Genomic DNA, 144,179 nt, shown 5'->3' on the forward strand with positions numbered 1-144,179 from the left:
TGAACATTATAGTGTTTATCCTTTGCATTCCAAGGAAGTCATGGGGAATGCTATTGAGTTGTTTCAAATGAAACAAGCCAAAGGGAGTCCCATTAGTGTTTGGGAGGAAAGTTTGGAAGCTCGGTGTTTCCCACAACTATTTCCAACAGGTCAAGGAGGAAGATATGATGAGCGACCTCATCAAATTCCTGCGTCTGAATACCGGACTTTACGATTGTATGCAGAAGATCCTAGGTTTTGTCAATGCATTCCCTATTTGTTTCATCTCTTGTTTGAAAGCGATCTGTCTGGACTGTCATATGCAGTGAACCACATCTTAAAAAGTGGTATACAGATGCGAAACATCTCGGCAAGTGACTTTATGCATAAAGTCAATGTCCAAGACAGTATTTTGGATTCTCACCTAATTAATCTCATGGCGTGTCAGCGTGGTACTAATGAGTACTGGTACCGTCGTCATGGTGATTTAAAATGTATGCTGAGGAACTTAGGAACTCCAACTTGGTTCTTCACTCTGAGCTGTGCCGAGTATGGCTGGGAAGACTTACTTGAATTTCTACGAGAGGCAAATGGAAATATTGAAAACATTGAATTCAAGACAACTGGAGAACTGTGTTCTTTGGATCCAGTGAATGTATGCAGGTACTTCAATCATAGATTTGAAGCTATGATGTCTTTCATCACAAATAAGAAGAATCCACCTCTTGGAGAGGTGTTGGATTTCTTCTGGAGAAAGGAGTACCAAGCAAGAGGTGCTCCTCATAAACATATGTTGCTGTGGATCAAGGATGCACCTACATTTGGAACAGATCCGGATGACTTAGTGATGAATTTCATAGAACAGTATTCTACTTGTGCTGTTCCAAACGCAACGGAGAAGAAAAGCCTAAGAGAACAAGTTCTACGTTTCCAAAGCCATCGTTGTGGAAAGTACTGTCGGCGTAAATTCAGAAACAAGGACAAGTTCTACACCAAATGTCGTTTCAACTTTCCACGACCGGTGATTTCTAAAGGAAGAGTGAACAGTTTGATGTCTTCGCTGCGACATAATGTGACGAGGAAATCACCCAAAAATACATACAATTTGAAAAGGAATGAAGAGTCCAAGTACATCAACGACTACAACCCAGTGATTTTGTCCATGTGGAATGCTAACATGGATATACAGTTTGTGGCTGACAACTGTATGACTGTGGCTCGGTATGTGACATCTTACATCACCAAAAAAGAAAAGGCAGAATTGAAGGATATGTGGGAGGACATTTCCCATGAAAAGAGCCTCAGCAAGAAGTTGTACAGTTTCAGTCTGAAGATGTTGTCGCATCGAGAAATCGGAGCTTACGAATGTTCTGACCGGTTGTCTTCAGCAAGTCTCTATGCCAAATCCAGGAGTATCGTTTGGGCGAGTCTTGGTCTTGCTGCAACGCGAACTCGAGTTCTAAAACCTGTCCGGGAAATTGAGTATTTGGCGGAAAAGGAACCAAACAGTACCGACATTTTGAAGACCAACATGTTGGATACATATTATCCAAATCGAAGCAGTCACCTTGAGAATGTTTGTCTATATGAGGTTCTACAAAATTATATATTCAAGAGGAACATCAAAGAAGATATTGAGAAAGGAGTGTATGCTGTAATTGGAAGTGAGGGATGTCTGGTCAAGCAAAGAAAATGCCAATTAGTAAACCATCGAAAATTGAGTGGCGAATCTCCAGAAAAAAAGGAGTTTTTCTATTTAGCACTTTTGCAACTTTTCAAGCCTTGGCGTGCAGAAGAGGAACTGCTTGGAGATTTCCTCTCTTACGAAGACTCTTTCACTGCTGCTAAGGAGACCATAGAATGTCCTGCTTTTCCCAAATATCAAGAAATGTTGACTTTGGAAATTGAGCAGGAAGCAACGATTGCAGCCGAGATTGCCAGAGACAGTTCTCAGGACAGTCAGAGTTCTGTTTCATTGAGTCAGGATCCACTAGGAGGACCTATTATCAAAAATGAAGCTGCCACTGCTATGAATGAAGTGGAAAGAGCCATGGCACATGCTCAGGAGGATGCGGTTAACTTAGAAGACTTGGAAAAACAACTCAACGTTGAGCAGAGGAAAATATATGACGAAGTTACCAAGCAAATTGATCATGGATTAAGTCATGAGAAGAAAGAGTGCTCATGTACGTCGTTGAAGCCTGTCCGACTGTACGTGAGTGGAGAAGCGGGAACTGGAAAAAGTTTCCTTATTAAAGCAATTTCTTGTTATTTGCAGGAAAGGACTGAGTCATCGCTGTCTTGTGTTGTTACCGCTCCTACTGGACTGGCAGCACATAACATTAAAGGTATTACTTTGCATCGTCTACTGATGCTGCCAGTGGAGCATGACAACAAATTACAATACCACAAGTTATCTGGGGATGCTTGTTGTGAAGTTTCAAGAGTCTTGAGGAAAATGAAACTTCTTATCATTGACGAAGTAAGCATGGTTTCCAATGTCATGCTTGCCTTTGTGCATTTGAGAATGCAAGAAGTTCTTAAAACTGAGTATGATGTGTTATTTGGTGGCAAACACATCATTGTTTTCGGAGATCTTTTGCAGCTGACACCAGTAAAAGGACAACCTGTATTCAAAATACTCATGCATGAAGATACCAGGAAGTGCCTAGGGAGCATTGGCAACGTCAATATATGGTTAAACTTCAATTATGCTGAACTGCATGAAAATATGCGTCAGGCAAAGGATGAAGATTACAAGAATATTCTACAAGATATTAGAATTGGAAAAGTGACCGAGCATGGGAAAGAAGCTTTAAATGCACGATTACTGTCAAATTTATATCCAGAACAAGACGTTGTGCCTGAGAATATTTTTCAGAAAATTACTGAGAAGAAATCCGGAATATGTTTGATGCCAACTCTTGCAGAATGTGCCATCTTCAACAACAAAATGTTGAATTTAGAAAAGCAAGAGATTGTGAAACTTGAAGCTATTGACAGAATAGAGCATATGGGATCCACAATTATTTTGTCAGAGAATTTGAAATCAAAATTGGATTCATTAGAGAAGACTATATCTAAAACAGCGGGTTTTGAAAAGACTTTGAATGTGTGTTTAAATTGCCGAATCATTTTGAGAAGGAATTTACATGTTGATAGAGGTCTGGTAAATGGATCAATGGGTAATGTTGTTGATTTTGAGAAATACAGAAGTAGAGATGGTATTGAATTTTTAAAAATTAAATTTGATGGCATTGAGGAAGTACAGCTAATTGGTCGTTGTTCTGCTAGGTTTTTGCTTGTTAAAGACTTATATGTTCGCCGTAAACAGTTTCCTGTTTGCTTGGCATATGCGGTGACAATCCATAAATCGCAAGGATTAAGTGTAGATAGTGCATTGGTGAATATTGGCAGTTCTGTGTTCAAAGAGGGTATGGCATATGTGGCATTGTCACGAGTTAGAACTTTATCGGGATTGCACTTGATTGATTGTGATGTCACAAACATTTGTGCGGATCTAGATTGTGTTAAGGAATACAATAGGTTAAGAAGAGAGTATGCGCCACATTTGCCTCAATATCCTTTGTTTGAGAAACGTGTGGTAGGCCGTAAACGAAGAAATATCACTAATAGTAGGGAGGTTGTAGCAAAAAGCCAAAAAGTCGATGAACCGAAAATTGTAAGCAGAAAGAAAATGGATTCTGTTGAAGATGTTGTCGGTTTTCAATTTGAAAACAGTTCTGGTGTCAACTGCTATGCTAATGTAGTGGTTAATGTTCTCTTTTCACTAGAGACTTTAAAAGAACAGATTGTGTTCAATTCGGAACAAAGTTTATGCTGTTTGTTGAATTCTGTGTTAGAGAAATGTAGCACTGATCGGACAAAAGTAGAAAGTGTGTCTGAAGTTCGTTATCTGTTAGATGAATGTTCAGGTCAAACAGACTTCTCTGAAAATAATCAGCAGGGTTGTCAGGAGTTTTTAATGTATATGCTTGATGTATTGCAAGATGAGGGTGTAGATGTAGATCACCTGTTTGGGCTTTCTTATCAATGGCAGCATGACTGCGAGAATTGTATGGCATCAAGTACTACTAGTGTAGACTCAGAAAGATTTATATATTTAACTTTGCCACACAGTAAATCAGTCTCCTTTAATAAGCTAGTAAATGCAGCTGATCACAACATGGAGTGTAGCCAATGTAAATATGAAATGATGTCAACATTATTTATACAAAGATATGGCCAGTATGTCATTTTAATGATCCAACGATGTAGGCCTGATGGATCAAAATTGTCAACTTTAATAAAAAATTGTGTTGCTTCTCAGCTGTCAATATCAGGAAGGACTTTTGTAACTGTAGCAATTATCTATCACGATGGTCCTTCCACAACATCAGGACATTACACAGCTTATTTAAAGTCTAGAAACGGCTGGTCATTCTGCAACGATTCTGTTGTAACTTTCAAAAAAAAATTGCCGTTTGACCTTAAAAATTCTTACCTGGTGTTTTTAAAACCAAAATTTTAAGGAAAGAATCTCGGGATTTCCTCTGAGGAATTGCAAAAGGTTCATGAAGTAGAGGGAATGTAAGTCTGCAATGCTGTCTAGATTATTGGTCCAAAACTTTTAATTATAATGTCATTTTAAAAATCCAACTATATAAACCTGATGCAAGTAAGTCTGCTTCATAGTAAGCAGTATCAGTGTCATAGGAAAAGTAGAACATGAGTGAGCAAGAAGGGTAAGATATTAGTAGTCCAGGATTGTGAAAGTAATCTTAAATGTTTTCTTTTTGAAAGTTGCGAAAATAGAAAATGGCGGGATTTGATTAGAAGAATTACAAGAGTTGTGAATCGCTGCAACATGATTTGGCCAAGTGGAAACATGTGGTAGAATGTGAGAAGTCTTTTATTGTATGTAACATATTTTTCAAAACGATGGAGGTTTTCTTTCAGAAAGTGACGGGCAGAAAATATTTATAGCACAACAGAGTGTACGCTGTTCATAGGACATCCTTCGACGTTATGGAAAGTAAGTTAATTTTAAGGAGTTTTGAATTCAGATTTCTTAGGTTGTATGGGTTTTTTAAACACAATCATTTTGATTGTGTTTTTTTTTCCCCTCTGTTACATGATGAATACCTTCAAGTCACTGATTTAAGTGAAATTTGATATATTCTGAGAACAGCAAAAATAAACCATTTAACATGTATAATTAATGTTCTACTTTTTGTACTTATGATATACATTTAGAAATGTGAGGTAGATATGGAGAAACTGAGGCTTTTGTAAGTGTCAAAGTTAATGCTTACAGTGCTGCACTTCTGGGTACTGTTTTTTTTGAAAACTGAATAGGCCTCACCTCAAAGAAACCTCTTGAAAGGACACATCTTATTTGCATCCTGAAACAATCATTTAAAATGTTAGACACAATTTTATGATGGCTTTACATCTCTTTTGCGCTGCTATTGCATCACTATTGTGAGACATCAGCAGTGCAAAAGATGCACCATGTTCCAAAATAGGCCTCAGTTTTTCAGCATCAAGATACTGTTTGTTTAAAATATATATCTTTAGGATTGTGTAGGGGACGTAGAGAAGCAGAGGCATCTGTAAATGTCAAAGTTGTTGAAAAACTGTTTGTTCTTGAACCTTTTCCCTTGTCTTTTCTAATTTTTAAATACATGTTTTAATATTTTTGAAATGTTTGTTCTCTCTTTTACAGATTGAAAGTATGAAAAAAGAATTGAAAAAGTTAACAAGAATTATAAGGTAAATGTTTTCTTCTCTTTCTACCCGCAATTCACTGCTGATGATGTCACTGACCATGTCATGAATGATGTAATAAGTGGACATGACTTACTTCATTGGTAGGCCTTCACATGTATTAATGCATACACTGCTGCACTTCTGCGTTCTGTTTCATATGCTGGACTACATCTGCACTATGAGATACGTAAGCAAAGGCAACACAGGTGATGTGATTGTGAAATGAGCAAAAGAAACTCCACGTTTTTCAATTACATTACTTGTGTTTTCTAAGTTTACGAATGACATTGTGCAGATGAAGTTTAGGTCTGTCTATGGACACAGAAGAGGTCTGGCCGTTGTTCAAGAGTGAAGTGGACATGTTTTACTTCAATGGTAGGCCTTCACATGTATTATCTCCTCTGTATTCTTCAACAAGCATACATTTGATATGCAACCCTGAGTAGGCCTCACCTTAAACAAACTTTTGGAGAGGACACACCTTATCGTCATCCTGAATCAATCATTTAATCTATCACATTTAACATCTATTAGTTCTACTGCTTCATTTCTTTAATCCTTACTTTCCTGTGTTTGCTACTTCCCTCATTCCTTTCTCTATTACTTAATTATTCTACTCCTTCCAGTATTTTTCTCAGTCCCTCTCTTCTCATACTTCTTCATTCTTATTCACTCATTCTGTCTCTATTAATGTTACTGTTTCTGAATGATCTCAAAAAATTTTTTAAAACAAGAACAGTAAGTATAAGGGTAGGAAACAGACAGTTATGTTACAAGAAAGACAGCTATAGGAAGTAAACAAAAGATACTGTTACTCGCAATCCACTGCTGATGATGTCACTGACCATGTCAAGAATGATGTAATATGTGACATGATCAGCAGTGGATTGCGGGTAACAGTATCTTTTGTTTACTTTTTATAGCTGTCTTTCTTTTAACATAACTGTCTGTTTCCTTCCCTTATACTTACTGTTCTTTTTAAAAAAAAAAATTTTTGGTTCGCTCCCGGTTCGCGTACCGGAGTGCGAACTGGGAGCGAACTAAAAGAAATAGAGGTTGGCAGAGTTTCAAAAATTCTACCAATTTTTTTTAATAATGGGGAGGTAGTTCTGAAAAGAACTTTTTTTTGGTTTTTGTTGTTTTAAATTTTTTTTATTATTTTTCTGAACATTTTTTATATTTTTTTGTATTTTCTGAACATTTTGATATTTTTTTGTTTTTTTGGGGGGAGGGGGGAAACAAAAATGATTCATTGAAAAGGGCTCAACAGGAGCAACGAAAAAAAGAAGAATTTATTGTTTGGGGCGTTTCGGGCAAACATGATTAGTAATAGCTTTCACAATTAGAGTAATGCTACTTTCTCTGTAGCAAATTATTTGGTTACAGCGCACGCACACTTGCTTTACTTCCCCAAAGTTCATTTGAATGTTAGGGACCATCTCCCTCGCCTCTGGTCCCGACACTTCTTGAACCACCGATCTTCTTGCCATCACAGGGGGATTTTGTTGCTCATCTTGAAGCTGGGCAGCACTATAATTGTTTGGGTGCCACCTACTCATATGCCTATGCATAGTATAATTTCCGAAGCTGTATTTCTTATCAGTCCCCCTTGACAGTCTTTCTTTGCATATACGGCAAAACACATATCTTGCATTCACTTTTTTTTGCCCCTCTGGAAATTTAAAAAATTGCCAGATGTAGTTTTCTTTTCGATTGTACCTCCTGGGCTCCTCTGGCAAAAACTCTGGCTCATCCTGCTCATCCTCCTGTTCCTGATCTGCCTCTTCTTGTAAGATTACTTTAGCAGGTGGTCCTCTCTTCCCATGAGGAGGTGGAGGTGGTGGTGGGGGTCCAACAGCTGAAGCAACTACTGAAGCCATTGCTCAACTATGAAAAAGGGTCTTTCTCTCACCAAGATGAAAGTCAGAGTGAGGAAAGAAGGAGGAGTTTTCATCATTTGGGAAAAGCAAAAGTTCTAAACCAATGAAAAGTGTTAATTTTAGATCACATGACCTAGTATTACATCATTAGGAAACCAAAAGTGAAATGAACCAATGAAAAGTGTTATTACCGAGTCACATGACCTGCTGTGTTTACGTTTCGCGCTTTGCTCCGCTTTCCAGTCCGCTTCCGGGTCCGCTAACTTGGCGCGTCAAATGACGTATTACGCGACAACGCAAAACGTCATTCTAACGTAACAGTTACGCTAAAGGAACGTTTACCGGTTCGCGGACCGAGCCGCGGCTTTAAATTGAGCTAACGGGAAGCTGACCGGTTCGCGGACTGGGAGCGAAACAAAAATTTTTTTTTAAAAAAAATTGTATCAAAAACATGTAAAATGTATTTGGAGATTTAAAGAAGAATACATTTTACAGCTACAGATATTAGCTTTTAAAAAACCAATGAAATTCAATGAAAAAACCATAGGTTATAGACCATATATAGTTAGGAATTAGCATTTACAAAACCTTGAAAATTCACTGAAAAAACCATAGGTTATAGACCATATATAGTTAGGAATTCGCATTTACAAAACCTTATTTTACTCACACAAAACCATTGAAATTCCATATATAGTTAGTTGCACTAACTATATATCGCGCACCCGCAATCCACTGCTGATGATGTCACATATTACATCATTCATGACATGGTCAGTGACATCACTGATGACATCACTGATGACATCTCAAATGACATCACTGATGACATCTCAAATGACATCACTGATGACATCACTGATGACATCTCATTTGACATTACTGATCACATCACTGATGATATCATTCATGTGATAATACGATGAACCTCTTCAGACTCTAATATAACCTTAGATACAATCAGTGTAAACAGACACTCACAGACTGTCACTCATCCATGGAGTTACTCACACACCTAGTCAGTCATGCAAAGAATCAATCACACCTCCATTTCCTCAACTATACAGTTATACAAACTTTACTTATTCAAACATATACTAACACATATTTACTCTCTTATACAATCCCTGATACAAGTTCACAATGATCCATACAGCCACTCACACATTCACTGGCTCTTATGCACAGTTATTTATATATGTCGACTCTCACATGTACTGTGTTTTACATATGTACTTACTTTGACATGTAGCACTGAGATATCCATTCACTCACCAATACACTCATGCACACAGTCAACCGCCCATACAGCTGTTTCCACATGCACTTTTGAAACCATACATCTAGTGAATCAACTGCTCACACATCTATGCACAGAGTCATACACCTCCCAGCCACCCACAAACACACTCAGTCTCCCATACAAATACTTGGGCAACCAATCAATAACCCATATAGTTACTCATATAGCTACTTATCAACACATGCAGCAGTTTACAGAACAACAGACATAATGATGCACAAATTAAGACAGTTTAGTCACTAACCCATGCACTCAGTGAGACACATTTAATCACTCACTCATACAGTCAGTCATGCACCTACTAAATCCTTCATCCAGACACTTATACATCCACTCATTCTTCAATATGTAAGACATATTTTAACTTTACAGAAACATACATTCACTGGATGTTGTCATCAGTGATGTCATCAGTGATGTCATTTGAGATGTCATCAGTGATGTCATCAGTGATGTCACTGACCATGTCATAAATGATGTAATATGTGACATCATCAGCAGTGGATTGCGGGTGCGCGATATATAGTTAGTGCAACTAACTATATATGGAATTTCAATGGTTTTGTGTGAGTAAAATAAGGTTTTGTAAATGCGAATTCCTAACTATATATGGTCTATAACCTATGGTTTTTTCAGTGAATTTTCAAGGTTTTGTAAATGCTAATTCCTAACTATATATGGTCTATAACCTATGGTTTTTTCATTAAATATATATATAGTTAGGATTTTTTCTCTATGGGACTTTTGAAAATTCTATGTCTAATAACTTTGGCGCTTGTGGATGGAATCGGCTGAAATTTTCAGGAAAATGGCACATTTTGTTTCTGAGCAGCCCCTGAAATTTAGGGGGGTTTCGTCAAGGGGGGGCCGAGAAAAAAGGGGGGTCCCAAAACGCGTTTTTAACATTGAGTTTTCCATAGGGCGTTTGGCCTCACTTTTAGCTCGAACGGCTGAACGGATTTGCACGAAACTTGGCAAAATTGTATGGACTGTTAGCCCGATGTGCCTTTGCTGGGTCTAATATATGTGCTCCAGTGGATTTTGAGAAATTAACGTTTTAAAAAACAGATATTTCTGTGACAGCGTCCCGGGTAGCGCTCCGGTTAGCGAACTTTTTGCGTAACGGAGCTTTGCGAAGCGAAGCTGATTGGCTCTCCGGTGTCTGTCAACATTCTAAACAGTCCAGAGCGGCCGCCATCTTGTCTCTCGGTAGGATCGAGAGACAAGAAGAGGAGAAAAACGAAGGGGGAATTTAATGAAAGGGGGCAAGGTAGACCCTTCTTGACCCCCTAAGAATGATGTTGGGGTTATTAAAGGGTCCCTTGGGGCAAATAAAAAAATTGGATTTTTTTGTGGTAGAAGCGCTTTCCGGTTCGCGAACCGGGTAGCGAATCGGGACGCGAAACGGGAATTCGCCATTTTGTGTTTCGTTTTAATTAAATTACAAGATGGAGGAAAAACAATGTGAGAAATGGGTATAAGGGGGTACGGGAGACGTATCCTGACCCCCTATGTTTTCTGAGGGTGGCTGAGGATGCTCATATATGTTGATACTTGTCTTCCAGCGGCTGCGTGTGAGCGTTTTTTTTTGGTTTTTTTTGCTGCGTGATGTCTGTTAACGTTCGATTTGAAGGAAATCAGGAAGTGTTGACCGCCATTTTGACACTGCGAGTAAATATATTGTTAAAAATAATTGTTATAATTTAATCCGTATTGATAAACATTGTCTGCGCAATCTTGCTTTTTTTCCAATGCCACACTTTTGTCGTGCACGGCAGCCATTTTAGATGCCTTGACCAGACCCACTCTCTGCACGCCGCCGATCGTGACGTCTGTTAACGTTCGATTTGAAGGAAATCAGGAAGTGTTGACCGCCATTTTGACACTGCGAGTAAATATATTGTTAAAAATAATTGTTATAATTTAATCCGTATTGATAAACATTGTCTGCGCAATCTTGCTTTTTTTCCAATGCCACACTTTTGTCGTGCACTGCAGCCTTTTTATATGCCTTGACCAGACCCACTCTGTGCACGCCGCTGATCCTCAGCATGGCTCCCCATCCTCACAAGCATCTCCCCCACGCACTGGTCACCCCCGCTCTCTGTCTTATGCATGGGCCATAAACCTCCCCCCATCTGCGCTGCTCTTCCCTGAGAATCACACCCTGTGCCCGCCCGACACCTCCCTTTCACCCTATTCACTACCGCACCCTCTGACACTCCTCTTCCTCATTGTCCGATTGTCGAGGCCGGTCCCAGGCTATCACCTAGCCCTGCGGATGTAGTTTATGGCCCCAACTGTAAAGAATCACCCCTCTTCAAAGGAGTTACAGTAGATCAAGGCCCCCACCTTATGAGATCCGTCACACCACACGCGTTCCTACTATCTGATAACGATCCTGTATTGTGATTGGGGAGGGGATTCTCACTGTAAGGGTGTATGGGACCGAGCCTGAAGCGGAAGATTCCAGGGATGCCTTTTTGTACATCAAAGTCTTCACAATTATGTGTCACATTAAAAATATATAGCACTTTAATAACTTATAAATATATAAAACGCATCAAAAACAGTAAAGACGTTAAAAAAAATTTTTTTAAACAAAAGCAACAATGGTCAGTAGCGGTCTGTTGTGCGAATAGTCTGAAGGCAGCACAACGCGCCGAGATCTGGACGGCACCCAGGTGATGTCCTTTACTTGCCGCACTAGTCTTGGCATCCTACAATGCTGCACCGAAAAACGGCGTGGGGCGCCCCGGGGGGGGGAGGGGGGCGGCGTGAATGGGCGTCCCCAGGTGGAGGCTCGTCTGCTGTAGTGGGGCGCCCCTTTAGCGTTTCACTTGCCATTCAGCGGTTTTCCGCCCGCTTTTGTCAGGATTCGAGTATTTGCGCCTACAGGACTACAACTCCCATAAGTATGGGTGTGGAACAGAGTCTATATAATTGTAATGACCACTAGATGGCGCTGTAAATGATTACTCCTTGGAATCTGGAAAAAGAGTGTGGTCGCGTTCCCTGTGTTGGGAGCTTTGTTTCCAGGATCAAAGACTAGGATTTGGTACCTTGTGGCAGTTTCTGCATGGCAAGATTCTCACGCGTTGCCAAACGAGAAACGAGGGAAGGCTTTCCCTCATTGTTCTTTCTGTTCGCGAGCGGCTGCCGCGTAGAAAGAAAACACGTGTCAGTTTCAGGAAGACGCCGGGTTGGTGTACAGCGGTGGAGAAAAAGGCTTCCTGAGTGCAAAGAAGAAATTCCCGATCGCGAGCGGCTGCCGCGAGGGAAGATTCCCGGTTTTAAGGTGCTCGTGGCAAAGGGTGCTTTCGCTTGGAACTTGTGATTACTACAGAGCGTGTCAGCTCTGAGAAGTTTTACGGTGCATTGGTCTTTACCGTGAGCGGCTGCCGTGAGGTGAAGGCAGCTGACGTTGTGACTGTTCGGGTTGCTGAGGACGATAATAATCGTGCAACCACATTTCAGAACTATATTGATTAAGGGAAACTGGTAAGCCTCGGATGAGGAAGCATTGTTTTTTGTTCTCTTTTTTGTTAGTGTTCCAAATATAGTTGGGCCCAGCTAGGAACATTAATTTGAACTCTATTTTTGTCCTTGGATGAACTGGAAGTGCGTAATAAGAGAATATCACGAATTACTGTTCTTCATTGTTTTGGAACTGCTGCAGCATCATAAACTAACACAACTGGGTTACTGGAGAAAACTATTCTCTACTCAAGGGAAGCAGTATATGGTATGTGTGGTTAAGGTTTGGCCTTTTGAATGCTTGGCTGAAAGTAGTGGAATACTTAGTAACAAGTGGTTTTCTTGCAGGGAGCCCTCTGGTATAGAGAAGTATCTATGGTTAGAGGAAAGAGGTCCTCCTCCTGATTTAATTGGTATGTATCGTTCCACTAGCGAGACTTGAATGAGAGTAGTCAGAATTGGTGTGATAATCTTCTCTTTCTTGTCGTTTCAGCTATCCCATCCGTTCCAGACCCCTTCCTTACCTTCCCTGATTTATCCCTCGCTTGATTACCTCTACGCTCTGTGTTATTTGTACAGTCAGAGTGTGGGGAAATCAGGAGGTGGACCCCTTTCGGCATCACCCTGATCCTGAGGTTTCCGGAATCGTGACAGAATCATTTACCCAAGAAAATAGTGAACCTCCCGGTCAGGGTGTGCTGAAAGATGACCACACTAGAAGAAGTCATGCAGGCATTAGTTATTGTTCAGCAGGAGTTGGTGAATTCTCGTGCAGAAACTACTGCCCTGAAGGAAAGGCTTGATAGGCAGGCGAGAAACCCTTTTGATGCTTCTGCAGGAGTACCCCAAATACAGGTCACAGTGCCCCCGCCGATACCATTGGCTAGTCCAGAGAGATATGCAGGGGACCCTCTTAAGATTCAGACTTTCCTGACGCAGATTACTTTGCATTTTTCATGTAGGCCGGCTTCCTTCCCTACCAACCATTCCAGGGTGGCTTTCGCGATATCGTATATGACAGGGGAGGCCACAAATTGGGCAGTTCCTTTGGTGCGCAAAGACGATCCTTTGTTGACAGACTGGAATGCATTCCGAAGGGAGTTTGAGAGGGTGTTTGATAGAAGGGCTACCACCCTTAGTGCAGATCGTGATTTGTTGGGGTTACGTCAAGGGAGAAAGGATTTAATAACCTATATGACAACCTTTAATAGATTGGTGGGGGAAACAGCATGGCCCGAAGAGAAAAGAATGGCACTGTACTACCAGGGGTTGAATGAAGATATGAAAGACGTCCTGGCCCAGATCGATCCCCAGCCCACGAGTTGTTTAGCTTTAATCAATCTGACCCTGCGTTTGGATCACCGCCTTTCTGAGAGGGGAGGTGAGCGAAAAAGAGGTGGGCACACATGGAGTGGGTATGAGGTGGAGAGTGCTAACCATAAGAAGGATTCAGGTCCTGAGGCTATGGAAATAGGGGCTGTTCGTCCTCCATTAACCAAGGCAGAAAGAGGTGACTCTGCCAGTAGAATACCATCAGTATCGAGCAGTGTTCAGCGAGGTGGAGGCTGAAAAGCTTCCACCTCATCGCGACTATGATTGTAGAATTGATTTGGTGGAAGGTTCCAAGATTCCTACGTGTAGGGTCTATGCGTTGTCTGATTCTGAGACGAAATATTTGAAAGAGTATTTAGAACATCTGTGTTCGTTGGGGTTCATAAGACCATCACGTTCCCCAGCGGCCTCGCCTCTTTTCTTCATTTCTAAGGCAAACGGTGAGCTGCGCGCTTGCATAGACTTTAGACAGCTGAATAAGATCACGATTAAAAATCGTTACCCTCTTCCGCTCATCCCCGTTCTGTTAGACCAGGTGAAGGAGGCCAACATATACACCCGGTTGGACCTTCGCGGGGCGTATCATCTGGTGCGGATTCAGGCCGGAGATGAGTGGAAGACGGCGTTCAAAACACGCTTTGGTCTATTTGAGTATCTGGTGATGCCGTTCGGGCTCTGCAACGCCCCTGCGGCGTTTCAGTTCTTCCTGAACGACATCATGAAGGAATACATTGACCGTTTTGTGGTCATCTATATCGATGATATCCTGATTTATTCCGATGATCCAGCTCAGCATGTTAGTCAGGTTGTTTTGATCCTCCAGAAGTTACAGGAACACTGCTTATACTGTAAATTAAGTAAGTGTGAGTTTGGAGTGACTGAAGTGGAGTTTTTGGGGGTGATCTTGAATCCTCAGGGGTTTAGGATGGCGGATAGAAAAGTGAAGGCAGTACAAGAATGGCCTGTTCCTAGGAGTGTGAAGGATGTACAGTGCTTCCTAGGTTTCTCCAATTATTATCGGAGATTTATAGCCCATTTTTCACAGCTAGCCTCTCCAGTAACCCGGTTGCTAAGAAAGGGTGTTACCTTCTGCTGGACCTCGGAGGCAGGAGAGGCCTTTGAGCAGATGAAAAAGGCTTTCTGTTCTGCCCCTATCTTGAGACATCCTCAATCTGATGTTCCATTCGTTGTAGAAGCTGATGCCTCGGACATTGCCATTGGAGCGGTCCTTTCACAAAGAGATAAAACCACCGGTCAGCTGCACCCTGTTGCCTTTTTGTCCAGAAAACTGAATCCTGCAGAGGTGAACTACACAGTGGCCGAAAAAGAACTGTTGGCAGTAAAAAGGGCCTTTGAGGAGTGGAGGCCTTATTTGTGGGGGGGTCAACATCCTGTTACTGTGTTCTCTGATCACCGTAATCTGCAATTTATGAAGACGGCTAGGCACCTTTCGCAACGTCAAATGCGGTGGATGTTATTCTTCGCAGAATATGATTTTACTATTACCTTTCGTCCTGGGGCTGACAACCGAAAGGCAGACTCTTTGTCCCGCCAATCGGATCCCGGAGCATCATCAAAGGGAGAACAGTTGTCGATTCTGCCTCCGGAGAGAGTGGTGTGTTCCACTACTGTTGAGATGTTCCTGGAAGCTGTCCGTAAACAACGTCCCGCATCACAATGGTAGAACTGGGCGGGTAAAGAAAAACAACGTACTTTGAAACATGGACTACCAATGAGGAATAATGCTCTGTTTCTTCCCACGCATGAACTACGTCTGATGGCCATCAATTGGTGTCATAACGCTATGGTGGCAGTCATCCGGGACACACAAAAACCCTACAGGCGCTACAAAGACAATTCTGGTGGGAAGGAATGATGACCGATGTAAAGTCTTGGATTGAGCAGTGTGAAATCTGTGCAAGAGCTAAAAGTGAACAAACCAGGAGTAAGGGGTTGTTGATGCCTCTTCCTACCCCCTCTAGACCTTGGCAAGTGATAAGCATGGATTTCGTGCTGGGACTACCGCTGGATAAGGGTTGCGATGCCATTTTGGTAGTGGTGGATAGCCTGACCAAGATGGGACATTTTATTCCCTGTCGCAATCTCCCTACGGCTGCTCAAACCGCGCAGTTGTTGTTGACTGAAGTGGTGCGGTTGCATGGAATACCTAAGGTCATCATTTCGGATCGTGGACTGCAGTTTGTCGCCAGGTTCTGGCATACTTGGTGTAAGGCTCTACAAGTGATGGATGCCTTGTCTACAAGCTTTCATCCCCAGTCGGATGGTCAAACCGAGAGGCTTAACCAAACACTTAAAAAATATCTGAGATGCTACGCCGAAGAGGCTAAGGATTCCTGGGTCTCTTTGTTATGGTTAGCCGAACTGTCCTATAACAACGCATGGCATAGTTCCACGGGAGAATCTCCTTTTCGGGCCAACACGGGTTATCATGCTGACATCTTGCCTGTGACAATCCCTAGCGATGTGCATAACCATCCTACCGTTGCTGCCAGGATGAAGGCTTTGCTGAAGATCCATAAAAGAGTACAACTGCACTTGGAAAGGGCAAAAACTTCATATAAGAAGTGGGAAGATCGTCGTCGTCAGAAAGGTCCAGAATACAAAGTGGGGGATAAGGTGTGGCTGTCGACCAAAAACATTTGTTTCCGCTACCGCAGTATCTTCCATCCTAGGTTCATCGGACCATATGAAGTACTGCGGGTAGTGAATCCTGTGGCCTACAAACTGAAGTTGCCAGCATCCTTACGAATACATCCGGTTTTTCATTGCAGTCTTTTGAAACCCGCCAGGACTGGGAGGCGTCAAGCGGTCCCTCCCGTGCTGAGAGATGGCCAGTTGGAGTATGAGGTGCGTCGTATATTGGACTCTAAATACCAACGAGGGAAGCTGTGGTATTTAATATCATGGAAAGGATACGACTCGGAGGATGACTCCTGGGAACCCTGTACTGAAGTACATGCCCCTCTTGCGGTTCGACGATTTCATGCTCAGAATCCTGGGAAACCTGGTGCTAGAAGGCGCCGTTGAGGAGGGCATACTGTCAGGATTCGAGTATTTGCGCCTACAGGACTACAACTCCCATAAGTATGGGTGTGGAACAGAGTCTATATAATTGTAATGACCACTAGATGGCGCTGTAAATGATTACTCCTTGGAATCTGGAAAAAGAGTGTGGTCGCGTTCCCTGTGTTGGGAGCTTTGTTTCCAGGATCAAAGACTAGGATTTGGTACCTTGTGGCAGTTTCTGCATGGCAAGATTCTCACGCGTTGCCAAAAGAGAAACGAGGGAAGGCTTTCCCTCATTGTTCTTTCTGTTCGCGAGCGGCTGCCGCGTAGAAAGAAAACACGTGTCAGTTTCAGGAAGACGCCGGGTTGGTGTACAGCGGTGGAGAAAAAGGCTTCCTGAGTGCAAAGAAGAAATTCCCGATCGCGAGCGGCTGCCGCGAGGGAAGATTCCCGGTTTTAGGGTGCTCGTGGCAAAGGGTGCTTTCGCTTGGAACTTGTGATTACTACAGAGCGTGTCAGCTCTGAGAAGTTTTACGGTGCATTGGTCTTTACCGTGAGCGGCTGCCGCAAGGTGAAGGCAGCTGACGTTGTGACTGTTCGGGTTGCTGAGGACGATAATAATCGTGCAACCACATTTCAGAACTATATTGATTAAGGGAAACTGGTAAGCCTCGGATGAGGAAGCATTGTTTTTTGTTCTCTTTTTTGTTAGTGTTCCAAATATAGTTGGGCCCAGCTAGGAACATTAATTTTGTCCTTGGATGAACTGGAAGTGCGTAATAAGAGAATATCACGAATTACTGTTCTTCATTGTTTTGGAACTGCTGCAGCATCATAAACTAACACAACTGGGTTACTGGAGAAAACTATTCTCTACTCAAGGGAAGCAGTATATGGTATGTGTGGTTAAGGTTTGGCCTTTTGAATGCTTGGCTGAAAGTAGTGGAATACTTAGTAACAAGTGGTTTTCTTGCAGGGAGCCCTCTGGTATAGAGAAGTATCTATGGTTAGAGGAAAGAGGTCCTCCTCCTGATTTAATTGGTATGTATCGTTCCACTAGCGTGACTTGAATGAGAGTAGTCAGAATTGGTGTGATAATCTTCTCTTTCTTGTCGTTTCAGCTATCACATCCGTTCCAGACCCCTACCTTACCTTCCCTGATTTATCCCTCGCTTGATTACCTCTACGCTCTGTGTTATTTGTACAGTCAGAGTGTGGGGAAATCAGGAGGTGGACCCCTTTCGGCATCACCCTGATCCTGAGCTTTCCGGAATCGTGACAGCTTTTGCTGCACTGTGCCTCGTCAGTAGTGTTCTGTTGTGCGAATAGTCCGAAGGCAGCACAACACGCCGAGATCTGGACGGCACCCAGGTGATGTGCTTTACTTGCCGCACTGGTCTTGGCATCCTACAATGCTGCACCGAAAAACGGCGTGGGGAGCCCCGGGGGGGGGGGGAGGCGGCGTGAACGGGCCTCCCCAGGTGGAGGCTCGTCTGCTGTAGTGGGGCGCCCTTTTACCGTTTCAGTCACCAATCAGCAGTTTTCTGCCCGCTTTTGCTGCACTGTGCCTCATCCGCCATTCAGCTGTTTACCGCCCGCTCTTGCGGCTACAGCGTCTCGTCCACCATCCAGTAGAATTGCACCTACTCTTGCTGGCTGCTACAGGACTCTTAAAATGGCGGCCGGCTCTTCGGATTTGGGCCTGGTCCACTAAAATGGCCGTGGGACACATTTGAACTCGGACATTTGCCTGCTAGGGCTTGGGCCCCATTCTCGAAGGCGTCCCCTCAGCCTTGAAGATTCTACAAAAGTCATCAGGGCCCCTGACTCCCGCAGGCTTCCAGTGGGGAGCGGCTGCCATGATTGCTTGCTGAATGGCCACGACGGAGCTATGAGATGGTGGTGCTCTCATGCTGACGCCAGCTTCAGTCTGAAAACATCCAGAAACAATGTAGACTATCAATTCGATGAGTTCCGGTGGGGCCCCAACGTGACCCGGTAGGGAAGAACTTGCCCTCACCTTTTTTGAGTGATGGTTCTTGTTGCCTGTCCCCTCTGTTTTCATCTAACGGAACCTTTGTGGATTGCCGAGTGAGAAAAAAAAAGGTGGGGCTTTCATCGTTTGGGAAAAAAAAAGGTTTCAATCCAATGAAAAGTGTTATTTTTAGGTCATATGATCAAGCATTTCATCATTAGAAAACCAAAAGTAAAATGAACCAATGAAAAGTTTTATAAACAAGTCACATGATCTGGTATGCGGCTTTGGGCTATAAAAAGCCTACGAAATCCGTTGGCCCGTGAGGCGGCGTCAGTAGCGGACCGATGTGCGAATAGGCCGAAGGCAGCACAACGCGTCGAGATCCGGATGGCACCGAGGTGGTGTCCAGCAAGTTGCCGCACTAGTGTGGCTATCCTACAATGCTGCGCCGAAAGACGGCGTGGGGTGCCCGGGGGGGGGGGAGGCGGCGCAAATGGGCCTCTCCCCCCTCCCTAGGTGGAGGCACCTCATGTGCAGTGCAGCGCCCTTTGCCGTTTCACTCACCGTTCAGCAGAGTTCCTCCCGCTCTTGCGGTACAGCGACTCACCCGCCATCCAGCTGAGTTTCTCCAACTCTTGCGGTACAGCGACTCACCCGCCATCCAGCTGAGTTCCGCCCGCTCTTGCGGTACAGCGACTCACCCGCCATCCAGCTGAGTTTCGGTTACTCTTGCGGTACAGTGACTCGAACGCGCCGAGATCCGGGTGGCACCGAGGTGGTGTCCAGCAAGTTGCCACACTGGTGTGGCTATCCTACAATGCAGCCCCGAAAGACGGCGTGGGGTGCCGGGGGGGGGGGGAGGCGGCGCAAACGGCCCTCTCCCGCCTCCCCAGGTAGAGGCATCTCATGTGCAGTGCGGCGCCCTTTGCCGTTTCACTCGCCGTTCAGCAGAGTTGCGGCCGCACTTGCTGCTACAGTAGGCCGAAGGCAGCACAACTCGTCGAGATCCGGATGGCACCGAGGTGGTGTCCAGCAAGTTTCACTGGTGTGGCCATCCTACAATGCTGCGCCGAAAGACGGCGTGGGGTGCCCGGGGGGATTGCTTAAACGGGCCTCTCCCGCCTCCCCAGGTGGAGGCACCTCATCTGCAGTGTGGCGCCTCTTAGCGTTTCACCCGCCATCCAGCTGAGTTCCGCCCGCTCTTGCGGCACAGTGCCTCACCCCCCATCCAGCTGAGTTCCGCCCGCTCTTGCGGTACAGTGGCTCACCCGCCATCTAGCTGAATTGCGGTTACTCTTGTGGTGCAGCGATAGCCGGCTGCAACAGGACTCTCAAAATGGTGGCCAGCTCTTTGGATTTGGGCCTGGTCCACTAAAATGGCCCTGGGACACCTTGGAACTCGGACGCTTGCCTGCTAGGGCATGGGCCCCATTCACGAAAGCGTCCCCTCTTTTGACTGATTGTTCTTGTTGCCTATTTCTTCTGTTGTCATTTAATGGAACCTTTTTGGACTGCCGAAAGGTATTTGGTCCGACCGCTGGTTGGTGGAGACATTTTGACTATATCCTGGACCTGCCCGGCCTCGCACAAAATGGCGCCGGTATAAATGGGACTCGTAACTCCTTGTTGTGTACTGGTTGCCCAACCTTGATATCACGAGATACGTATGCAGTTTTGAAGCACATGGCATGAGAATTGATTGAACATTTGGACATCCCTATTGATATTAAGTTCTGATGTGTTATTGATTACTGTACTATTGAAAGTTCTAATTAACGTCACCTATGATACTTGCCCGCAAATGTATATCTAGATAATTTTATTGTAACTGACCCTGTCGTATTTTAATTATAAAATGTACGTCCACCGATTCCGCAACTGTTAGACACCTTAGTTCTTGCAACCTAATGGCCCGCTCGTTACGTTCTTCTACAGTGTAAATGTCCCCTCATCATATACGATTCCAGTTTTCTCCGTGGCCGGCCCACGTGGTTATAGGCCCGTATTTGTATACTGACATTTTCACAATAAAGGTTTTTCAAACAAAACATGGTAGTACTACCTTTTTTGGTATCGTTTTGAATAATAGCCACTGTTTTCGAATGAGTAAAAGGCAAGTGAAATAAAGCAGCCCGATTACATGACGATTAAAAGGTATAATACGCAGGAACGCAGTAAAGATAAATGGTCAAGGGCTGTTGTTTTTTCCACTCCTGCAACATAAAGTGATCGATAAGAATCCGATATTCATGCCTATCAGCGACTAAGACAGCAGGCCGAGTCTCTTTTGCTCAACGGCTCCCTCATGGGTCAAAGAAACGCCCTTTTTCTCGAAAAAGGAATATTTTACTTGCAGGACAGTTGTAAATTTCCCGGGAAAATACATTAGCCTGGAACATTGTTAGTGATAAACTGTAAATGCATCTGGGTCCTTTGCTTTATAAGTCAGAGTGAGAAAAAAAAAGGTAGGGCTTTCATCATTTGGGAAAAAATAAATGTTCGAAAGCAATGAAAAGTGTTATTTTTAGGTCATATTACCAAGCTTTTCATCATTAGAATAACAAAAGTAAAATGAACCAATGAAAAGTTTTATTAACAAGTCACATGACCTGTTATGCTTACGTTACGCGCTGCGCGCCGCGCTCTGGAATGTTTCCAGAAAGCTGCGCCTCGCGCACCGGAGCACTTCCGGGTGCACTAACGCGGCGCGTCATATGACGCATTACGTGACAACGCAGGTCCAGAATATAGTCAAAATGTCTCCACCAACCAGAGGTCGGAACACAACCCCTTTCAGCAGACCAAAAAGTTCTGTTAAATGACAAGAGAAGGGACAGGCAACAAGAACTATCAATCAAAGAGGGGAGGGCAAGTTCTTCTCTACCGGGTCACGTTGAGGCTCCACCGCAACTGATCGAATTGGTAGTCTACAGTGTTTCTGGATGTTTCAGATTGAAGCTGGCGTCAGCATGAGAGCACCCCGTGGCTACGTCGTGGCCATTCCGCGAGCAATCATGGCAGTCGCTCGCCACCGGAAGTCTGCGGGAGTCGGGGGCCCCGGTGACTTTTGTAAAATCTTCAAGGCTGAGGGAACGCTTTCGAGAATGGGCCCCAAGCCCTAGCAGACAAGCGTCCGAGTTCCAAGGTGTCCCAGGGCCATTTTAGTGTACCAGGCCCAAATCCGAAGAGCCGGCCGCCATTTTGAGAGTCCTGTGGCAGCCGCCTATCGCTGCACCACAAGAGTGGGCGCAACTCAACTAGATGGTGAGCGAGACGCTGTAGCCGCAAGAGCGGGCGCAACTCAGCTGGTTGCGTGAAGCGCTGGGGTGTACCTGAGAAACCTCCACCTGGGGAGGTGGGGGAGGCTCGTTCGCGCCGCCTCTCCCTTCTAGTGCATCCAACGCCGTCTCCTGGCGCAGGAATATGTGATGGTTGGACTAGGGCACCGCAGGACGTGTCTTCAGGTCAAACGGATTGTGAGACAATGTTCAGAATGGAAGAGTCACCAAAAGGCAAAAAGTTCCGCTTGACCCCGGGAGCCGGCCGCCTATGTCGGGGGCGATCTCAGGCCACACCAGGGCAACAAGACTTGGGGAGGGGGTCGGCGCCATCACACCACCCCTCGGGGGCCTCAATGCAGTCAGGTCATCAAACAGCCCCCACTTACTTTGAGAATAGTGAAGCTGCAGTAGGTGCAAATAAACTTCAGACAGTGTTACAAGCGCTGCTCGGAACACTCAACTATGGCACCCAACATCCAGGACTTATGCCATTTGTGCAAGGCAGTGACATCGAAGTAACTCAGGGACCAAGGAACATACCATATCCAGAGTCCTTCCCACAGCGTCTGCCTTCCTTGTTACCTAGTTATGGTTCTTTCACTCCCACTCCAGGCTTTAGTCTGTGGATGGAAAACAATGAACCTACACTCACGTATGAAAATGTTACTATTGATGCTTGCCTGAGGCCAAGGAGATCAGAGTGCATGAGTCTCATGCTCGATCGATTGAGATAGCCGGATCAGGCAACAAAAAGGTGGTGGTGGGGGTGGCGGCATCAGCAAGGCATCCTCACACACAACTTGTCGGACATCAGCTCTGGATGTACTGGGGACGAGTCTTGGCACATGGTGTCGTCCCCGGGCAATTTGCACAACGGTTCTCCACCCCTAGGCCACCAGCTATGCTACCTCGACAGGAATAGTGATGGATGTTGCAGCAGGCTGCCATGTAAATAGTTATTTAATAAAACGTTTTACCCTGTTACTTTGCCGGTGTGTTGTATATATTTATAATATTTGCATAGGGTTTGTCGTTATTTTGGGCGGGGTGGGTGGCGGAGCCGAGCTGTCTTGCAGCCCTCATGGTGTCGAGCTCAGTTCATGTCACTAGTTTCGTATTTTTCATGAGGGGTTGTTCCTAATGTTTCTATTTTAGCGAGGTCAAAAAGAGATCCCATTAGTGGCCTACTGATTTTGCTTGATTCCTTTTGTTTTTTTTAAACGATTTTTCACTATCTGCAAAGACTAAACAGAGTATTGCAACTCTGTGCTTGTTTGTAAATAGAGAATGAACCAAAGAGAACCAATTCTAAAACAGTAAATGCTTGGATAATAATCAATGAAATGGAGAGAGAAGCAGGCACGACGGATTACAACGGGGGCAAAGGCCTGTGTTACCTACCCTTCACTATCTGCAAAGAGAGAATACTCCTAAAAGAAAAGAGGGGGGGGCGGGCAGCGTTCAAAGCACATCAGCGTGAATAAACACAACAAAAATGTTTTTATCTATCACGTACTTGACATTTTAAAGCTTTTCATATTAGCTATTAAAAAACCATTGAAATTCACTGAAAAAACCATAGGTTATAGACCATATATAGTTAGGAATTAGCATTTACAAAACCTTGATAATTCACTGAAAAAACCATTGGTTATAGACCATATATAGTTAGGGATTAGCATTTATAAAACCTTAATTTACTCGCACAAAACCATTGAAATTTGCATATATAGTTAGTTGCACTAACTATATATCGCGCACCCGCAATCCACTGCTGATGATGTCACATATTACATCATTCATGACATGGTCAGTGACATCACTGATGACATCACTGATGACATCTTAAATGACATCTCAAATGACATCACTGATGACATCACTGATGACATCTCAAATGACATCACTGATGACATCCCTGATGACATCTCATTTGACATTACTGATCACATCACTGATAATATCATTCATGTGATAATACAATGAACCTCTTCAGACTCTAATATAACCTTAGATACAATCAGTGTAAACAGACACTCACAGATTGTCACACATCCATGGATTTACTCATACATCTAGTCAGTCATGAAAAGAATCAATCACTCCTACATTTCCTCAACTATACAGTTATACACACCTTACTAATTCAAACATATTCTAACACATATTTACTCTCTTATACAATCCCTGATACAAGTTCACAATGATCCATACAGCCACTCACATATTCACGGGCTCTTATGCACAGTTATTTATATATTCAACTCTCACATGTACTGTGTTTTACATATGTACTTACTTTGACATGTAGCACTGAGATATCCATTCACTCACAAATACACTCTTGCACACAGTCAACTGCCCATGCAGCTGTTTCCACATGCACTTTTGAACCCATACATATAGTGAATCAACTACTCACACATCTATGCACAGAGTCATACACCTCCCAGCCACCCACACACATACTCATTCTCCCATACAAATACTTGGGCAACCAATCAATAACCCATGTAGTTACTCATATAGCTACTGATTTAAACATGCAGCAGTTTACAGAACAACAGACATAATAATGCACAAATTAAGACAGTTTAGTCACTAACCCATGCACTCAGTGAGACACATTTAATCACTCACTCATACAGTCAATCATGCACCTACTAAATCCTTCATCCAGACACTTACACATCCACTCATTCTTCAATATGTAAGACAAATTTTAACTTTACAGAAACATACAGTCACTGGATGTTGTCATCAGTGATGTCATCAGTGATGTCACTGACCATGTCATGAATGATGTAATATGTGACATCATCAGCAGTGGATTGCGGGTGCGCGATATATAGTTAGTGCAACTAACTATATATGCAAATTTCAATGGTTTTGTGCGAGTAAATTAAGGTTTTGTAAATGCTAATCCCTAACTATATATGGTCTATAACCAATGGTTTTTTCAGTGAATATATATATATATATATATATAATACCTACTGGCGGTCGCCAGTAGGTATATATAGTTAGGATTTTTTTGAATAGGGATTTCTGAAAATTCTATGTTGAATAACTTTGGCGTTGATGGACGGAATTGGCTGAAATTTGCAGGAAAATGGCACATTTTGTTTCTGAGCAGCCCCTGAAATTTAGGGGGGTTTCGTCAAGGGGGGGCCGAGAAAAAAGGGGGGTCCCAAAACGCGTTTTTAACATTGAGTTTTCCATAGGGCGTTTGGCCTCACTTTTAGCTCGAACGGCTGAACGGATTTGCACGAAACTTGGCAAAATTGTAGGGACTGTTAGCCCGATGTGCCTTTGCTGGGTCTAATATATGTGCTCCAGTGGATTTTGAGAAATTAACGTTTTAAAAAACAGATATATCTGTGACAGCGTCCCGGGTAGCGCTCCGGTTAGCGAACTTTTTGCGTAACGGAGCTTTGCGAAGCGAAGCTGATTGGCTCTCCGGTGTCTGTCAACATTCTAAACAGTCCAGAGCAGCCGCCATCTTGTCTCTCGGTAGGATCGAGAGACAAGAAGAGGAGAAAAACGAAGGGGGAATTTAATGAAAGGGGGCAAGGTAGACCCTTCTTGACCCCCTAAGAACGATGTTGGGGTTATTAAAGGGTCCCGTGGGGCAAATAAATAATTTGGATTTTTTTGTGGTAGAAGCGCTTTCCGGTTCGCGAACCGGATAGCGAATCGGGACGCGAAACGGGAATTCGCCATTTTGTGTTTCGTTTTAATTAAATTACAAGATGGAGGAAAAACAATGTGAGAAATGGGTATAAGGGGGTACGGGAGACGTATCCTGACCCCCTATGTTTTCTGAGGGTGGCTGAGGATGCTCATATATGTTGATACTTGTCTTCCAGCGGCTGCGTGTGAGTGGTTTTTTTGGGTTTTTTTTGCTGCGTGATGTCTGTTAACGTTCGATTTGAAGGAAATCAGGAAGTGTTGACCGCCATTTTGACACTGCGAGTAAATATATTGTTAAAAATAATTGTTATAATTTAATCCGTATTGATAAACATTGTCTGCGCAATCTTGCTTTTTTTCCAATGCCACACTTTTGTCGTGCACGGCAGCCATTTTAGATGCCTTGACCAGACCCACTCTCTGCACGCCGCCGATCGTGACGTCTGTTAACGTTCGATTTGAAGGAAATCAGGAAGTGTTGACCGCCATTTTGACACTGCAAGTAAATATATTGTTAAAAATAATTGTTATAATTTAATCCGTATTGATAAACATTGTCTGCGCAATCTTGCTTTTTTTCCAATGCAACACTTTTGTCGTGCACTGCAGCCTTTTTAGATGCCTTGACCAGACCCACTCTCTGCACGCCGCTGATCCTCAGCATGGCTCCCCATCCTCGCAAGCATCTCCCCCAGGCACTGGTCACCCCCGCTCTCTGTCTTATGCATGGGCCATAAACCTCCCCCCATCTGCGCTGCTCTTCCCTGAGAATCACACCCTGTGCCCGCCCGACACCTCCCTTTCACCCTATTCACTACCGCACCCTCTGACACTCCTCTTCCTCATTGTCCGATTGTCGAGGCCGGTCCCAGGCTATCACCTAGCCCTGCGGATGTAGTTTATGGCCCCAACTGTAAAGAATCACCCCTCTTCAAAGGAGCTACAGTAGATCAAGGCCCCCACCTTATGAGATCCGTCACACCACACGCGTTCCTACTATCTGATAACGATCCTGTATTGTGATTGGGGAGGGGATTCTCACTGTAAGGGTGTATGGGACCGAGCCTGAAGCGGAAGATTCCAGGGATGCCTTTTTGTACATCAAAGTCTTCACAATTATGTGTCACATTAAAAATATATAGCACTCCAACAAAGTAGTAGGATTATAACACTTTAATAACTTATAAATATATAAAACGCATCAAAAACAGTAAAGACGTTAAAAAATTTTTTTTTAAACAAAAGCAACAATGGTCAGTAGCGGTCTGTTGTGCGAATAATCCGAAGGCAGCACAACGCGCCGAGATCTGGACGGCACCCAGGTGATGTCCTTTACTTGCCGCACTAGTCTTGGCATCCTACAATGCTGCACCGAAAAACGGCGTGGGGTGCCCCGGGGGGGGAAGGGGGGGCGGCGTGAATGGGCGTCCCCAGGTGGAGGCTCGTCTGCTGTAGTGGGGCGCCCCTTTAGTGTTTCACTTGCCATTCAGCGGTTTTCCGCCCGCTTTTGCTGCACTGTGCCTCGTCAGTAGTGTTCTGTTGTGCGAATAGTCCGAAGGCAGCACAACACGCCGAGATCTGGACGGCACCCAGGTGATGTGCTTTACTTGCCGCACTGGTCTTGGCATCCTACAATGCTGCACCGAAAAACGGCGTGGGGAGCCCCGGGGGGGGGGGGGGGAGGCGGCGTGAATGGGCCTCCCCAGGTGGAGGCTCGTCTGCTGTAGTGGGGCGCCCTTTTACCGTTTCAGTCACCAATCAGCAGTTTTCCGCCCGCTTTTGCTGCACTGTGCCTCATCCGCCATTCAGCTGTTTACCGCCCGCTCTTGCGGCTACAGCGTCTCGTCCACCATCCAGTAGAATTGCACCCACTCTTGCTGGCTGCTACAGGACTCTTAAAATGGCGGCCGGCTCTTCGGATTTGGGCCTGGTCCACTAAAATGGCCGTGGGACACATTTGAACTCGGACATTTGCCTGCTAGGGCTTGGGCCCCATTCTCGAAAGCGTCCCCTCAGCCTTGAAGATTCTACAAAAGTCATCAGGGCCCCTGACTCCCGCAGGCTTCCAGTGGGGAGCGGCTGCCATGATTGCTTGCTGAATGGCCACGACGGAGCTATGAGATGGTGGTGCTCTCATGCTGACGCCAGCTTCAGTCTGAAACATCCAGAAACAATGTAGACTATCAATTCGATGAGTTCCGGTGGAGCCCCAACGTGACCCGGTAGGGAAGAACTTGCCCTCACCTTTTTTGAGTGATGGTTCTTGTTGCCTGTCCCCTCTGTTTTCATCTAACGGAACCTTTTTGGATTGCCGAGTGAGAAAAAAAAAGGTGGGGCTTTCATAGTTTGGGAAAAAAAAGGTTTCAATCCAATGAAAAGTGTTATTTTTAGGTCATATGATCAAGCATTTCATCATTAGAAAACCAAAAGTAAAATGAACCAATGAAAAGTTTTATAAACAAGTCACATGATCTGTTATGCGGCTTTGGGCTATAAAAAGCCTACAAAATCCGTTGGCCCGTGAGGCGGCGTCAGTAGCGGACCGATGTGCGAATAGGCCGAAGGCAGCACAACGCGTCGAGATCCGGATGGCACCGAGGTGGTGTCCAGCAAGTTGCCCACTGGTGTGGCTATCCTACAATGCTGCGCCGAAAGACGGCGTGGGGTGCCCGGGGGGGGGGGGGGGGCGGCGCAAATGGGCCTCTCCCCCCTCCCTAGGTGGAGGCACCTCATGTGCAGTGCGGCGCCCTTTGCCGTTTCACTCACCGTTCAGCAGAGTTCCTCCCGCTCTTGCGGTACAGCGACTCACCCGCCATCCAGCTGAGTTTCTCCAACTCTTGCGGTACAGTGACTCACCCGCCATCCAGCTGAGTTCCGCCCGCTCTTGCGGTACAGCGACTCACCCGCCATCCAGCTGAGTTTCGGTTACTCTTGCGGTACAGTGACCCGAACGCACCGAGATCCGGGTGGCACCGAGGTGGTGTCCAGCAGGTTGCCACACTGGTGTGGCTATCCTACAATGCAGCCCCGAAAGACGGCGTGGGGTTCCGGGGGGGGGTGGAGGCGGCGCAAACGGCCCTCTCCCGCCTCCCCAGGTAGAGGCATCTCATGTGCAGTGCGGCGCCCTTTGCCGTTTCACTCGCCGTTCAGCAGAGTTGCGGCCGCACTTGCTGCTACAGTAGGCCGAAGGCAGCACAACTCGTCGAGATCCGGATGGCACCGAGGTGGTGTCCAGCAAGTTTCACTGGTGTGGCCATCCTACAATGCTACGCCGAAAGACGGCGTGGGGTGCCCGGAGGGGTGGCTTAAACGGGCCTCTCCCGCCTCCCCAGGTGGAGGCACCTCATCTGCAGTGTGGCGCCTCTTAGCGTTTCACCCGCCATCCATCTGAGTTCCGCCCGCTCTTGCGGCACAGTGCCTCACCCCCCATCCAGCTGAGTTCCGCCCGCTCTTGCGGTACAGTGACTCACCCGCCATCTAGCTGAATTGCGGTTACTCTTGTGGTGCAGCGACAGCCGGCTGCAACAGGACTCTCAAAATGGTGGCCAGCTCTTTGGATTTGGGCCTGGTCCACTAAAATGGACCTGCTAGGGCATGGGCCCAATTCACGAAAGCGTCCCCTCTTTTGACTGATTGTTCTTGTTGCCTATTTCTTCTGTTGTCATTTAATGGAACCTTTTTGGACTGCCGAAAGGTGTTTGGTCCGACCGCTGGTTGGTGGAGACATTTTGACTATATCCTGGACCTGCCCGGCCTCGCACAAAATGGCGCCGGTATAAATGGGACTCGTAACTCCTTGTTGTGTACTGGTTGCCCAACCTTGATATCACGAGATACGTATGCAGTTTTGAAGCACATGGCATGAGAATTGATTGAACATTTGGACATCCCTATTGATATTAAGTTCTGATGTGTTATTGATTACTGTACTATTGAAAGTTCTAATTAACGTCACCTATGATACTTGCCCGCAAATGTATATCTAGATAATTTTATTGTAACTGACCCTGTCGTATTTTAATTATAAAATGTACGTCCACCGATTCCGCAACTGTTAGACACCTTAGTTCTTGCAACCTAATGGCCCGCTCGTTACGTTCTTCTACAGTGTAAATGTCCCCTCATCATATACGATTCCAGTTTGCTCCGTGGCCGGCCCACGTGGTTATAGGCCCGTATTTGTATACTGACATTTTCACAATAAAGGTTTTTCAAACAAAACATGGTAGTACTACCTTTTTTGGTATCGTTTTGAATAATAGCCACTGTTTTCGAATGAGTAAAAGGCAAGTGAAATAAAGCAGCCCGATTACATGACGATTAAAAGGTATAATACGCAGGAACGCAGTAAAGATAAATGGTCAAGAGCTGTTGTTTTTTCCACTCCTGCAACATAAAGTGATCGATAAGAATCCGATATTCATGCCTATCAGCGACTAAGACAGCAGGCCGAGTCTCTTTTGCTCAACGGCTCCCTCATGGGACGAAGAAACGCCCTTTTTCTCGAAAAAGGAATATTTTACTTGCAGGACAGTTGTAAATTTCCCGGGAAAATACATTAGCCTGGAACATTGTTAGTGATAAACTGTAAATGCATCTGGGTCCTTTGCTTTACAAGTCAGAGTGAGAAAAAAAAAGGTGGGGCTTTCATCATTTGGGGAAAAAAAATGTTCGAAAGCAATGAAAAGTATTATTTTTAGGTCATATTACCAAGCTTTTCATCATTAGAATAACAAAAGTAAAATGAACCAATGAAAAGTTTTATTAACAAGTCACATGACCTGTTATGCTTACGTTACGCGCTGCGCGCCGCGCTCTGGATTGTTTCCAGGAAGCTGCGCCTCGCGCACCGGAGCACTTCCGGGTGCACTAACGCGGCGCGTCATATGACGCATTACGCGACAACGCAGGTCCAGAATATAGTCAAAATGTCTCCACCAACCAGAGGTCGGAACACAACCCCTTTCAGCAGACCAAAAAGTTCTGTTAAATGACAAGAGAAGGGACAGGCAACAAGAACTATCAATCAAAGAGGGGAGGGCAAGTTCTTCTCTACCGGGTCACGTTGAGGCTCCACCGGAACTGATCGAATTGGTAGTCTACAGTGTTTCTGGATGTTTCAGATTGAAGCTGGCGTCAGCATGAGAGCACCCCGTGGCTACGTCGTGGCCATTCCGCGAGCAATCATGGCAGTCGCTCGCCACCGGAAGTCTGCGGGAGTCGGGGGCCCCGGTGACTTTTGTAAAATCTTCAAGGCTGAGGGAACGCTTTCGAGAATGGGCCCCAAGCCCTAGCAGACAAGTGTCCGAGTTCCAAGGTGTCCCAGGGCCATTTTAGTGTACCAGGCCCAAATCCGAAGAGCCGGCCGCCATTTTGAGAGTCCTGTGGCAGCCGTCTATCGCTGCACCGCAAGAGTGGGCGCAACTCAACTAGATGGTGAGCGAGACGCTGTAGCCGCAAGAGCGGGCGCAACTCAGCTGGTTGCGTGAAGCGCTGGGGTGTACCTGAGAAACCTCCACCTGGGGAGGTGGGGGAGGCTCGTTCGCGCCGCCTCTCCCTTCTAGTGCATCCAACGCCATCTCCTGGCGCAGGAATATGTGATGGTCGGACTAGGGCACCGCAGGACGTGTCTTCAGGTCAAACGGATTGTGAGACAATGTTCAGAATGGAAGAGTCACCAAAAGGCAAAAAGTTCCGCTTGACCCCGGGAGCCGGCCGCCTATGTCGGGGGCGATCTCAGGCCACACCAGGGCAACAAGACTTGGGGAGGGGGTCGGCGCCATCACACCACCCCTCGGGGGCCTCAATGCAGTCAGGTCATCAAACAGCCCCCACTTACTTTGAGAATAGTGAAGCTGCAGTAGGTGCAAATAAACTTCAGACAGTGTTACAAGCGCTGCTCGGAACACTCAACTATGGCACCCAACATCCAGGACTTATGCCATTTGTGCAAGGCAGTGACATCGAAGTAACTCAGGGACCAAGGAACATACCATATGCAGAGTCCTTCCCACAGCGTCTGCCTTCCTTGTTACCTAGTTATGGTTCTTTCACTCCCACTCCAGGCTTTAGTCTGTGGATGGAAAACAATGAACCTACACTCACGTATGAAAATGTTACTATTGATGCTTGCCTGAGGCCAAGGAGATCAGAGTGCATGAGTCTCATGCTCGATCGATTGAGATAGCCGGATCAGGCAACAAAAAGGTGGTGGTGGGGGTGGCGGCATCAGCAAGGCATCCTCACACACAACTTGCCGGACATCAGCTCTGGATGTACTGGGGACGAGTCTTGGCACATGGTGTCGTCCCCGGGCAATTTGCACAACGGTTCTCCACCCCTAGGCCACCAGCTATGCTACCTCGACAGGAATAGTGATGGATGTTGCAGCAGGCTGCCATGTAAATAGTTATTTAATAAAACGTTTTACCCTGTTACTTTGCTGGTGTGTTGTATATATTTATAATATTTGCATAGGGTTTGTCGTTATTTTGGGCGGGGTGGGTGGCGGAGCCGAGCTGTCTTGCAGCCCTCATGGTGTCGAGCTCAGTTCATGTCACTAGTTTCGTATTTTTCATGAGGGGTTGTTCCTAATGTTTCTATTTTAGCGAGGTCAAAAAGAGATCCCATTAGTGGCCTACTGATTTTGCTTGATTCCTTTTGTTTTTTTAAACGATTTTTCACTATCTGCAAAGACTAAACAGAGTATTGCGACTCTGTGCTTGTTTGTAAATAGAGAATGAACCAAAGAGAACCAATTCTAAAACAGTAAATGCTTGGATAATAATCAATGAAATGGAGAGAGAAGCAGGCACGACGGATTACAACGGGGGCAAAGGCCTGTGTTACCTACCCTTCACTATCTGCAAAGAGAGAATACTCCTAAAAGAAAAGAGGTGGGGGCGGGCAGCGTTCAAAGCACATCAGCGTGCATAAACACAACAAAAATGTTTTTATCTATCACGTACTTGACATTTTAAAGCTTTTCATATTAGCTATTAAAAAACCATTGAAATTCACTGAAAAAACCATAAGTTATAGACCATATATAGTTAGGAATTAGCATTTACAAAACCTTGAAAATTCACTGAAAAAACCATTGGTTATAGACCATATATAGTTAGGGATTAGCATTTATAAAACCTTAATTTACTCGCACAAAACCATTGAAATTTGCATATATAGTTAGTTGCACTAACTATATATCGCGCACCCGCAATCCACTGCTGATGATGTCACATATTACATCATTCATGACATGGTCAGTGACATCACTGATGACATCTTAAATGACATCTCAAATGACATCACTGATGACATCACTGATGACATCTCAAATGACATCACTGATGACATCTCATTTGACATTACTGATCACATCACTGATAATATCATTCATGTGATAATACAATGAACCTCTTCAGACTCTAATATAACCTTAGATACAATCAGTGTAAACAGACACTCACAGATTGTCACACATCCATGGATTTACTGATACATCTAGTCAGTCATGAAAAGAATCAATCACTCCTACATTTCCTCAACTATACAGTTATACACACCTTACTAATTCAAACATATTCTAACACATATTTACTCTCTTATACAATCCCTGATACAAGTTCACAATGATCCATACAGCCACTCACATATTCACGGGCTCTTATGCACAGTTATTTATATATTCAACTCTCACATGTACTGTGTTTTACATATGTACTTACTTTGACATGTAGCACTGAGATATCCATTCACTCACCAATGCACTCTTGCACACAGTCAACTGCCCATGCAGCTGTTTCCACATGCACTTTTTAACCCAAACATATAGTGAATCAACTACTCACACATCTATGCACAGAGTCATACACCTCCCAGCCACCCACACACATACTCAGTCTCCCATACAAATACTTGGGCAACCAATCAATAACCCATGTAGTTACTCATATAGCTACTGATTTAAACATGCAGCAGTTTACAGAACAACAGACATAATAATGCACAAATTAAGACAGTTTAGTCACTAACCCATGCACTCAGTGAGACACATTTAATCACTCACTCATACAGTCAATCATGCACCTACTAAATCCTTCATCCAGACACTTATACATCCACTCATTCTTCAATATGTAAGACAAATTTTAACTTTACAGAAACATACAGTCACTGGATGTTGTCATCAGTGATGTCATCAGTGATGTCACTGACCATGTCATGAATGATGTAAAATGTGACATCATCAGCAGTGGATTGCGGGTGCGCGATATATAGTTAGTGCAACTAACTATATATGCAAATTTCAATGGTTTTGTGCGAGTAAATTAAGGTTATGTAAATGCTAATCCCTAACTATATATGGTCTATAACCAATGGTTTTTTCAGTGAATATATATATATATATATATATATTACCTACTGGCGGTCGCCAGTAGGTATATATAGTTAGGATTTTTTTGAATAGGGATTTCTGAAAATTCTATGTTGAATAACTTTGGCGTTGATGGACGGAATTGGCTGAAATTTTCAGGAAAATGGCACATTTTGTTTCTGAGCCTCCCCCAAAAGTTTGGGGCGGTTTCGTCAAGTGGGGGCCGAGAAACAATTGGGGTCCCAAAACGTGTTTTTAACATTGAGTTTTCCATAGGGCGGTTGGACTCACTTTTAGCTCGAACGGCTGAATGGATTTCTATGAAACTTGGCAAAATTGTAGAGACTGTTTGCCCGATTTGCCTTTGCTAGGTCTCAAGATATGTGCTCCAGTGGATTTTGAGAATTTAACTTTCAAAAATATATATATATCTGTGACAGCGTCCCGGTTAGCGCCCCGGTTCATGTACCAGACGCGTAACGGAACTTCGCGAGGAGAAGCGGATTGGCTCTCCGGTGACTCTCAACATTCTAAACAGTCCGGAGTGGCCGCCATCTTGTCTCTCGGTAGGATCGAGAGACAAGAGGTGGAAATAAACGAAGGGGGAAATGAATGAAAGGGACAAGGTAGACCCCTCCTGACCCCCTAGGATTGATGTGGGGGCTATTAAAGGGCCCCGTGGGGCAAAAAAATAAAATACATTTTTTTTCGATTTTTCGCAGTGGAAGCGCTACCCGGTACGCGAACCGGGTAGCTCACCGGTAGCGTAATGGGTGTCCGCCATCTTGTGTTTCGGACGAATTTAGTCACAAGATGGAGGATGAACAATGTTGGGAATGGGTATAAGGGGGCACGGGAGACATATCCTGACCCCCTAGGTTTTCTGAGGGTGGCTGAGGAGGCCCATGTATGTAAAAAAACAAAACCTTTTTTTTTCAAATTTTCGCACGGTTAGCGCCCGGTCCGCGCTTCAGGTAGCGTTCCGGAAAGCATAACAAGGGGAAAACCAAGGGAAATAGTAAAATAATATTTTAGAGTGCTTTGAGGTAGGGTAGCTCTGAATAGAGCTGTTGTGTTGTGTTTGTGATGTAAGTACCGACATGTAGGTAACAATGAAGAGTCTAAAATTCAATGTACACCGTCTCTTCTGTAGATATTTTGTATGTTCTAATATGGGTTATTTAAATGTAAATGTGTGGAAAAGCACTTCATGCTTTAAAGCAATTGTATTTTTGAACTGATTGTTCTTTCCTCTTAGTCCTCCTCTTTGGTTTTTTTTCCCACACTCTTCTTCAGCATGATAGTTGATAAATTCGTTCCCTCAAAAAATTTATATACATAAAAAAATTATATTAAATACATATAAAATATATTTTTCCTTTAAAAGAAGAATACATTTTACAGCTTTTGATATTTGCTATTAAAAAACCATTGAAATTCACTGAAAAAACCATAGGTTATAGACCATATATAGTTAGGAATTAGCATTTACAAAACCTTGAAAATTCACTGAAAAAACCATAGGTTATAGACCATATATAGTTAGGAATTAGTATTTACAAAACCTTATTTTATTCACAAAAAACCATTGAAATTCACATATATAGTTAGTTGCACTAACTATATATCGCGCACCCGCAATCCACTGCTGATCATGTCACTTATTACATCATTCATGACATGGTCAGTGACATCACTGATGACATCACTGATGACATCTCAAATGACATCACTGATGACATCACTAATGAAAACATCCAGTGACTGTATGTTTCTGTAAAGTTAAAATATGTCTTACATATTGAAGAATGAGTGGATGTATAAGTGTCTGGATGAAGGATTTAGTAGGTGCATGACTGACTGTATGAGTGAGTGATTAAATGTGTCTCACTGAGTGCATGGGTTAGTGACTAAACTGTCTTAATTTGTGCATTATTATGTCTGTTGTTCTGTAAACTGCTGCATGTGTTGATCAGTAGCTATATGAGTAACTATATGGGTTATTGATTGGTTGCCCAAGTATTTGTATGGGAGACTGAGTGTGTGTGTGGGTGGCTGGGAGGTGTATGACTCTGTGCATAGATGTGTGAGCAGTTGATTCACTAGATGTATGGGTTCAAAAGTGCATGTGGAAACAGCTGTATGGGCGGTTGACTGTGTGCATGAGTGTATTGGTGAGTGAATGGATATCTCAGTGCTACATATAAAAGTAAGTACATATGTAAAATACAGTACATGTGAGAGTTGACATATATAAATAACTGTGCATAAGAGCCAGTGAATGTGTGAGTGGCTGTATGGATCATTGTGAACGTGTATTTGATCCGCTGACGCCTCTCTACTTATTCAACCACGTTGTAGATTGGCCACAGTTGGTGGACGTGCCTTTTCATTTTTGCTTCCAACAGCCTGGAATAAGCTGCCAATTGAACTACGGAAGGATACTAATTTGTTGGCCTTTCGAAAGAAACTAAAAACAGTGCTTTTCCAGCAAGCATGGGGTGTTCTGTAACTTTTTATTAACAGTTGTCCTTCACAGTACCTGATGTTTGGGCCCTGACCCTGATAAAGCGCTTAGAGACCCCTGGGTTATAACGCGCTATATAAGTCAAATAAATAAATATAAATAAATAAATAAAAATAAGAGAGTAAATATGTGTTAGTATATGTTTGAATAAGTAAGGTGTGTATAACTGTATAGTTGAGGAAATGGAGGTGTGATTGATTCTTTGCATGACTGACTAGGTGTGTGAGTAACTCCATGGATGAGTGACAGTCTGTGAGTGAGTGTCTGTTTACACTGAGTGTATCTAAGGTTATATTAGAGTCTGAAGAGGTTCTGCGTATTATCACATGAATTATGTCATCAGTGATTTGATCAGTAATGTCAAATGAGATGTCATCAGTGATATCATCAGTGATGTCATTTGAGATGTCATCAGTGATGTCATCAGTGATGTCATTTGAGATGTCATCAGTGATGTCACTGACCATGTCATGAATGATGTAATATGTGACATGATCAGCAGTGGATTGCGGGTGCGCGATATATAGTTAGTGCAACTAACTATATATGCGAATTTCAATGGTTTTGTGTGAGTAAAATAAGGTTTTGTAAATGCTAATTCCTAACTATATATGGTCTATAACATATGGTTTTTTCAGTGAATATATATATATATATATATATATATATATATATATATATATATATATATATATATATATATTACCTACTGGCGGTCGCCAGTAGGTATATATAGTTAGGATTTTTTCCCTATGGGATTTTTGAAAATTCTATGCCTAATAACTTTGGCGTTTGTGGACGGAATTGGCTGAAATTTTCAGGAAAATGGCACATTTTGTTTCTGAGCAGCTCCTGGAAATTTGGGGGGGGTCATCAAGGGGGGGCCGAGAAAAAAGGGGGGTCCCAAAACGTGTTTTTCCCATGTTAATTTCCATAGGGCGGTTGGACTCACTTTTAGCCCGAACGGCTGAATGGATTTCCACGAAACTTGGCAAAATTGTAGGGACTGTTAGCCCGATGTGCCTTTGCTAGGTCTCAATATATGTGCTTCAGTGGATTTTGAGAAATTAACGTTTAAATCAAGATATATATCTGTAACAGCGCTCCGGGCAGCGATCCGGTTCGCGTACTTTTCGTGTTTCGGAACTTTGCGCACGGAAAGCTGATTGGCTCTTCGGTGTCTGTCAACATTCTAAACAGTCCGGTGCGGCCGCCATCTTGTCTCTCGGTAGGATCGAGAGACAAGAGGAGGCCAAAACAAAGGGGGAAATTTCGATAAGGGGGCATAGTAGATCCTCCCTGACCCCCTAGGTTTTATGTGGAGGTTGTAAAAGGTCCCAGCAGGGCAAAAAAAAAAAGAAAAAAAATGTATTTTTGCGTGGTGAGCGCCTAGTACGCGAACCGGGAAGCGTTCTGGGCAGCGTACTAGAAGGATAAAAGAATGATAGACTTTTCTAATACTGTATGTTAATTATTTGTTGTTTTTGTTGTTTTTTTTTGTTTTCTTTATTTTTAAATTTTGTTTTTTATTTTGATTGTGTTTCATACTTCATTAAACTTTCTAACATTTCAGTGTCAGAAATGTCAAAATTAAATATAGGGTGTAACATTTTCTCATTTTGAAGCAGGTTATCCACTGCTTCAACACATTGTAGAAGTTCGTGGTCTCTACTTTGATCCATAAAATCATCAATTTTGTCTTGGCTGCTCTCCTTCAGTTCAATTGAAAATGTAACTTGTTGCTCGCCTTCCATTTTGCCTGAAATTTTGAATAAAAAAATATATATTAGTAGAGATAGGGCACTGTTGGGATTAATTTTAGATAGGCAGTTTTTATCAGTGAATTTTTCTTTTGGCAGTGTATAGTATCAGAGTGGAAATAGGACTATAAAAAAGTGTATGTAATTTAACGAAGAGAAGCCTAACTCCATTCATAACTATAACAGAGAAGTCTATCTAAATCCATAACTACTACAGAGGGATAGTGTATATCTATCAGAAAAAGTCTACCATATCAAGTTATAGTGCACAATATACTTCAGTTTTAAAAATAACAACTTACCTTTAGAAACAAGTTGAAGTGTTAGGTAACTATTGAAATGTGATGTACAACAAGAAGTAGTAGTCAAAATGGCTGTGTTTTCTTCTCTTCCTTTATATATATTCAGGTATATAACCAATCAAATATCAGGTAATAAAAGTAGAAAATGAAAGTAACATTTTCATTGGTTGTCAATTCCAACACTTCAGATGTGTTTTATGAAGTAATTTACCTCAAGGTATTTAGAGAGGTCTACAGGCTTAATGGCTAAATGGAATTTCAATCAAATTTGTGAAAATGAAAGGGATTGTTATGTAGTATAAGCTAATCTATATTTGGTGAGAATGTCTCCAGTCGTTTTTCTGTGAATTACTTTCCCACCTTTTTTTGGACCGCTTACCGGGATGCGGTTTGGTCCGCGAACTAGGAGCGTAACGGGAGTCCACCATTTTGTGTTTCGTTCGAATTAAGATATAAAATGGAGGGTAAATAATGTTCAGAAAGGGTAGAAGGGGACACGGTACAAGTATTTTGACCCCCCAGGTTTTCTGAGGGTGGCTGAGGAGGACCATATGTGCGAAGAAAAATTTTTTTTAAAAAATTTTGCGCGGTTAGCTTCCAGTTCGCGTAGCGGGTAGCGCTCTTTGAGCGTAGTTTGTTGAAAATTACAGAAATAAGTTAGAGAAAAGTATTAATTGTGAGTGATCAGATGAAGGGTAGCTCTGAGAAGAGCTTTTGGGTTTATGGTACATTTAGGTACTTATAAGTAGGTACCAATGCACAGTCTTAAATTCAGAATGAAAATTCTGTTGCCCTCATCTGAGAAGTGAACTCCATCTCCTCTGTAGATATCTTGCATGTAGTAACGCAAGTTATTATTGTACAGGGAGCCCATTCCATGGTCTCTCATGAAAGCTGAAACAGATTTGTTTACATGCTTCCTCGCTTTTTCAATTTGTGGACCAAATTGGTTGGACCACCTCCATTTCTGTCTTTGGCATATATTGGAATATACCAAGGCAGTTTGAGGAAAAAGTGCCATTAATTGCTCAAAGGTGTCCTTTAAAAGCATTTCCAGACCTACCCCTGTCAAAGTGCCCAAATCATTACCTCCACAGTGCACTATTAACAGGTCAGGTTTTGGCAAATGCATAAAGGTTTTCACCAATGGTATCAATTGGTGACATTTTAATCCTCTTTGGCCCAACCATTTAATTTCCACATCTTGTAAATTGAGGTTGTGTAAATTTCTGTTGTCAGCATACCTTTGAGCCCAGTGGATGTAACTATGTCCAACAATCCAGACCTTAAACATGGTGGGAGAAGGTTGGGCTGCAGTCAGATGAAGTGTGGTAATGAAAGGGCAGTTGAAACAGTAGGAGTTTGTAAAGAAAAAAAACTGTGGATTTCCAATGCTAATGATTCATTAGCAGTGATTGGTGCATTTCCATTTCTGAAAACAGAAAGTTAGGGTGCATGGATGTGTTCTTTGAAAGATGTAATTTGAATGGTCAAGGAAGAAACTTTTAATGAAAGATTGCACTGGATACGCAGGTGCACTGAGAGTTCAGAGTTCAATTGAAACATTGTTGTGTGAATTTGCAAACATGAGAGGTCTTCCAGGAGGTCGTTGCTATGGAAAAAAGGCAGAGAGGGCAGAGGGAGGAAGGGTTTTGATTTGAAAAAAGTGAGGGAAGAGTTATGATTGGCTAATATGAGAGATATGTGAAATGTATATCTGTATTTCTGTGCTTTCAATAGCTGCAGCCTCTGGAGTGCATCCTTTTTCTTCTGCTGAAGACAATTTGGTGTATTTCTGAGACTGTTTTCAAAACTCAAAAAGTATTTGCTAAGGTGAGAAAAGATTTATTTATTTTAGATAGAGAATAGTATGATTTAAGGAGAAAATGATGACGAAAGCTGTGTTTTAAAACTGTGGCTTTGTCTGTAGTGATATAGAAATAGATTTTGTTACTTTGAGAAATTGTAATTGCATATTCGGTGTAGCATTCTGGCATGCAGTAACACAAGTTATTGTTGTATATGAAGCCCATTCCATGGACTCTTATGTAAGCTGAAACAGATATGTTGTTTTTAAAAACCATTTTTGAAATCAATTACATTTCTGGATATGTACTGTTAGAGCTTCAAAGGTTGTTTTGGGTCATATTTATAAGGCATTTGAGTGTCTTTGATGTTATTTTTTCCTTTTTAAATGGAAAGCATTCCTCATGGGGTAAGTGTCTTGTAAATACGCTCCCACCTGTGCTTGGCAAATTTAGATTTTGATAATGGGAGTTACATAGCCATGTTAATAATGTCCAAAAAATGGTGCTAGGGCATTCCAGAAAACGTTTTCATGTGTCTCAAGGACATTTTCAGTCATTTCCTCTTGAATGCAGGTATACAATTGATTTATATGCTGTGTTTAAAAACGATTCTTTTCTATGATGTTATTTTTTCCTTTTTAAATGGAAAGCGTTCCTCATGGGGCCCTGAGCAGTTCTTAGCCATGTTATCCAATGGGAGGTGGATAACATGGCTAAGAGCATTTGCTGGATAATGCATGAATATCGCTGACTTTTCAGCGATATTGATGCATTGCGGCCGTTTTTTATCGTATTTGCGAGCAGTTCTTAGCCATGTTATCCAATGGGAGGTGGATAACATGGCTAAGAGCATTTGCTGGATAATGCATGAATATCGCTGACTTTTCAGCGATATTGATGCATAGCGGCCGTTTTTTATCGTATTTACGAGCAGTTCTTAGCCATGTTATCCAATGGGAGGTGGATAACATGGTTAAGAGCATTTGCTGGATAATGCATGAATATCGCTGACTTTTCAGCGATATTCAAGCATTGCGGCCGTTTTTTATCGCATTTGCGATAAACCTTGCTAATAGCAAGGTTTATCTGCGATAAAAATCGCCGATGTGCGGCGATAATTTTTGTCTCTAAACAAGTTATCGCTATTTGTTGGTAATAAGCCCCCGGGTTTTTGTTTGCAGGAATCAGGAGGCGGGAGAGTAGCACTGAAATCAGTAGTCTGACGCCTGAATCGGGATGGTTGGTATGTCTGGATTCTCTACAGCTAGGGCCATAAACTACGGGGATATTATCAAGCCTGTGCGCTAAAATTATCGCCGCTTTATCGGCCGAAAACGGCCGATAAAGCGGCGATAATGGGCTTGATAATATGCTCTATGGATTTCCAATCGAAGCACATGCTAGATGTGAAGACATCTAACATGGGCTTCGATTGGAATTCCACAGAGCATATTATCAAGCCCATTATCGCCGCTTTATCGGCCGTTTTCGGCCGATAAAGCGGCGATAATTTTAGCGCACAGGCTTGATAATATGCCCCAAAATATTTTATCGCACTGACAAATTGGTGGTCAACACTTCCTGATTTCCTTCGAATCGAACGTTAACAGACGTCACGCAGCAAAAAAAAAAAAAAAGCTCACGCACAGCCGCTGGAACACATGTATCAACATATATGAGCCTCCTCAGCCACCCTCAGAAAATATAAGGGATTAGGATACGTCTCCCGCACCCCCTTATACCTAGTAATTTAATTAAAACGAAGCACAAAATGGTCTCCCGCACCCCCTTATACCTAGTAATTTAATTAAAACGAAGCACAAAATGGCGAATTCCCGTTTCGCCAGCAGTTTGCGGCCCAGTTCGGTGTTTGGGAAGCGCTTCTACCGTGAAAAATATATTTTTTTTATTTTCCCCACGGGACCCTTTAAAAATCCCAACAACATTCCTAGGGGGTCAAGAGGGGTATACCTTGCCCCCTTTCATTAAATTCCCCCTTCGTTTTTCACCTCTTCTTCTCTCTCGATCCTACCGAGAGATAAGATGGCGGCCGCTCCGGACTGTTTAGAATGTTGACAGACACCGGGGAGCCAATCAGCTTTGCATTGCAAAGTTCCGTTTCGTAGGTGGGAGCGTATTTACAAGAAACTTGCACCATGAAGAACGCTTTCCATTTAAAAAAGAAAAATAACATCATACACAGTCATATGCCTTATAAATATGACCCAAAACAACCTAAGAAGCTTTAGCAGTACATATCCAGAAATGTAATTGATTTCAAATAATGACTTACTTCATTGGTAGGCCTTCACATGTATTATTTCCTTTGTTTTCTTAAGTGAAAATCTTATCTGCAACCATGTGTTGGCCTTACCTCAAATAAACAAAACAGGCGATGGACTGAATGAGGATCAATGACACACTTTCACCCCAGTCAAAAGATCTGGGCCTAAACAAACCTGTAGATAGGCCACACCTTATCGTTATTCTGAATTAATCATTTAAAATATTAGGGAGAGATTTATGATTGTTGTATGCCTGTTTTGTAGCACTGTGTGTCATTTTTGGGATGCAGTGCTGGTGCAAAAGATTTGCTATGTTAAATAATAAGTAGGGCATTAAGTTTTTGATGACTGTTATTCATTTACTGTTTGGTAATAGTGATTATTAACATTTTTTATTATATTTTTCCACAGATTCAACTGCAGATTCTTTCATAGTTTGGAAAATGCCTACAAAAAATAGAATTAGAAAGGCTAGAAAACGTCAAAGACAGCAGGATGATGTTTTATTGCAGCAGTCCTCTTCCCCAAATACTTATCAAAACACCAAGAAAGCTCCGGGTAAGAGCACAAAATCATTCTTAAAAAATCTTTTTAGTAAAAAAAAGTATTTATCGCCAAAATGTTTCAGTTCAGAAAAAGAGGAGTAATTTAAATGGAAAGGAAAGACCCATCACAAATGTTACTGGTAGAGGAAGAGATAACTCTGTGCATGATAGTAGAAGGAAAGAACAGTTTAGGGACATTCGAAAACGAATGTTCCGTAATAGGATAATAGTTAATTTAATAAAAAATATTAAGAAATGCAAACAGAAAGTGGCATTTTATAAGAAGAAGAAAAATGTAGAGAAAATTATTGATCATGCTTTTGAAATTAAGCGAAAGTTGTTTATTTTGGTAATCAATAGAATTAGGAAACTAAGCAAGGTAATTTCTGATTTCAAAACAAACAGTAGATGGAAGAGAGTTGTAAATCGTAGCAACTTTTGTGAAGTTTTTTCCGGAGAATGGATGCATAGTTCAAGTTCTGAGGCATTTTTTAATGAGGAGAGTTATTTTCAGGATAATGATTTGGTGTTTGCAGTTGACACCAGTGGTCGAGCTTATGAAGTGAAGGATGGTTGTCCAGTTGAAAAAGAAAAACTTGTGACAACAGAGACAGAAGAGGCGCTAAGTGATGAGGTTTTAGGAAGACGTCCTAAGGGTCCTGTGTACATTTGGAAGTGTAGTTCTATTTGCAGTGTGCGACAGGTTTCCATCAATTTGCTTTGTGATTTTATACGGACATTTAATAAGAAAAGTTTGAAGCAGAAAATGAAGTTGTTGCAAGATTTAGATCCTTGCAGAGTGAGACAAATGACAGGTTTGCGTGGTCATTCACTGGCTTGTCTTTCCAGGAGAGTATGCCAGAGTGTTTTTCATCATTTCAGGATGCTAGCAGTGCATCATAATAAAGTGAGAAAATTAGTGAGAATGTTGTATTATGCAAAGAGTCCAGCAATTATGCTTAAACAATTATGTGCTGCTCTTTTGCATGGTTCTGAAATAGATGTGAAGAATATTTGTGAAGAAATTGAGTTTTGTTACTTTAGTAGTAAATATGAGAATGTTCAAATTGACCCTGAAGTAGAGAGTAATGTTGAAGATAATGTACAGGTTTCCAGTACAGATAATTTTCAGAAAGAAATTGCCACGTTTCAGATGAAATCAAGTGAGAGGCCTAATTTCACTTGTGTATGTTGTCGACGCACTTATTATAAGAATCAGACTAAGGTAGTGGATTTATATGCAAAAAGTGAAAGGGAAAATAATAGTGAATGGAAGGATTTTGCCACATACTTGATGGTAGAAAATTATTTTGATTTGGGATCGGATCAACGTGTGTGTACTTATTGTTGTAATAAATTAAACCAAAACCAGATGCCTGCTAGGGCAGTTCATAATAATCTAGAATTGGTTGAGATTCCTCCTGAATTGAAGGATTTAAATACTTATGAATCTATTTTGATTCAAAGTATCCATCCCTTTCAGGTTATTGTAAGAATGGAGCCAAAGACAGGGAAGTTGCCTCCAGCAGATTTACAGAGAGGATTAAAGGGAAGAGTTGTTTATTTGCCTCTAGATTTGAACAAAAACATTAACACAATTGGAGTAGAACAAGTGGAAGAGGAACCTCTGGTTATCTTGGTTAATGGGGTTCCGACAAAGAATAAGAAAATATGGCAAGATTTAGTGGATGTTAGGAAAGTCAAAAAGGCAACAGTGTATTTGAAGAAAAATAATAAGTATTATAAGAATGTGTATGTTGCAGAAGAGGAAGTAAGTGATGAAGAGGATAGCGATTTGTGTGCTGGCCAAATTGAGAAAGTAGAGGCCTCTAAAAGTGAAGAAATATATGAACATTATAGTGTTCATCCTTTGCATTCCAAGGAAGTCATGGGGAATGCTATTGAGTTGTTTCAAATGAAACAAGCCAAAGGGAGTCCCATTAGTGTTTGGGAGGAAAGTTTGGAAGCTCGGTGTTTCCCACAGCTATTTCCCACAGGTCGAGGAGGAAGATATGATGAGCGATCTCATCAAATTCCTGCATCTGAATACCGGACTTTACGATTGTATGCAGAAGATCCTAGGTTTCGTCAATGCATTCCCTATTTGTTTCATCTCCTGTTTGAAAGCGATCTGTCTGGACTGTCATATGCAGTGAACCACATCTTAAAAAGTGGTATACAGATGCGAAATATCTCGGCAAGGGATTTTATGCATAAAGTCAATGTCCAAGACAGTATTTTGGATTCTCACTTAATTAATCTCATGGCGTGTCAGCGTGGTACTAATGAGTACTGGTACCGTCGTCATGGTGATTTAAAATGTATGCTGAGGAACTTAGGAACTCCGACATGGTTCCTCACTCTGAGCTGTGCCGAGTATGGCTGGGAAGACTTACTTGAATTTCTACGAGAGGCAAATGGAAATATTGAAAACATTGAATTCAAGACACCTGGAGAACTGTGTTCTTTGGATCCTGTGAATGTATACAGGTACTTCAATCATAAATTTGAAGCTATGATGTCTTTCATCACAAATAAGAAGAATCCACCTCTTGGAGAGGTGTTGGATTTCTTCTGGAGAAAGGAGTACCAAGCAAGAGGTGCTCCTCATATACATATGTTGTTGTGGATCAAGGATGCACCTAAATTTGGAACAGATCCGGATCACTTAGTGATGAATTTCATAGAACAGTATTCTACGTGTGCTGTTCCAAACGCAACGGAGAAGAAAAGTCTAAGAGAACAAGTTCTACATTTCCAAAGCCATCGTTGTGGAAAGTACTGTCGTCGTAAATTCAGAAACAAGGACAAGTTCTACACCAAATGTCGTTTCAACTTTCCACGACCAGTGATTTCTAAAGGAAAAGTGAACAGTTTGATGTCTTCACTACGACATAATGTGACGAGGAAATCACCCAAAAATACATACAATTTGAAAAGGAACGAAGAGTCCAAGTACATCAACGACTACAACCCAGTGATTTTGTCCATGTGAAATGCTAACATGGATATACAGTTTGTGGGTGACAACTGTATGGCTGTGGCTCGGTATGTGACATCTTACATCACCAAAAAAGAAAAGACAGAACTGAAGGATATGTGGGAGGACATTTCCCATGAAAAGAGCCTCAGCAAGAAGTTGTACAGTTTCAGTCTGAAGATGTTGTTGCATCGAGAAATCGGAGCTTACGAATGTTCAGATCGATTGTCTTCAGCAAGTCTCTATGCCAAATCCAGGAGTATTGTTTGGGCGAGTCTTGGTCTTGCTGCAACGCGAAATCGGGTTCTAAAACCTGTCCGGGAAATTGAATATTTGGCAGAAAAGGAACCAAACAGTACCGACATTTTGAAGACCAACATGTTGGATACATATTATCCAAATCGAAGTAGTCACCTTGAGAATGTTTGTCTATATGAGGTTCTACAAAATTATATATTCAAGAGGAACATCAAAGAAGATATTGAGAAAGGAGTGTATGCTGTAATTGGAAGTGAGGGATGCCTGGTCAAGCAAAGAAAATGCCAATTAGTAAACCATCGAAAATTGAGTGGCGAATCTCCAGAAAAAAAGGAGTTTTTCTATTTAGCACTTTTGCAACTTTTCAAGCCTTGGCGTGCAGAAGAGGAACTGCTTGGAGATTTCCTCTGTTACGAAGACTCTTTCACTGCTGCTAAGGAGACCATAGAATGTCCTGCTTTTCCCCAAATATCAAGAAATGCTAACTTTGGAAATTGAGCAGGAAGCAACAATTGCAGCCGAGATTGCCAGAGACAGTTCTCAGGACAGTCAGAGTTCTGTTTCATTGAGTCAAGATCCACTTGGAGGACCTATTATCGAAAATGAAGCTGCCACTGCTATGAATGAAGTGGAAAGAGCCATGGCACATGCTCAGGAGGATTCAGTTAACTTAGAAGACTTGGAAAAACAACTCAACGTTGAGCAGAGGAAAATATATGATGAAGTTACCAAGCAAATTGAGCATGGATTAAGTCATGAGAAGAAAGAGTGCTCATGTACATCGTTGAAGCCTGTCCGACTGTATGTCAGTGGAGAAGCGGGAACTGGAAAAAGTTTCCTCATTAAAGCAATTTCATGCTATCTGCAGGAAAGGACTGAGAGATCGCTGTCTTGTGTTGTCACTGCTCCTACTGGACTTGCAGCACATAACATTAAAGGTATTACTTTGCATCGTCTACTGATGCTGCCGGTGGAGCATGACAACAAATTACAATACCACAAGTTATCTGGGGATGCTTGCTGTGAAGTTTCAAGAGTCTTGAGGAAAATGAAACTACTTATCATTGACGAAGTAAGCATGGTTTCCAATGTCATGCTTGCCTTTGTGCATTTGAGAATGCAAGAAGTACTTAAAACTGAATATGATGTGTTATTTGGTGGCAAACACATCATTGTTTTCGGAGATCTTCTGCAGCTGACACCAGTAAAAGGACAACCTGTGTTCAAAATACTCACGCATGAAGATACCAGGAAGTGCCTAGGGAGCATTGGCAACGTCAATATATGGTTAAACTTCAATTATGCTGAACTGCATGAAAATATGCGTCAAGCAAAAGATGAAGATTACAAGAATATTCTACAAGATATTAGAATTGGAAAAGTGACCGAGCATGGAAAAGAAGCTTTAAATGCACGATTACTTTCAAATTTATATCCTGAACAAGAGATTGTGGCTGAGAATATTTTTCAGAAAATTACTGAGAAGAAATCCGGAATATGTTTGATGCCAACTCTTGCAGAATGTGCCATCTTCAACAACAAAATGTTGAATTTAGAAAAGCAAGAGATTGTGAAACTTGAAGCTATTGACAAAATAGAGCATATGGGATCAACAATTATTTTGTCAGAGAATTTGAAATCAAAATTGGATTCATTAGAGAAGACTATATCTAAAACTGCGGGTTTTGAAAAGACTTTGAATGTGTGTTTAAATTGCCGAATCATTTTGAGAAGGAATTTACATGTTGAAAGAGGTCTGGTAAATGGATCAATGGGTAATGTTGTTGATTTTGAGAAATACAGAAATAGAGATGGAATAGAATTTTTAAAAATTAAATTTGATGGCATTGAGGAAGTACAGCTAATTGGTCGTTGTTCTGCTGGGTTTTTGCTTGTTAAAGACTTATATGTTCGCCGTAAACAGTTTCCTGTTTGCTTGGCATATGCGGTGACAATCCATAAATCGCAAGGTTTAAGTGTAGACAGTGCATTGGTGAATATTGGCAGTTCTGTGTTCAAGGAGGGTATGGCATATGTGGCATTGTCACGAGTTAGAACTTTATCGAGATTGTACTTGATTGACTGTGATGTCACAAACATTTGTGCGGATCTAGATTGTGTTAAGGAATACAATAGGTTAAGAAGAGAGTATGCGCCACATTTGCCTCAATATCCTTTGTTTGAGAAACGTGTGGCAGGCCGGAAACGTAGAAATATCAGTAATAGTAGGGAGGTTGTAGCAAAAAGACCAAAAGTCGATGAACCGAAAATTGTTAGCAGAAAGAAAGTGGATTCTGTTGAAGATGTTGTCGGTTTTCAATTTGAAAACAGTTCTGGTGTCAACTGCTATGCAAATGTAGTGGTTAATGTTCTCTTTTCACTAGAGAGTTTAAAAGAACAGATTCTGTTGAATTCAGAACAAATTTTATGCTATTTGTTGAATTCTGTTTTCGAGAAATGTAGCACTGATCGAACAAAAGTAGAAAGTGTGTCTGAAGTTCGTTATCTGTTAGATGAATGTTCAGGTCAAACAGACTTCTCTGAAAATAATCAGCAAGATTGTCAGGAGTTTTTAATGTATATGCTTGATGTATTGCAAGATGAGGGTGTAGATGTAGATCACCTGTTTGGGCTTTCTTATCAATGGCAACATGACTGCGAGAACTGTATGGTATCAAGTACTACTAGTGTAGACTCAGAAAGATTTATATATTTAACTTTGCCAGACAGTAAATCAGTCTCCTTTAATAAGCTAGTAAATGCAGCGGATCACAACATGGAGTGTAGCCAATGTAAATCTGAAATGATGTCAACATTATTTATACGTAGATATGGACAGTATGTCATTTTAATGATCCAACGATGTAGACCTGATGGATCAAAATTGTCAACTTTAATAAAAAAAATTGTGGCTTCTCAGCTTTCAATATCAGGAAGGACTTTTGTAACTGTAGCAATTATCTATCACGATGGTCCTTCAACAACATCAGGACATTATACAGCTTATTTAAAGTCTCGAAACGGCTGGTCATTCTGCAATGATTCCGTTGTAACTTTCAAAAAAAAATTGCCGTTTGACCTTAAAAATTCTTACCTGGTGTTTTTAAAACCAAAATTTTAATGAAAGAATCTCGGGATTTCCTGTGAAGAATTGCAAAAGGTTCATGAAGTAGAGGGAATGTAAGTCTGCAATGCTGTCTAGATTATTGGTGCAAAACTTTTAATTATAATGTCAATTTAAAAATCCAACTATATAAACCTGATGCAAGTAAGTCTGCTTCATAGTAAGCAGTATCAGTGTCATAGGAAAAGGAGAACATGAGTGACAAAGAAGGGTAAGATATTAGTAGTCCAGGATTGTGAAAATAATCTTAAATGTATTCTTTTTGAAAGTTGCGAAAATAGAAAATGTCGGGATTTGATTGGAAGAATTACAAGACTTGCGAATCGCGGCAACATGATTTGGCCTAGTGGAAACATGTGATAGAATGAGAGAAGTCTTTTCTTGTATGTAACATATTTTTCGAATCGACCGAGGTTTTCTTTCAGAAAGTGGCGGGCTGAAAATATTTATAGCACAACAGAGTGGAAGCTGTTCATAGGAGATCCTTCGACGTCATTGAAAGTAAGTTAATTTTAAGGAGTTTTGAATTCAGATTTCTTAGGTTGTATGGGTTTTTTAAACACAATCATTTTGATTGTGTTTTTTTTCCCCGCTGTTACATGATGAATACCTTCAAGTCACTGATTTAAGTGAAATTTGATACATTCTGAGAACAGCAAAAATAAACCATTTAACATGTATAATTAATGTTCTGCTTTTTGTACTTATGATATACATTTAGAAATGTGAGGTAGATATGGCGAAACTGAGTCTTCTGTAAGTGTCAATTTTAATGCTTACAGTGCTGTACTTCTGGGTACTGTTTTTTTAAAAAAAAAAAGAAATAGGCCTCACCTCAAAGAAAGCTCTTGAAAGCACAAATCTTATTTGCATCCTGAAACAATCATTTAAAATGTTAGACACAATGTTATGATGGCTTTACATCTCTTTTGCGCTGCTATTGAATCACTATTGTGAGACATCAGCAATGCAAAAGAAGCACCATGTTCCAAAATAGGCCTCATTTCATTAGCATGAAGATACTGTTTGTTTAAAATAAATATCTTTAGGATTGTGTACGGGGCGTAGAGAAGCAGAGGCTTCTGTCAGTGTCAAAGTTGTTTAAAAACTGTTTCTTCTTGAACCTTTTCCCTTCTTTTTTCTAATTTTTAAATACATGTTTTAATATTTTTGGAAATGTTTGTTCTCTCTTTTACAGACTGAAAGTATGAAAAATTTTCTTTAAAAGTTAACAAGAATTATAAGGTAAATGTTTTCTACTTTTTTAACCCGCATTCCACTGCTGATGATGTCACTGACTATGTTATGAATGATGTAATAAGTGGGCATGTTTTACTACAGTGGTAGGTCTTCACATCTATTATCTCCTCTGTATTCTTCAACAAGCATAAATTTGATATACAGTAAGTATAAGGATAGGAAAGAGACATTTATGTTACAAAAAAGACAGCTATAGGAAGTAAACAAAAGATACTGTTACTCGCAATCCACTGCTGATGATGTCACTGACCATGTCAAAAATTATGTAATATATGGCATGATCAGAAGTGAATTGCGGGTAACAGTATCTTTTCTTTACTCCCTATAGCTGTCTTTCTTGTAACATAACTGTCTGTTTCCTTTCCTTATACTTACTGTTCTTTTTTAAAAAAAATTTTTTTGGTTCGCTCCTGGTTCGCGTACCAGAGTGCGAACTGGGAGCGAACTAAAAGAAATAGAGCTTGGCAGAGTTCCAAAAATTCTACCAATTTTTTTTTATAATGGGGAGGTAGTTCTGAAAAGAACTTTTTTTTTGTTTTTGTTGTTTTAAATTTTTTTTATTATTTTTCTGAGCCTTTTTTTATATTTTTTTGTTTTTTTCTGAACATTTTGTACTTTTTGAATTTTTTGGGGGGAGGGGGGAAACAAAAATGATTCATTGAAGAGGGCTCAACAGGAGCAACAAAAAAAAGAAGAATTTATTTTTTGGGGCGTTTTGGACATACATGATTTTTGATTGCTCTTATTATAAGAGTAATGCTACTTTCTCGGTAGCATAATATTTGATTGCACCACACGCACATTTGTTTCACTTCCCCCATGTCCATTTGAATATTCGGGATTAACTCCCTTGCCTCTGGTCCCGATACTTCTGGCACGACAGATCTTCTTGCTATTGCCGGGGGATTTTGTTGTTCGTTGCGAAGCTGAGCAGCACTATAATTATTTGGGTGCCACCTACTCATGTGCCTGTGCATTGTAAAATTTCCAAAACTATATTTTTTGTCCGTCCCCCTTGAAAGGCGATCATCACAGATACGGCAAAAGACATATCTTGCATTGACTTTCTTTTGCCCTGGTGGAAATTTAAAAAATTGCCAGATGAAATTTTCCGTTCTGTTGTACCTCCTGGGCTCCTCAGGCAAAAATTCAGGCTCTTCCTCCTGTTCCTGATCTTCCTCTTCTTCAAAGATTGGTTGAGTAGGTGGTCCTTTTTTTCCATGAGGAGGTGGAGGTGGTGGTGGTGGAACACTACCAGAAGCAACAACTGAAGCCATTTCTCTAGAATGTAAAACGGTCTTTCTCTCACCAAGATGAAAGTCAGAGTGAGGAAAGAAGGAGGGGTTTTCATCATTTGGGAAAAGCAAAAGTTCTAAACCAATGAAAAGTGTTAATTTTAGATCACATGACCTAGTATTACATCATTAGGAAACCAAAAGTGAAATGAACTAATGAAAAGTGTTATTATCGAGTCACATGACCTGCTGTCTTTACGTTTCGCGCTTTGCGCCGCTATCCAATCCGCTTCCGGGTCCGCTAATTTGGCGCGTCGGATAACGTATTACGCGACAACGCAAAACGTCATGATAACGTAACAGTTACGTTTAAGGAACGATTACCGGCTCGCGCACCAAGTCGCGGCTTTAAATTGAGCTAACAGGAAGCTGACCGGTTCGCGGACTAGGAGCGGAACACATTTTTTTTTCCAAAAAAAAGGTCTAAAAAACATGTACAATATATTTTAAGATTTAAAGAAGAATACATTTTACAGATACAGATATTAGCTTTCAAAAAACCATTGAAATTCAATGAAAAAACCATAGGTTATAGTCCATATATAGTTAGGAATTTGCATTTACAAAACCTTATTTTACTCGCATAAAACCATTGAAATTCCATATATAGTTAGATGCGCTAACTATATATCGCGCACCCGCAATCCACTGCTGATGATGTCACATATTACATCATTCATGACATGGTCAGTGACATCACTGATGACATCACTGATGACAACTCAAATGACATCACTGATGACATCTCATGTGACATCACTGATCACATCACTGATGACATCACTCATGTGATAATACAATGAACCTCTTCAGACTCTAATATAACCTTACATACACTCAGTATAAACAGACACTCACAGACTGTCACTCATCCATGGAGTTACTCACACACCTAGTCAGTCATGCAAAGAATCAATCACACCTCCATTTCTTCAACTATATAGTTATACACACCTTACTTATTCAAACATATTCTAACACATATTTACTCTCTTATACAATCCCTGATACAAGCTCACAGTGATCCATACAGCCACTCACACATTCACTGGCTCTTATCCACAGTTATTTATATATGTCAACTCTCACATGTATTGTGTTTTACATACGTACTTACTTTGGCATGTAGCACTGAGATATCCATTCACTCACCAATACACTCATGCACACAGTCAACCGCCCATACAGCTGTTTCCACATGCACTTTTGAAACCATACATCTAGTGAATCAACTGCTCACACATCTATGCACAGAGTCATACACCTCCCAGCCACCCACACACATACTCAGTCTCCCATACAAATACTTGGGCAACCAATCAATAACCCATATAGTTACTCATATAGCTACTGATTTACACATGCAGCAGTTTACAGAACAACAGACATAATGATGCACAAATTAAGACAGTTTAGTCACTAACCCATGCACTCAGTGAAACACATTTGATCACTCTCTCATACAGTCAGTCATGCACCTACTAAATCCTTCATCCAGACACTTATACATCCACTCATTCTTCAATATGTAAGACATATTTTAACTTTAAAAAAACATACAAACACTGGATGATGTCATCAGTGATGTCATCAGTGATGTCACTGACCATGTCATGAATGATGTAATATGTGACATCATCAGCAGTGGATTGCGGGTGCGCGATATATAGTTAGCGCATCTAACTATATATGGAATTTCAATGGTTTTATGCGAGTAAAATAAGGTTTTGTAAATGCAAATTCCTAACTATATATGGACTATAACCTATGGTTTTTTCATTGAATATATATATATATATATATAACATTTCTATGGCAAAATGAAACCCCTCATTTTGTTCCTTTGCAAATTAAATGTTTTAAGTGTTAACACTTTATTCCAATCAAGATGACTTCAGGCGTGCCATACTTTTGTCATAGGTAAGACTGTTAGCGCTCTAGTTGTTCTTTAGAACACTCTGGGACATTCTGTCACTGGGCTATAGTTGGGCTACATCTGGCTGATATTTGGGCTACATTTGTTTTTTTTTGTCTCTGGTGGCCATCTTTGGGCTACATTGGGCTAAATTGGGCTACATTTGGGCTCTAACATATATATAGCCGAATGTAGCCCAATATATATTTTTCAAATTTAATTTTCGTAAAAACCACTGGAGCATATATCTTGAGACATAGCAAAGGCACATCGGGCTACCAGTCCCTACAATCTTGCCAAGTTTTGTGGAAATCCATTCAGCCGTTCGAGCTAAAAGTGAGTCCAACCGCCCTATGGAAAACTCAATGTTAAAAACACGTTTTGGGACCCCCCTTTTGTCTCGGCCCCGCTTGATGAAACCCCCCCAAACTTTCAGGGGACGCTCAGAAACAAAATGTGCCATTTTCCTGAAAATTTCAGCCAATTCCATTCATCAATGCCAAAGTTATTCAACATAGAATTTTCAGAAATCCCTATTCAAAAAAATCCTAACTATATATACCTACTGGCGACCGCCAGTAGGTAATATATATATATACACCATAATACTATATTGGACATTTCACTCGTACAAAACCAGAGAAATTCAGCTGTTATAGTTAGTTCAGCTAACTATAACTTGCGCCCCCACAATGCATTGCTGATGACATCACATATTACATCATTCATGACATGGTCAATGACATCACTGATGGCATGTCAAATGACATCACTGATGACATCATCCAGTCACTGTGTGTTTCTATAAAGTTTAAATAGGTTTTATATATATGCCAAGGTGTATTGAAGAATGTATGGGTGTATAAGTGTCTGGATGAAGATTTAGTAGGTACATGACTGATTGTATAAGTGAGTGATTGAATGTGTCTCTCTGAATGCATGGGTTAGTGACTGATACATACATTCTCACAGTTTAATTTGTCAGTTGGTGTATGAGCGGTTGCATGGGTTGGTGAGTAGCTAAATGAGGATCTATATGGGTTATTGATTGGTTGTCTGAGTATCTGTATGGGTGCCTGAGTGTCTGTATGGGTGGGTGGGGTGTGACTCTGCTATGTACATAGATGTGTGAGTAGATGATTCACTGGGTTATGGGCACAAGAGTGCATCTGTGAAGGGCTGTATGGGTGGGTGAGTGTGTGTATGTGTGTGTTGGTGAGTGAATGGATGCCTCAGTGGTACATGTGTGAGTAACTGCATATGTGAAAGGCAGTATATGTGAGTGTTGGAGTGTAGAAATGACTATATGTGAGAGTGAGTGATTGTGAGCATGACTGTATGGATTGGTGTGTGCTTGTATTAGTTATTGTATAAGATTGTAAGTATGTGTTAGTATACATTTGAATAAGTGAGGTGGAATGTGTATAACTGTATAGGTGAGTAAATGGGAGTGTGATTGATTGTTTACATGACTGACTAGGTGTGTGAGTAACTATATGGATGAGTGGCAGTGTGTGAGTGTCTGTATAGATATGTGAGTGCATATGATAATGCCGCATTGATGGTTGACTGCATGTATGAGTGACTGTATGGGTGAATGAGTGGATGTGCATGTAGACCTAGGAATTAGTGAGTGGGTATGTACTAACTGGTATTGGTGTGTCTATGGTTTCAAAAATGGTAGCCTGTATTTTTGAGTGGGTGTATCAAAGGTTGTTTTTTTTAGGTTCTTTAAAATAGCTTTATTAGATTTTGGACAAAATCATTAAAGTACAGATTACATTACAGTACATTTGATGTCATATATTAAAAAGAATTAACATTTTTTTAAAAAAAAGAAGACTTTCATTATCACAGTGGTTAAAAATGTGTGCAAATTGCGGTACCTCGGGACAGAAGATAATAAGTTAAAATATATGTTACAATTTACATGGTCTTTCTCAAGGCTATCAGGGTCTTCAAATATGATGCCACTGCTTTAATCTCAAAAACAGTCTCTAGGAGTTTCAAATTGCAGTAGGCAGCTGTACATTCCCTGATACCCCATTTAATAAATATTGGCTTTAAAAGCTGTTTCCTTGGTGCCAAGTAAAATCTGCAAAGAATAATAGAGTGGATATTTGATTGGTCCGAAGACCCGTCACTGGGACATTTAGCCAGCTGTTTAGACCAATTGTTACAGTTAGGGAACGTTATCATACGAAAAAATATGTCAGCCCGAAATCGAGTCAATAACAGTCTAGCAAAGGGACTACACTCAAAGATTAAGTATGATTTTATTCCACTATGCAGAAGAAGCGCCTCATTTGTCCTATAAGTGAATTTCTCTTTTTTTTGACCATCCACCTTTTATTGTCCAAATATTCTAGTATAGTCTTCTTAAGAGTGCGCTTTGAGATGGATTCCAGACATAAGGGATTTTCAAAATATTCTTCGTGAGCCAATTGTCCCTTGCATCAATATGATCACAATGGCATGACATAGGTGAATACTGTGTGCATTGTACCTGTAAGTAGTGCTGTATTTAAACGTATTTTTCTCTTTTTCTTTTTCTCCCATCTTTGTAAAATGTTATTTCCAACAGGTTTTAAAAAGCACATACAGGCAATACATTGTTTATGTCCTGATGATGATCCCAGTTCACTAGGAGCCGGGGATCGAAACGCCGTCGACACTTTTTCCAATTTTGTAACTTTCCCATTGTGCTGACTCTGTTACATGAATTGGTTGTCTGAACTTGCTTGGCGAATATGCTATTGATGCAAGGGACAATTGGCTCCCATGTTCTTTTTGCCTGATATTCTTTACCCTCTTCTCCTTGCTTTCTTTCCCATCCTTGAATTCTTTTCTGAGTGTACTTTTGGATAGGTACAGGCTTGTACCCTATCAACTTTCGCATTAGACCTCCTTGATGGTCTTTTTAAACTTGTTTATATTTGAAATAAAATTTCAGGCCCGGCTGGGTACTGAAAATACTAGTCAATTGATTGGAGTCTATATTTGCATCTGTTTTTGTGAAAATTCAATCCTATGGACCGCTGTTTTTGAGACATTGATGGTAAATCCACGTGTCTTCATGTATTCTGAGAATTCCACCAGGGTCCTCTGCATGCCGATAGAAGTGCGAGATAATATCGCAGCATCATCTGCATACAAGAGGATTGGGGTGGCAGACCCCACCACTGATGGGTAATCATACTGAAAATTTCTCAGATGCTCCGCCACACTATTTATATATAATATAAAAAGAAAGGGTGCAAGGATGCACCCTTGTCTAACTCCCCTATTAATACTGAACCTATCTGAACATGCCCCATCTCTCCCGTACCTGACTCTCGCCCCTGCATTTTGGTAGAGCTCCTTGATAAACTTTATAATCTGATTATCTATTCCTATACTCTGCAGTGTATCCCATAGCAAGATGTGTTCGACACAATCAGAAGCAGAGCTCAGGTCTACGAATGTTACATGTAGACTTTCATTCTTTAAATGTAACAAAAGGAGGGAGGGAGAGAGACAAGTGGATTCAGTCTCCCTTGGTAATACGTCTAAACAAAATAGAATCCACTCAGAAAGTGGTGGTGATCCCTAAAGTGATGAAGAGCACACAGTGTTGTTTAAATGCCCCTCACACACCAACAGGCCCCTTGGTGTCATGCTTCATCATCGGGGCCTTCGCACCCCTCTATGGGATGCGGCGTGCTACAACTCACGGATACATAGGAGCACTTGTTAGTGAACTATGTGTAGGTGTGTTTTTAGGGAAGGAGTGTGAGTAGTGAGGTGAGGTGAAAAAGTGAAGGTTAATTAAAAAATACCTGGCTCGTAGGAAAAAATTAGTTATTATGTCCTCGGCTGGTATTAAAAAGTGCAAAGTGAGGTTGATAAATATACGTATTAGGGTATATCAACCTTTGAAAGCGTCGACATGTTTCGGAGTACAACGACTCCTTCTTCAGGACGAGGATATGCACGTTATCCTCACCTTACTCACATGGGTGTAGAATGTCAAAGTGTATTCTACCAAAAACAAAAAACTAGGTGAAATGTACCTATTAATGTTTAATGTGGATAAGCTCTGTTGCGCCCAATTGGCGTTAGAAGAACCTGTGGAATAAAAAACATATTAAACATCACAGTCGGATGTCCAGGAACAGGGAAAAACAATGGTTTCCAGTTATATGAGGGTAAAAAGAACCCGAATTGAGGTTCAGAGACCCTGTGAAGTAAAACACTGAAAATTACACACAGTAGACATAGACATAAACATATAGTAGAAAAACATGCCAGGATATCTTTCCCAACAAAGGCTGTGAAGGAGAGGAAGGAGTTTTTAATGGAGGCTTACTAATAGTTCAAGGTTTTCTGACCTCATGAGCCTAAACGTAGTATTGGGGGATTCATTCATTACTGCTCAGTAAAGCAACCTAAAGGATGTTAAGGGTGGGTTTTAGGTTGATATAGTTGTAATGAGAGAAATTCTGAGAGAAATTTAACTAGCCCTCGATGCTGCGACCCAACTCACGGTTACTGCATGGTCTGATAGACTGCCTTCCCCTCAACGCTGCTCCGACAAAGTGTAGGATCAGGTTGGTATTTGGCCTCCTATATACTGCCCAGGGCTTAAATTAAAAGAGTAAATTAGTTAATTTGAAGCGGAAACATGCCAAAAATACGGGTGTTGTGAGCAGGAGAGGTCCGGTATTGCGCGTTGGGCTGAGGCGCGATGCATGTTTTAAATGCGCATGCGCTAGGAGTTAGCGCTGTTGTACTCGCGCTTGCGTGGCTCCCATAATTGACTATGCCTGATGATGTCAGATGGCGCGCATGCGCGTCAAACAGACGCTGCTGCCCTGCGCTAGTTGTATTGGCCACCTGGAGGACTAGAAGATAAGCAACAGTAGGGGTATCGCGTTATTCGAATCAAACCCCGTGTTCAGGGTATTATAATTACATTTAAAGTAAAGGTACCTAAAAACGGCATTGTTCAGAAAAATGTCCAAGTATTCATGTCATCATAATTGCAATGGGATAAATGCATGGAAGGTACAGTAAGTTGTGCTGTTAACCTGGAGGAAAACCAAGAGATGTCACTGTCATCAGAAAGGATCAGCGTAACTGGCTCCAAGGAATGGAGTCATTTAGCCCAGAGGTGTCAGTCCCAAGACGGAACACCCACTGCTGCTCTTTCTCAAAAAGCCCTGCCTCTGTAGGCAGTTGCTCAATCACTGTCCAGTGTATCTCATTAACACAGTGTTGGTATTCAAGAAAATGGGCTGCCATTTTAGTAGGTTTTTTTTTGCATCTAATGTTGCTTTTATGCTCATTGAGTCAATTACGGGCGCCACGCATGCACGAGTACAGCAGCGCTAACTCCTAGCGCATGCGCATTTAAAACATGCATCGCGCCTCAGCCCAACGCGCAATACTGGACTTCTCCTGCTCACAACACCTGTATTTGGGCATGTTTCTGCTTCAAATTAACTAATTTACTCTTTTAATTTAAGCCCTGGGCAGTATATAAGAGGCCAAATACCAACCTGATCCTACACTTCGTCGGAGCAGCGTTGAGGGGAAGGCAGTCTATCAGACCATGCAGTAACCGTGAGTTGGGTCGCAGCATCGAGGGCTAGTTAAATTTCTCTCAGAATTTCTCTCATTACAACTATATCAACCTAAAACCCACCCTTAACATCCTTTAGGTTGCTTTACTGAGCAGTGAGGAAGGAATCCCCCAATACTACGCTTAGGCTCATGAGGTCAGAAAACCTTGAACTATAAGTAAGCCTCCATTAAAAACTCCTTCCTCTCCTTCACAGTCTTTGTTGGGAAAGATATCCTGGCATGTTTTTCTACTATATATGTATGTCTATGTCTACTGTGTGTCTTTTTCAGTGTTTTACTTCACAGGGTCCATGAACCTCAATTCGGGATCTTTTTACCCTCATATAACTGGAAACCATTGTTTTTCCCTGTTCCTGGACATCCGACTGTGATGTTTAATATGTTTTTTATTCCACAGGTTCTTCTAACGCCAATTGGGCGCAACAGAGCTTATCCACATTAAACATTAATAGGTACATTTCACCTAGTTTTTTGTTTTTGGTAGAATACACTTTGACATTCTACACCCATGTGAGTAAGGTGAGGATAACGTGCATATCCTCATCCTGAAGAAGGAGTCGTTGTACTCTGAAACATGTCGACGCTTTCAAAGGTTGATATACCCTAATACGTATATTTATCAACCTCACTTTGCACTTTTTAATAATACCAGCCGAGGACATAATAAATCATTTTTTCCTACGAGCCAGGTATTTTTTAATTAACCTTCACTTTTTCACCTCACCTCACTACTCACACTCCTTCCCTAAACACACACCTACACATAGTTCACTAACAAGTGCTCCTACGTATCCGTGAGTTGTAGCACGCCGCATCCCGTAGAGGGGTGCGAAGGCCCCGATGATGAAGCATGACACCAAGGGGCCTGTTGGTGTGTGAGGGGCATTTAAACAACACTGTGTGCTCCCCATCACTTTAGGGATCACCACCACTTTCTGAGTGGATTCTATTTTGTTTAGACGACTTTCATTCTTTGCCTGTGTATACTTGGCAATTAAGAGTGACAAGTTAAGGCTCTGCTCTATTGTGCCCTTCCCTGGACGGAAACCATACTGAAGAGAGGTTATAACATTGTTATCCTCAGCCCAGTCTTGAATCCTATTTAATATGATCCTGCTTGCTACCTTCATCAAGGCGTCTAAAAGTGATATTGGGCGGTAGCAGGCAGGATCATTCCTATTTCCCTTTTTAAAAATTGGCACCACTATTGCCTCTGGCCATGTAGAAATAAAGCCTACAGCATTAATACTATTTAAAACGTTCATTAAGAGGGGTGACCACAGATTTATCTCACTTTTATAAATATCGATGGGAACACCATCAGGTCCAGGTGCCTTCCCTGATGCACTATCATTGATCAAAGGTTATATTAGGGTATGAGGAAGTGCTTCAGATTATCACATGGATGATGTCATCAGTGATGTCATTTGAGATGCCATCAGTGATGTCACTTTTTTCTGTAAATGGATTTTTTTTTGTTGATATTTTGGAATTTTAATGTCATCGAATTTCTTTTTAAATTAAGTAATGTCATGTGTGTTCTAAAATATATATATATATTTTTTTGGGGGGGGAAAAATTGGAGTCGCGTAACCATCGTGTGCCTATCTCCGTGGGTGCTCGGATTCAAGCTATTGCTAAAGTCATGAAGGATGCGCATTTGGTATGCGAAGGGTACACGGTGCCTAGCCCCACGTAACGTCATATATAATGAGATTGCATCATGTTCGTGTTTGATGTGCGACAGGTGCACGGTGCCTGACCCCGCGTGATGTCATATACATTTGGGATCGCGTGTTTGCGCGTTTGGTACACAACAGGTGCACGGTGCCGGGCCTCGTGTAATGTCATATATGTATGGGGTCGAACTGTGTGCGTGACTCCCACAATTTATTTTATATTTCATAACTATATGTATATAACTTTAATGTGAATATGAAAGCAAGAGATTATCTAATGTATTCATAAAAAATGATATTTCCGCTTCTAATAAACTTATATTATTGTCAAAGAGAAGGTTAGCTGTACTCTCTGTCCATGGATTGTGTCTAGAGGTAGTGACAAAAAATTCTCTTGCGGAACGTCGAATATGTACAAGCACCTCCAGACAATCCATCCAAGACATTTTGCAAGAGAGCAGATGCAGAGTGCACAAGAAAATATACATCAAGGTGACCAGGAAGCTGGTCCCAGCACTTCAGGAGCATCAACTACGTCATCTCGAGTGCCGGATACGATCAGAGTTTGAAAATTTGAAACAGCTATGCATAAAATGCAACACCATCCTCTGTTGTGGTGAACAATCTGTCAATGTTGTCTGTTCTGCAGCAAAGAATCATCGCTGCTAATTTAAAAAAATGTTTGGGGGTGGAATGACTTCACAATTCCAAAAGTTAAGACTTTAGCCTGTTGCTTTTTTCGGTTTTCCAAAAACACCCCAAAAAATTACAAAATTGTTTAAAAAAAAGAGACATAACTGCCTGCTAATGTCTGGACGATTTTTGCAGTATATGTGTAGAGCATGATTGATTCAAAGAGTGCATGGGTAGTGCATGGTGATTGTATGAGTGCATGAGTATTGCCTCCATGATTATACAAGTGTATTTGTAATCCCTGAGTTATTGAATGAGTGGATGGATAATGCGTGGGTGATGGTATTAGTATATTAGTGATGGTTGAATAATTGGAAGAGTGTGAATGAGCAGTGTCTATGTGGTTAGCGGACTGCATGGAGAGTGCAAATGTGATTGTAGCACTGCATTTTTTAGAGTCTGGGTGTTAGACGGGGACCCGGAGGGTCGGCCGAGTACAGGGGGAGAGGCCTCCGGTGAGGGCCGTCTCCGGCGATCGTACAGACAAGTAACTTCCCCCCCACAGATGGACACCACACAAGGATGAGTTCAACACACTTCATATAAGAATCTTGAGGTAAAGTGATAAACGATACGGTGGGGTCAGGACACGAGGATCCACCCAATTCTAGTCTCTGTAGGGGAAAGGGGTAGCGGGACAGTCTTAGTACCGGTCCGGTACAGGTGCGGCAAGAGGGAAGCTCACAATCCTTGAGCTTGGGGGTCCGCAAAGATGGGCTGCGGCAGCGCCAGCAGGCTAGGACGATGGTGCACAGCAAGGAGGGCCGCGGCAGCGCCAGCAGGCTAGGACGATGGTTCACAACGAGTAGGGCCACGGCAGCGCCAGCAGGCTACGAAGATGGTGCACGACGAGAAAGGCCGCGGCAGCGCCAGCAGGCCAAGATGATGGTTCACGTTGAAGAGGGCCGCGGCAGCGCCAGCAGGCTTCGGAGATGGTTCACAGGAAAGGGCCGCGGCAGCGTCAGCAAGCTTCGGAGATGGTTCACAAGAAAGGGCCGCGGCAGCGCCAGCAAGCCTCCAAGGATGAGTTCCTCACGGTGTCTCTCGACTCCAAGATACAACTGCCTTCCTGCTCTGGAGCTGCCCCAGTTATAGGTCTGGTCTCCTTTGATGTCCGGACCCTCGCACTTGGAGGTCGAGAGGTCCGGGATGAGGGAGTCCAGATACCCAGCAGGGGGGTGGAGCCAGCGCCCGGGGAGGCCGGGGGCGATCGACACCTGGCGGAGGGGAGCCATTGACGCTCCTTCTCCCATCGACCTGCCAAGTGGTCTCTTCACCTCTTGGGTGGATGGTGGTGCCTCGATATCGGGGCCTGGCCAGGCCCAGGGTTGGGGTCGAGCCGAGGCCACGCGGCCTTGTTATGTCGTGTCCAAAGATGGCGGCTGGGCCGGGGCAGTGGTGCTGACGGGGGCCCGGGCCAGCCGGTACTGGGGTGTTCGGGAGCTGGAGTTCCGTTGTAGACGGGTCGTGGGTTGCCCCGGTGGGTTGCCGGGATGGTTCGTGTCTTGGATACAGGGAGAGCAGGGGTCCGGGCCCCGTCATGCAGGGAGGGAGCGGACCTTCCACGAGGCCTGTCCAACATGCGTCCCCCCAGCTGAAGGCAGGGGGAGTCACCCATCCTCTTGGGTACTCTCCTCGCCGAGGCGGAAGAAGCGTGACAGGCCGCCTGCGTTGGCGTGGTCCTGGCCTGGACGATGCTCCACAGTGAAATCCATCCCCTGCAGGGAGATGGACCATCTCAACAGTTTTGGGTTCTCTCCCCGCATCTGCATCAGCCATTGCAGGGGTCGGTGATCTGTTTGCACCCGGAAGTGGGTACCGAAGAGATAGGGCCGGAGCTTCTTGAGGGCCTATACCACGGCGAAGGCCTCGCGCTCAATGGTGCTCCAGCGCTGTTCTCGGGCCAGCAGGCGTCGGCTGATGAAGGCCAGTGGCTGATCGACTCCCTCAGTGTTGAGTTGAGAGAGGACGGCCCCAATGCCATGATCTGAGGCGTCCGTCTGCACTATGAATTCCCGGCTGTAGTCGGGGGCCTGGAGCACGGGGGCGGTGCACATGGCGGCCTTCAATTTCTCAAAGGCCGCTTGACAGTCCGGAGTCCAGTTGACTGTTTTGGGGTTTTTCTTGGATGTGAGTTCTGTGAGGGGCCCCACAATGCTGCCATAGTCCTTTACAAACCGCCGGTAGTACCCGGTGAGCCCCAGGAAGGCTCGGACCTCGGTTTGGGTGACAGGGGGTTGCCAGGCCTGGATGGCAGCGATCTTGAGCTGGAGGGGGGCCACCAGACCGCTCCCCACTTGGTGTCCCAGGTAGGTCACGGACCCTTGGCCAATCTGGCATTTGCTGGCTTTGATGGTGAGCCCGGCCTGCCGGAGGGCGTGCAGGACCTCCCGGAGGTGGTGGAGGTGGTCTGCCCAGTGGCGACTGTATACAGCAATGTCGTCCAGGTAGGCGGCGCTGAATTCTTCGAGGCCCGCCAGTACCTGGTTCACGAGTCTCTGGAAGGTAGCTGGGGCGTTTTTCATGCCGAATGGCATCACCTTGAAGTGGTAGAGGCCATCCGGGGTAGAGAAGGCGGATCGCTCTTGGGCCCCGGGGGTGAGGCCAATCTGCCAGTAGCCCGCTGTTAGATCGAAGATGCTCAGGTAGCGGGCGGCCCCCATGCGGTCAATCAGCTCATCCGCCCGGGGGATGGGGTGAGCGTCGGTTCTGGTAACGGCGTTCAGGCCCCGATAGTCCACACAGAACCGGAGCTCGGGGGCCACGCCCGGGGCGGCAGCCTTGGGGACCAGCACGACTGGGCTGGCCCAGGGGCTGTCAGACGGCTCGATCACTCCTAGAGCCAGCATTTTGGAGACTTCGTTCTGGATGCAGGCGCACACTCGATCCGGCACTCGGTACGCCCTGTGTTGAATAGGGAGGCTATTCCCGGTGTCCACGTCGTGAAGGCACCAGGGGGTGACCCCGGGGATCAGGGAAAACAGGTCTGCGAATTGTAGCAGGTGATCTCGACAGTCTTGGCGTTGCTCTGGGGATAAGGCATCGGAGAGTCTGACCCCTTCCACTGAGCCGTCCTGCTCGAGCGTCCTCAGCAGGTCAGGAAGGGGCTCGGAGTCTTCTTCCGTCCCACTGTCGGTAGCCATCAGGAGGCTGAGTTCTGAGCGTACGAAGTGGGGTTTGAGTCTGTTGGCGTGGAGGACCCGTAGAGGGTTCCGGGGGGACTCCATGTCGATCAGGTAGGTGACAGGACCCTTGCGCTCTATCACCTTAAAGGGCCCCGTCCATTTGTCCTGTCGGGCGCAGGGTTCAACCGGGGACATCACCCAGACTTGTTGTCCCAGTTCGAACTCGATGGAGGAGGCATGCTGATCATACCATCTCTTCATGTCCTCCTGACTGGCTTCAAGGTTGGCCTTGGCGAGTTCCCTGAATTGCCGGGTTTGGTTGCGGAGGGTCAGGAGATACTTGTAGACATCCGGAGGAGTCTTCTGGGGGGCCACCTCCCACCCTTCTTTGACCAGGCTGAGGGGACCCCGGACGGGGTGTCCGTACAGGAGTTCAAATGGGCTGAAGCCCAGGGATTTCTGGGGAACTTCTCGGTAGGCGAACAGGAGGCACGGGAGCAGCACATCCCATTGGCGACGTAGGGGTTCTTCTAGGCCCATGATCATCCCCTTGAGGGTGCGGTTAAACCGCTCGACCAGTCCATTTCCTTGCGGGTGATAGGGGGTCGTGAATTTGTAGGTGACCCCGCACTGTTGCCAGAGAGACTTCATGTATTTAGAGATAAAGTTCGTGCCCCTGTCGCTGACGACTTCTCGGGGGAAGCCCACCCGAGAGAAGATCCCCATCAGGGCTCGGCCTACCACGGGCGCCGTCACGGTCCAAAGAGGGATGGCCTCGGGATAGCGGGTGGCGTGGTCCACCAGGACCAGGATGAACCGGTGCCCTTGTGCTGTTCGGGGGTCCAGGGGCCCCACAATGTCTATTCCCACCCGTTCAAACGGGGTGGTGACGATGGGGAAAGGCTGCAAGGGTGCTTTGATCTTTCGGCCGCTCTTCCCGCTGGCCTGGCAGGTTGGGCAGGCCCGGCAGTGGTTGGTTACATCATTCCGCATTTTGGGCCAGTAGAAGTGGGTCACCAGGCGGCTGTACGTTTTGTCTTGCCCCAGGTGTCCGGCAAGGGGCACATCGTGTGCTAGGTTCAAGAGGAAGTCTCTGAAGCGGAGGGGGACCACCAGCACCCGGCTGGCCCCCAGCTCAGCAATCCTTTACTCACTGTAGAGCAGGTCATTGTCCCAATAAATCCAGTGGGCCCCCGAGGTGTCTCCTGTGCTCTGGGCAAGGGCTTGCTGCCGGAGTCCCTCGAGGGAGGGACATGTTCTCTGCTCCTGTCAGAATTGTTCCTGGGTGGGGCCACCCTCTTGACGCCACTGGGCCAGTTCGGGAAGGTCCCAGAGCCGATCGAGTCCTTCTTCACTGTGTTCCGGAGAACTGGCTTCCAGGATGGCTCCCTCTTGGATGATCGGGGGAGGAGACTCTGGCCATTCGGGTTCTTCGGGACTGGGGATGGCGTGGGCGGCCATGGACCGGGTCGTTACGCAGACCCATTCAGGGAGGCCCAGCATCCCCAGGTGCTCTCTTCTCTCGACGGCTGACCAGGGAGAACTTTCGAGGTCGTTCCCCAGGAGGCAGTCCACGGGGGCATCATCGCGGACAGTCACTTTCAGCATTCCAGATACTCCTCCCCACTCGAAGGGGACGCAGGCCATCCGACATAGGCTTTCTGAGTTGTCGGATGACCGTATTGGGCAAAGGATATTTGGTAAGATCTGGTCCAGGGTCACCAGATGGCAGCGGACTGCGGTCACACTGGCCCCGGTGTCGCGGAGGGCTTCAGCCCGGTGCCCATTAATGTTGACCCACTGGCTGTACTTCTGCGTGTTGGCAGAAAGGGGTGCCCGCGGGATCAGGTCTCGTTCCCCTAGGCAGACCAGGGACATGGCGGCTGGTTCCCACTCGGGCTGGTCTGGCTCGTACTCTTCAGTGTCTTCTTGGGTTTGCTCTTCTCCCAGGGCAGCAGCAGCGACCTGGCGGGGCATAGGGCTCTGGTTCTTCGGGCAGTTGGGATCATTGGCGTAGTGGCCAGGTCGCTGGCATCGGTGGCAGGTAACGTTGGCGCGGAAGCCTGGTTGCATCGGGAGGCTCCCTGTAGGAAATGGGACCCCCGGCTGGCCAGGGCTTGCGCCACAGCCAGTCAGAGACCACCACTCCTATGAAAAGTCGACCCCTGCTCGCCCTCTAGGTAACGCGGCGCGGGCAGCCAGGCCTATCTCGGAGGACATGTGAAGCATTTGCGCACGCACCCACCAACAACAACATCCCGGGCCTCCCACAAAGGAACTCCACACCAGGTATGTATAAGAATAGTCTTTGTATTAAGTATGACACATATAAACACACATTGTACAAGGTGCCAGGGGCACGGGCAGGGGCTACAGGGAAGAAGGTACAGCGCAGGGCCAAGGGACCACTGCTAGGAATCACATACAGGGGACATCGTACATTTCAGGGGGGAAAGGACAAGAGTACATAAGCCTGCAGGGGGACCTGTAGGAAAGACACATAGAATAAATCTCAAGGAGCACAATTGACATTTAGTTAGTCCTCTCAACAGGCCAACCGGCCTTCGGGGGCTGGGGCGCCCATAGTCTCAATGTCAGGGGTGGGGGGGACTGCAGGAACCCACCGGTTAAACCTAAACGTGGCAGCGGCCCACAAAGTGCTGGGCAGCTGTAGATGCTGGGGGCATCGCGTTGGAGCCTCGCAGGCTCGGCAGGACAAAGGACAATGGTGGAGCCTCTCGGGCTCGAGGTACGAAGGGGCCAGAGGTGGAGCCTCGCAGGCTCGAGGTACGAAGGGGCCAGAGGTGGAGCCTCGCAGGCTCGAGGTACGAAGGGGCCAGAGGTGGAGCCTCGCAGGCTCGAGGTACGAAGGGCCCAGAGGTGGAGCCTCGCCGGGCTCGTGAGATGAGTTTGGGGGCCAAGGTAGAGCCTCGCCGGGCTCGGGAAAATGAAGGGCCAAAGGTGGAGCCTCGCAGGCTCGAGAGGTTAGGGGGCCCAAGGTAGAGCCTCGCCGGGCTCGGGAAAGGGAAGGGCCAAAGGTGGAGCCTCGCAGGCTCGAGAAGTTAGGGGGCCCAAGGTAGAGCCTCGCCGGGCTCTGGGGAATGAATGGTATGGGCAGGCGGGGCCCCCCCTCCCTCGGGGGACCCGGCATCACCTGGGGCTCCCACGGGACCATGGAGCACACAGAGGACTCACTGGAGGGGAGGGGCGGGCACCGGTAACATGCCCCGACGCCCCTCCTCCCTGCTGCACTCACCGGTCAGTGGACGTGCCGGTCTCTTCTCGCTCTCCGGGGCTCCCGCTCGCTCATGGGGGTCCCGGGGGGGAAGCGGTAGTTCTCCTGGGCACAAGGAGGAGCGCGGAGTCGGCTCCCGCTGCTCCTCCGTCGTCGCGCACACCCGGCCGGCCTCTCCTCTCTCTTTGGGCCGGCAGCCAATCCGGCGCGGCCTGGGGGGATGACGTCACGGATCAGTCCCGGGCCGGCGACCAATACCAGCGCGGCCCGGGGGCGGAGTTACGAGGGTCCCGGGCGGCGGTGGTGAACTCGGGGGAAATGGCGAGGAGTGGGCTCCCTCGAAGAATACGGCAATGCGGGGGGGATAAGCGAGGTAGGCACTCGCTGGGGGTGTAGGACCTCCGTGAAACAGGGCATATGCCGGGTGGGCACCGGTTTGTAGAATATAGTGCTTCCAGCGCTAGGACATGGATGAAGTGCCCCAAAGCGCTAGGGGGGCAGGGATCAGCGCTTCCAGGCGCTGGGCAGAAGGAACAGCGCTCCCCAAGCGCTGGGGGGTCAAAGAAGAGCGTCCACAAGCACTAGATGAAAAATGACAAAGTCCATAGGCAGTCCAGGACCTCAGGTGGAGCATAGCAGCTCCTGGAAGAGGGAAGGCCATCCGAAGTCCAGGAGCAGGGCAGGGCCCAGGGAGGCAAGCCAACCCTGAGCCCAAGCAGCAGCCGCCCCTGGTAGATTCAAGTGGAGAACAAGAACAAGTCCAGAGTGTCACAGCACCCTTTTTATACACACATTCTTGGTCTGAAGGGGCAGGCAGGGGGAGAACCAGCTGGAACTGGTTATGGGGGGATTCTTTACACTGGCCAGGCTAGGAACATCAGCCGCACCCCAGGGGGTGGAGCCAGCATTGTCTGGGGAAAACCCAGCCTCATTCATGACACTCAAACCAGACAGTCAATCCACAAGCAGACCCAGGCTCACTCCTCCCCTCACATCAGCATGCTAAACACTCCATTCACCACCGGGGCAGACCCTCCCAGATCCTGGGAGCCAGGCTCACCAGCCAGCCCCGGCCAATCATACTCCAGGCACATATTCCACAAATATGCCAACTTCCAAAAGGGGGACTTCTACACTAGACACACTCATACCTCATATACCGTTGCGCAGCATTCAATCTCACGAGTTCATACATACCAGACTTGACCCTGCACACCCTACGCACCGGGAACTACTGAGGACTCATCCATTCCCCATGCATTCCTATGGAAGGGTAGGTCGCTCTCTCCTCACACTCACTCAGAGGGGAAATCACCCTCCCCAGGTTACATATACCATAAAAACTTCAGGGGCGGACCTGCCAGATGGGCCACGTCCAACACATGCCCCTCCCAGCCCAAACGCCGGGTAGACCAATCACTACCGTGATGGACTTCCCTGCTGCAGGGCGGTAGAACATGGACGTGGCTCGCGCTACCGAGACACCCTCCAGTTCGACGCCTACCTGGGCCGATAGACACACACGGGCTAAAAATCAAAAAAAATAAAAAAATAAAAAAAATAAGAAAGACATAGGTCCAACCAGGCCACCCCCCTGGCACGCCTTAGTTGTCCGTGACTAGGACCAGGCCCTAGGCCACCCAGATACCACTGGTCCCTGCAAATCCGAAGTGGGGGGTGGTAACCCCGGGCCCACAATAGCCCTTCTCCACTCCCTTTCTCAGGGTAGCCACGACTACCACTGTTCCTTCCACCTAGGGTCCACACCCTCAGGCTTGCCAGAGGTCACGGGCAAGAATGCCCCACCCTACCTCTACTTCTGAGGTTCCGCGTTCTCCCAGGAGAAACACCCTCAGAACACACTTTCCTAACAGTCTTGGAACTTCCTTCCTCCACTGGTCTTCCACCTGGGAACTAAGCGTTCAGCTCTCCCCAAGGCAAGCCGCGGCCGAGCCAGCAGGTCTTCCTTGTCCGGGATACAACTCAACATAAATTCGACAAAACGAGCCGCGGCAGTACTAGCCGGTCTCAAGGTTCAGCTCTCCCCAAGGCAAGCCGCGGCCGAGCCAGCAGGTCTTCCTTGTCTGGGATACAACTAACATGAATTCAACAAAACGAGCCGCGGCCGTGCCAGCAGGTCTCGAGGTTCAGCTCTCCCCAAGGCAAGCCGCGGCCGAGCCAGCAGGTCTTCCTTGTCCGGGATACAACTACCATAACTTAAACAAAACGAGCTGCAGCAGTGCCAGCAGGTCTCAAGGTTCAGCTCTCCCCAAGGCAAGCCGCGGCCGAGCCAGCAGGTCTTCCTTGTCCGGGATACAACTTAACATAAATTCAGCCAGGGCGACACCTGACGCCTAAACCACATTCAGTGGGGCACGGAACACATGCTGCCTCCAACACATTCATCAGGATAAGGAAGGACAAGATTAACGTTGATTCAGCAAGCTCCCCATCCCAGAGAACTTATACTCCATTACTCAGCATACCTCAACATTCATGCACATACCGTTCCCTAGACTGGTAGGACAGTTTTCCACCGCCCCTGATTCCTCAGCCTGACCCTCGGGGCACAGGTACCATTACTCTAGGGCAGGGACAAGGACCATACATATTTGAACTCAATTTTGCAACCACCACTGGATCCCACCCTTCTGGTGAATCCAGAAAACCATATTACACTAGGGAGATGATTTACCCTCCCAAGCTAGGGACACCTAACTCTCAGCATACATGTACATTTTTTTCTACAGAACAGATATTTAAGTAACCCTTAAAACTTTCCACAGGACGGGTATTTCTAACAATCTTTAACATTTTTCATAGACATTTTTTAGCAACCTGACCTGACCCTATGTGGCACAGGTATCATTATTCTAAGGAATGGACAGGGACCATATACATTGAACATAATTATGCTGCCACCACTGGATCCCACCCTTCCGGTGAGTCCAGAAAACACATTGTACTAGGGAGTTGATCTACCCTCCCTAGCTAGGGCCATCTAACCAGAACACATCTTTCATAGGACGGACATTTACATAAACTCTTAAAACAATAATCTCTTTTCTTTGCGACCATTTACAATACAGAGTTTTGTAGGGAGGCCAGTTATCATTGTGGTACTGCGCAAACACAAGTCCGGATCCCACCGCTAGCCACCAGTGTAGGAAATGGGACCCCCGGCTGGCCAGGGCTTGCGCCACAGCCAGTCAGAGACCACCACTCCTATGAAAAGTCGACCCCTGCTCGCCCTCTAGGTAACGCGGCGCGGGCAGCCAGGCCTATCTCGGAGGACATGTGAAGCATTTGCGCACGCACCCACCAACAACAACATCCCGGGCCTCCCACAAAGGAACTCCACACCAGGTATGTATAAGAATAGTCTTTGTATTAAGTATGACACATATAAACACACATTGTACAAGGTGCCAGGGGCACGGGCAGGGGCTACAGGGAAGAAGGTACAGCGCAGGGCCAAGGGACCACTGCTAGGAATCACATACAGGGGACATCGTACATTTCAGGGGGGAAAGGACAAGAGTACATAAGCCTGCAGGGGGACCTGTAGGAAAGACACATAGAATAAATCTCAAGGAGCACAATTGACATTTAGTTAGTCCTCTCAACAGGCCAACCGGCCTTCGGGGGCTGGGGCGCCCATAGTCTCAATGTCAGGGGTGGGGGGGACTGCAGGAACCCACCGGTTAAACCTAAACGTGGCAGCGGCCCACAAAGTGCTGGGCAGCTGTAGATGCTGGGGGCATCGCGTTGGAGCCTCGCAGGCTCGGCAGGACAAAGGACAATGGTGGAGCCTCTCGGGCTCGAGGTACGAAGGGGCCAGAGGTGGAGCCTCGCAGGCTCGAGGTACGAAGGGGCCAGAGGTGGAGCCTCGCAGGCTCGAGGTACGAAGGGGCCAGAGGTGGAGCCTCGCAGGCTCGAGGTACGAAGGGCCCAGAGGTGGAGCCTCGCCGGGCTCGTGAGATGAGTTTGGGGGCCAAGGTAGAGCCTCGCCGGGCTCGGGAAAATGAAGGGCCAAAGGTGGAGCCTCGCAGGCTCGAGAGGTTAGGGGGCCCAAGGTAGAGCCTCGCCGGGCTCGGGAAAGGGAAGGGCCAAAGGTGGAGCCTCGCAGGCTCGAGAAGTTAGGGGGCCCAAGGTAGAGCCTCGCCGGGCTCTGGGGAATGAATGGTATGGGCAGGCGGGGCCCCCCCTCCCTCGGGGGACCCGGCATCACCTGGGGCTCCCACGGGACCATGGAGCACACAGAGGACTCACTGGAGGGGAGGGGCGGGCACCGGTAACATGCCCCGACGCCCCTCCTCCCTGCTGCACTCACCGGTCAGTGGACGTGCCGGTCTCTTCTCGCTCTCCGGGGCTCCCGCTCGCTCATGGGGGTCCCGGGGGGGAAGCGGTAGTTCTCCTGGGCACAAGGAGGAGCGCGGAGTCGGCTCCCGCTGCTCCTCCGTCGTCGCGCACACCCGGCCGGCCTCTCCTCTCTCTTTGGGCCGGCAGCCAATCCGGCGCGGCCTGGGGGATGACGTCACGGATCAGTCCCGGGCCGGCGACCAATACCAGCGCGGCCCGGGGGCGGAGTTACGAGGGTCCCGGGCGGCGGTGGTGAACTCGGGGGAAATGGCGAGGAGTGGGCTCCCTCGAAGAATACGGCAATGCGGGGGGGATAAGCGAGGTAGGCACTCGCTGGGGGTGTAGGACCTCCGTGAAACAGGGCATATGCCGGGTGGGCACCGGTTTGTAGAATATAGTGCTTCCAGCGCTAGGACATGGATGAAGTGCCCCAAAGCGCTAGGGGGGCAGGGATCAGCGCTTCCAGGCGCTGGGCAGAAGGAACAGCGCTCCCCAAGCGCTGGGGGGTCAAAGAAGAGCGTCCACAAGCACTAGATGAAAAATGACAAAGTCCATAGGCAGTCCAGGACCTCAGGTGGAGCATAGCAGCTCCTGGAAGAGGGAAGGCCATCCGAAGTCCAGGAGCAGGGCAGGGCCCAGGGAGGCAAGCCAACCCTGAGCCCAAGCAGCAGCCGCCCCTGGTAGATTCAAGTGGAGAACAAGAACAAGTCCAGAGTGTCACAGCACCCTTTTTATACACACATTCTTGGTCTGAAGGGGCAGGCAGGGGGAGAACCAGCTGGAACTGGTTATGGGGGGATTCTTTACACTGGCCAGGCTAGGAACATCAGCCGCACCCCAGGGGGTGGAGCCAGCATTGTCTGGGGAAAACCCAGCCTCATTCATGACACTCAAACCAGACAGTCAATCCACAAGCAGACCCAGGCTCACTCCTCCCCTCACATCAGCATGCTAAACACTCCATTCACCACCGGGGCAGACCCTCCCAGATCCTGGGAGCCAGGCTCACCAGCCAGCCCCGGCCAATCATACTCCAGGCACATATTCCACAAATATGCCAACTTCCAAAAGGGGGACTTCTACACTAGACACACTCATACCTCATATACCGTTGCGCAGCATTCAATCTCACGAGTTCATACATACCAGACTTGACCCTGCACACCCTACGCACCGGGAACTACTGAGGACTCATCCATTCCCCATGCATTCCTATGGAAGGGTAGGTCGCTCTCTCCTCACACTCACTCAGAGGGGAAATCACCCTCCCCAGGTTACATATACCATAAAAACTTCAGGGGCGGACCTGCCAGATGGGCCACGTCCAACACTCCCCCTGCCGGCCGGGGGCGGGGTGTTGCTGGCGGGAGCCACCGGGACGGTGTCTCTGCCCCGACCCTGGCCTCCTCCTCCCCCTCGGGGGCGATGGAGCCCTTGGGCGGCTCTGTTCTGTTCGCTGGGCCCGTTTCGGGGAACTCGGGTGCTTTCCCATCGGTCAGCCTCGACGGCGAGTTGCCGAGGTTCAGTCAGTTTACTGTCAAGGAGGTGCTGCCTGAGCTCGACGAAGCAGTTGTTAGAAAGGTGCTCCCATACAATAAGGTCAAAGAGTTGTTCGTAAGTGGTCACATTGCTGCCCTTGATCCACCCCTCGAAGGCTCGGCTAAAGAAGTTCACGTACTCCACCCAAGTCGTACCCGGGATCCGTTTGCAGTCGCGGAACCTCTGGCGGTACATCTCGGGCGTGAGTCCGTATCGAGTGAGGAGGGCGGCTTTCATGTGGTCGTAGGATGTCATCTGATGGTCCGGGAGTTGCAGCAAGGCGTCTCGCCCTTCGTTGACAAACCTCCCCCATAACCCGGCTCCCCAGTCGCTCCGGGGAATCCGGTGGGAGGTCATGGCTACTTCGTAGGCTTTGAACCATTGCTGGATATCATCGTTCCGGTAATATTCTCTGACGACATCCTTGGGGATGTGGACCTTGGGGTCTGTAGTGACAGGGGGGCTCGGGTGCCCGGGGACCCCGAGATCTTTGTTCTGCCTCCGAATCTCTAGTTCCTTCAAGTTGCGCTCATGCTCGTAGGCTAGCTTTTTCTCTTCTAACTCTCTCTGCCTTTGTTTCTCTTCTCGCTCCTCTCGGAGCCGTAAGTGTTCCAAAGTTATTTTTTGTTCCGCCAATTTGAGTTCTCCATCTAAGCGAAGTCGAGCCAGTTCCAATTCGTGGAGCCTGCTCTTCTCTCGTTCTCGGGCCTACTCTGGTGAGAGACCCTGTCTTCTTTCTTCTGTCGGCGCGGTGCTTGTTTCGGTTGTCTCGAGGTTTTGGTTTTGGTGTACGGCCGTACCCGTCTCTGCCCAAGATTCCAGGGCATGTTTGAAGTCCTCTTTCGTGCTCAGTCCTGTGGTAGCAATGCCCAGTTCTATGCAGAATTGTTTTAGTTCTCTGTGGCTGTATTCTTCTAGTTTTTCCATCTGGAATTTTTCAGTTGTTCCGCTCTCTTCTGTTGTCATGGTGGTTGTGTGTCGTGGGGTGAGTTACTCTCTGTACGATTATGCGTTGGCTCGGATCGCGCCGCTGGCCACCAATGTTAGACGGGGACCCGGAGGGTCGGCCGAGTACAGGGGGAGAGGCCTCCGGTGAGGGCCGTCTCCGGCGATCATACAGACAAGTAACTTCCCCCCCACAGATGGACACCACACAAGGATGAGTTCAACACACTTTATATAAGAATCTTGAGGTAAAGTGATAAACGATACGGTGGGGTCAGGACACGAGGATCCACCCAATTCTAGTCTCTGTAGGGGAAAGGGGTAGCGGGACAGTCTTAGTACCGGTCCGGTACAGGTGCGGCAAGAGGGAAGCTCACAATCCTTGAGCTTGGGGGTCCGCAAAGATGGGCCGCGGCAGCGCCAGCAGGCTAGGACGATGGTTCACAGCGAGGAGAGCCACGGCAGCGCCAGCAGGCTAGGACGATGGTTCACAATGAGTAGGGCCGCGGCAGCGCCAGCAGGCTACGAAGATGGTGCACGACGAGAAAGGCCGCGGCAGCGCCAGCAGGCCAAGACGATGGTTCACGTTGAAGAGGGCCGCGGCAGCGCCAGCAGGCTTCGGAGATGGTTCACAGGAAAGGGCCGCGGCAGCGCCAGCAGGCTTCGGAGATGGTTCACAAGAAAGGGCTGCGGCAGCGCCAGCAGGCCTCCAAGGATGAGTTCCTCACGGTGTCTCTCGACTCCAAGATACAACTGCCTTCCTGCTCTGGAGCTGCCCCAGTTATAGGTCTGGTCTCCTTTGATGTCCGGACCCTCGCACTTGGAGGTCGAGACGTCCGGGATGAGGGAGTCCAGACACCCAGCAGGGGGGTGGAGCCAGCGCCCGGGGAGGCCGGAGGCGATCGACACCTGGCGGAGGGGAGCCATTGACGCTCCTTCTCCCATTGACCTGCCAAGTGGTCTCTTCACCTCCTGGGTGGATGGTGGTGCCTCGATGTCGGGGCCTGGCCAGGTCCAGGGTTGGGGTCGAGCCGAGGCCACGCGGCCTTGTTATGTCGTGTCCAAAGATGGCAGCTGGGCCGGGGCAGTGATGCTGACGGGGGCCCGGGCCAGCCGGTACTGGGGTTATCTGGAGCTGGAGTTCCGTTGTGGACGGGTCGTGGGTTGCCCCGGTGGGTTGCCGGGATGGTTCGTGTCTTGGATACAGGGAGAGCAGGGGTCCGGGCCCCGTCATGCGGGGAGGGAGCGGGCCTTCCACGAGGCCTGTCCAACACTGGGTCATTGCATGAGTACAGGGGGAGTGACTGGATGACTGGGGGAGTGCACAGAGAGTGACAGTGTGATTACGGTACTGCAAAGGGTACTACCTGGGGAATTGAAGGATCAAATGAGAAGTGTGTAGGTGGTTACAGGACTGCATGGGTAGTGCATAGGGGATTGCAGCAGAGCAAGTGTTTTTGACTGGGTCATTACATGAGCACATGGATACTGAATGGATGATTAGAGAACTGCAAGGAGAGTGTGCTGTGAATTTATAAGTGCTTGGATGTTGGTGGAGTGTTTGGATTAGTACATGGTAGCGGCTGAGTGACTGGAGGATTGCACGGGGAGTGACAGGGTGAATGCCAGACTGTATGGGTACTACCATTGGAATTGAAGGAGCGAATGAGAAGTGTGTAAGTGGTTATAGAACTGCATGGGTAGTGCACAGGGATTGTAGCAGTGCATTTGTTAGTGACTGGGTCATTGCATGAGTACATGGGTACTGAGTGAATGATTAGAGTACTGCAACAGAAGTGTGTGGTGAATTCATAAGTGCTTGGGTAATGGTAGAGTGTTTGCATTACTACATGATAGTATCTGGGTGACTGAAGGAGTACACAGGGAGGGACAGAGCACTGTGTCTGTGGTTAGAGGACCGCATGGGTAGTGCACATATGATTGTAGCACTGCATTTGTTAGTGTCTGAGTCATTGCATGAGTACATGGGTGGTGACTGGATGATTAGAGTACTGCAAGGAAAGTATATGGTGAATATATAAGTGCTTTGATATTGACGGAGTTATTGGATTAGTAAATGGTACTGGCTGGGTAAATGAAGGAGGGCAAGGGGAGTGGCAGTGTGATAGCTGGAGTGCATGGTTAGTAACTTGGAAAATGAAGGTATAATTGAGCAGCGTGTTAGAGTGTAGTAAATTAAGGAGCAAATGTGAAGTGTGTAAGTGGTTAGAGGATTGCATGGGTAGTTCATAGGGGATTGCAGCAGTGCCTGTGTTTGTGACTGGGTCATTGCATGAGTACATGGATACTGAATGTATTATTAAAGTACTGCAAGGAGAGTGGGTGGTTAATTTAGTAGTTCTTGGGTATTGGTGGAGTGTTTGGATTACTACATGGTAGTAGTTGGGTGACTGGAGGAGTGCACTGGGAGTGACAGTGTGATTGCTGGACTGCCTGAGTACTATCAAGAGAATTGAAGGAGTGATTGACAAGTGTGTAAGTAGTTAGAGAACTGCATCAGTAGTACATAGGGGATTGGAGCACTCCATGTGTTAGTGACTGGGTCATTGCATGAGTAAATGGGTACTGAGTGGATAATTAGAGAACTGCAAGGAGAGTGTGAGGCGATTTGTAAGTGCTTGGGTATTGGTGGAGTGTTTGGATTAGTACATCGTAGTGGCTGGGTGAGTGGAGGAGTGCAAGGGGAGTCACAGCTTGACTGCTGGACTGCAAACCTGTGGAATTGAAAGACCAAATGGGAAGTGTGTAAGTAGCTAGAGGACAGTATGGGTAATGCATATAGGATTGTAGCAGTGATCAGTTAGTTCCTGGGTCACTGCATGAGTACATAGCTACTGACTGAAAGATTAGAATAGTATAAGTGCCTGAGAGAATTTATAAGTGCCTGGTTGTTAGCACAGTGTTTGGATTAGTAGATAGTAGTGTTTGGGTGACTGGAGGAGTGCAAGGGGAGTGACAGGGTGATTGATGGGCTGCATGGGTACTACCAGGGGAATTGAGGAAACAAATGAGAATTGTATAGGTGGTTAGAGGACTGCATGGGTAGTGCACAGGGATGGGAGCAGTAAATGTGTTAGTGCCTGGATCATTGCATGAGTACAAGGGTAGTGACTGGATGATTAGAGTTGTGTGCGGAGAGTGCATGGTGAATTTATAAATGCTTGGGTTTTGGTGCAGTGATTGGATAAGGACATAGGACCGGCTGGGTGATTGGAGGAGTGAATAGGTAGTACCAGGGAGATTACTGGACTGCATAGGTAGTCCTCAAATGATTGCACCAGTGTGTGTGTTAGTGTCTGGGTCATTGCATAAGTACATGGGTACTGACTGGATGATTAGAGCACTGCAAGGAGAGTGTCTGAGTGAATTTATAAGTGCTTGCAGATTGGATTAGTACATTGTACTGGCTCGGTGACTCAAGACGTGCATCAGGAGTGATAGGGTGATTGTTGGACTGCATGGGTAGTACCTGGGGAATTTCAGGTGGGAATGAGCAGTGTCTAGGTGGTTAGAGGACTGTATGGTTAATGCAGAGGTGAATGTAGTAGTAAATGGATAGTGCTTGTGTTACTAAATCTTACCTTTACAATAGTAGAAATGAAAGTCTTTGAAACAATTTTTGCAGTTGTTTTTTATAATTTAAATTTTAAAAACTGTCAAACTTTAGAATTTTGGTCTGTAAAAGAGAAGTGAAAATCCAGTTATAACATATAATATTAAAGTTTAAAGTACACAACATAATTTTACCATTATACAACATATTCAGTTTGCCTTTTTTGCTGTTTTCAGAATCTATTGAATTTCACCATAGGTAGTGATTTCAGTGTTGCCCATCATGTAACAGCGGGCAAAAAAATACAATCAATAAGAGTGTTAAAAAATAACAAATCTGTGTCCCAAATATTTACAACAAACTCAACAATGTGTTCACATTTCCTAAAATAAACATCCTCATAACATTGCACATAATACAAATATCAAATATAAAAATGCTTCTTCCTAATACAATTTTCTAAATACAATATCAAAGAACAGAAATGATAATTGAATCAGCAATTCTTGATATCTTCCCTATAGTCTAAATGATGTTTTTGAAATCATTTTCAATGAGAATATCGAAAATACACTTCCTAATTCAAATCAATATCTTCCCACTAGGCTGAATCAATCAATCAATCAAAGACATTTATAGAGCGCACTACTTACCCGGAGGGTCTCAAGGCGCTTGGGGGGGGGGGGGGTGCTGCTACTGCTCGAACAGCCAGGTCTTGAGCTTCTTCCTGAAGGAGAGGTGGTCTTGGGTCAGGCGCAGGTCGGTCGGGAGGGAGTTCCAGGTCTTGGCGGCCAGGTAGGAGAAGGAGCTTCCTCCTGTTGTCGTTCTTCGGATGCGGGGGGGGCGGCGGCGAGGGCGTGACTGGTTGATCGGAGATGGCGTTTGGGAGCGTAGAAGTTGATGCGGTTGTTGAGGTAGCTCGGGCCTTGATCATGTAGGGCTTTGTGTGTGTGGGTGAGGTGACGGAAGGTGATTCTCTTGTTGACGGGGAGCCAATGCAGGTCTCTTAGATGTACGGAGATGTGGCTGTGTCGTGGGATGTCAAGGATGAGTCTGGCTGAGGTGTTCTGGATCTGCTGGAGTCTCTTCTGGAGCTTGGCGGTGGTTCCGGCATAGAGGGCGTTGCCGTAGTCCAGTCGGCTGGTGACGAGGGCCTGGGTGACCGTCTTCCTGGTCTCTGTGGGGATCCACCGGAAGATCTTCCGTAGCATGCGCAGGATGTTGAAGCACGACAAGGAGACGGCGTTACTTGTCTGGTCATGGAGAGGGAGGAGTCCAGGATGAAGCTCAGGTTGCGTGCATGGTCTGTCGGTTTGGGTGCGGTGCCCAGGGCGGGGGGCCACCAGGAGTCGTCCCAGGCAGAGGGCGAGGAGCCCAGGATGAGGACTTCCGTCTTGTCTGAGTTCAGTTTCAGGCGGCTGGTCGTCATCCACTCGGCTATGTCTTTCATCCCTTCGTGAAGGTTGGCTCTGGCGGCGGCGGGGTCGTTGGTCAGGGAGAGGATCAGCTGGGTGTCGTCAGCGTAGGAGATGATGTTGAGGTTGTGTTGGCGTGCGATGGCCATGCAGGGGCTCATGTAGACGTTGAAGAGGGTGGGGCTCAGTGAGGATCCTTGAGGGACGCCGCAGATGACTTCGGTGGCCTCTGACTTGTACGGTGGTAGGCGGACTCTCTGTGTTCTTCCGTCGAGGAAGGAGATGATCCATTCCAGTGCCTTCTCCTGGATTCCGATGTTGCTGAGGCGCTGCACTAGGGTGCGGTGGCAGACAGTATTGAATGCCGCGGAGAGGTCTAGGAGGAGGAGGGCGGCTGTTTCTCCGTTGTCCATCAGGGCTCGGATGTCATCGGTGGCAGCGATGAGGGCGGTCTCGGTGCTGTGGTTGGCTCGGAAGCCAGACTGTGAGGGCTCGAGGGATCCATTCGTATCGAGGAAGGCGGTTTGTTGACGGTCTTCTCGATGACTTTGGCTGGAAACGGGAGGAGCGAGATGGGGCGGTAATTCTTGAGTTCGGTGGGGTCCGCTGTTGGTTTCTTTAGCGGCCTGGCTGAGGTTCGCTGAGCTGGCGGGAGGGTGCTGGCTCAGGGAAGCGGCGAGCTGGTCGGCTGTGATCTTGTTCCAGCTTCTTCGAGCGACCTGTTGCTGGTGGTGGTCGATCTTGGTTCTTCTGAAGGTGAAGTGGACGCAGCTGTGGTCCGTCCAGTGGAGTCCAGTGGCGTGGCTGAAGGCGAATGATATTTCTGAAATCCTTTGTATTGAAATTATCCAAAATAATCTCATTAATTCAAGTTGACATCTTCCCAATAGGCCGAATTATGTTTTCCGAACTTTGGCATCAAAAATGTTAGGTATGAATTTTGTAATTAATTAGGCAACCGATATTTGAAAACCAAATGGGCATCATTACAATGTGTCCATCCTTAAATTGCACTTTAAATAAACAGTGTAGTTTCCAGATGTTGTAGAAGGTCCATCATGGAAAATAATTGCTACTGCTATGAAAGTTCTTCCTGACACTGAAGTTGACTTGCTACCATTTTTTTAATTAAAGTTTCAAATGTTCCTCTTTCTGCTCTACAACATTGTATCATTCAAATAATATTATGTCCAAATCTTTCTAGAAATAATGTTGATAACATTTCTGTTTTGCAGTGAATACACTCCATATTTTTATTAGCTGCTTTTAACTAACCAGTGAAAAGACATTGTTTTGCAATCTGGTATTATCAAATATATGAATGTTTCAGTGATTACGTTAGTGGTAGATGTACATTTACAAATTTCACATTCATGTTCCCATCTGTAACAAAGTCCAATCAGATTTTCAATTTGTATTCCTTTATCTTCAAATACTGCAAGCATAAACATAAGAAATCCCTGAGCATCTTGCTGTACATTCTGTGTAAATTGTGAAGAACCAGAATATATATCCAGAAGATTCCGAATTCCAGAAACACTTTGGATTTTAGTTTTATCAGTTCTCAATTTTTCAAAAATAGAATGCAACAGAGAACAAAACCTTTTTTCATGATTCTCCATAATTTATTGTTGGAGATTTTCTAGAAAACAAATGACGTTCACAACTACGTTAGCATAGCAGTTGATACCTGAAAGGTTTTTTAACTGATATCCAACAATCTCTTCAACAGTGTCCTTTTTCTTTTTGTTTGGAATCTCAACATTCTCTTGATTTTTTTATCTTCTTTCCAACCTCACTACAGAGTTTCCCATATGTTCATTTTTGAAATACTACATGCTTTTCATATACAGGATTTTCACCTAAGTTGGGAGCATACAGTCTTCTTTACCGATTAAACTCTCTCACACAATTTGCATCTGCACTAATCTTACTCTCATACAAACTCAATCAAATACAATCCAGATAATGTTCTGGTTCGGGACAATCCAATATGCGCCATTCCCTACACGGTTCTTCCAATGTTTACCAAAGCATTGTCTACACGTAAACCTTGAGATTTATGAATGGTCACAGCATATGCTAAAGAAAGAGGAAACTGTTTTCTACTAACATAAAAGTTTTAACAAGAAAAAAACTAACAGAACAACGTCCAATCTGTTTTACCTTTTCGATCTGATCAAATGTAATCTTCAAAAATTCAATTCCATCTCTATTGTGATAATTAACCAAATTAACAACTTTTTCAATTGCTCCATTTATTAAACCTTTTTCCACTTCCAAATTACGCCGTAAAATTATCCAACAGTTTTCACATACATATAAATTCTTTTCTAAACTAGCAGTGTTAGATATAGATTTTTCCAATGAATCCAACTTTGTTTTGAATTTTTCTGTCAAAATATTAGTCATTCCTTCATGCCCTATTTTATCAATGGTTTCCATTTTTATTATTTGTTGTTTTTCAAACTTTAAAAGTTCGTCATTGAATGTAGAAAACTCTCACAGTGTTGGCATTAGGCAGATTATAGATTTATTTTCCTTGATTTTTTTGTATATTATTTCCGAAGCAAAATTTTCATTTGGAAACCTGTTTGCAAGTAGCCGACTTTGCAAAGCTTCTATACTATGTTCTGTCAATACACCAATTCTTATATCTTGAAGAATGCTTCCATAATCTTCATCACTTGCCTGTCGCATATTTTTAATAATTTCTTTGATTTCAAAATATGACCAAATGTTCATATTTACAAAACTTGCCAAAAACTTTCTGGTGTCTTCAAGCACAAGTGTTTTAAATACTGGTTGCTCTTTTACAGGAGTAAGTTGCAGTAGATAGCCAAAATCTATCACATGTTTTCCTCCAAATAAGACATTGTATATTGTTTTTAAAATTTTCTGCATCCTTAAATGCACAAGGGCAAGCATTAAGTTTGAGACCATGCTCACCTCATCAATAATCAGAAGGTTCATTTTCTTTAGTACTCTTGAAACTTCCAAACAAGCTTCTCCAGAAAGCTTGTGATATTCCAACTTATTTTCATGTTCAATAAATAGCATCAGTAAGATATGTAATGTAATTCCTTTAATGTTGTGTGCTGCTAAGCCAGTTGGAGCAGTTACAACACAAGATAAATGTGATTCTGTGGTTTTCTGTAGCTACCTGGTCAAAACTTTAATTAAGAAACTTTTTCCTGTACCAGCTTGACCACTGATATACATTTGAATAGGTTTAAAAGATGTGCATGTGCATTCTTTTTTTTCATGAAGAAAACCATGGTCTATCTGTTGTGTCACTTGCTAATATAATTCTTTCTGTTCAATATTTAGTTGTACTTCCAAGTTTCCTTAGTCCATAATATCATGTTGAGCTTGATGCATTGCTGTTTCCATGTCACTAATGGCAATTGCTGCTTCATTTTCAAGAAATGGTTGTCCTAGTGGATCTTGACTGCGTGGAACAGAACTTTGACTATCTTGAGAACTGTCTCTAGCAATCTCAACTGCAATTCTAGCTTCTTGTTCAATTTCTTCATTCAACATTTGGAGATAATTTGGAAAACTGTGAATTCAATGCTATTTTTACATGCATTGAAAGAATCTTCATAGCACTGAAAATTTTCAAGTAATTCCATTTCAGTACGCCAAGGCTTGAAGAGTTACTGAAGTGCTAAATAGTAAAATTCCCTTCTATTAGGTGTATCTCAACCCAGTTTCCTGTGATTAATCAGATAGCCTTTACTATGTTTTACCAAACATCCTTCTGAACCAATCACTGCATATTTTTCCTCATTTATGTTCTCTGTAATATTTTTCTTAAAGCTGTAGTATTGCAGGACTTCATAGAGACATATGTTTTCAAGATAGGGACTTTTATTTTGATAGTATGTATCCAACATGTTTGTTTTAACAATATATGTGCTTTCCGGTCATGTAATGCTAAATATTCAATTACTTGTACAGATTTAAGTACTTAATTTTAGTTTGCAGCAAGACCTAGACTAACCCAAATGATTACTCTTGACTTTGAATATAAACTTGCAGAGATCTACTGATCTGAACATTCGTAGGATCCAATCTCCCGATGGGACAGGATCTTCAAACTAAAGCTGTAGATTTTTTTACTACGAGTCTTCTCTTGGGAAATTTCTTCCCACATTTCTTTCAACTCAGTTTTTTCCGATTTTGTTATGTATGATGTTACATACCGAGCGAAAGCAATGAAATTATCCGCAGCATACTGTATATCCATATTAGCATTCCACATCGACAAAATAACTGGATTATATATATATTCATATATTATTTATTTTTTACACCTTTCAGTTTATTTGTCACTCAATACCGGAAAATATTCAAGCTTTTAATCCTTAAACAGTCTAGGATAAGCTCAAGTGGTCATACTAGAATGATATCAGTTCCGGTGGATACAGATAAATAGATTTCTTCAAGGCACAGTACTTATGGTACCTCTCCACCTTTTTTTTCAGCTCTTGGTACTTCTGATTAAGCATTTCATGGGACTTAGTAGTCTCCTACTGATAACTATATTGAAGTTTCTGTAGCAGCTAGTGTCAGTGGTGTACTGGAAGCAGCATGTGATGTACTTTTGTCAAAAACAAGATTACTGTCATGACTGCTGTGAAATATCACCTTGATTGCCATACGAGATTTCGTCGCACAGAAGCACTAGGCTAAAGTAGCTGAATCAAGTAACCAATCATAAAGGAATGTCAATAGTACTTTTATTTACAAACTGTACAGGGGAAAGATAAGTGGTTCTGAAGAACAAATGCCAACACAGCTTTCCTTTGCATGTTACCACCAAAGCAGCAAGTCCAGGAGTGCTTAGTTTTTTAGGATTTTGCCATTTGTAGGTTGGGGCATGCTGTAGAATATGGATAGGTTTCTCGTAGTTGTGCCAACACACAACTTACTCCCTTCGAACATAAAAGATGTTGTAGGCAAGCTCGACCAACCCTCCAACAAGCAAGGCCCACAATGGAATAAAGACAAAACACAATTTTATGTTTTCAAACTGCTCCAGTTTGGCTCATAGTGCAAGACAAAAGGCTAATTTGAGAAGCATAGCCACAAGGCACCAGGCCTTTTTCTTCATGTTCTGTGAGCCATTTTGAGGATCATAAACAGACTAACAATGCCCAGCCATCTTCACAATGAACATTATGAGAAGAATGGGATAAAGATGAGAAACCAGTTCTGTGGTGCTTTCTCGTCCAGTTTCAGCACTAGCATAATCAGCAATAGCAAGGTGAAAAGCCAGCCGAGCAGCTCCCTCTGCGCCAGGGACTTCTCATTTAAACAGCTTTGGTTGTTACTTCTACACAGTTGAAAAAGATAGCTTCCTCATATTTTAGGCTGACAAATCATTATTTTTTCTCTTGGTGGCATGGCCACCACCATCTGCTCTTGATCCTCCTCCCAGAATATGGTCAGAACTCGTGGCCTTCGGGACCGGCGCTGCCTATGGCTGTCCTCTACCAGCCATGCTTCGGTAGGGGCTGCACACTGACACCCAGAGAACCTTCTTCCGCCACAGGACACAACGGATAACGACCCTCTCAATAGCAACCTCGTAGACCCGGAATCAGATGGACCGCGCATGCTCAATGCTGGGGAGAGGGAGCTATAACTGGATTATAACCATTAATATACTTTGATTGTTCACTTCTTTTTAAATTGTAAATGTTTTTGGAGATGTTTTAGTGATAGTATGTTTTACTGTAGACATGAAACTGTTGACTCTTCCTTTGGATATTACTGGATGTGGAAATCCAAAACGACATTTGGTATAAAACTCTTTCTTGTTGTCTTAAGCTGTTTTCCTCTCTTGATTTTGGTATAGCACATGTCACATAGTCTTCAATAAAAGATAAAACAGTCTCATCCGAATCAGTTCTAAATTTGGGTGCATCCTTGATCCATAAAAGCAAATGTATATGAGGAGCACTTCTAGCTTGATACTCCTTTCTCCAAAAGAAATCAATAACTTCTCCAAGAGGATGTTTATTTTAATTGTAGATAAAAGACATCATTGCTTTAAAACTATTATCAAAATATCTTCACACATTTACAGGATCCAAGGAACATAGATCTCCAGGTGTCTTGAATTCTTTTTTTTAATTTATTTTATATCAGCAAGTAGTTATACAGAAAATGAATCTTACAAAAAGGAGAATGAGCATACAAGTCCAGCATAATAAACGTCATATTAAAAAAGAGCAAAGCCGAAAGGAGAATAAGTACAAAAAAAGCGGTATATGATAAACATTTTTTCTTTAGAGAATCAGTCAATAATCATAAAGAAAAATAGAATCACAACCAGTTCGAGATAGGGGCCCAAAGTTTTCGACCCAGTGTCCTTTTTTTCAGACCCTTCAGTTTATACATCGCATTTTCAAGTTGATATATAGATAATAACCTTAAGTGCCGATGATGAAAAACTGGAGCATCAGAATCTTACCAACGGGAAATTATGCAGGATCGATATACAGAAATGCAGATAAATAAAAAGCCTTCTTCTTCAGTTGTCTTTATCCCAATTCGATCTGTCTGAATTCCAAGAATTACTAATTCCGCGGATAATTCAGTTTGAATCCCTAGACTCTCATTCAAAAAAAATTGCACATCCGTAATAAATTGAAGTAATTTAGGGCAAGAAAAAAACATGTGAATAGAATCTGCGGCAATATAACTACATCGATTACACTTGTCCCGCTTTTTGATCACCATTTAACTAACTTCGCAGGGTTATAATACAAATCAAAAATGGACATAAAATGTTGACTTTTGAAAGATCCATTAAATAAAGTACTAACAGCCTGATTCATGTACGGGCCGTTTTGCGTGGCCCTAATAGCGAATCATAGCGACTCGCTATTGAGGACACGCAAAACGGCATTCATGTAGGAATTGCTAAATAAATAGCGATTCCTACATGTTCTCTATTTGCGAGTAGCAATTTGCTACTCGCAAAAAAAGGAATAACTCCCCATTCATTCCTATGGGCCAAAAGGCCCATAGGAATGAATGGGGAGTATCCCTTATTTGCGAGTAGCAATTTGCTACTCGCAAATCAGATAGCGATTTTAAGGGTGCCAGGGGTGTCCAAAGGACACCCTGTAGCACCCCTTAAATGCAAATTGTAACAGGTGATGCGCACACACATGTCCAAAGGACATGTGTGTGTGCAACATGCAACTTAGAAAAATGCTTTTAAAAGCATTTTTCTAAGTTTTTGCTATTTACCGAGAGGTCTGACCTCTCGGTAAATAGCGGCCCAAATTTGCAAAATCGCAATTTTGTAATGTGTCATGAATAGCATTTAAGGAATCTCTAATAGAGATTCCTTAAATGTCATTTCCTCGCACATTTGCGACATCGCAATTAGCGATTTTTGCTTTTGGGATGCTGAATCCCAAAAGCAAAAATCGCACTCGCAAAGGGCCGGATTCTCAGAATCCGGCCCTTTGCGAGCCGATTTAGCCTTCATGAATAAGGCTGTAATTGACAATTCGATAGCTCTAGACAGATCAATTTCCTCCTTTTCTAGTTTTCTTTGCCATTTGTCTGCATGTACACACAAATCGTCTTGCAATCTGGTTATCATCATCTGGTATATTAAACCAATTCTGCTTCCCTTTCTACTGCATTCCAAAATATCAATTTTATTAATCAAGGTTTGATTTAGAAACCCTTAGACACAAGAGAGCTTCTAATCTGAAGATATTGCAAAAAATTGATTCTAGAAAAATTATATTTTTGCTGTAGAAAGGAATAAGAAACAAATCGATCATCTTGATATAAATCACCTAATATACACACACCGGCATCATGCCATCTCATCATTACTTGATCTCTAAAAATGTCAGGTAACAGCATATTATGCGACACAGGCATATAGTAATTAAAAACCGAGACAATAATTACATCTTTTTTTAAACTGCTTCCACAATTGAAAAGCAGTTATCATAATTTTGAATTTTTTTTTTTTTTGTAATAACTGGGCTCTATTATTCTCACCAAACATTGTCGAGCTTCCTTCCCCAAAACCATTTCATAAATTGAAGGCGTAGTTGATTCATCCAGAATAATATCTTGAAAAATTAAAATGCCAATTTATCTTAATAAAACCGCCCAATAGTATATTCGAAAATTCGGTATCCCCCAGACTCCCCTGATTCAAGGTAAAGTACACCGTTTCAGAGCTCTTCTAGATCTTCGATTCCCACAGGTGTCTTGAATTCAATGTTTTTAATATTTGAATTTGCTTCTCGAATAAATTCAAGTAAATCGTCCCATGCGTGCTCAGCTTAGCGAAACAAACCACGTACGAGTTCCTAGGTTCCTTAACATACATTTAAGTTCTCTATGACGACAATACCAATAATCATTAGTACCACGTTGACACGCCATCATATTAATCAATTGAGATTCTAAATGATCATCTCTCTGATGTAGTTTGTCCATGAGTTCCTTTGCAGAAACATTTTAAAGATGAACTCCTGTTTTTAATATGTGGTTAACTGCATATGAAAGTCCAGACAAGTCACTTTCAAACTAAAGATGAAATATATATGGGATACATTGCTGAAATCTTGGATCTAGTGAGTACAATCTTGTTGTCTGATATTATGATGCAGGAATCTATACTGGTCGTTCGTCATATCGTCCACCTTTTCCAGTGGGGAACCGTTGTGGAAAACCACGAGCTTCCAAACTTTTTCTCAAACACTCTTTGGAGTCCCATTTGCTTTCTTCATTTGGAAAAAATTCAATAGTATTTCCCATCACTTCTTTGGAATATAAAAGATGCACACTATTATGTTCACATATTTCTTCACTTTTGGACAGGTCCACTTCTTCAATTTGGCTACTTGAAATTTCGTTATCTTCTCTCAAAACTATTTCTTCTTCTTGCACATTTTTGTAGAAATCATTATTTTTTATCAGATATAACGTCGCCTTTTGCGACGTTTTCTACAGTGGTACAAGGAGAGTGCATCGTGAATTTGTAAGTATTTGGGTTTTGGCAGAATGATTGAATAAATACATGGCTCTACCTGGGTGATTGCAGGAGTGCATAGGAAGATTACTGAACTGTATAGGCAGTGCTCGGGGGATTCCAGCACTGCGTGTGTTACTGCCTGGGCCATTGCATGAATACACAGGTAGTGACTGCATGATTAAAGTACTGCAAAGATACTTCACGGTGTATTAACACCTGCTTGGGTATTGGCAGAGTGTTTGGATTAGTACATAGTAATGGCTGAGTGACTGGAGGAGTGCACAGGGAGAGACAGGGTGATTGCTGGACTGCATGGGTACTGCCAGGGAAATTGAAGGAGAGAATGAGAAGTGTATAGGTGCTTAGAGGACTGCATGGGTAGCACACAGGGATTGTAGCAGAGCATGTGTTAGTGCCTGGATCATTGCATGACTACATGGTTAGTGACTGGATGATTAGAGTACTTTGGTTTTGGCGCAGTGATTAGATAAGGACATAGGATTGGCTGGGTGATTTGAAGACTGCATTGGTAGTACTAGGGAGATTACTGTACTGCATTGGTAGTCCTCAAGGGATTGCAGCAGTGCATATGTTAGTGACTGGGTCATTACATGAGTACATGGGTACTCAGTGGACGATTAGAGTAATGCAAGGACAGTGCGTAGTGAATGTGCACGGGGAGTGACAGGGTGATTGGTAGACTGCATTGGTACTACCAAGGACATTGAAGGAGCAAATGAGAAGTGTGTAGGTGGTTAGAGGACTGCATGGGTAGTACACAGGGATTGTAGCAGTGCATGTGTTAGCACCTGGATCTTTACATGAGCACATGGGTACTGAGTGGATGATAGAGTACTTTAAGGAGAGTTTGTGGTAAATTTATAAGTGCTTAGGTATTAGAGGAGTGTTTGGATTAGTACATGGTAGTGGCCGAGTGACTGGAGCAGTGCACGGGGAGTGACAGGGTGATTGCTGAACTGTATGGGTACTACCAGGGGAATTAGAGGAGCAAATGAGAAGTATGTAGGTGGTTAGAGACTGAATGGGTAGTACACAGGTATTGTAGCAGTGCATGTGTTAGTGTTTGGATCATTGCATGAGTACATGGGTACTTAGTGGATGATTAGAGTACTGCAAGGACAGGGCATGGTGAATTTCTAAGTGCTTGGGTATTGGCGGAGTGTTTGGATTAGTACATGGTAGTGGCTGGGTGACCGGAGCAGTGCACAGGGAGTGCCAGGGTGATTGCTGGACTGTATGGGTACTACCAAAGGAATTGAAAGAGCAAATGAGAAGTGTGTAGGTAACTAGAGGACTGAATGGGTACAACACAGGCATTATAGCAGTGCATGTGTTAGTGCCTGCATCATTACATGAGTACATGGGTTCTGAGTGGATGATTAGAGTACTTTAATGAGAGTACGTGGTGAATTTGTAAGTGCTTGGGTATTGTCGGAGTGTTTGGATTAGTACATGGTAGTGGCTGGGTGACCGGAGCAGTGCACGGGGAGCACAGGGAGATTGCTGGACCATATGGGTACTACAAGGGGAATGAAAGTGCGAATGAGTAGTGTATAGCTAGTTAGAGGACTGCATGGGTAGTCCTCAGGGATTGTAGCAGTGCATGTGTTAGTGCCTGGATCTTTACATGAGTGCATGGGTATTGAGTGGATGATTAGAGTACTTTAAGAAGAGTATGTGGTGAATGTATAAGTTCTTGGGTATTGGTGGAGTGTTTGGATCAGTACATGGTAGTGGCTGCAGGAGTGCACAGGGAGAGACAGAATGATTGCTGGAGGGCGTAGGTAGTTCTCAAAGGATTGTAGCAGTGCATGTGTTAGTGACTGGGTCATTGCATGAGTACATGGATACTGAATGGATGATTAGAGTACTGCAAGGAGAATGTGTGGTGAATTTATAAGTGATCGAGTATTTGCTGAGTGTTTGGATTAGTACATGGTAGTGGCTGGGTGACTGGAGAACTGCACAGGAAGTGACAGGGTGATTGCTGTACCGCATGGATTGTGCCAGCAGAATTGAAGGAACGAATGACAAGTGTGTAGGTGGTTAGAGTACAGCATGGGTAGTACACAGGGATTATAGCAGTGCATGTTTTAGTGCCTGTATCATTACATGAGTACATGGGTAATGAGTGGATGATTAGAGTGCTTTAAGGAGAGTGAGTGGGGAATTCATAAGTGCTTGGGTATTGGTGGAGTGTTTGGATTTGTACATGGTAGTGGCTGGGTGACTGGAGAAGTGCACAGGAAGTGACAGGGTGATTGCTGGACCACATGGATACTGCCAGCGGAATTGAAGGAGCGAATGACGAGTGTGTAGGTGGTTAGAGGAATGCATGGGTAGTACACTGGGATTGTAGCAGTGCATGTGTTAGTGTCTGCATCATTACATGAGTAAGTGGGTACTGAGTGGATGATCAGAGTCCTTTAATGAGAGTATGTGGTGAATTTAAAAGTGCTTGGGTATTGTCGGAGTGTTTGGATTATTACATGATAATGGCTGGGTGACCGGAGCAGTGCACGGGAAGTGACAGGGTGATTGCTGGACCGCATGCATACTGCTAGCGGAATTGAAGGAGCGAATGATAAGGGTGTAGGTGGTTAGATGACTACATGGGTAGTACACAGGGATTGTGGCAGTGCATGTGTTTGTGCCTGCATCATTACATGAGTACATGGGTAGTGACTTGATGATTAGAGTAGTGCAAGGAGAGTGCATGGTGAATTTATAAGTGCTTCAGTTTTGGCACAGAAATTGGATAAAGACATAGGACTGGCTAGGTGATTGAAGGAGTGCATATGTAGTACCAGGGAGATTACTGTACTGAAGAGGTAGTCCTTAAGGGATTCCAGCAGTGCATGTGTTAGTGACTGCGTTATTGCATGAGTATATGGATACTGATTGGATGATTAGAGTACTGCAAGGAGAGTGCATGGTGAATTTATCCATGCTTTGGTATTTAAAAAGTGTTTGGCTTAGTCCATGGTAGTGGCTGGGTGACTGGAGCAGTGCACTGAGAGTGACAGGGTGATTGCTGGACTGTACGGGTACTACCAGGGCAATTGAAGGAGCAAATGAGGAGTGTGTAGGTGGTTAGAGGACTGCGTGGATAGTGCCCAGGGTTTGTAGCAGTGCCTGTGTCAATGCCTGGATCATTGCATGAGTACATGGGTAGTGACTAGATGATTAGAGTAGTGTGACGACAGTGCATGGTGAATTTATAAGTGCTTGGGTTTTGGCACAGTGATTACATAACTATATGGTGCTGGTGTCAGAGTTCACTATTGCTTACCAAATGTTGTCTTCGATACTTGCACAGGAACAGAAGTTGCTAGATCCCAACTCCACCTTCCGAATTTCTCAGAGCCAGAGTATACCGTGACTCTAATCAATCCATAAGGGGGAAGGGGGAAATGGGATAAAATAATAAAGAACAAGAGAAGAGACTGGTCCTGGATCTTCTGGTTTTCTGTCTGGTTCTTCTGTCAGCTTTATCAGTCGCCCGAAGAAACCTAAGGAAACTAACACACACAAGATTATAAGTTCTCTCTTCCTACTCTACTCTATCTCTATTATATTCTCTATTTGTTAGTAACCTACCCCAAGTCCTTGGATAACCTGCCCCTCTTCTTTTAATGTCTGAGGCTACTCTTATCTGCGTCGTGGTAAGGTTGCCATCTGTAAAACATTTAACATTTGTCACTCCCTATTCTTAGTAGCTCTATTTATTGCTTCTCTTTTTATTCTGTGACCTACCAGTTTATTTATTTAGTGAATCTCTTCTTAATCCTAGTTGACTCTTATTAGTGCTCTGTACAGACTTTTTATTCTGCTCTATCTCTTTCTTCCTTTTTCTCCATGTAGAGGTGTTTAAATTGAGAATGAAAAAACACAGGTAAGTCCTTTCCTTTATGTAGTACTTCTTTAAACTCGAGTTCTCTTTTTTTCTCTTTTGTACATTAGGTCCGTGTTATCTCTCTTTATATAGGTTTCGAACAGCACCTTTTGAAAGTCTCTGGATGATGCTTCTCACCAGGTAAACTTACGTTTTCTACAGAAAATGTTTGTTTTATTCACTGCCTTATTTCTAGTAGACTTTTCAACATTAAAAAATCATTGACTTAGCTTTGCATCTTCTTTCTCGCTCGAATGTCTCTTTCTCAGGTTCGCAGCCGCTGAGGATAATCAACGCTGACAGGAACTTGACTCGACGACGGTGTGAAAGCTGAGCCTTCCGCTGGTAATCTTCTTTCTCAAGAACCTCTGTAGGTCGGAAACGGGGCAAGGGGAATTCTGCTACTGAAAAACTATTTAATTTACTCTCAGAAACTACGAGCTCGGAATTTCGAACTTGACCGGGTCGAAACTTCAGTGAAGTGCGCAATCCCTCCGGGGCGCGCGCGTCACCACAATCTCCTCCGGTGTTCGTCTGAACAACTAGACTGCAAACCTCTGTTCCGTGGCGGTCCTCTTGCAATTCCGCACACACCACAGTGAGGTCCAAATAGGGTTTTCTTCGGATGTTCTTGTCCATTTGGACCAGCGAGAATACATTAGGCAGCCAACTGGTCTGGTCTTTAGTTTCAAATTACCTGGGATCCTGACAGTACCCCCCACCAAAGAAGGTCCTCCCAATCTTGGTTTGGTAGGGTAACGTTGGTGAAAAAGTTTTACCAGTCTAGGAGCATGGACATCTGACTCTAACTCCCAAGACCGCTCCTCTGGACCATAACCTTTCCAGTCAATTAAATAATACAGTTTCCCTTTCACTACCTTACAGTCCAGAATTTCTTTCACTTCCAACTCCAATCCCATTTCCACTTGAATTGGCATTGGGGGTAATTATTTTCTTAAATCTGGAGCTGACTTTTTCAAGAGAGAGTCGTGGAGCACTGGATGTATTTTCAATTTAGCTGGCAGTTTCAGTTTGTATGTTATAGGATTCACCTGTTCTTCAATTTGGTAGGGACCAATGAATCTTGGTTGGAATTTGCGATTTCCTTTTAATCTAAGATTCTTTGTATTCAACGAGACTTCATTTCCAACTTCTAAGGAGGGGGTTCCTTCCTCCCTATCAGCATAGGTTTTATACCTTTCCTTAGCTTGCTGTAGGTTCTTAGATGCAGATTGGTGAACTAAATTTAGATGGGATACTAAATCCTTAACTGCAGGGACTGAGATTTCAGAGTCTTGCACTGTGGAGTTGGGATGTCTTCCATAAATTAAATAAAATGGAGAATACCCAGTTGACACATTTTTTGCATTGTTGTGGGCGAACTCCGCCATCCACAAATAGTCTGGCCACTCCCTGTCCTGTTTTAATGAAAATAATCGTAGGTATTGTTCCAATTCTTGATTCACCCTTTCGGTCTGCACATCTGTTTCTGGGTGAAAACTGGTGGAATATTGTGTCTCAATGCCTAAACCCTTCATAAAGGCTCTCCAAAAATGGAACACAAACTGGGTTCCCCGGTCAGAGATTATAACCTTAGGAATTCCGTGCAATTTCACTATCTGTGTGCTAAAATGACTAGCCAACTGTTTTGCTGTTTGAATTCCTTTTAAAGCTACAAAGTGTATCATTTTTGAATATGAATCTACTAGAACGAGAACGGTATTAACTCACTGGCAGGACGGTAAGTCTGTTATTAAATCTAAGGTGACAATGTGCCAAGGGAAAGGAGGAGTGGGCAACGGGTGCAGCAATCCCTTGGGAGCTTGCCGTTCTGATTTTCCCTGAGCGCAAATCTCACAAGTCTTTACATATTGTTCGATGTCTTTATTCATTTTTGGACACCAGTATTTTCTTTTAACTAAATCCGCCGTCTTGAGCTCTCCTTTATGCCCGGCTAACAGGTCATCATGGCATTCATGAAGTGCTTGCTTTTGTAAGGCATGCGTGGTAAATATAACGCTCCATCTTTGTAGGGTAAGTCATTGAGAACTTCCCTTCCGTTTTCTTGCTGAACCCATTCTTGTATTTCTTCTGGATTTAAGACTTGAGCAATCTGATCTTTAAAATTCTGGGTGCCTGTGGCGCAGATTATTTTTGACGCTGGGATCATCGCTTGGGTCTTTATCAAATTCTTTTCTTCTCCGGTTCCCATTCATGATAAGGCATCCGCCTTCCCGTTTTGAGTTCCAGGCCTGTAGGTTATTACGAAGTCATAATCAGCAAAATATAGCGACCGAAGAAGTTGTCGAGGTGTTAGTGTTCTGGCTGACTTCAAAAATTTCAGATTGCGTTGATCAGTGAAGACTGTCACTGCATGACGCGCTCCCATAAGGTAATTTCTCCATTCTTTGAAAGCATCTTTGATTGCCAATAACTCTTTTTCCATAATGGTATAATTTATTTCTGCAGGTGTCAATTTCCTTGACCTGTAGGCCACTGAGTGTAATTGACCAGTCTTCTTGTTTCTTTGAGAAAGCACTCCTCCGACTGCTAAATCTGAAGCATCAGTTTCAACGTAAAAAGGCTCCGTAGGATCTGCATGAAGAAGAATGGGCGCCGAGGTAAATTCTCTTTACAGAGCCTTGAAAGCCGACTCAGCTTCTTCTGTCCATTCAAAACGTGCTCCCTTCTTCAGTAATCGAGTGAGAGAGAGTATTCTTCCTGAGAATTCACTAATGAATCTCTGATAGAAATTTGCAAAGCCTATAAACGTTTGTACTTCCTTGACACTGGTTGGAGTTTTCCATTTGAGAACAGCCTGAATCTTCTGCTTATCCATGTTGATTCCTGATGGTGAGATTACAAAGCCCAGAAACTCCACTTGAGTTACGTTAAAGGCGCATTTTTCAAGTTTGACAAATAACTTATTCTCTCGGAGTTTCTGTAGGATTCTTCGGACTTGTCCTTGATGTTCCTGGGTGTCTGCCGAATAGATCAATATGTCGTCAATATACACTATCACGCATTGATCAATGAATTCACTAAGAACATCATTTATAAAGGGTTGGAATGCTGCGGGGCGTTGCACAGCCCATAGGGAATAATTTGATATTCGAATAATACAAATTGGGTTCTGAAGGCCGTCTTCCACTCGCCGCCTTCCCTCACTCGAATTAGGTGGTAGGCCCCCCTTAAATCCAACTTTGTATACACTTGCGCTCCTTTCACCTGGTCCAACAGGACTGAAATAAGAGGAAGTGGATACCGATTTTTCTTCGTTATTCTATTGATTGCACGGTAGTCAATACACATTCTCAATTCTCCTTCTTCTTTCTTGGGCACGAAAAACAGAGGCGAGGATACTGGTGATTGTGAAGGACGAATGAAACCATTAGCCAAATAATTGTTGATATATTCTTTCAAATGGTGATTCTCCTTTTCAGTCAAAGGGTAAACTCGACTACACAGCATATTTGAACCTGGTTCGAAGTCTATTTTGCAATCGTAAACACGATGAGGTGGCAGTTGCTCGGCTTCTTGTTCATTGAACACATCTTCGAAGTCTTGGTATTCAGGTGGTATTGGTTGTGTGTTGATCACACACACTGTCACTTCCGCTAAACATAAGGAGTGTGCTGGATTTTCTTTATTCCTTCCACCTTGATCTCCGAAACAATTCTCCCTACAATACGTCGAATTCATCTCGATTGTTCGGGTACTCCAATCTATGGTGGGATTGTGCTCAGTGAGCCAATGAAGCCCTAGGATTAACTGGAACTGGGGGGCATCAATTAAATTAAAATGAAGGTTTTCTCTATGCCCATCTTCTCTAATTAGTTGTACCAGTTCAGTGTGGCTTAAGATGGGTCCTGAAGAGAGATTTGTTCCATCTATAGCTCTAACCGGTTCACTTTTTGTCTTGGCAATTGCTCTCAGCCCGATTCTAGCTGTAAATTTCAAATCACAAAAATATCCAGTGGCCCCAGAGTCAACCATTACAGCCACTCCCTTCATTGTTTCTTCTCGAAATTTTATAGTCACGGATAGTATCAAATGTGGTGAAGATGACTGCAAGGTATTTGCCAATTGATGTTCTTGTGGAGTTGATTCTTGACTCGCATCCACCTGTACAACTCCTTCTACAGGTGGTGCTGTGAGTTTTCCTTCGGCTTAAATGAAACCTTAGGCTTCTTTGGACAATTTCGCACAAAATGTCCCCCTGAACCACAATACATACATAAATTGTTGTCTCGTCTTTTTTCTTTTTCCTCCTTGGAGAGTGGGCCTCTTATGGTTCCTATCTGCATAGGTTCTTGTCCTGATGATCCTTCCACTAATCTCCCTGCATCCGTTTTTGCTCTATCAAACCGAGGAATTATATTTCTGAACCCTCGTTTCCTCTCTCCTCTTCTTTCTCCTTGACGAAAATCCAATTCCAAAACCAGATCAACGAGGGCTTAAATTTCTGTAGGGCGGTTCGGTATCTGCACTAGTCCATCCTTTAGTTCATTACGCAGGCCACGATAAAATATTGCTGTCCTATTACTTTCTGGCAAATCAGTTTCCATAAAAAGCTTATTGAACTGGGCCAGATATGCCACCAGATCTCTATTTCCCTGTTTCAATTCTAACAGCTCATTATCCACCGCTTGAGAGATCCGCCTTCGGTCAAAAATCCGTAAAAATTATTTCTTGAATTCGTCATAATTCTGCAATAGAAGATCATCTTGTGATACTATTGGCATTGGCCACACAGCTGCATCTCCACTTAAGTATGATAAGATGAAGGCTACCTTAGATTGCGCATCAGGGAAGATAGAAGGGCGGCACATAAAATGCAAGGAGCATTGTGTCATAAAAACTTGTGCCTTCTGTGGGTCCCCACTGAATCGTTCTGGTGCGGCCATTGGTATGACTGGGGACAGGGAATGTATGCCTTGTGTGGTTAATCTATTTGGGTCTCCTGCTGAGGTAGTGGGACTCTCCCTATCAGTATTATGTGGCTGTCTCATTCTCTGGGCCAACTCTGCTGTTTCCTTCCTCGAATTCATGACTTCTTGTCTCAAATTTAGATTTTCTTCTTTTACCGCTACTAACTCTTTCTGTATTGCGTCTAACACCTCTCCCAGGGTCTGCAAATTCATTCCCTCAACCATTCTGTCTGGGTGCAAGTTTTAAAACGTGGGCACTTCACTCTGTCAGAGTCCAACATTGCTTACCAAATCTTGTCTTCGATACTTGCACAGGAACAGAAGTTGCTAGATCTCAACTCCACCTTACGAATTTCTCAGAGCCAGAGTATACAGTGACTCTAATCAATCCAAAAGGGGGAAGGGGGAGGGGGGAAATTGGATAAAATAATAAAGAACAAGAGAAGAGACTGGTCCTGGACCTTCTGGTTTTCTGTCTGGTTCTTCTGTCAGCTTTATCAGTCGACCGAGAAACCTAAGGAAACTAACACACACAATATTATAAGTTCTCTCTTCCTACTCTACTCTATCTCTATTATATTCTCTATTTGTTAGTAACCTACCCCAAGTCCTTGGATAACCTGCCCCTCTTCCTTTAATGTCTGAGGCTACTCTTATCTGTGTCGTGGTAAGGTTGCCATCTGTAAAACATTTAACATTTGTCACTCCCCATTCTTAGTAGCTCTATTTATTGCTTCTCTTTTTATTCTGTTACCTACCAGTTTATTTATTTAGTGAATCTCTTCTTAATCCTAGTTGACTCTTATTAGTGCTCTGTACAGACTTTTTATTCTGCTCTATCTCTTTCTTCCTTTTTCTCCATGTAGAGGTGTTTAAATTGAGAATGAAAAAACACAGGTAAGTCCTTTCCTTTATGTAGTACTTCTTTAAACTCAAGTTCTCTTTTTTTCTCTTTTGTACATTAAGTCCTTGTTATCTCTCTTTCTATAGGTTTCGAACAGCACCTTTTGAAAGTCTCTGGATAATGCTTCTCACCAGGTAAACTTGAGTTTTCTACAGAAAAAAGTTTGTGTTATTCACTGCCTTATTTCTAGTAGAGTTTTCAACATTAAAAAATCATTGACTTAGCTTCGCATCTTCTTTCTCTCTTGAATGTCTCTTTCTCAGGTCCGCAGCCGCTGAGGATAATCAATGCTGACAGGAACTTGACTCGACGACGGTGTGAAAGCTGAGCCTTCCGCTGGTAATCTTCTTTCTCAAGAACCTCTGTAGGTCGGAAATCGGGCAAGGGGAATTCCGCTACTGAAAAACTATTTAATTTACTCTCAGAAACTACGAGCTCGGAATTTCGAACTTGACCGGGTCGAAACTTCAGTGAAGAGCGCAACCCCTCCGGGGCACGCGCGTCACCACAATCTCCTCCCGTGTTCGTCTGAACAACTAGACTGCAAACCTCTGTTCCGTGGCGGCCCTCTTGCAATTCCGCACACGCCACAGTGAGGTCCAAATAGGGTTTTCTTTGGATGTTCCTGTCCATTTGGACCAGCGATAATACATTAGGCAGCCAACTGGTCTGGTCTTTAGTTTCAAATTGCCTGGGATCCTGACAGTTGGCGGAGTGATTGAAAGATTACACAGGGAGTGACAGGGAGATTGCTGGAATAAATGTGCAGTACTTTGGAGATTTTAGCACTGCATGGGTTAGTGCTAGAGTCATTGCATAAATGCATCAGAAGTGCTTGGATACTAGCTCGGTGATTGCACAATATAGAATCAGTAAATCATTTCTCATGTAGTTATAAAATCACAGATTCACTACCTTTGCACTCCTGTAATCAGTCAGGCATCTCTCATTATTTCAGCAAGTATACATACAACTATATAAATACAATCTGAACACATAGATGAGTCATCACATACTATCTAGTTAAGTAGATAAGTACAACATACCAGAAAGGGTAATAAGTGGTGGTTTACTTTTTAGCTACATCTTGACTACTCAATCTACAGATATGTGACATCATCAAACTATACCTCTCAAAGGACTTAAGAAAGAAGACTAATTCACAACACCTTTTATGAGCATTTCTAAAACCTTTGTATATAAAATTATATGGCATCATTCAACTATACCTGTGCTCAGACCACAAAAAGAAGCATAATCATCAACACCTTATTTCCACATTATATCTTCAAACATATGGCATCATTTAACTTTACCTTCTACAACAAACTTATAACAGAAACCTAATTATTAACACCTTATATGATCATCTTTCAAATAGCACAGTTGTACTGCATCTTCATCCAGCAATCTAAAATAATATATGTCATCATTCAACTATACCTTTGAACAGACTTAAAAAACAAGCTTAATTATTAACAGCAGTAATCATCTTAAAAATGCACTTATTACTGTACAGACTCTTTTTTAAACAATATTTAACCACAATGAAACTAATTCCAATATACATCTCTACATTTAATGATATATTACAAACAACACAATTTTAGAATAATGTCAAATCTTTTTTAAATAAACCTCAACATTTTTATAACTCACCTTTCACATAAATCTGTTGAATAAAAAATCTCACACACTCAGACAGGATTTTCTATTAGACACAGTCAATATAATATACCAGCCTCAGCAAGGTAAAACCAGTAATGGCAATGTTTCCCTCTCTTTTTCCCTACAAATACACATAAGCAACAAATAACATTGCTTTTCAGAGTTTTTCAAACTGTAAAACACATTTCCATCCGCCACAGATAATAACTCTTATGAACTGACTTCATCACCAAAATCAAATCAAAATAAGCGTTATTCGTTTGAAACAAACAACCACAAAAGCACAGAATATACATAACAAATAAAAAGAAAAAGAGAAAAACAATACATTTGAATCAATTGGAACTGGGGGCCTACAGGGGGAGGTACAATATAGTACAGCTCTTAACGGCATACCACCATTTGAAAGTATATAGGTATGGCATCAAACAACACTTTAGGGGAGCGAATTGAACATTGGCAACTATTGGGTACAAAAACTCGACATAATTGGATTGGAAAATACATTGTAAAAAGTTAAAAACAGGTAAAAACACATAAAAACATGCTCAATCCCAGAATGAGGGGCCAACAATTTAGCTGTGGCACGATTACATAAAATACTCAAAAATATACAGTTTAAAGTGCAAGGTGCATGAATCATCCTTTCCATCACTAACATTCTAAGAAAAGAAGAAACTCATAAAAACATCATGCTATTTCTAGCCTTAATTGAACTAAGGATGAAGGTAGCAGCAAAGAAGCAAATCCCCGGTTCTTCCATAGTTAGTAATAACAACATAGTAGCTTTAATAGTTCTAACCCCATATTTCTTGAAAAGTGGTTTAAGGAACATAATTCTAAAGGGCAAAATCAGGTTGCATAAAAGTAGAAAGTGCATGGTGCTCTGCTTGGAAATCCCATCACAGGCACGAGGTGAGGATGGGTACTGTTTCATAGTTGGAAACGCAATCAGATGGTGCACTAAACCCATCCTCAATCTGATCAAGACAAAAAGATGGGAAGGTCTATTAACAAAAGAAAGATAGCCTTGGAAGCCTATTGTATCAGTGTACATATGATAAAACTGGTAGGTACGTAGACTGTTTCATGACTAACACTTTCCTCTTTTCAATCACGCATGAAAGATAAGTACTTTTCAAATCCTGTTTAGACATTGATTGAGAATCATTAACATTTTCCAAAATTGATATGTTAGAAATGTCACCATACGATTTAATTAAGTATCTAAGTCAGGGTATCTTAGAACCATTCTCCAATCTTTTATAATAGCTTTAGTAAAAAAGGTTTCATCTTTTGACCAAATTTGTCTCCAGAGCTGTAGTGGTTGCATGGCTATTAGGTCCGACAGATAATTAAGACCTACTTCACTATGCACAAATGCCGTGGATGCTGAAGCTGAGAGGCATAAGAGCTTCTTTAAAAATATGTTCTCTTCCGTTTGCAGATTAGCACAAGGCTGATGGCCCCATAAGCCCGCCCCATATAATGCGACCGAGGTACATCTGGCCTTATATATATCAATCATGTCCTTGATCCGCCGATCTCCTAAATTAGAAGCAAATTTAAAATCATTATTTATACTCTTTCTGAGTTTAGCCTTAACATTTGTCTTCTCATAATTCCATTCCCCATCAGAGGAAAAAGGGATACCTAGGTAACAGAAGGATTTCACATTCTGTATCTTGTTACCCTCGACGGCGAAAGGTTATACATTTTTAGTTTTTAGTCCACACACAGAGTAGTGAGTGCAGAGTGCAGAGTAGTGAGTGCAGAGTGTGAGTAGTGAGTGCAGAGTGTGAGTAGTGAGTGCAGAGTGTGAGTGCAGAGTTGTGAGTGCAGAGTAGTGAGTGCAGAGTTGTGAGTGCAGAGTAGTGAGTGCAGAGATGTGAGTGCAGAGTAGTGCATGCAGAGTGCAGTGTAGTGAGTGCAGAGTGCAGAGTAGTGAGTGCAGAGTGCGGAGTAGTGAGTGCAGAGTAGTGAGTGCAGAGCAGTGAGTGCAGAGTAGTGAGTGCTGAGTAGTGAGTGCGGAGTAGTGAGTGCAGAGTGCAGGGTAGTGAGTGCAGAGTGCATGTCGTAATTGGCATGGCCGCGTTAGCGATTAGCTGAACCTACACGTTGTCCTCCTTAACTTGGCTATATATGAAAACGCCATTTTTAATGTTGCGGCGGCCATCTTAGACCATAAGCGGCCTCGTGGCCGGCGTGCCCTTTAGTCCGTTGTCCGTTCCACTGACCACTCCAGTCTGCCCAGCAACAGGCTATTTTTAGTACTGGTCAAGCCGCACATGCGCAGTTCTAGCTGACCAGTAAGCCCTCAGGAATGTGTGCCAAACTGACCAGCGGAGTTGTGCCCCCTCCAATGAGCTGGCAGTATTCCAAAACATGACCATATATGTCCTTAAAATGTGTTCCAACTTGTGCCGCCTATCTTTTATTGCCCCAAAACTGTATATAAATCGGGGTCACACCGGTGTTCGGTGTGATACCTCTTGCATTACCGAAGGGTGTTGTTTGAGTGTACCACCACCCCATGGGGTTTTAATAAACTTGTTCTTTACCTTTTACAGTTTCCGTGCCAACAGTTCTTGAGTGTAAGTGGGTTATCTTCGGAGCATGTAGGCCTTGGGAACCCTGATTTACTTCAAATTGGCGACCACGAAGGGACTCATCGGCGACTCGGATGCCCGAAGGAGAGGTCGTGACGAAGGCTTGGAAACTCGCCATGGACGCGCGCTGCCACGAGTGACCCGAGTCTTGGCTGCCACGGTGTTTTTTCCTTTCCTTCCGATCTGACCTTCCAGGTGGCGCCGGTCTCCGACTGAGTTTTCGAGTGTCTGCATCGCTGAGAAAGTGCTGTTTGGCTGATTTGGCTTACAAGACCTTGGCAGTTGGAATCTGGACATTTGAGAATTTGGGTAAGCTTTGTGTTTGGTAAGGTAGTCTTCGGACGCTTACTGAAGTTCTATGATTTGTGTTCGGTAAGGTAGTCTTCGGACGCTTACTGAAATTCTATGATTCGTGATCGGTAAGGTAGTCCTCGGACGCTTGCCGAAGTCCTACGATCTACGTTTTTGATTTGAGTTAGCTAACATTGTGATTTTGTGATTTTTGAACTTATATGTGTAGTGCACTTCACATAGGCAGGCATGTAGAGATGTTTCTCTAACTTTTTTTTTTTCCTCTGAGCGGCACAGTTGTGTGAAGTACTGTAAGTGCCATTTTGTACGGTGTCACGCTTTCGTGATACTTTTCGAACATGCCTGTTTTCAGCACACTCCGAGGGATGTGCTGTCTTGGTGAGGGTACCACAATTCGGTTAGCGGAAGCACAGCCGGCTCCCCCAGAGGGAACACCAAATCGTGAGATGTACATCAAACATGGCCTTCCCCCTATTATGTACAGTAAATTATGGCATAAGTACACCAAGGCCGATCCTGAACTGCAATGGCCTCTACATGGGTCGTTCGATTTACGTAAAGTACAGTTTGTAGAGCAATGTTTGTTTCAACGCAGGTCTAGACAAAATATGTTTGATTGTGTGCGCATGTGGGAGAAAGCGGTGCGCGAGCGAATGAAGCGTGAGGTTACCTTGGCGGACAAAGAGCAGCGCAAGGCTGCTCGGGATAAGGCTTTACAGCTTGAGGAAAAGGAGGCTCAGGAGAAGAAAGAAAGGGAGGAACGGGAACGTAAATTGCAGACGACTGGTCAATTTCCTATCCGCCGACCACTTTATCCTGTCCTTAATAATGAAATTGATGATTTTTCTTTGTTAGATCGGTCACCGCCTCCGTATGTTTCGCCGACGGCTCCAGCTGCGGATTCAGAGGACGATGGACAGGATAAGTCGGATCAGAAGGGTGTATCCGCTCTCAGGTTTACTGCGGCAAGGTCCGCTCATTTACGTAGTTGGGCTCGTAAAGTGAATACGAATTATGTTTCTCAGGATCAGTTGATTGCGGAGAAGAGGGAGTGGTCGGATCTTTAATTAATGTATTTTCTGTCTACTTTGGCGGATGAAGTTGTTGCCGCGTATCGGGAACTTTCAGACACGTTAGAACCTAAATCGTTGTCAGTGTATCGTGAGAATTTGGTTAAAGGTGTATTTGATCTTGCAGATGTTGACGACCTATTCAAGCAACTGATCAAGCTGCGGGACGAGACAACCGGATTGCGGGGGGAGCGGAAAAGGAGGCAAAAGGAGTCCGACTCGGGAAATAATGGGCAGATTAAGGAGTGTTCTCTCCGTGGTTCAGATAAGAGTTCTGCATTGCATGTTATGCCTATGCGTGAAGCCGCGCCTTTGTATGTTCCACCTAAAGGGGAAGGTACGGATGATGATAAATCGTCAAAGGATGCGAAAGGGTATTTTGTGTATAACTGGGTATATATGCCTTGGAATAGAGCAGATGTTATGGCATTGAAAAATTCTTTACCTGATCTTCGAAAAAACCCGGCGGCATTTTATGAAGGGGTGGAAGGGGCTATATCGTCTTGTGTGATGACTCTTGTGGATATAGATTTGTTTTTTGGGCTAATTCTACCACCTGATATGTGGAGGCAAATTCGTAAAAATAATGATGAAGCGATTTTGGGGGCCACATGGAAAGACATAAATGCTGCAGATTTAGATAGGGAACCAGCATGTAAGCCTTGTCAGTTAATTCTAGATCTTCCGGCAGCTATCCTGATTAAATTAAAAACGCTTGTTCCCTCTAAAAAGATTGATTGGACCATGCTAACGTCGTGCAAACAGAAACCCGATGAAACGGTCTCAGATTTCTTTACACGCTTCGAGGAGGCATTTCTTGATTACAGTGGTCAATCTTTAACAGACGATACGGGTCGGCATCTGTTTGTAGATAAGTATGTGGCTAATCTCCTACCGGAGATTGCGAAACGATTGAAGTCGAGTGAAAGTTCCTGGGCCACGGCGACCCCTGCGTCCTTGTTAACTATGGCTCAGTATTATGAGCGGCAGGAATTGGAGGCTAAAGAAAGTGTAGAGAAGAAGGCGAAGGAATTGAAAACGAAGGTGATGTTGGCGCAGGTTCGGGGAACACAGGGTAGAGGGAACGATAGAGGTAGACGGGGTGGAGGAAATACGTCGTATGGTCGTACGGACATAGCGGAGGATCAGTGTGCTTATTGTAAGGAGTTTGGGCATTGGGCCGAAGATTGTCCGGTACTTCGTGAACAGCGTAGTCAGCGTGGTGTGGTAAATATTTAATTTACCGTCCTAATTTCTATGCACGTAAGTACTTAAACAAAAATAACTCAATCGGAAAGAAAGACGCAGAGTCCGTGGTGTTAGAGTTCTTAGGGGTTTTATTCCTTAAAAAGGAATGGTTCTTGAACCGGATATCGGGTTCCTGACACCACTGGGGTTCAGGAAGGGATAGAGCAATGTTTTATTGACAATACATAGCTTTTATACTTAAATCATATACTGGAAACCAATACAGTAGGCGTAACAGCTGAGAGAAACAAGATAAGAGCACACACGTGTTAGCAATACGTAATCAGAAGGCGTGAACTAGGCGTGAACATAGAGGTGTGTGCTAGAAACGTCACATGTAAGTGTCACAAGTAGGTGGGTACATAGCAGAATCTTGCAATGTCAGCAGAAATCTGAGGTCTGGATGCGCGCGCAGCTGCATGACGTGTGATTGACGTGAAACTGGAGGGTGCAGGGGACTTGACATTTACACTAGAGGAAAGAGACAGAAGTCTGGCATGTCAGATCAACTCGTACCTATATCATATCTGATATCTGATGTTTGGGAACCAATTTATCTTAGAAGGAAAGGTCTCTCGGACAGAGGCTATTCTATACTGACTGTGAGTGTGTGTATAAGCGTCTAAGAGTCTGCATGAGATGCGAGGGGGCATGGGCCTACCATGGTAACAGAAGCTATGAATTACTTGCACGGAGACAGTAAGGCCGGGCCCTTTGCTCTGCAGCTGGAAGGATGTTTACTTGAACTAGTAGGCAGGAATGCATTTTCGAGGAGCGGAGCAGATAATTCGAAGGTTGAATACAGTCTTGGCAGGCAACAGGCTGAGCTAAGCGCCGTGAGCCGCGCAGGGAGTAAGGCAGAAGTCACGGGTACAGAGGCAGACCCAGGCTGAGGCATTCAGAGTCTGAAGGCAGGAAAAGGCTCGATGGCAGAATTCAGGGCCTACTTCGCCTGGGCTGGAAAACGTGTAAAGTATACCACAAAAAGACGTTGGCAAGGCATACTTAGGAACGGAATATTCAACCCGTTCAGGGTGGATTCGAAAGAGGACATGTTAACGTTGGACGCAAATGTATTTGCGTCTTCATAGATGGCACAGGAGGGAAGTTACATGCACTTTAAGCTGGTACATGGAGACGGTGGGGTACACGTTAGGGAACATTTCTTGACCATAAAATTTATATTTCCTCAGTGGTCGAGGAGGCGGAAGGTCAAGAGGAGGTTATACGGGAGCGAGAGGTGGCGGAAGTGATCGTGGAAAGGTTGAGGAGAGGGGCCGTGGCCAGGATGAACAAAATACGTTTGATAGGCGGAATCAATATCAGATTTCGGAGGGAGAGAATGTGGAACACCAGGATTATGTGCATGCATAGGACTGCGTAGGATGGGGTAAGGAATCAGTTGAAGTGCCGGTAGATCAGCAGGGTCCATATGTAACAGCGGGTATTCTGGGTTCTACTGATCAATTTCTAGTCGACACAGGAGCTACACGTAGCGCTTTGTCAAAAAACTTGGTTCCGAGGGCTCCCCTGTCTGGCGAAATGATTACATGTATAGGGTTTGATGGCACACCCTCCCCCAGCCCATTGTCCAAGCCCCTTGCACTATGTCTTGACAAATACTTTAGTTTTGGTCAATTTTTGTTATCACCCCATACCCCAGACAATATCCTGGGTATTGACTTGCTTAAATATTTTCGAGCAACAATACGTTGCGCTCCGGAGGGAGTGCGGGTTATCCTGAATGACAATTATCCTGACCCCGACAGGTTTTATGCTATTTCCGATATTTCAGCTTTGGCCTCTCTACCGCACACGTTATGGGCGACCTCAGATACGGATGTGGGAGAGATGCGTATTCCACCGATACACATTACTGTTAAGGAGGGGGCCCCTCTACCACGAGTGCCACAATATAAGATTTCGAGAGAAGGTGAAATTGCATTGACACATATTCTTCAGGATTTGATTTCTGCAGGGGTTGTGGAGGAGGTCCCTTATAATGTTTGCAACAGTCCTATTCTTCCGATCCTCAAGAGAGACACTGACGGCAAAGTCTATCGATTTATTATTGATTTGCGAGAGATCAACAAAATTGTCATTCCCCAATACCCGGTGGTGTCCGATATTACGACCTTGCTTACCTTGGTCCCACCAACGGCCACCACGTTTAGCGTCATTGATTTAAAGAATGCGTTCTTTTCCATCCCTGTTCATCCTGATAGCAGATACCTGTTTGGCTTTACGCTCAATAATAAATCGTATAGATTTTGTCGTGTTCCCCAAGGATATACTGAAAGTCCTAGCATCTACAGCCAGGCTTTGAAAAGGCAGCTGGATTCCTTTAAATTGCAGTCTGGCGTTGCTCTCATCCAGTACGTGGATGACCTTCTGCTTGCCGCGGACTCTTATGCACAATGTGAACAGAGTACACTTGCGTTGCTTTCCTTTTTGGCACAGAACAATCATAAGGTTTCCAAGAAAAAGCTTCAATACTGTAGACCCCAGGTGACCTACCTCGGTCATCTGTTGTCTAAGGAGGGGCGTGCATTAACATCTGATCGAATTCAAGCAATTTTAGACACACCAGTCCCCCGCACGCAGAGAGATGTACGTGCCTTCATAGGGTTGACGTCCTTCTGTAGACAATGGATCATGAGGTTTTCACATATCATAAAACCTTTGCTAGCGTTACTGTCCAAAGCTACACCAATGCCCCTTGAGTGGACAGATGAATGTCAGAAGGCTTTTGAACAGTTGAGGCAGGCCCTTTGTTCCGCACCCGTGTTAGGCACACCAGACTACACGAAACTTTTCACATTGTACGTGCACGAGAATGATGGGTGCGCGTTGTCAGTGTTAGTGCAATTACACGGGGATAAGCAGAGACCATGTGCATACTTCTCTGCCATTCTGGATCCTGTAGCACGAGGGTTGCCTGGGTGTTTTCGAGCGGTAGCAGCAACAGCAGTGGCCATACGACAGAGTGAGGGAATAGTGTTATCACACAAACTGTTGGTGTTAGTTCCTCACGCAGTAGATGCCCTGCTAAACCAAACAAAGACCCAATACCTTACGAGTGCACGGCTAACAGGATATGAGCTGACACTCTTGGCGCCACATATTACACTGAAAAGATGTCAAGTCAAGTCAAGTCATGGAATTTGTATAGCGCACTACATACCCAGAGGGTTTCAAGGCGCTTAGGAAGGGGAGGAGGATTACTTGTCAAATATCCAAGTTTTAAGTTGCTTTCTGAATGCTAGGTGGTTCTGGGTAAGGCGAAGGTAAGCGGGGAGTGAGTTCCATGTTTTAGCAGCCAGGTATGAAATGGATCTGCCTCCCATGGTGGTCTTGTTGATGCGAGGTACAGTGGCGAGGGCTTGGCTGGAAGAACGTAGTTGGCGGGAGGGGGTGTAGAAGGACAGTCGTGAGTTGAGGCAATCTGGTCCGATGTTGTAGAGTGATTTGTGTGCGTGGGTAAGCAGACGGAAAGTGATCCTCTTATTGACGGGTAGCCAGTGGAGGTCTTTAAGGTGACCAGAGATGTGTTCGTTGCGTGGGATGTCTAATATGAGCCTGGCTGAGGCGTTTTGGATTCGTTGGAGTTTCTTCTGGAGTTTTGCGGTAGTACCTGCGTAGAGGGTGTTTCCGTAGTCCAGTCGGCTCGTGACCAGAGCGTGGGTGACTGTTTTCCTTGTTTCGGAGGGGATCCAGCGAAATGTTTTTCTGAGCATGCGAAGAATGTTGAAGCAGGAAGAGGATACGGCGCTGACTTGTCTGTTCATTGAGAGTGAAGAATCCAGGATGACGCCTAGGTTCCGTGCGTGGTCTGTCGGGATGGGTGCTTTTCCGAGGGCTTCTGGCCACCAGGAGTCATCCCATGCAGAGGGGGATGTACCTAAGATGAGGACTTCTGTTTTGTCCGAGTTCAGTTTCAGACGGCTTTGTTTCATCCATTCGGCAACTTCTTTCATTCCTTCGTGTAGGTTAGTTTTGGCGGTGCTGGGGTCATTGGTGAGGGAAAGGATCAGTTGAGTGTCGTCCGCGTAAGAGATGATGTTGAGGTTGTGTTGGCGTGCGATGGCCGCGAGGGGGCTCATGTATACGTTGAAGAGGGTGGGACTGAGTGAGGATCCTTGTGGTACGCCGCAGATGACTTCAGAGGCCTCGGATTTGAATGGAGGAAGGCGGACTCTCTGGGTTCTTCCGGTGAGGAACGAGGTGATCCATTCAAGTGCTTTTCCTTGGATTCCGATGTTATTGAGGCGTTGTAAAAGGGTGCTGTGGCAGACTGTGTCGAAAGCTGCAGAGAGGTCAAGGAGGATGAGGGCGACTGTGTCTCCATTGTCCAGTAGAGTTCGAATGTCGTCTGTTGCTGCGATGAGGGCGGTCTCAGTGCTGTGTTTTGCTCGGAAGCCAGTTTGTGAGGGGTCGAGGGATTTGTTGGCTTCGAGGAAGGCGGCGAGCTGGTTGTTGACAGCTTTCACGATGACTTTGGCAGGGAATGGAAGAAGCGAGATGGGGCGGTAATTTTTGAGTTCGGTGGGGTCTGCTGTTGGTTTTTTCAGAAGGGCGGTGAGTTCAGCGTGTTTCCAGTCTTCCGGGAAGGTGGCGGAGTTGAGGGAGCAGTTGATGACGTCTCGGAGGTGCGGTGCTATGACGGAGTCTGCTTTGTTGAAGATGTGGTGAGGACATGGGTCTGTGGGGGATCCTGAGTGGATGGAATTCATCAGGCGGATGGTGTCCTCAGTGGAGATTGGGTTCCAGTCGTTAAGGGTGTTCACGGGGGGAAGATGATCAGAAAATGGTAGGGTGGGTTGGTTTCCGGGTTGGTTGTCAAAGCTGTTGTGGATGTCTGCAATCTTGTTGTGGAAAAATGAGGCTAGGGAGTCGCAGAGGATTTGAGAGGGGGTGATGTCGTTGGAGTTGGCCGAGGGATTGGAAAATTCCTTGACGATGTTGAAAAGTTCCTTGCTGTTGTGGGCGTTGTTGTCAAGTCGATCCTTGAATGCTGTTTTCTTGGCTTTTCGGATCAATTGGTGGTGAGTGCGGGTGGCGCTTTTGAAGGCGTCCTTGGTGCTGGTGGTTGGGTCTTTTTTCCAGGCCTTTTCAAGGGAGCAGCAGAGTTTCTTGGACTTCTTGAGATCATCGTTGAACCATGAGGCCTTCTTGCTGCCAGGTTTGCTTTGACGTTTTTTCAGTGGTGCTAAGGTGTCGGCGGTGTTGGATAACCATAGGGTGAGGTTGGCGGCGGCTTCGTTGGTGTTAGAAGAGAGGGCTGGGGAGTTTCGAAGGAGCGATGCGGAGATTTGGTCCGTGGTGATTTTGTTCCAGTTTCTTTGCAGGGTAGGTTGGAGGTGGATGTTGGGTTTTGGTTTGTTGTAGGTGAAGTGAACGCAGCTGTGGTTAGTCCAGAGGAGATCCGTAGTGTGGCTGAAGGAGACATGATTGCTGGAGGTGAAGATGGGATCGAGTGTGTGACCTGCGATGTGGGTGGGGGAAGTGACTAGTTGTTTAAGTCCGAGGTTGGCGAGGTTGTCCACGAGGGTGGCGGTGTTGCGGTTGTTGATCTTTTCAAGGTGAAAGTTGAGGTCTCCCAACTTTCACCTTGAAAAGATGCGCTACTTTGAACCCTGCCACTTTATTGCCTTATCCGGTCGAGGAGGGTCAGGAAGAAAAACATCACAACTGTGTTTTCCTGACCGAGGAACAGACAAAGGGTTGTGTCGACTTACAGGATGTCCCACTTCCAGATGTGGATGGGGAACTGTGGGCTGATGGATCGTGTTTAAGGCTGCCAGATGGTACGACCTCCGCAGCCTATGCGATCACGACACTTAAGACAGTGGTAGAAACAGCTAGGATACCACAAAAATCGGCTCAGGCAGCAGAGCTGATAGCCTTAACAAGAGCCTGCGAATTGAGTGCTGGTCTATGTGTGAACATATACACGTACAGCCGGTACGCCTTTGGAGTGGCACATGATTTCGGGCTACTCTGGAGAGAACGTGGGTTTTTGACATCACACGGAGAGCACATTATGCACGGAGAGCTAGTGCGTGATCTCCTAAATGCGCTGCTTGGCCCTAAGAAAGTAGCGATAGTGAAGTGCAGTGCCCACAAAAAGATCACGGATAAAGTGGGCCAAGGAAATGCCTTTGCAGACAGCATAGCAAGACAAACGGCTATGTCCCGAACTAGCTCCCCCATGTACGTGATACAATCGCAGGCTGAGCGATGGAGTGATGCTAGAGCAGAAATATTGGATATTCAAAAATCAGCTACTGAATCTGAACTTGCGGCATGGGCAGCAGATGGGGTACTAGATGACGAGGGTTGTTGGAGAAGCAAAGACATGGAGAAGTGGAAATTGCCTGCGGCTTACTTGCAGGCGATGGTCCAGATGACACATGGACTGGCGCATGTTGGAGCTCTTGCAATCACTCGGCTTTTAACACGAGTTTGGGAACATCCCGAGATTGCTAATACTGCGAAGAGAGTAGTGCAGACCTGCCTGGTATGTTTACAACACAATCCTGGAAAGGGGACCCATACTCCGAAAGGAGGGTTCGTTCCACCTTCTGCACCATTTGAGGTACTCCAAATGGATTACATCCAACTCGAGCGCTGCAACAACCTGAAGTACGTCCTAGTGGTGGTATGTGCTTTTAGCAAATGGGTTGAGGCCTACCCCACGAAAGACAATACGGCTCTGACAACAGCTAAGGTGTTGCTTAAGGAATTCTTTCCTCGCTTTGGAGTTTGTAAATTTCTGTGGAGCGATAATGGGCCTCATTTTGTTGGAAAGATTGTGGAATATGTACTGAAGGGGTTAGGGATTCAGCAGAAGTTCCACGCTGTATTCCACCCTCAGTCAGCAGGTCTGGTCGAGCGGTACAATGCGACGTTGAAGCTTAAACTGGCCAAAATTGTGGCGTCTACATCGTTGAAGTGGCCAGATGCTTTGCCGCTAGCACTACTCTCTCTTAGATCAGTACCCCACTCACGAACTGGCCTTACGCCCTATGAGGTGGTGTTTGGGCGCCCCATGAATATCTGGGGGGTGCCCAAGCCGCGATTAATACATGATGTGCCTTGTGTTATGATGAACGACTATTTGGCACGATTAACAAATGATTTACTTTCTATTCATCAACAGGTTCGAGAAGCGCTCCCTGACAACTCTACTGGAGAGGGCCATGATCTCCGCCCTGGTGACCACGTGATGATCCGGTCGTTTGAGAGAGCGAGCAGTCTGGAGCCCAGGTGGAAGGGCCCCGAACAGGTCCTCCTTGCAACCCGAACCGCTGTACGAGTGACCAACAGGAAGCGGTGGGTGCATTCGACACACTGCCGCCGTGTCTCTCCGGATCTGGTGACTCCTGCTGTGCTGACCGACTACAAAGAGATCTTGGAGAAAGAAAAGAGCCCAGCTGTGACGTCGGCCGAAGTTGAGGGAGCCTTCCCGGACCACGCTGCTGCCGGACGAGAGCGCTACAACTTGCGTCCTCGATAAGATTTTTTTGTATTTTTATGACTGGTTGGTTACCGCTCCAGGTTTGTGAAACGGAAACCGGGAATTCCAAGGGGGGGGGATCAGTTCTGCCAGTGTAGCGACACCCGTCTTGGCCCGGAGAAGAAAACAACGGCTACCTCGGAGTTCAGCACCGCATTTTTCTTTTTTTAGGTATACACGCACGTGTATCTGAGACTTTGTGAACAATTTGTGCTATTTGAGACTTTGCACGAACATTTCTGAACTATGGCATCAAAGGCATCACGAGATAAAAAAGTATTGGTTGCCTTTCTTTTCGTTTTGACTATTGTGGTGATAGCTGTCATAGCCTGGGTAGTCGAACTTGTGGTGCCTGTACGTGAACATTTGCTGCCGACTACCCCGGCTCCGTCTGAACATTTTCACTTTACATTACCCTTTCATGAAGAACGACATCGGCAAACGTATCTAAATAACAGCTTCATTCAGATTCTTCACCACACACATAACATGACCAATACTTCAAACTGCTGGGTGTGTGGGATGTTGCCAGGGCACCAGAAGAGAGGGGGCACCCCACTTATTCCACTCCCGTTTTCACATAATGGATCATGCAACGCCTGGTACACCCTCCTCTTTACTTTGAGATGGCCAATTAAAGGGGGGGTGCTTTTCCGTTTGAATAAAGTATGTTCCCATGACAAGGATGGGTTTCCACGGGCTGAGGGTACTCGATTTGAATGGGAGGAGTACAGGCCCGATAATGTGTCTGCCCCACGTGTGTACAGCAACCAGCGGAATATTAATGTATCTAGTGCACATGTTATTAATGTCATTGCTACAAAAGCCGATTTATGTATCAGAAATAAGGGCTCGATTGCAGTGGGGAAAAGCGAATGTAATACTACTCTCACTTTTGATAGCCCGAATGGCATTTCATTTGTTGCATCACGAAATACGTATTTTATTTGTGGAACGAAGGGTTACCATCGGCTTCGATTGGGGTGGTTGGGCACGTGCTACGTGTCGTTTGTGTTACCTCCTGTATTCATTGCCCCACCAATGTATCACAATGATTACACCTTATACCACGATTTCGTCTTGAATAGGGTTAAGCGAACTGTTGTTCTGGATGACATCGACCAGACCGACACTGCTTTGCAACAGTATGTGGACTTTAATTTAGGACTATTCTCCTTTGTGGGGGCTGCATTGAACAGCCGGAAAATAAGACGACTGACACGTGTTGTCGAGGCTGTAGCGAATGACACTGCCATTGCCCTGGGGAACATTGCTGAGGAACTACAGATTTCTAGAATTGTTACGTTCCAAAACAGGATGGTGTTGGATGTCGTTTTGGCTGATCGTGGGGGGGCATGTAGAATTATCGGAAGCAGCTGCTGTGTATACATTCCGGACAATTCTCCATCTGTTTATGATGCCATATCCAAGCTTCACAAGATTGCAGCTGAGATACACCCGGACAATGGAACTTGGACACTTTCGGGATGGTTCTGGTCCATGCTTGCTACTTGGGGCTGGAAACTGTTGACGATTCTATGTATAATTATGGGAGTAATGTTTTTCATATGCCTATGTATTCAATGTGGCCCAGCCTTATGTTCTATGTGCCTATCAGCTTGCATACCATCAAGACGAGCTCTTGCTCATGACAAAATGATGCTTCATAAAGAGGTAACACAAATCATGTTAATAGACATCGAGGACGAGCATCCTGATTATGTTCACTATGAGGTAGATTCAGCTAAACGCTAAAAGGGTCGTCTGTTGTAATTGGCATGGCTGCGTTAGCGATTAGCTGAACCTACACGTTGTCCTCCTTAACTTGGCTATATATGAAAACGCCATTTTTAATGTTGCGGCGGCCATCTTAGACCATAAGCGGCCTCGTGGCCGGCGTGCCCTTTAGTCCGTTGTCTGTTCCACTGACCACTCCAGTCTGCCCAGCAACAGGCTATTTTTAGTACTGGTCAAGCCGCACATCCGCAGTTCTAGCTGACCAGTAAGCCCTCAGGAATGTGTGCCAAACTGACCAGCGGAGTTGTGCCCCCTCCAATGAGCTGGCAGTATTCCAAAACATGACCATATATGTCCTTAAAATGTGTTCCAACTTGTGCCGCCTATCTTTTATTGCCCCAAAACTGTATATAAATCGGGGTCACACCGGTGTTCGGTGTGATACCTCTTGCATTACCGAAGGGTGTTGTTTGAGTGTACCACCACCCCATGGGGTTTTAATAAACTTGTTCTTTGCCTTTTACAGTTTCCGTGCCAACAGTTCTTGAGTGTAAGTGGGTTATCTTCGGAGCATGTAGGCCTTGGGAACCCTGATTTACTTCATACAGAGTAGTGAGTGCAGAGTGCAGAGTAGTGAGTGCAGAGTAGTGAGTGCAGAGTAGTGAGTGTGTAGAGTAGTGAGTGCGTAGAGTAGTGAGTGCTTGAGTAGTGAGTGCTTGAGTAGTGAGTGCAGAGTAGAGAGTGCAGAGTAGTGAGTGCAGAGTATTGAATTCAGAGTGCAGAGTAGTGAGTGCAGAGTAGTGAGTGCAGAGTAGAGAGTGCAGAGTAGTGAGTGTAGAGTAGTGAGTGCAGAGTGCAGAGTAGTGAGTGCAGAGTGCAAAGTAGTGAGTGCAGAGTAGTGAGTGCAGAGTGCAGAGTAGTGAGTGCAGAGTGCAGAGTAGCGAGTGCAGAGTAGTGAGTGCAGAGTAGTGAGTGCAGATTAGTGAGTGCAGAGTAGTGAGTGAAGAGTGCAGAGTAGTGAGTGCAGAGTGTGAGTAGTGAGTGCAGAGTGTGAGTAGTGAGTGCAGAGTGTGAGTAGTGAGTGCAGAGTAGTGAGTGCAGAGTAGTGAGTGCAGAGTAGTGAGTGCGGAGTAGTGAGTGCAGAGTAGTGAGTGCAGAGTAGTGAGTGCAGAGTAGTGAGTGCAGAGTGTGAGTAGTGAGTGCAGAGTGTGAGTAGTGAGTGCAGAGTGTGTGCAGAGTGTGAGTAGTGAGTGCGGAGTAGTGAGTGCAGAGTGCAGAGTAGTGAGTGCAGAGTAGTGAGTGCAGAGTAGTGAGTGCAGAGTAGTGAGTGCAGAGTGTTGAGTGCAGAGTGGTGAGTGCAGAGTAGTGAGTGCAGAGTGTGAGTAGTGAGTGCAGAGTGTGAGTAGTGAGTGCAGAGTGTGAGTAGTGAGTGCAGAGTAGTGAGTGCAGAGTAGTGAGTGCAGAATAGTGAGTGCAGAGTGGTGAGTGCAGAGTGCAGAGTAGTGAGTGCAGAGTAGTGAGTGCAGAGTGCAGAGTAGTGAGTGCAGAGTCTGAGTAGTAAGTTCAGAGTGTGAGTAGTGAGTGCAGAGTAGTGAGTGCAGAGTAGTGAGTGCAGAGTGCAGAGTGCAGAGTAGTGAGTGCAGAGTAGTGAGTGCAGAGTAGTGAGTGCAGAGTAGTGAGTGCATAGTAGTGAGTGCAGAGTAGTGAGTTCAGAGTACAGAGTAGTGAGTGCAGAGTGCAGAGTAGGGAATGCAAAGTAGTGAGTGCAGAGTGCAGAGTAGTGAGTGCAGAGTAGTGAGTGCAGAGTAGTGAGTGCAGAGTGCAGAGTAGTGAGTACAGAGTAGTGAGTGCAGAGTGTGAGTAGTGAGTGCAGAGTAGTGAGTTCAGAGTGCAGAGTAGTGAGTGCAGAGTGCAGAGTAGTGAGTGCAGAGTACAGAGTAGTGAGTGCAGAGTGCAGAGTAGTGAGTGCAGAGTAATGAGTGCAGAGTAGTGAGTGCAGATTAGTGAGTGCAGAGTAATGAGTGCAGAGTGCAGAGTAGTGAGTGCAGAGTGTGAGTAGTGAGTGCAGAGTGTGAGTAGTGAGTGCAGAGTGCAGAGTGTGAGTAGTGAGTGCAGAGTAGTGAGTGCAGAGTAGTGAGTGCAAAGTGCAGAGTAATGAGTGCAGAGTCGTGAGTGCAGAGTGCAGAGTAGTGAGTGCAGAGTGCAGAGTAGTGAGTGCAGAGTGCTGAGTAGTGAGTATAGAGTAGTGAGTGTAGAGTAGTGAGTGCAGAGTAGTGAGTGCGGAGTAGTGAGTGCAGAGTGTGAGTAGTGAGTGCAGAGTGTGAGTAGTGAGTGCAGAGTGTGAGTAGTGAGTGCAGAGTAGTGAGTGCAGAGTAGTGAGTGCAGAATAGTGAGTGCAGAGTGGTGAGTGCAGAGTGCAGAGTAGTGAGTGCAGAGTAGTGAGTGCAGAGTGCAGAGTAGTGAGTGCAGAGTCTGAGTAGTAAGTTCAGAGTGTGAGTAGTGAGTGCAGAGTAGTGAGTGCAGAGTAGTGAGTGCAGAGTAGTGAGTGCAGAGTAGTGAGTGCATAGTAGTGAGTGCAGAGTAGTGAGTTCAGAGTGCAGAGTAGTGAGTGCAGAGTGCAGAGTAGGGAATGCAAAGTAATGAGTGCAGAGTGCAGAGTAGTGAGTGCAGAGTAGTGAGTGCAGAGTAGTGAGTGCAGAGTAGTGAGTGCAGAGTGCAGAGTAGTGAGTACAGAGTAGTGAGTGCAGAGTGTGAGTAGTGAGTGCAGAGTAGTGAGTTCAGAGTGCAGAGTAGTGAGTGCAGAGTGCAGAGTAGTGAGTGCAGAGTACAGAGTAGTGAGTGCAGAGTAGTGAGTGCAGAGTAATGAGTGCAGAGTAGTGAGTGCAGATTAGTGAGTGCAGAGTAATGAGTGCAGAGTGCAGAGTAGTGAGTGCAGAGTGTGAGTAGTGAGTGCAGAGTGTGAGTAGTGAGTGCAGAGTAGTGAGTGCAGAGTAGTGAGTGCAAAGTGCAGAGTAATGAGTGCAGAGTAGTGAGTGCAGAGTGCAGAGTAGTGAGTGCAGAGTGCTGAGTAGTGAGTGCAGAGTAGTGAGTGTAGAGTAGTGAGTGCAGAGTAGTGAGTGCGGAGTAGTGAGTGCAGAGTGTGAGTAGTGAGTGCAGAGTGTGAGTAGTGAGTGCAGAGTGTGAGTAGTGTGTGCAGAGTGTAAGTAGTGAGTGCAGAGTAGTGAGTGCAGAGTGCAGAGTAGTGAGTGAAGAGTGCAGAGTAGTGAGTGCAGAGTGCAGAGTAGTGAGTGCAGAGTAGTGAGTGCGGAGTAGTGAGTGCAGAGTAGTGAGTGCAGAGTGGTGAGTGCAGAGTGGTGAGTGCAGAGTAGTGAGTGCAGAGTGTGAGTAGTGAGTGCAGAGTGTGAGTAGTGAGTGCAGAGTGTGAGTAGTGAGTGCAGAGTAGTTAGTGCAGAGTAGTGAGTGCAGAGTGGTGAGTAGTGAGTGCAGAGTAGTGAGTGCAGAGTAGTGAGTGCAGAGTAGTAAGTGCAGAGTGCAGAGTAGTGAGTGCAGAGTCTGAGTAGTGAGTTCAGAGTGTGAGTAGTGAGTGCAGAGTAGTGAGTGCAGAGAAGTGAGTGCAGAGTGCAGAGTAGTGAGTGCAGAGTAGTGAGTGCAGAGTAGTGAGTGCATAGTAGTGAGTGCAGAGTAGTGAGTGCAGAGTGCAGAGTAGGGAATGCAAAGTAGTGAGTGCAGAGTGCAGAGTAGTTAGTGCAAAGTAGTGAGTGCAGAGTAGTGAGTGCAGAGTGCAGAGTAGTGAGTACAGAGTGCAGAGTAGCGAGTGCAGAGTAGTGAGTGTAGAGTGTGAGTAGTGAGTGCATAGTGTGAGTAATGAGTGCAGAGTGTGAGTAGTGAGTGCAGAGTAGTGAGTGCAGAGTAGTGAGTGCAGAGTGTGAGTAGTGAGTGCAGAGTGTGAGTAGTGAGTGCAGAGTGTGAGTAGTTAGTGCAGAGTGCATAGTAGTGAGTGCAGAGTAGTGAGTGCAGAGTAGTGAGTGCAGAGTAGTGAGCGCAGAGTAGTAAGTGCAGAGTGCAGAGTAGTGAGTGCAGAGTGCAGAGTAGTGAATGCAGAGTAGTGAGTGCAGAGTAGTGAGTGCAGAGTGCAGAGTAGTGAGTGCAGAGTGCAGAGTAGTGAGTGCAGAGTTTGAGTAGTGAGTGCATAGTGTGAGTAGTGAGTGCAGAGTGTGAGTAGTGAGTGCAGAGTGTGAGTGCAGCGTTGTGAGTGCAGAGTAGTGAGTGCAGAGTTGTGAGTGCAGAGTAGTGAGTGCAGAGTTGTGAGTGCAGAGTAGTGAGTGCAGAGTAGTGAGTGCAGAGTAGTGAGTGCAGAGTAGTGAGTGCAGAATAGTGAGTGCAGAGTGCAGAGTAGTGATTGCAGAGTAGTGAGTGCAGAGTAGTGAGTGCAGAGTAGTGAGTGGAGAGTGCAGAGTAGTGAGTGCAGAGTGCAGAGTAGTGAGTGCAGAGTAGTGAGTGCAGAGTAGTGAGTGCAGAGTGTTGAGTGCAGAGTAGTGAGTGCAGAGTAGTGAGTGCAGAGTGTGAGTAGTGAGTCTAGAGTGTGAGTTTTGAGTGCAGAGTGTGAGTAGTGAGTGCAGAGTGCAGAGTGCAGAGTAGTGAGTGCAAAGTAGTGAGTGCAGAGTGGTGAGTGCAGAGTAGTGAGTGCAGAGTGTGAGTAGTGAGTGCAGAGTGTGAGTAGTGAGTGCAGAGTAGTGAGTGCAGAGTAGTGAGTGCAGAGTGGTGAGTGCAGAGTGCAGAGTAGTGAGTGCAGAGAAGTGAGTGCAGAGTAGTGAGTGCAGAGTGCAGAGCAGTGAGTGCAGAGTGTGAGTAGTAAGTTCAGAGTGTGAGTAGTGAGTGCAGAGTAGTGAGTGCAGAGTAGTGAGTGCAGAGTAGTGAGTGCATAGTAGTGAGTGCAGAGTAGTGAGTTCAGAGTGCAGAGTAGTGAGTGCAGAGTGCAGAGTAGGGAATGCAAAGTAGTGAGTGCAGAGTGCAGAGTAGTGAGTGCAAAGTAGTGAGTGCAGAGTAGTGAGTGCAGAGTGCAGAGTAGTGAGTACAGAGTGCAGAGTAGTGAGTGCAGAGTAGTGAGTGCAGAGTGTGAGTAGTGAGTGCAGAGTAGTGAGTGCAGAGTGCAGAGTAGTGAGTGCAGAGTGCAGAGTAGTGAGTGCAGAGTGCAGAGTAGTGAGTGCAGAGTGCAGAGTAGTGAGTGCAGAGTAATGAGTGCAGAGTAGTGAGTGCAGATTAGTGAGTGCAGAGTAGTGAGTGCAGAGTGCAGAGTAGTGAGTGCAGAGTAGTGAGTGCAGAGTGCAGAGTAGTGAGTACAGAGTGTGAGTAGTGAGTGCAGAGTGTGAGTAGTGAGTGCAGAGTGCAGAGTGTGAGTAGTGAGTGCAGAGTAGTGAGTGCAGAGTAGTGAGTGCAAAGTGCTGAGTAATGAGTGCAGCGTAGTGAGTGCAGAGTGCAGAGTAGTGAGTGAAGAGTGCTGAGTAGTGAGTGCAGAGTAGTGAGTGTAGAGTAGTGAGTTCAGAGTAGTGAGTGCGGAGTAGTGAGTGCAGAGTGTGAGTAGTGAGTGCAGAGTGTGAGTAGTGAGTGCAGAGTGTGAGTAGTGTGTGCAGAGTGTGAGTAGTGAGTGCAGAGTAGTGAGTGCAGAGTGCAGAGTAGTGAGTGCAGAGTGCAGAGTAGTGAGTGCAGAGTGCAGAGTAGTGAGTACAGAGTAGTGAGTGCAGAGTAGTGAGTGCAGAGTAGTGAGTGCAGAGTGGTGAGTGCAGAGTGGTGAGTGCAGAGTGGTGAGTGCAGAGTAGTGAGTGCAGAGTGTGAGTAGTGAGTGCAGAGTGTGAGTAGTGAGTGCAGAGTGTGAATAGTGAGTGCAGAGTAGTGAGTGCAGAGTAGTGAGTGCAGAGTGGTGAGTGCAGAGTGCAGAGTAGTGAGTACAGAGTAGTGAGTGCAGAGTAGTAAGTGCAGAGTGCAGAGTAGTGAGTGCAGAGTCTGAGTAGTGAGTTCAGAGTGTGAGTAGTGAGTGCAGAGTAGTGAGTGCAGAGAAGTGAGTGCAGAGTGCAGAGTAGTGAGTGCAGAGTAGTGAGTGCAGAGTAGTGAGTGCAGAGTAGTGAGTGCATATGTTAGACGGACCGGGAAGGTCGGCCGAGATTACGGGGAGAGGTCTCCGGGGAGAGCCGCCTCCAACGACTGTACAGACAAGTAACTTCCCCCCCACAGACGGACACCACACAAGACTGAAGGTTAACGAGACTTTATATGCAATTCTTAGGTTACGATGGTATGATACAAGGAGGTCTGGACTCAGGGGTCCCCTCGATTCAAGTCTTTGGCTGAGGAAAGGGGTAGCGGGACAGTCTTAATTACCAATGAGTACGAAGTAGCTCTCAATCCTCGAGCTCGGCGTTGAGATGATCGGGCCGTGGAGGAGCCAAGCAGGTCCCGAGATGGATGAAGGAAAGATGACGGTCCGCGGCGGAGCCTGCAGGTCCCGGTGAAAGGTGACGGTTACAACGGTCCGCGGCCACGCCAGCAGGTCCCGACGACGATGAAGACTGTAGGTTACGACGGCTGTGGCAGCGCCAACAGGCAGGATGATGGTGCACAGGACAGAGCTACGGCAGCGCCAGTAGTCCGTCCAGGATGAGTTCCTCTTACGTCTCTCGACTCCAAGATACAACTGCCTTCCTGCTCTGGAGCTGCCCCAGTTATAGGGCTGGCGTGCTTTGATGTCCGGACCCTCGCACTTGGAGGTCGGGAGGTCCGGGATGAGGGAGTCCAGACACCCAGCAGGGGGGTGGAGCCAGCGCCCGGGGAGGTGATGGGCGAGCGGCACTTGGCGGGGGAGAGCCATCGGCACCTCTTTCTCCCATTGACTTGCCAAGTAGCCCGCTCACCTCCTGGGTGGAGGGTGGTGCCGGAATGTCTGAGGCCAGGCTAGGCCCAGGGTTGAGGTCGATCGGGGGCCAGGCGGCCTCGTGATGAAGTGTCCAAGATGGCGGCCCAGGCTGGGCGCGTGGGCCGGCAATGGATCGGGCCCACGAGGTCGATATGTTTGAAGGCAGGGGTCCCTGAGGGGACGGAGGACGTGCAATGGTGGTGTGTGGTACTTGCGTGACCGGGCTCGGGCCTGGTCGAGCCGGGGGAGAGCGGCCCTTCACGTGGCCTGTCCAACATGCGTCCCCCCCAGCTGAAGGCGGGGAGAGCTACCCATCCTCTTGGGGACTCTCCTCGTCGAGGCGGAAAAACCGGGACAGGCCATCTGCGTTGGCGTGATCTGGCCCGGGCCGGTGTTCGACTGTGAAGTCCATACCTTGCAGGGAGATGGACCAGCGTAGCAACTTTGGGTTTTCCCCCCGCATATGCATCAGCCACTGCAGGGGTCGGTGGTCGGTCTGCACCCGAAAGTGGGTGCCAAAAAGGTAGGGCCGGAGCTTCTTGAGGGCCCATACCACTGCGAAGGCTTCCCTCTCTATGGTGCTCCAGCGTTGCTCCCGTGGTAGGAGTCTCCGGCTGATGAAGGCCACCGGTTGATCGAGGCCTTCGGTGTTCACTTGAGACAGGACCGCCCCAATGCCCTGGTCGGAGGCGTCCGTCTGGACGATGAACTCCCGGCTGTAGTCGGGGGCCTGGAGCACAGGGGCGGAACACATGGCGGCCTTCAACTGTTCGAATGCCGTTTGACACTCTGAGGTCCAGTTCACTTTCTTAGGCTGATTCTTTGACGTGAGTTCTGTGAGAGGCCCCACTATGGTACCATAGTCTTTCACGAACCTTCGGTAATAGCCCGTGAGGCCCAGGAAGGCTCGTACCTCGGTTTGGGTGATAGGGGGCTGCCAGTTCTGGATGGCGGCAATTTTCAGCTGTAGAGGGGCCACTAGGCCGCTTCCCACCTGGTGTCCGAGGTAGGTCACAGACCCTTGTCCAATTTGACACTTGCTGGCCTTGATCGTGAGGCCAGCTCGCTGAAGGGCTTGCAGCACTGCTCGGAGGTGGTGAAGGTGCTCGGTCCAATGGTGGCTGTACACAGCGATGTCGTCGAGGTAGGCGGCGCTGAACCCTTCGAGCCCCGCCAGGACCTGATTGACGAGCCGTTGGAAAGTCGCTGGGGCATTCTTCATGCCGAAGGGCATGACCGTAAAATGGTAGTGGCCATCGGGGGTGGAGAAGGCAGAACGTTCTTGTGCTCGGGGGGTGAGGCCGATCTGCCAATAACCTGCTGTCAGGTCGAAGATGCTGAGGAAGCGGGCAGCTCCCATTCGGTCGACCAGTTCATCTGCCCGGGGGATGGGGTGTGCGTCTGTTTTGGTGACTTCATTCAGGCCCCGGTAGTCGACGCAGAACCGGAGTTCTGGTGTGGCTCCGGGGGCGGCTGCTTTGGGGACCAGTACGACCGGGCTGGCCCATGGACTGTCTGAGGGCTCGATGACCCCGAGCGTGAGCATTTTGGCCACTTCTGCCTGGATGCAGGCCCGTACCCGATCAGGTACGCGGTAGGCCCGGTGGCGGATAGGAGAGCTGTCGCCGGTGTCCACATCGTGCACACACCAGGAAGTGACACCTGGGGTGAGGGAGAACAGACTGGCGAACTGTGACAGGAGGGCTTGGCACTCTTGGCGTTGTTCTCTGGTGAGGGTCTCCGAGAGTCGGACCCCATCCACGGAGCCGTCCTGCTCCTGGGTCCGCAGGAGGTCAGGGAGAGGCTCGGAGTCGTCTTCAACCCCATTGTCTGTGGCCATCAGTAGGCTGAGTTCTGTTCGTGCAAAGTGGGGTTTCAGTCTGTTGGTGTGGAGAACTCGGAGTGGGTTCCGGGAGGACTCCATATCGATCAGATAGGTGGCAGGGCCCTTGCGCTCGATTACCTTGAAGGGCCCCGCCCATTTGTCTTGGAGGGCGCATGGCTCCGTGGGGGACATTACCCATACCTGTTGTCCCGGTTCGAATTCAATGGATGAGGCGTTCTGGTCATACCATTTTTTCATGTCCTCTTGACTGGCCTCTAGGTTGGCTTTTGCTAGGTCTCTGAACCGCCGGGACTGGTTGCGGAGGGTGAGGAAGTACCGGAAGACATCTGGAGGGTTCTTGGCCGGAGGCATCTCCCAGCCTTCCTTGATCAGGCTGAGCGGCCCCCGCACTGGGTGCCCGTATAGCAATTCAAATGGGCTGAAACCTAGGGATTTCTGTGGGACCTCTCGGTAGGCGAAGAGGAGGCACGGTAGCAGCACATCCCACTGGCGACGGAGGGGCTCTTCCAATCCCCCGATCATCCCTTTTAGCGTGCGGTTGAACCGCTCAACAAGTCCGTTCCCTTGGGGGTGATAGGGGGTCGTGAATCGGTAGGTGACCCCACACTGTTGCCAGAGGGATTTCATGTATTTAGAGATAAAGTTTGTGCCTCTGTCGCTGACGACTTCTCGGGGGAACCCTACACGGGAGAAGATCCCCATCAGGGCCCGGCCGACCACTGGGGCTGTCACGGTCCGGAGAGGAACAGCCTCAGGGTAGCGGGTGGCGTGGTCCACTAGCACCAGGATGAAGCGATGGCCTTGTTTTGTACGCGGGTCCAGGGGTCCCACAATGTCTATTCCGACCCTCTCAAATGGGGTCGTGACTACTGGAAAAGGTTGCAAGGGGGCCTTTAGTTTGCGGCCGCTCTTCCCACTGGCTTGGCACGTGGGGCAAGATCGGCAATGCTGGTGCACATCGTTTCTCATTTTGGGCCAGAAGAAGTGGGTCACTAGGCGACTGTAGGTCTTATCTTGTCCCAGGTGCCCTGCCAGGGGGACATCGTGGGCCAGGTTTAGCAGAAAGTCTCTAAAGCGGAGGGGCACTACTAGTACTCGGTTGGCCCCCAGCTCGGCGATTCTTTGCTCGCTGTACAACAGATCACTGTCCCAGTAGACCCAATGAGTTCCGGAGGTATCCCCTGCGCTTTGGGCGAGTGCTTGTTGGCGAAGTCCCTCTAGGGAGGGACAGGTCTTCTGCTCCTGGCGAAATTGTTCTTGGGTGGGCCCCCCCTCTTGGGCCCACTGGTCAAGGTTAGCGAGGTCGGAAGGTTGAGCAGGTTCGAGGGGGGTGTCATGGTCGGAGGTCTCGGCTGGGGCGACCGGAGGCGGTGGCGCCGGCCATTCTGGTTCTTCCGGGTGATGGTTGGCACGGGCGGCCATGGACCGGGTGGTGACGCACGCCCAGTCCGGGACGCCTAACATCCCCAAGTGTTCTTTTCGCTCCACGGCTGCCCACGGGGAGCTCTCTAGGTCATTTCCGAGGAGGCAGTCCACGGGGGCGTCGTCTCGGACCGTCACCTTCAACATGCCGGAGACCCCTCCCCACTCAAAGGGGACGCAGGCCATCCGACACAGACTTTCCGAGTTGTCGGCTGATCGCACAGGGCAGAGAATGTTCGGTAGATATTGTTCTGGGGTCACCAGGTGACAGCGGACGGCTGTCACACTGGCCCCGGTGTCCCGAAGGGCTTCGGCCCGTTGTCCATTGATGCTCACCCATTGGCTGTACTTCTGGGTGTTAGCGGGTAGGGGGACCCGCGGGACCATGTCTCTTCCCCCTAAGCACGCGAGAGTCATGGCGGCTGGCTCCCACTCCTGATACTCTTGCTCGCCTGTTTCTTGTTCCTCGGAGATCTGTTCTTCCCCTAGTGCCGCGGCGGCCACTTGGCGGGGTTTTGGACTCTGATACTGCGGGCAGCTTGGGTCGTTTGCGTAGTGGCCGACTCGTTGGCATCGGTGGCACGTGACATTGGCTCTGTACCCCGGTCGCGCCGGGGTGCTGCCCCGGTTGGCCGGGGGGGTGGTGCTGGTAGCGGGGGCGGCCGGAGTGTTGTCTCTTCCTCGTCCTTGGCCCCCTCCTCCTCCTCTGGGTCGGTAGTGACCATTGTTGTTCCTGCTCTGCTCGTAGGACCCATTCCGGCCCACTCTGGTGATCTCCCACCGGTCAGCTTCGGCTGCGAGCTGCCGGGGATCGGTTAACTTGCTGTCGAGGAGGTGTTGGCGTAGTTCAATGAAGCAATTGTTGGACAGATGCTCCCATACCATCAGATTGAACAGCTGCTCGTAGGTCGTGACGTTGTTTCCTTTGATCCAGCCTTCGAAAGCTCGGCTAAAGTACGTGACATAGTCCACCCAAGTTGTACCCGGGATGCGTGTGCAGTCTCGGAACCTCTGACGGTACATCTCGGGCGTGAGGCCATAGCGGGTGAGGAGGGCCGCTTTCATATGGTCGTAGGAGGTCATCTGGTGGTCTGGGAGCTGTAACAGGGTATCGCGGCCCTCATTGAGGAATCTGCCCCATAGGCCGGCTCCCCAATCGTTTCTATCGATCCGGTGTGCAGTCATAGCGATTTCATAGGCCTTAAACCATTGCTGGATGTCGTCTTCTCGGAAATATTCTCGGACCACATCCTTGGGGATGTGTACCTTTTTCTCCGTGGTCCCTGGGGTGTGTGGTCTCTCGGGCACCCCTAACTCTTTATTCTGTTTGCGCAGGTTGATCTCGGCTAGGTTCCGTTCGTGCTCGTACGCCAGTTTCTTTTCCTCGAGCTCCCTTTGTCTCTGTTTCTCCTCTCTTTCTTCTCGGAGACGTAGGTGCTCTAAGTTGATTTTTTGTTCGGCCAATTTGAGTTCTACGTCCATCTTGAGTCGGGCCATTTCTAGCTCGTGTAGTCGGGTTTCTTCTCTTTCTTGGATTTCGTCTTGCGAGAGACCGGTTCTTTGCCCTTCAGGGGCCGTGCTGGTTTTGTTCGCGGTGCTTTGCTCAGGGGCTTCGGCATCCCTGGTCTCTGCCCAAGATTCTAGGGCATGCTTAAAATCGTCCTTGGTGCTTAGTCCGGTGGTAGCGATACCTAGTTCGATGCAGAACTGCTTTAGTTCACGATGACTGTATTCCTCTAGTTTTTCCCTTTGGAACTTCTCAGTTGATCCGTGTTAGACGGACCGGGAGGGTCGGCCGAGATTACGGGGAGAGGTCTCCAGGGAGAGCCGTCTCCAACGACTGTACAGACAAGTAACTTCCCCCCCACAGACGGACGCCACACAAGACTGAAGGTTAACGAGACTTTATATGCAATTCTTAGGTTACGTTGGTATGATACAAGGAGGTCTGGACTCAGGGGTCCCCTCGATTCTAGTCTTTGGTTGAGGAGAGGGGTAGCGGGACAGTCTTTAGTTACAAATGAGTACAAAATAGCTCTCAATCCTCGAGCTCGGCGTTCTAGATGATCGGGCCGTGGAGGAGCCAAGCAGATCCCGAGATGGACGAAGGAAGGATGACGGTCCGCGGCGGAGCCTGCAGGTCCCGGTGAAAGATGACGGTTACAACGGTCCGCGGCCACGCCAGCAGATCCCGACGACGATGAAGGATGAAGGTTACGACGGCTGTGGCAGCGCCAACAGGCAGGACGATGGTGCACAGGACAGAGCTACGGCAGCGCCAGTAGTCCGTCCAGGATGAGTTCCTCTTTACGTCTCTCGACTCCAAGATACAACTGCCTTCCTGCTCTGGAGCTGCCCCAGTTATAGGGCTGGAGTGCTTTGATGTCCGGACCTTCGCACTTGGAGGTCGGGAGGTCCGGGATGAGGGGGCCCAGACACCCAGCAGGGGGGTGGAGCCAGTGCCCGGGGAGGCGATGGGCGAGCGGCACTTGGCGGGGGAGAGCCATTGACACCTCTTTCTCCTATTGACTTGCCAAGTAGCCCGCTCGCCTCCTGGGTGGATGGTGGTGCCGGGATGTCTGAGGCCTGGCCAGGCCCATGGTTGAGTTCGGCCGGGGGCCAGGTGGCCACGTGGTGGGGTGTCCAAGATGGCGCCCCAGGATGGGCGCGTAGGCTGGCAGTGGATCGGACCCACGAGGTTGACATGCTCGAGGGCAGGGGTCCCTGAGGGGACGGAGGACGTGTAATGGTGGTGTGTGGTACTAGCGTGACCGGGCTCGGGCCTGGTTGAGCCGGGGAGAGCGGCCCTTCATGTGGCCTGTCCAACATGCGTCCCCCCCAGCTGAAGGCGGGGAGAGTTACCCATCCTCTTGGGGACTCTCCTCGTCGAGGCGGAAAAACCGGGACAGGCCATCCGCGTTGGCGTGATCTGGCCCAGGCCGGTGTTCGACTGTGAAGTCCATACCTTGCAAGGAGATGGACCAGCGTAGCAACTTTGGGTTTTCCCCCCGCATATGCATCAGCCACTGCAGGGGTCGGTGGTCGGTCTGCACCCGAAAGTGGGTGCCAAAAAGGTAGGGCCGGAGCTTCTTGAGGGCCCATACCACAGCGAAGGCTTCCCTCTCTATGGTGCTCCAGCGTTGCTCCCGTGGTAGGAGTCTCCGGCTGATGAAGGCCACCGGTTGATCAAGGCCTTCGGTGTTCACTTGTGACAGGACCGCCCCAATGCCCTGGTCGGAGGCGTCCGTCTGGACGACGAACTCCCGGCTGTAGTCTGGAGCCTGGAGCACAGGAGCGGAACACATGGCGGCCTTCAACTGTTCGAATGCCGTTTGACACTCTGGGGTCCAGTTCACTTTCTTGGGCTGATTCTTTGACGTGAGTTCTGTGAGAGGCCCCGCTATGGTACCATAGTCTTTCACGAACCTTCGGTAATAGCCCGTGAGGCCCAGGAAGGCTCGTACCTCGGTTTGGGTGATAGGGGGCTGCCAGTTCTGGATGGCGGCAATTTTCAACTGTAGAGGGGCCACTAGGCCGCTTCCCACCTGGTGTCCGAGGTAGGTCACAGATCCTTGTCCAATTTGACACTTGCTGGCCTTGATCGTGAGGCCAGCTCGCTGAAGGGCTTGCAGCACTGCTCGGAGGTGGTGGAGGTGCTCGGTCCAATGGTGACTGTACACAGCGATGTCGTCTAGGTAGGCGGCGCTGAACCCTTCGAGCCCTGCCAGGACCTGATTGACGAGCCGTTGGAAAGTCGCTGGGGCATTCTTCATGCCGAAGGGCATGACCGTAAAATGGTAGTGGCCATCGGGGGTGGAGAAGGCAGAACGTTCTTGTGCTCGGGGTGTGAGGCTGATCTGCCAATAACCTGCTGTCAGGTCGAAGATGCTGAGGTAGCGGGCAGCTCCCATTCGGTCGACCAGTTCATCCGCCCGGGGGATGGGATGTGCGTCTGTTCTGGTGACTTCATTCAGGCCCCGGTAGTCGACGCAGAACCGTAGTTCTGGTGTGGTTCCGGGGGCGGCTGCTTTGGGGACCAGTACGACCGGGCTGGCCCATGGACTGTCTGAGGGCTCGATGACCCCGAGCGTGAGCATCTTGGCCACCTCCGCCTGGATGCAGGCCCGTACCCGATCAGGTACGCGGTAGGCCCGGTGGCGGATGGGAGGGCTGTCTCCGGTGTCCACATCGTGCACACACCAGGAAGTGACACCTGGGGTGAGGGAGAACAGACTGGCGAACTGTGACAGGAGGGCTTGGCACTCTTGGCGTTGTTCTCTGGTGAGGGTCTCCGAGAGTCGGACCCCATCCACGGAGCCGTCTTGCTCCTGGGTCCGCAGGAGGTCGGGGAGAGGCTCGGAGTCGTCTTCAACCCCATTGTCTGTGGCCATCAGTAGGCTGAGCTCTGTTCGTGCAAAGTGGGGTTTCAGTCTGTTGGTGTGGAGGACTCGGAGTGGGTTCCGGGAGGACTCCATATCGATCAGATAGGTGGCAGGTCCCTTGGGCTCGATTACCTTGAAGGGCCCTGTCCATTTGTCTTGGAGAGCGCATGGCTCCGTGGGGGACATTACCCATACTTGTTGCCCTGGTTCGAATTCGATGGATGAGGCGTTCTGGTCATACCATTTTTTCATGTCCTCTTGACTGGCCTCTAGGTTGGCTTTTGCTAGGTCTCTGAACCGCCGGGACTGGTTTCGGAGGGTGAGGAGGTACCGGAAGACATCTGGAGGGTTCTTGGCCGGAGGCATCTCCCAGCCTTCTTTGATCAGGCTGAGCGGCCCCCGCACTGGGTGCCCGTATAGCAGTTCAAATGGGCTGAAGCCTAGGGATTTCTGTGGGACCTCTCGGTAAGCGAAGAGGAGGCACGGCAGCAGCACATCCCACTGGCGACGGAGGGGCTCTTCCAATCCCCCGATCATCCCTTTTAGCGTGCGGTTGAACCGCTCAACAAGTCCGTTCCCTTGGGGGTGATAGGGGGTCGTGAATCTGTAGGTGACCCCACACTGTTGCCAGAGGGATTTCATGTATTTAGAGATAAAGTTCGTGCCTCGGTCGCTGACGACCTCTCGGGGGAACCCCACACGGGAGAAGATCCCCATCAGGGCCCGGCCGACCACTGGGGCTGTCACGGTCCGGAGAGGAACAGCCTCAGGGTAGCGGGTGGCGTGGTCCACTAGCACCAGAATGAAGCGATGGCCTTGTTTTGTACGCGGGTCCAGGGGGCCCACAATGTCTATTCCGACCCTCTCAAATGGGGTCGTGACTACTGGAAAAGGTTGCAAGGGGGCCTTTAGTTTGCGGCCGCTCTTCCCACTGGCTTGGCACGTGGGGCACGATCGGCAATGCTGGTGCACATCGTTTCTCATTTTGGGCCAGAAGAAGTGGGTCACTAGGCGACTGTAGGTTTTATCTTGTCCCAGGTGTCCTGCCAGGGGAACATCGTGGGCCAGGTTCAGCAGGAAGGCTCTAAAGCGGAGGGGCACTACTAGTACTCGGTTGGCCCCCAGCTCGGCGATTCTTTGCTCGCTGTACAACAGATCATTGTCCCAGTAGACCCAATGAGTTCCGGAGGTATCTCCTGCGCTTTGGGCGAGCGCTTGCTGGCGGAGTCCCTCGAGGGAGGGACAGGTCTTCTGTTCCTGGCGAAATTGTTCTTGTGTGGGCCCCCCCTCTTGGGCCCACTGGTCAAGGTTAGCGAGGTCGGAAGGTTGAGCAGGTTCGAGGGGGGTGTCATGGTCGGTGGTCTCGGCTGGGGCGACCGGAGGCGGTGGCGCCGGCCATTCTGGTTCTTCCGGGGGATGGTTGGCACGGGCGGCCATGGACCGGGTGGTGACGCACGCCCAGTCCGGGACGCCCAACATCCCCAAGTGTTCTTTGCGCTCCACGGCTGCCCACGGGGAGCTCTCCAGGTCATTTCCGAGGAGACAGTCCACGGGGGCGTCGTCTCGGACCGTCACCTTCAACATGCCGGAGACCCCTCCCCACTCAAAGGGGACGCAGGCCATCCGACACAGACTTTCCGAGTTGTCGGCTGATCGCACAGGGCAGAGAATGTTCGGTAGATATTGTTCTGGGGTCACTAGGTGACAGCGGACGGCTGTCACACTGGCCCCGGTGTCCCGAAGGGCTTCGGCCCGTTGTCCATTGATGCTCACCCATTGGCTGTACTTCTGGGTGTTAGCGGGTAGGGGGACCCGCGGGACCATGTCTCTTCCCCCTAAGCACGCGAGAGTCATGGCGGCTGGCTCCCACTCTTGATACTCTTGCTCGTCTGTTTCTTGTTCCTCGGAGATCTGTTCTTCCCCTAGGGCCACGGCGGCCACTTGGCGGGGTTTTGGGCTCTGATACTGCGGGCAGCTTGGGTCGTTGGCATAGTGGCCGACCCGTTGGCATCGGTGACACGTGACATTGGCTCTGTACCCTGGTCGCGCCGGGGTGCTGCCCCGGTTGGCCGGGGGGGTGGTGCTGGTAGCGGGGGCGGCCGGAGTGTTGTCTCTTCCTCGTCCTTGGCCCCCTCCTCCTCCTCTGGGTCGGTGGTGACCATGGTTGTTCCTGTTCTGCTCGTAGGACCCATTCCGGCCCACTCTGGTGATCTCCCACCGGTCAGCTTCGGCTGCGAGCTGCCGGGGATCGGTTAACTTGCTGTCGAGGAGGTGTTGGCGTAGTTCAATGAAGCAATTGTTGGACAGATGCTCCCACACCATCAGATTGAACAGCTGCTCGTAGGTCGTGACGTTGTTTCCTCTGATCCAGCCTTCGAAAGCTCGGCTAAAGTACGTTACATAGTCCACCCAAGTGGTACCCGGGATGCGTGTGCAGTCTCGGAACCTCTGCCGGTACATCTCGGGCGTGAGGCCATAGCGGGTGAGGAGGGCCGCTTTCATATGGTCGTAGGAGGTCATCTGGTGGTCTGGGAGCTGTAACAGGGTATCGCGGCCCTCATTGAGGAATCTGCCCCATAGGCCGGCTCCCCAATCGTTCCTATCGATCCGGTGCGCAGTCATAGCGATTTCATAGGCCTTAAACCATTGCTGGATGTCGTCCTCTTGGAAATATTCTCGGACAACATCCTTGGGGATGTGTACTTTTTTCTCCGTGGTCCCTGGGGTGTGTGGTCTCTCGGGCACACCTAACTCTTTATTTTGCTTGCGCAGGTTGATCTCGGCTAGGTTCCGTTCGTGCTCGTACGCCAGTTTCTTTTCCTCGAGCTCCCTTTGTCTCTGTTTCTCCTCTCTCTCTTCTCGGAGACGTAGGTGCTCTAAGTTGATTTTTTGTTCGGCTAACTTGAGTTCTATGTCCATTTTGAGTCGGGCCATTTCTAGTTCGTGTAGTCGGGTTTTTTCTCTTTCTTGGATCTCGTCTTGCGAGAGACCGGTTCTTTGCTCTTCAGGGGCCGTGTTGGTTTTTTTTGTGGTGCTTTGCTCAGGGGCTTCGGCATCCCCGGTCTCTGCCCAAGATTCTAGGGCATGCTTAAAATCGTCCTTGGTGCTTAGTCCGGTGGTAGCGATACCTAGTTCGATGCAGAACTGCTTTAGTTCACGATGGCTGTACTCCTCTAGTTTTTCCATTTGGAACTTCTCAGTTGATCCGCTTTCTTTAGTTGTCATTGTGGTTCGTTGTGGGGTGAGCTACTCTCTGTACGTTATGCGGTGATTCGGATCGCGCCGCTGGCCACCAATGTTAGACGGACCGGGAGGGTCGGCCGAGATTACGGGGAGAGGTCTCCAGGGAGAGCCGTCTCCAACGACTGTACAGACAAGTAACTTCCCCCCCACAGACGGACGCCACACAAGACTGAAGGTTAACGAGACTTTATATGCAATTCTTAGGTTACGTTGGTATGATACAAGGAGGTCTGGACTCAGGGGTCCCCTCGATTCTAGTCTTTGGTTGAGGAGAGGGGTAGCGGGACAGTCTTTAGTTACAAATGAGTACAAAATAGCTCTCAATCCTCGAGCTCGGCGTTCTAGATGATCGGGCCGTGGAGGAGCCAAGCAGATCCCGAGATGGACGAAGGAAGGATGACGGTCCGCGGCGGAGCCTGCAGGTCCCGGTGAAAGATGACGGTTACAACGGTCCGCGGCCACGCCAGCAGATCCCGACGACGATGAAGGATGAAGGTTACGACGGCTGTGGCAGCGCCAACAGGCAGGACGATGGTGCACAGGACAGAGCTACAGCAGCGCCAGTAGTCCGTCCAGGATGAGTTCCTCTTTACGTCTCTCGACTCCAAGATACAACTGCCTTCCTGCTCTGGAGCTGCCCCAGTTATAGGGCTGGAGTGCTTTGATGTCCGGACCTTCGCACTTGGAGGTCGGGAGGTCCGGGATGAGGGGGCCCAGACACCCAGCAGGGGGGTGGAGCCAGTGCCCGGGGAGGCGATGGGCGAGCGGCACTTGGCGGGGGAGAGCCATTGACACCTCTTTCTCCTATTGACTTGCCAAGTAGCCCGCTCGCCTCCTGGGTGGATGGTGGTGCCGGGATGTCTGAGGCCTGGCCAGGCCCATGGTTGAGTTCGGCCGGGGGCCAGGTGGCCACGTGGTGGGGTGTCCAAGATGGCGCCCCAGGATGGGCGCGTAGGCTGGCAGTGGATCGGACCCACGAGGTTGACATGCTCGAGGGCAGGGGTCCCTGAGGGGACGGAGGACGTGTAATGGTGGTGTGTGGTACTAGCGTGACCGGGCTCGGGCCTGGTTGAGCCGGGGAGAGCGGCCCTTCATGTGGCCTGTCCAACAATCCGCTTTCTTTAGTTGTCATTGTGGTTCGTTGTGGGGTGAGCTACTCTCTGTACGTTATGCGGTGATTCGGATCCCGTCGCTGGCCACCAATGTTAGACGGACCGGGAAGGTCGGCCGAGATTACGGGGAGAGGTCTCCGGGGAGAGCCGCCTCCAACGACTGTACAGACAAGTAACTTCCCCCCCACAGACGGACACCACACAAGACTGAAGGTTAACGAGACTTTATATGCAATTCTTAGGTTACGATGGTATGATACAAGGAGGTCTGGACTCAGGGGTCCCCTCGATTCAAGTCTTTGGCTGAGGAAAGGGGTAGCGGGACAGTCTTAATTACCAATGAGTACGAAGTAGCTCTCAATCCTCGAGCTCGGCGTTGAGATGATCGGGCCGTGGAGGAGCCAAGCAGGTCCCGAGATGGATGAAGGAAAGATGACGGTCCGCGGCGGAGCCTGCAGGTCCCGGTGAAAGGTGACGGTTACAACGGTCCGCGGCCACGCCAGCAGGTCCCGACGACGATGAAGACTGTAGGTTACGACGGCTGTGGCAGCGCCAACAGGCAGGATGATGGTGCACAGGACAGAGCTACGGCAGCGCCAGTAGTCCGTCCAGGATGAGTTCCTCTTACGTCTCTCGACTCCAAGATACAACTGCCTTCCTGCTCTGGAGCTGCCCCAGTTATAGGGCTGGCGTGCTTTGATGTCCGGACCCTCGCACTTGGAGGTCGGGAGGTCCGGGATGAGGGAGTCCAGACACCCAGCAGGGGGGTGGAGCCAGCGCCCGGGGAGGTGATGGGCGAGCGGCACTTGGCGGGGGAGAGCCATCGGCACCTCTTTCTCCCATTGACTTGCCAAGTAGCCCGCTCACCTCCTGGGTGGAGGGTGGTGCCGGAATGTCTGAGGCCAGGCTAGGCCCAGGGTTGAGGTCGATCGGGGGCCAGGCGGCCTCGTGATGAAGTGTCCAAGATGGCGGCCCAGGCTGGGCGCGTGGGCCGGCAATGGATCGGGCCCACGAGGTCGATATGTTTGAAGGCAGGGGTCCCTGAGGGGACGGAGGACGTGCAATGGTGGTGTGTGGTACTTGCGTGACCGGGCTCGGGCCTGGTCGAGCCGGGGGAGAGCGGCCCTTCACGTGGCCTGTCCAACAGCATAGTAGTGAGTGCAGAGTGCAGAGTAGGGAATGCAAAGTAGTGAGTGCAGAGTGCAGAGTAGTGAGTGCAGAGTAGTGAGTGCAGAGTAGTGAGTGCAGAGTGCAGAGTAGTGAGTATAGAGTGCAGAGTAGTGAGTGCAGAGTAGTGAGTGCAGAGTGTGAGTAGTGAGTGCATAGTGTGAGTAATGAGTGCAGAGTGTGAGTAGTGAGTGCAGAGTAGTGAGTGCAGTGTAGTGAGTGCAGAGTAGTGAGTGCAGAGTGTGAGTAGTGAGTGCAGAGTGTGAGTAGTGAGTGCAGAGTGCAGAGTAGTGAGTGCAGAGTGCAAAGTAGTGAGTGCAGAGTAGTGAGTGCAGAGTAGTGAGCGCAGAGTAGTGAGTGCAAAGTGCAGAGTAGTGAGTGCAGAGTGCAGAGTAGTGAATGCAGAGTAGTGAGTGCAGAGTAGTGCGTGCAGAGTGCAGAGTAGTGAGTGCAGAGTGCATAGTAGTGAGTGCAGAGTTTGAGTAGTGAGTGCAGAGTGTGAGTAGTGAGTGCAGAGTGTGAGTAGTGAGTGCAAAGTGTGAGTGCAGAGTTGTGAGTGCAGAGTAGTGAGTGCAGAGTAGTGAGTGCAGAGTTGTGAGTGCAGAGTAGTGAGTGCAGAGTTGTGAGTGCAGAGTAGTGAGTGCAGAGTGCAGAGTAGTGAGTGCAGAGTAGTGAGTGCAGAGTAGTGAGTGCAGAGTGTGAGTAGTGAGTCTAGAGCGTGAGTAGTGAGTGCAGAGTGTGAGTAGTGAGTGCAGAGTGCAGAGTAGTGAGTGCAGAGTAGTGAGTGCAGAGTGCAGAGTAGTGATTGCAGAGTAGTGAGTGCAGAGTAGTGAGTGCAGAGTAGTGAGTGCAAAGTGCGCAGTAGTGATTGCAGATTGCAGCGTAGTGAGTGCAGAGTAGTGAGTGCAGAGTGCAGAGTTGTGAGTGCGGAGTAGTCAGTGCAGAGTGCAGAGTAGTGAGTGCACAGTGCAGAGTAGTGAGTGCAGAGTAGTGAGTGCAGAGTAGTGAGTGCAGAGTGCAGAGTAGTGAGTGCAGAGTGTGAGTAGTGAGTGCAGAGTGTGAGTAGTTAGTGCAGAGTAGTGAGTGCAGAGTGCAGAGTTGTGAGTGCGGAGTAGTGAGTGCAGAGTGCAGAGTAGTGAGTGCAGAGTGCAGACTAGTGAGTGCAGAGTAGTGAGTGCAGAGTGCAGAGTAGTGAGTGCAGAGTGTGAGTAGTGAGTGCAGAGTGTGAGTAGTGAGTGCAGAGTAGTGAGTGCAGAGTAGTGAGTGCAGAGTGCAGAGTAGTGAGTGCAGAGTGCAGAGTAGTGAGTGCAGAGTGCAGACTAGTGAGTGCAGAGTAGTGAGTGCAGAGTGTGAGAAGTGAGTGCAGAGTGTGAGTAGTGAGTGCAGAGTGTGAGTAGTGAGTGCAGAGTGTGAGTAGTGAGTGCAGAGTTTGAGTAGTGAGTGCAGACTGTGAGTGCAGAGTTGTGAGTGCAGAGTAGTGAGTGCAGAGTTCTGAATGCAGAGTAGTGAGTGCAGAGTTGTGAGTGCAGAGTAGTGAGTGCAGAGTAGTGAGTGCAGAGTGCAGAGTAGTGAGTGCAGAGTAGTGAGTGCAGAGTAGTGAGTGCAGAGTGTGAGTAGTGAGTCTAGAGTGTGAGTAGTGAGTGCAGAGTAGTGAGTGCAGAGTAGTGAGTGGAGAGTGCAGAGTAGTGAGTGCAGAGTGCAGAGTAGTGAGTGCAGAGTAGTGAGTGCAGAGTAGTGAGTGCAGAGTGTTGAGTGCAGAGTAGTGAGTGCAGAGTAGTGAGTGCAGAGTGTGAGTAGTGAGTCTAGAGTGTGAGTAGTGAGTGCAGAGTGTGAGTAGTGAGTGCAGAGTGCAGAGTGCAGAGTAGTGAGTGCAGAGTAGTGAGTGCAGAGTGGTGAGTGCAGAGTAGTGAGTGCAGAGTGTGAGTAGTGAGTGCAGAGTGTGAGTAGTGAGTGCAGAGTGTGAGTAGTGAGTGCAGAGTAGTGAGTGCAGAGTAGTGAGTGCAGAGTGGTGAGTGCAGAGTGCAGAGTAGTGAGTGCAGAGAAGTGAGTGCAGAGTAGTGAGTGCAGAGTGCAGAGCAGTGAGTGCAGAGTCTGAGTAGTAAGTTCAGAGTATGAGTAGTGAGTGCAGAGTAGTGAGTGCAGAGTAGTGAGTGCAGAGTGCAGAGTGCAGAGAAGTGAGTGCAGAGTAGTGAGTGCAGAGTGCAGAGTAGTGAGTGCAGAGTTTGAGTAGTGAGTGCAGAGTGTGAGTAGTGAGTGCAGAGTGTGAGTAGTGAGTGCAGAGTGTGAGTGCAGAGTTGTGAGTGCAGAGTAGTGAGTGCAGAGTTGTGAGTGCAGAGTAGTGAGTGCAGAGTTGTGAGTGCAGAGTAGTGAGTGCAGAGTGCAGAGTAGTGAGTGCAGAGTAGTGAGTGCAGAATAGCGAGTGCAGAGTAGTGAGTGCAGAGTGTGAGTAGTGAGTCTAGAGTGTGAGTAGTGAGTGCAGAGTGTGAGTAGTGAGTGCAGAGTGCACAGTAAAGAGTAGTGAGTGCAGAGTAGTGAGTGCAGAGTAGTGAGTGCAGAGTGCAGAGTAGTGATTGCAGAGTAGTGAGTGCAGAGTAGTGAGTGCAGAGTAGTGAGTGGAGAGTGCAGAGTAGTGAGTGCAGAGTGCAGAGTAGTGAGTGCAGAGTAGTGAGTGCAGAGTAGTGAGTGCAGAGTGTTGAGTGCAGAGTAGTGAGTGCAGAGTAGTGAGTGCAGAGTGTGAGTAGTGAGTCTAGAGTGTGAGTAGTGAGTGCAGAGTGTGAGTAGTGAGTGCAGAGTGCAGAGTGCAGAGTAGTGAGTGCAGAGTAGTGAGTGCAGAGTGGTGAGTGCAGAGTAGTGAGTGCAGAGTGTGAGTAGTGAGTGCAGAGTGTGAGTAGTGAGTGCAGAGTGTGAGTAGTGAGTGCAGAGTAGTGAGTGCAGAGTAGTGAGTGCAGAGTGGTGAGTGCAGAGTGCAGAGTAGTGAGTGCAGAGAAGTGAGTGCAGAGTAGTGAGTGCAGAGTGCAGAGCAGTGAGTGCAGAGTCTGAGTAGTAAGTTCAGAGTGTGAGTAGTGAGTGCAGAGTAGTGAGTGCAGAGTGCAGAGACGTGAGTGCAGAGTAGTGAGTGCAGAGTAGTGAGTGCAGAGTAGTGAGTGCATAGTAGTGAGTGCAGAGTAGTGAGTTCAGAGTGCAGAGTAGTGAGTGCAGAGTGCAGAGTAGGGAATGCAAAGTAGTGAGTGCAGAGTGCAGAGTAGTGAGTGCAGAGTAGTGAGTGCAGAGTAGTGAGTGCAGAGTGCAGAGTAGTGAGTACAGAGTGCAGAGTAGTGAGTGCAGAGTAGTGAGTGCAGAGTGTGAGTAGTGAGAGTAGTGAGTGCAGAGTGCAGAGTAGTGAGTGCAGAGTGCAGAGTAGCGAGTGCAGAGTGCAGAGTAGTGAGTGCAGAGTGCAGAGTAGTGAGTGCAGAGTAATGAGTGCAGAGTAGTGAGTGCAGATTAGTGAGTGCAGAGTAGTGAGTGCAGAGTGCAGAGTAGTGAGTGCAGAGTAGTGAGTGCAGAGTGCAGAGTAGTGAGTACAGAGTGTGAGTAGTGAGTGCAGAGTGTGAGTAGTGAGTGCAGAGTGCAGAGTGTGAGTAGTGAGTGCAGAGTAGTGAGTGCAGAGTAGTGAGTGCAAAGTGCAGAGTAATGAGTGCAGAGTAGTGAGTGCAGAGTGCAGAGTAGTGAGTGAAGAGTGCTGAGTAGTGAGTGCAGAGTAGTGAGTGTAGAGTAGTGAGTGCAGAGTAGTGAGTGCGGAGTAGTGAGTGCAGAGTGTGAGTAGTGAGTGCAGAGTGTGAGTAGTGAGTGCAGAGTGTGAGTAGTGTGTGCAGAGTGTGAGTAGTGAGTGCAGAGTAGTGAGTGCAGAGTGCAGAGTAGTGAGTGCAGAGTGCAGAGTAGTGAGTGCAGAGTAGTGAGTGCAGAGTAGTGAGTGCAGAGTAGTGAGTGCAGAGTAGTGAGTGCAGAGTGGTGAGTGCAGAGTGGTGAGTGCAGAGTAGTGAGTGCAGAGTGTGAGTAGTGAGTGCAGAGTGTGAGTAGTGAGTACAGAGTAGTGAGTGCAGAGTAGTGAGTGCAGAGTAGTGTGTGCAGAGTGTGAGTAGTGAGTGCAGAGTAGTGAGTGCAGAGTGCAGAGTAGTGAGTGCAGAGTGCAGAGTAGTGAGTGCAGAGTGCAGAGTAGTGAGTACAGAGTAGTGAGTGCAGAGTAGTGAGTGCAGAGTAGTGAGTGCAGAGTAGTGAGTGCAGAGTGGTGAGTGCAGAGTGGTGAGTGCAGAGTAGTGAGTGCAGAGTGTGAGTAGTGAGTGCAGAGTGTGAGTAGTGTGTGCATAGTGTGAGTAGTGAGTGCAGAGTAGTGAGTGCAGAGTGTGAGTAGTGAGTGCAGAGTGTGAGTAGTGAGTGCAGAGTAGTGAGTGCAGAGTGGTGAGTGCAGAGTGCAGAGTAGTGAGTGCAGAGTAGTGAGTACAGAGAAGTGCAGAGTGCAGAGTAGTGAGTGCAGAGTCTGAGTAGTGAGTTCAGAGTGTGAGTAGTGAGTGCAGAGTAGTGAGTGCAGAGAAGTGAGTGCAGAGTGCAGAGTAGTGAGTGCAGAGTGCAGAGTAGTGAGTACAGAGTAGTGAGTGCAGAGTAGTGAGTGCAGAGTAGTGAGTGCAGAGTGGTGAGTGCAGAGTGGTGAGTGCAGAGTAGTGAGTGCAGAGTGTGAGTAGTGAGTGCAGAGTGTGAGTAGTGAGTACAGAGTAGTGAGTGCAGAGTAGTGAGTGCAGAGTAGTGAGTGCAGAGTGGTGAGTGCAGAGTGGTGAGTGCAGAGTAGTGAGTGCAGAGTGTGAGTAGTGAGTGCAGAGTGTGAGTAGTGAGTGCAGAGTGCAGAATAGTGAGTGCAGAGTAGTGAGTGCAGAGTAGTAAGTGCAGAGTGCAGAGTAGTGAGTGCAGAGTCTGAGTAGTGAGTTCAGAGTGTGAGTAGTGAGTGCAGAGTAGTGAGTGCAGAGAAGTGAGTGCAGAGTGCAGAGTAGTGAGTGCAGAGTAGTGAGTGCAGAGTAGTGAGTGCAGAGTAGTGAGTGCATAGAAGTGAGTGCAGAGTAGTGAGTGCAGAGTGCAGAGTAGGGAATGCAAAGTAGTGAGTGCAGAGTGCAGAGTGCAGAGTAGTGAGTGCAGAGTAGTGAGTGCAGAGTAGTGAGTGCAGAGTGCAGAGTAGTGAGTATAGAGTGCAGAGTAGTGAGTGCAGAGTAGTGAGTGCAGAGTGTGAGTAGTGAGTGCATAGTGTGAGTAATGAGTGCAGAGTGTGAGTAGTGAGTGCAGAGTAGTGAGTGCAGAGTAGTGAGTGCAGAGTAGTGAGTGCAGAGTGTGAGTAGTGAGTGCAGAGTGTGAGTAGTGAGTGCAGAGTGCAGAGTAGTGAGTGCAGAGTGCAGAGTAGTGAGTGCAGAGTAGTGAGTGCAGAGTAGTGAGCGCAGAGTAGTGAGTGCAAATTGCAGAGTAGTGAGTACAGAGTGCAGAGTAGTGAATGCAGAGTAGTGAGTGCAGAGTAGTGCGTGCAGAGTGCAGAGTAGTGAGTGCAGAGTGCATAGTAGTGAGTGCAGAGTTTGAGTAGTGAGTGCAGAGTGTGAGTAGTGAGTGCAGAGTGTGAGTAGTGAGTGCAAAGTGTGAGTGCAGAGTTGTGAGTGCAGAGTAGTGTGTGCAGAGTGTGAGTAGTGAGTGCAGAGTGCACCGTAAAGAGTAGTGAGTGCAGAGTAGTGAGTGCAGAGTGCAGAGTAGTGAGTGCAGAGTGCAGAGTAGTGAGTACAGAGTAGTGAGTGCAGAGTAGTGAGTGCAGAGTAGTGAGTGCAGAGTGCAGAGTAGGGAATGCAAAGTAGTGAGTGCAGAGTGCAGAGTAGTGAGTGCAGAGTAGTGAGTGCAGAGTAGTGAGTGCAGAGTGCAGAGTAGTGAGTATAGAGTGCAGAGTAGTGAGTGCAGAGTAGTGAGTGCAGAGTGTGAGTAGTGAGTGCATAGTGTGAGTAATGAGTGCAGAGTGTGAGTAGTGAGTGCAGAGTAGTGAGTGCAGAGTAGTGAGTGCAGAGTAGTGAGTGCAGAGTGTGAGTAGTGAGTGCAGAGTGTGAGTAGTGAGTGCAGAGTGCAGAGTAGTGAGTGCAGAGTGCAGAGTAGTGAGTGCAGAGTAGTGAGTGCAGAGTAGTGAGCGCAGAGTAGTGAGTGCAAAGTGCAGAGTAGTGAGTGCAGAGTGCAGAGTAGTGAATGCAGAGTAGTGAGTGCAGAGTAGTGCGTGCAGAGTGCAGAGTAGTGAGTGCAGAGTGCATAGTAGTGAGTGCAGAGTTTGAGTAGTGAGTGCAGAGTGTGAGTAGTGAGTGCAGAGTGTGAGTAGTGAGTGCAAAGTGTGAGTGCAGAGTAGTGAGTGCAGAGTGTGAGTAGTGAGTGCAGAGTGTGAGTAGTGAGTGCAGAGTGTGAGTAGTGTGTGCAGAGTGTGAGTAGTGAGTGCAGAGTAGTGAGTGCAGAGTGCAGAGTAGTGAGTGCAGAGTGCAGAGTAGTGAGTACAGAGTAGTGAGTGCAGAGTAGTGAGTGCAGAGTAGTGAGTGCAGAGTGGTGAGTGCAGAGTGGTGAGTGCAGAGTAGTGAGTGCAGAGTGTGAGTAGTGAGTGCAGAGTGTGAGTAGTGAGTACAGAGTAGTGAGTGCAGAGTAGTGAGTGCAGAGTAGTGAGTGCAGAGTGGTGAGTGCAGAGTGGTGAGTGCAGAGTGGTGAGTGCAGAGTAGTGAGTGCAGAGTGTGAGTAGTGAGTGCAGAGTGCAGAGTGTGAGTAGTGAGTGCAGAGTGCAGAGTAGTGAGTGCAGAGTAGTGAGTGCAGAGTAGTAAGTGCAGAGTGCAGAGTAGTGAGTGCAGAGTCTGAGTAGTGAGTTCAGAGTGTGAGTAGTGAGTGCAGAGTAGTGAGTGCGGAGAAGTGAGTGCAGAGTGCAGAGTAGTGAGTGCAGAGTAGTGAGTGCAGAGTAGTGAGTGCAGAGTAGTGAGTGCATAGTAGTGAGTGCAGAGTAGTGAGTGCAGAGTGCAGAGTAGGGAATGCAAAGTAATGAGTGCAGAGTGCAGAGTAGTGAGTGCAGAGTAGTGAGTGCAGAGTAGTGAGTGCAGAGTGCAGAGTAGTGAGTACAGAGTAGTGAGTGCAGAGTGTGAGTAGTGAGTGCAGAGTAGTGAGTTCAGAGTGCAGAGTAGTGAGTGCAGAGTGCAGAGTAGTGAGTGCAGAGTACAGAGTAGTGAGTGCAGAGTGCAGAGTAGTGAGTGCAGAGTAATGAGTGCAGAGTAGTGAGTGCAGATTAGTGAGTGCAGAGTAATGAGTGCAGAGTGCAGAGTAGTGAGTGCAGAGTGTGAGTAGTGAGTGCAGAGTGTGAGTAGTGAGTGCAGAGTAGTGAGTGCAGAGTAGTGAGTGCAAAGTGCAGAGTAATGAGTGCAGAGTAGTGAGTGCAGAGTGCAGAGTAGTGAGTGCAGAGTGCTGAGTAGTGAGTGCAGAGTAGTGAGTGTAGAGTAGTGAGTGCAGAGTAGTGAGTGCGGAGTAGTGAGTGCAGAGTGTGAGTAGTGAGTGCAGAGTGTGAGTAGTGAGTGCAGAGTGTGAGTAGTGAGTGCAGAGTGTGAGTAGTGTGTGCAGAGTGTAAGTAGTGAGTGCAGAGTAGTGAGTGCAGAGTGCAGAGTAGTGAGTGCAGAGTGCAGAGTAGTGAGTGCAGAGTAGTGAGTGCGGAGTAGTGAGTGCAGAGTAGTGAGTGCAGAGTGGTGAGTGCAGAGTGGTGAGTGCAGAGTAGTGAGTGCAGAGTGTGAGTAGTGAGTGCAGAGTGTGAGTAGTGAGTGCAGAGTGTGAGTAGTGAGTGCAGAGTAGTTAGTGCAGAGTAGTGAGTGCAGAGTGGTGAGTAGTGAGTGCAGAGTAGTGAGTGCAGAGTAGTAAGTGCAGAGTGCAGAGTAGTGAGTGCAGAGTCTGAGTAGTGAGTTCAGAGTGTGAGTAGTGAGTGCAGAGTAGTGAGTGCAGAGAAGTGAGTGCAGAGTGCAGAGTAGTGAGTGCAGAGTAGTGAGTGCAGAGTAGTGAGTGCATAGTAGTGAGTGCAGAGTAGTGAGTGCAGAGTGCAGAGTAGGGAATGCAAAGTAGTGAGTGCAGAGTGCAGAGTAGTTAGTGCAAAGTAGTGAGTGCAGAGTAGTGAGTGCAGAGTGCAGAGTAGTGAGTACAGAGTGCAGAGTAGCGAGTGCAGAGTAGTGAGTGTAGAGTGTGAGTAGTGAGTGCATAGTGTGAGTAATGAGTGCAGAGTGTGAGTAGTGAGTGCAGAGTAGTGAGTGCATAGTAGTGAGTGCAGAGTGTGAGTAGTGAGTGCAGAGTGTGAGTAGTGAGTGCAGAGTGCAGAGTAGTGAGTGCAGAGTGCAGAGTAGTGAGTGCAGAGTAGTGAGTGCAGAGTAGTGAGCGCAGAGTAGTAAGTGCAGAGTGCAGAGTAGTGAGTGCAGAGTGCAGAGTAGTGAATGCAGAGTAGTGAGTGCAGAGTATTGAGTGCAGAGTGCAGAGTAGTGAGTGCAGAGTGCAGAGTAGTGAGTGCAGAGTTTGAGTAGTGAGTGCAGAGTGTGAGTAGTGAGTGCAGAGTGTGAGTAGTGAGTGCAGAGTGTGAGTAGTGAGTGCAGAGTGTGAGTGCAGAGTTGTGAGTGCAGAGTAGTGAGTGCAGAGTTGTGAGTGCAGAGTAGTGAGTGCAGAGTTGTGAGTGCAGAGTAGTGAGTGCAGAGTGCAGAGTAGTGAGTGCAGAGTAGTGAGTGCAGAATAGTGAGTGCAGAGTAGTGAGTGCAGAGTGTGAGTAGTGGGTCT

The sequence above is a fragment of the Lissotriton vulgaris genome, chromosome 3_1 (assembly GCF_964263255.1).
Source record: "Lissotriton vulgaris chromosome 3_1, aLisVul1.2, whole genome shotgun sequence".
Classification (NCBI taxonomy): Eukaryota; Metazoa; Chordata; class Amphibia; order Caudata; family Salamandridae; genus Lissotriton; species Lissotriton vulgaris.